General features: G+C 39.2%; 3 protein-coding genes across 14 annotated transcripts in view; 2 read left to right on the top strand and 1 right to left on the bottom strand.

Annotated features, from left to right (window-relative positions):
• Positions 1–33451: 33451 nt before the first annotated feature.
• CCDC28A (coiled-coil domain containing 28A) lies at positions 33452–38069 on the top strand. Of its 3 annotated transcripts, XM_032185691.1 has the most exons (6): positions 33452–33496; positions 33780–33968; positions 34296–34459; positions 35434–35588; positions 36278–36300; positions 37339–38069. In XM_032185691.1, the coding sequence occupies exons 2-6, from the start codon at positions 33811–33813 to the stop codon at positions 37391–37393; spliced, it is 555 nt and encodes a 184-aa protein (XP_032041582.1). In that variant the 5' UTR covers positions 33452–33496; positions 33780–33810; the 3' UTR covers positions 37394–38069. The 3 variants fall into 3 exon arrangements, with proteins under 3 accessions (XP_032041582.1, XP_032041583.1, XP_032041581.1); XM_032185690.1 differs by lacking the exon at positions 33452–33496 and having other exon boundaries at positions 33693–33968; XM_032185692.1 differs by lacking the exons at positions 33452–33496; positions 36278–36300; positions 37339–38069 and adding an exon at positions 36219–36268 and having other exon boundaries at positions 33691–33968.
• Positions 38070–44808: 6739 nt separating this feature from the next.
• On the bottom strand, positions 44809–111832 carry REPS1 (RALBP1 associated Eps domain containing 1). 9 transcript variants are annotated; one of them, XM_032184361.1, is made up of 20 exons: positions 111614–111832; positions 93943–94066; positions 89123–89319; positions 82069–82222; positions 76054–76181; positions 75423–75585; positions 75049–75112; positions 74014–74168; positions 67102–67223; positions 62581–62661; positions 59537–59624; positions 58563–58664; positions 54616–54688; positions 52215–52333; positions 51409–51473; positions 49941–50126; positions 49021–49116; positions 48327–48475; positions 47598–47703; positions 44809–46525 (listed from the first exon to the last, which is right to left on the bottom strand). In XM_032184361.1, the coding sequence occupies exons 1-20, from the start codon at positions 111764–111766 to the stop codon at positions 46457–46459; spliced, it is 2394 nt and encodes a 797-aa protein (XP_032040252.1). In that variant the 5' UTR covers positions 111767–111832; the 3' UTR covers positions 44809–46456. The 9 variants fall into 9 exon arrangements, with proteins under 9 accessions (XP_032040252.1, XP_032040256.1, XP_032040254.1 ...); XM_032184365.1 differs by having other exon boundaries at positions 54616–54685; XM_032184363.1 differs by having other exon boundaries at positions 62581–62658.
• A 17954-nt stretch (positions 111833–129786) lies between these two features.
• ABRACL (ABRA C-terminal like) overlaps positions 129787–144179 on the top strand; it is a 19113-nt gene continuing 4720 nt past the window's right edge. Inside the window, exons 1-3 of one of the 2 annotated variants that reach the window (XR_004253098.1) lie at positions 129787–129842; positions 131432–131498; positions 132654–132797. Coding sequence is in view for 1 of the 2 variants with exons in the window: in XM_032184888.1 (XP_032040779.1) it covers positions 131438–131498; positions 132654–132838 (246 nt within the window). In the remaining variant the exon portion in view is untranslated. Of the gene's footprint in view, positions 129843–131431; positions 131499–132653; positions 133218–144179 lie in introns of those variants that run through there. The other variant, XM_032184888.1, reaches the window with a different exon arrangement.

Below are 144179 nucleotides of genomic sequence, written 5' to 3'. Positions count from 1 at the left end.
AAGACATTGACCTGTGAGTGATGGACAAACAGAAGGAGACACGACCATGGCAATGCAGGAAGCCTGGAGCAAAGTGAGAGCCCCACCAGCCTCATCATTCAAAGCTTTTTCTGAGGTAGCAGTGAGGGGGAACAACACAGGCAAGATAAGCACAGGCTGGATGCCTATCTGGATTGGAGATCTCACTCTAGCATGTGTTCAGCTATGTTTTCCTTTACCACAACAAGCGTTTTACTATATTTCCTTTCCGCCTAACTACTGAAACTGTTGATTTTGCTCCTCTCCTGCACCCCGCAGCCAAATGACGCCGGATATCCCAAGTGAACTCCAGCCCCAGTGCTCCAGGACAAGAAGGAACCTGCTCTACCTTCAACCACCTAGGGAAGCACACACAGACACAACTTCCATTTTAGGCCAAACCCCCCAAAATTCCTAACTTCTTCTATGATCTTCAGGGCCTTGTTATTAGTAGAGATGCCATAAACCTTCAAATTTCACTTGAGCTTTCTGATCATACTGAAAACTTCCTCATGGTCAGACCAGAGAAACTATTGGAAAGATTTTTTCCGTACCTGTCTATTCATTTCCAATTTCTGGGTTGCAAGCAAAAAGCACTGAAAGATTCAGGACTGATGTAAGTGTTAATCATCATGCTGCCAAAAAAAAAAATCCATATTGAGGTACTCAGAAATAGTACCCTATCATACAATCTGAAGTATATTATAACATATTTTTACATGCAGCAGTTAGAATGAGCTACGCACCTCTACATTTGTTATTTTTTACTTCTCAACCTTAATCTAATTTCCTTGAATTCTTTCAACTTTTATTCTGCCAGAAGCATGAGGAACAATTTATAGCAAAGCCTCAAAGTATTAAATCAGTGAGAGTTAAACTCAAGGCCTCAAAAAATCCTGGACTCTGTCCTTAGCTTAGGTGCTATGCAAAATATTTTTCCCATTAGCACTTTCCACATATAAAATTTCAAAAGCCACTGCAGACATTCACGTCTACCATTCACAAACTTTTTACTGTGAATTCTTCAGAGATTCATATTGCATAACTCAGCTGGAGTAAGTATTTGAGAGCTATTAATCACTGGGGATATCACATATACATCTTTTTGTGAAATTTACTTAACTGAAGTCAAAAAGCTTTTGACCCTTTCCACAGAAATTCTCAGACATACCGAAATTACTTCATAAGGCATGTGTACATTATAATCCTTAATCAGTTTCTGTAGTAAAAACATCATTTTGTTTGCAAAGGGTTTCTAGAATTAATCAAAGCGGGGATTTTTGAGAAAGGCTTTTGAGGACTGTTGAAGCAGAAGGAAAGATTTCAACTAGAAATTAATCAACAGGCTGCCAGCACATGCTGGATTTGAAGGAGCGAGCATTAATCACAGTGTCACAGAGAGTGTCTTTGGGCATATGAACAGGTGAACAGGTAACCCAAGGCAGCTTTGGGCCATCCTAATATTGATCATTATCAAAGTTATTGATGTGGTGAATTTCTTCAGTGGACCTAAATGAAACGTTATGATGATAATAAAGTATTAATTTCACGTAACACTGGGATGATGAACAATGCCTTGTATTTCAAAATCTATGGAATATTACAGGGAATAATGCAATTATTTTCATTGTTCATTCAAGTTGTCTTAGTTTTCAAAATCAGCCCAAATCAGCAAAACACCAGGCATTCAGAGAGGCTGTGGAGACTATTTCCAAAATCATTATATTATAGAAGACCCTAAAAGTTTACAGTACAAGAGAGCTGGTCATTATTAGAGGTCTCATAGGGATGCTGGCAACCCTGAGCACCCTAAGCATCAACACTCTTCATAGGATCTCACCTATGGCATTTTATCTATTGCAGATTTTTGACTTTTTTTTTTTTCTAAAATTCCCTCCAGCAAAACAAAACAAGTGGACTTTTGCCCCTCCCATTCATCTGGGTTTTATAAACAAAAGCCTGTCAAAAAACCTGGCAACAGCAAAACATACACAATAATCTAACTTGGCTGCAAGGTGGCTGCAGAGGACAGAACCTCGTTAATTTAATGGGACTGTCGTCTGCCTCCCATGCTAATCTTTTTTCTTTTAAATCCATCCTTCTCAATTTGTGCCTTCTGGTCTACCCACTTTACCCTCTCCATCTGCAGAAGAAAAATAAAAAAGCAAAGGAAACATCAAATAATTATGGCAGCACAGACACCCATAATACCCACTTTCTGATCCCAGGACACCCCAGATCCCTGGCAGAAGTCCACAGCACCAGGCCCAACACGCCACCGCTCACCTCACCTCTGCTGTCCAGCTCTTATAACATACTCATTACAAATCTTAACAAAGCTTGGTTAAAAACTCAAGACTTTGGCTTTGAGAAGTCCAGGGTGCTGGTGGCCTTAGCAAAAGAAAGAAACGTAGAAGACATTACAAAAATCAGTGGTTTCACAGCAGCAGAGAAAACAGGATGTATTCCAGAGGCTATGACTATTCTCCTTAGATACACAATAGGGAAAAACAAACAAACAACAACAAAAAAAAACATTCATTATGCTCAAGTATTTACAGCCAGACTTCTCAATGAACCCCATTTCTGCAAGGTTTCACAGTAAAAAGCAACAGAGGTGCCAAATACCTGAAATGGCAAGCTTATCCACTGCATAGTTCCCAGAGGTGCTGTAACAAAAGTCAGTGTACACGTACAATTCAAAGAGAGTGTAGGACAAGAGAATTCTGATGCAAAATGGTGATGCAGTATCTAAATCTCTTAATTTTAGGATGATCTGAAAGTCTTTTGAATTGACATCTCAAATTTGAAGTTTTATTCCAAGAACTTACACATAATATCTTTCATATGGCAAAAGTCCTGCCAAGAGTTTTAAATATAGCTTTATCAAATGCCAGTTTGGCTTCCTCCATGTGAATTTGGATACTTTAACTAGAGTTTATGAACTTTCCTCGGGGAAAAAAAAAAAGAAAAGTATAATAATAGTTTACCATTGTGTGTAAGTAATATTTTATGTAAAGTACCAGATAATCCTGGAGTCTAAGTTAAAAAAAAAAAAAGAAACATTTTAAAATAAGTAATTTTTTCTCCAACAGCTTTTATTTAGCCCTTAAATCACAGGTTTCAGTTAAAGCACCATCACGTGTACAAAGTCCTGCCAATTAACTCACCCTGAAGGGGTGCTTGGTTAGGGGAAGGGTAGGAAAATACATTCATTAACTGCAACTGAGGCTACTGAGGGGCTACTTTATTCAACCTACTTCTGCTGTGGAAGATGAAAAAGGTGTTTTCTGTAATTCTCAATGGAGTTCTCTTGCTTGTCCCCAGAAAAATGAAGAGAACTATACGGTATCCTTTCTAACCTGCTTAACAAAGCTGCTGGTGACAAGCAAAAAAAGGCTATTGTTTTAATGTAACCTAGATCCTAGACAGTTTCCAAAAACCTAGCCAAGAATCTTTGTGACAATTTCGAAAAGGAAGCTGGTACTGAAATTCTTGGGCATGCATAAGGGTTGTTCAGGACACCTCCGGCAAGCACCAAATGCTTTCCACTCTGAAAGAGACATTGCCAACTGTAAGGTGAGGCAGCGGAAATAGCTTCCACTATCTCCACTGGAGGTAGTTTCCATCCTTCTGATTAACAAGTTTATTATCTTGTCCTTCAACAAAACCAGTAGGCATTTTTGCTGAGACTATTAAAGTTATTCCACAGAAGCACTGCAAGGTCATAAGTCCTTCTGTAAATAATTATGTGATTTTTGGCTGCCAGCTTTGCTACTTGATTAACTAATACTTTCCCTTACTCAACAAATGTGTTAAGACATTTACCTAAGGCCACAGAGTACTCCATCTCTCTTGTTCGGGTTGCCTATCCTGGGTGGACAAATTACCACCCCTCTTGGCCAACCTTATAGGAAGGAAGAGTCTATGAGCACTCCTGTTTATACTACTTTGGCAAGAGGCAATTGGCACAGACTGAAATACAAGAAATTCCACTCAAACAGAAGAAAAACTTTGTTACTGAGAGGGTGATCAAACACTGACAGAGGTTGCACAGATAGGTTGTGGACACTCCACCCTTGGGGATAATCAAAATCCAGCAGGACACAGCCTTTAGCATCCAGCTCAAGCTGAGCCTACTGTGAGTAGAGGGTTGGACTAGATGATCTCTGGAGGTGCCTTCCCACTTCTGGCAAAGTATTCACATTTAGTTTTATAAGCCACTAATAATAATATAAATGAAAAATATTTTATATGTATAGACATAACTAGTGACAAAACCAACCAGGCATGAACATGCCAAGCTGACATGAGTTCAAATGAAGACATGCTTTTGTCCATTGTGACCTAATTAATTTTTCTACCAGTTGTACTACATAATGTATTTAAATCATTCAAGTATTTGATGCATTAACTTGCAGTACGTTATGTAGAAAGCTAAACTATGTACTCCCCATCCTACTGTTGACAAACTGTAGCAATTTCCAGACTGCAGCAAGTTTCAAAACTTGCCAGCAAGGTTACTAACAGCAACAAAATGGTCAGCAAGGAAAAATCTACAGTATTGGTGTGTGCTGGGAAAAGGGAAGGGAAAGGAGGAGAACATGCTCTCAGAGAGCAACAGGGCCAGAACAACAAGTCTCATAGCGCACGCCCTCCCATCCCATATACCACGCTTTTCAGAGGGGTCATCACGAGTTACAGAATTCGAGCTAGCCTCAGCAATGAGTGGGAGCAGGCCAGATAACGAGCACTGCAGACAGCTTTGGTCTTCCTTACGGTCAAATAGACATGGTGTCTCTGTAGCAGATACAGAACAAACAGAGGCTTTTGTAACTTGACAAACTAAAGAAACACCAAGAGCTCTGCATTTTCGTGGCATTCCTTGCCTCAGGCAAACACTCAGCGGATTTCTAATTACCTGCTCTTCCTCTAGACCTCAAGAAGGCCCATAACTATTTTGAAATGTTGGTTTCTTCAACCCAAGTCTTTTCAAACCACACTTCACTGAATTGACATCTTCTAGCTTGCTTTGTTAAGACTATGCTCTTTCAGGGCAGAGAGCCTTATGCTCACAGCTAAATCTGTGTTGTGGCTGCACTACACAAATACTTTCTCATGTTTTAAGGAAATTGGTAAGAAGGCTGACACTGCAGCTTCACTGTCCCTCAGGACAAGCACAGCGTCCCTCTGCTCCATGCAGGGGACGTTCTGCTGAATGGCCCTGGACCACTGATGGCCACCGAGACAGAGCAGGGCGGGAGACTTGCCTCACGTTCACCTCATTTCTCCAGCTTTCCTCCCTTTCCTGAGGAAAGAGGATGATTATCGATTACAACCCTGCATACCATCTATTATAATTATGATATAATTATAACTGTCACTATAATTTCAAAATCAGCTGCAATAATCTGTTTACTCAAACCACCATTGTTAGGATTAGCGCTTGCCTCCCCAGGACGAGGTCAACCCTACATGATGCTGCAGGGGATTTTTGGGAGCGTGGAGGCAGGGCTGCAGCAGCACACCTTGCACACCCAGGACAAGCACAGCTTAGTAAGTTCTTTCTCATATATAAAATATTTAAGTTCCCAGATTGCAGAGCTTGTTCCTCTGCTGCACAATACATGGCCTCTATCTTTCCTACACTACAAATCAAAATAGTGTAAGACAGACTATAACTATATACTTCGTTGCACTATTTTTCGTGTATTCATTAACATACATTTCAATCTTACAGAGTGACTATTTCCTGAAATTTAGATCCTTGGACATTTTCACTGGGTACCGCATATACTGGAATAATAATAAAAAAAAAAAAAAAAATCAGGAAAATTTATTTTATCTGTAACAGGTCCAGAAGGGGGAGAGAAGGAGGGAGCGAGGGGAAGGTAGGCAGATCTTGCTGTGTAATCAAGCAAACTTTGTATGTCCTACATTTCTTCTAAATTGAAAATCACATGCTGCACCTAATAAAAATAAATGCTTGACTTAAACTTTGAAAGAGCTTGTTCCTGTTTGCTGGTAGTTTGCTTCCTTCTTTCTAATTCAACATTTTCAAACACCTCTAAGAAGCACGTGGCTAATATTTTGCAGTTTGATTTTTAACACTTAAAGATTCTGCATTAGTCAAACTTCACTTGGTTTTTCAGGCCATTTTCAAGCCATTCAAACAGATTCAGTTATTTAGCACCAACTATATATTTAATAGGCAGCGAAAGCCAACACCCTTCACTTCGGAGCTCTCTCCTCCCATACAATAGGAACAAAAGGTGCCACTAGAGATAACCTACAAAGCACCCCTCTCAGGTCCTGCTGAGCTTCCCATAAGAGAACTCCATCTGTTGCCAAAAGCCAAAACTCGCCAAAGTAGAAAACAGAAGACAGATGTCCCTTTGCTAGAAGAATGGCTAAGCTTGCTTTCTTACTCAACCCCAAACTGTTGGGAAAGCTTATCAATGTGACAACTGACCTAGAATAATATATGTAGTAAGCCAATGCATGGCAATATTTATCTCACCACTTAGAAGTTGATGAGAGCTCTTCTGTAGCCAGCATTTTGATTAGGAAAGGGAAAAAAAAAAAAAAAAAAAAAAAAGAAAAACTTGGGAGGAATGAAGAGAAAATGTTCACGTGTAGAAGCCTCTTGTATTCATTTTCCACTTGGCAATTCAGCCAGGAAAAAAAAGGGGGTTAAAGAAAAAAAAAAAAAAAGGGAAAAAAAAAAAAAAGAAACACGGTCACTATTACTCAGTATGCTTGGAATCCCTACTTTATAGTTTTTCCATTATAACTCACATTAGTATTTATTGCTAGTAGAAAAATTAAGTGGCTCAAATTTTCAAATATGGTAAGCATCCATAGTTCCAATTTACTTCAGGAGGCATCTGCCATAGTCCTAATGTCTGAAATGCGGGAGCTAAGTCACTTAAAAAATTACAATCTTAATCAAAATTTACTTAGACTAAAGCCTGATTACAGTAAAAAGAACATCCAATCAACTAACTTAACAGGTCCACTCGTCAAGATATTAAATTCCAGATTAAAACAGGCCTGCTGCTCACATGCAGATTAGGGAAATTAAACACACTGAAACATGAAAATGTCATTTAAGCTCAAAAGTTACAAGAACTCAGCCACAGAGCTAAATTAAAGTGAATTCCTTTGAGCTTTTTATTTCAAGTAATACCTGGATATCCCTACTTCTACTGCTGTAATGGTGTAAATGGTTTGCTCTTGATTTATACTATGATAGGAGAGCAGCAGGTGTCTCTGTGTTTGGGAGGGAAGCATTAAAAATTTAGTTCATAGGAAGCCTTCAGATGAATTTTTATGAGTAAGTAGGAACTGATTACCAACTCTTCAGGCAGCTGAAAGAGAAAAAAAAGGAAAAAGAAGTAAAAAACAACAAAATTCCAGTTGTTATTATCAAGATCTCAAGACCTTTGCACCACAGCAATGTGCTGAGGCCTGAAGCTTGCTGCCAGGAATGCAGGCACAGGCTTTAGAAGAGACAGATCTTCATGGGGCTATTGCTTCCAGATATTTTATTTTTTAAACGCTTGAAACCCAGCACAATTAAATGGTTCGATCACTGAAGGGACAAATTCAGACAAGATTAAGACTGCCCCAGCTGGGAAGGCCTTATGCTGGGGCAAACAGCCAGGGGTACAAAATGGAGGGCTGAGGCAGGGTTGTCGCGAGAAACCCAGAAGCTCCACCAAATCTCACCCCATTTGTCTCTGTCTCTTCCGCCCAAACCCTCCCAACTACTGGACATGCAGAGTGCTGTATGTCAGGATGAGGAGATGCCCGCAGCCTGTTTTATCAGGCATGGTATGGCCTGCGAGGGGCAGGACGGCCATCACAGAGCATCCACTCCAGGAGCAGGATGGGCAGCTCCACAGAGTACGTGTGGGGTCAGAAGCCTGGACTGCTACAGAGAAGGATGAAGAAAAATAGAACAGGCCTTAACCTAAAAAAAAAAAAAAAAAAAAAAAAAAAAACACGTAGACCAGTGTCTCTGATGGGGAAATTGCCCAGAGGAGTTATGGCAAAGTAATTACTCTGCGCTGACTCTCTGCAGGCATAACTACTCTGCCTCGAGATTGCAAGGTGACGCAAGCTAAACCACATTAAGCAGGGCCTTAAACGCTCATATTCTAACTACTCTTAATTGTCAAAGGGCAAGGAAATCTCATACGTACCCTGCTGATTAAAGGACAAGAGACCAATAAATAAATAAATAAAAACGACTTAACATAAAGCACTGTAACTCCCAAATGACAAAGAAAAAAAACACGACAGCCTGCAGCTAGAAGAAGCCCTGCCCAACTAAAACACGGTCCGATATAAATACAAACAACTTGCCAAGTCCACCCACATTAAGCAGGGCTTAACCCACAGGTACTGAGATATTTTTTTTTCCAGTCTCTTAAGTGGCATGTCACCCAGGCTCTCTGGTACCGCCATCCAATCAGCAGATTTCATATCAAACCTGCAGCCAAGAACAACATTTAATTACCATGTTTAATTGATCTCGTTAACTGTTAGGATGGACAGCTTTGATCTTCTCTTCTGATAACTAGTTTACGACTACAGAAGAAACTGTGACTTTGCATAATTGCCAAGCCTTCGATGTGCATTTTTAAATTCCTCCTATTTCTCAATCTCCCTTTCTGCTTGTAGTGCGTGAACACCAGCTCCTCAGGGGTGGCAGTCAAAGCAGTATCGGAAAAATAGGATTTCAAAACGCCAAGCATAACCATGCTGCTACCTCTCCCTTCCTCTTTTTCTCCCCAAGGCAAGTAATCCTCTCCCTGAGTACGAATTACCAAGGTGGACCTGGCCTTAGAAAGGTTAATTGCAGCATCCCATGGCTGCCATGGCACCAAGTGCTTCAGAATCACTCTGCACGTGTGGCATCATCTGCTCCACACCCCCCTTGGAAAACTCGCTTAAATCTCCACTCGTAAAAGGCTGGTTTCAACTCCAAGGCAGAGGTTTTGAGGAATTTCAGTGGCTTCCATGTGTTGTTTTATGTTTTTTAATAGGTTCACCCAAAAAAATGCCTCTTCTGCAGGAACTTCATATTAGCAGCTTAGGAGAGAAGCCCACAAGACCAAGATTACTAGCTCTCACTGAACCAAGCTGAGATTGTGCCAATGTGGATAGGAAGAGAAACTTCTGAGGACATTTTATTGTTTCCTTAAATATTTAGGAACGTTCAAAATAGATCCTAATTAAAAACAACCAAATACAAGTATGTTTAATTCATTAACTACCTCTCCCAAACACCGTTTTCCTGAATGATCAAGCCAATCGTAAGATCTACAGAAATAAATCTTCATAGGTGTTGCATAATAGGTTCTGAGCAACACACAAAGCAGCTCTAAATTTCAGCCAAAGAGTGTCAACTGTTTTCAAAACAGCAAGCCAAATCCTCATCAAACTGAATTCAACTGGAGCTTTGCCACTCAGCAGGACAGCGACTTGGCCCACTGTCCCCATGGGAAATCTTTTTCTAACTCAGGCTTTCTTCCTGCTTATTTCAAATGAAATCTACTTTTGGATCAGGTTGAATTTCCACAGATAATTAGTCTTGCACTAGCTAAATAAAAGAAGAGTTATATTGCTGCTCAGAAGCAATCTGAATAATTACAACAGGGTAAAAGAGAAAATTCCTTTTCTTCTTCTTAGGCGAATTTAGCATTTAACTGTTTAACATGGCTTCAAGTTGCTGCTGAATCTTCGTATTTCACAGCTACAGAGAGGAGAAAAGCACCACAGTGCATGGTCACCTGAAGCATCTGTAGAGTATCATAGCTGAACAGCAGCTCCCAAATACCCAAATAGTCATATGTTAGAACAGAACTTTTCAGATGAAAGTCAGTCCTTTTTTGCTAAAGCTTCAGCACGACATGGTTTGTAATTTTTTTTCTCTCCTCCTTTCTCTCTTTCTTTTTTTTTTCTTTCTTTCTGGTTGGGTTTTCTAAAGAAGGTTTCTTCTTGCTCTTCCAAGATGATGGACATCTTGTACCCACTTTCCTTACAGTAGAAGCTACGGAAAGCCCAGAAAGTCAGCCAGACGGTTCATCTCCTGCCTGCTGCCGGTACTGTCCTGAATAACGTTCACTTTTGGTGGCTAGGGATGGAGGAGGGGTTTCCCTAGGAATAAGCTGAATAAAGCTTCCTGTTCAGCTAAAGCAGGAAATGTGCTCCAGGACTGCCTTACACACAAAGAGTGGAAAATACTTACTAAACAAAATAGCAGGAGATGAAGTGTAAACTGGATTGTCCTTACATCATGCAGACAAATGGAAAGCCATGCTCCCCATCCCCCTCACCCTCTTTCATTAATGTGCTTAGACATGAAAAAACATATACATATGCATACACTTTCCGCATGAACATCAAATGAGTATGCTCTGTGCCTTTAAAAGCAAACACCGAAGGATTTTAAACAACAACACTAATTAGGAGGTAGCATTTCCTCCCTCCCACAGGATCAGTTTCTTCTTGTTAGGAAAGGAGGTACAACTGGCCAAACCCTATCCTACTACTGGCGAAACTGAACCAGAAGTTGTCATTAGGTTAACCTCCCAGCATTTCTCTCAAAACATCTCTTCAGAACGACTAAAAATAAATGGCATAGAAGAGGGAAGGGACAGCCTTCCAGTCTGTCAGACCATTAGGACTCAGAGAAAAGAGCAGCAGTATTAATTTTTGCATAAATATTTGCTGATGGTGAAAGACACACGTTAATGGAAAAAACATCCTTCAGTGTTCACTGTAGAAACAATGACTGTCTAAAGCCTCACAGCATTTCCCAAGAGCAGACCCTGTAATTCACGCCAGGTTTCTCTGCTGCCATCATACACCTTTTGATGAGCTCTGATCACTTCAAAGCAGCACTTGTCCTCACCCACCCTGACATTTAAGAATGGAAAGTGATGAAAACTACATCATTTAATGCTAGGTCACAAATACAGATGCACCGTGCCTAGAAAATGAAAAGCTGTTAGGCAAGCTCCATGGCGCAAACCATCCTGTGGTGACTGTGTGCTGGAAACCTACAACAAAGCGCCACGCAATGCACACAAACTTAATGAAAACCTGATGAAAGAGTGTCGAAAATCTACTGAATCTGATTAATTCTCTAGATGAGGCTACTGCACTTGAAGTCAGCTCACAAGCACTGCATGCAGCACTTCAATTTCATGCAAAGCTCAAGTAAGTGTCAGGAAAGCATTTCACCAAACGGCCTTACAAATATCCCCTAATTGCAAGAGGGAGTCAGGCACAAGTCTCTAAGTTGTGGGTCATAAACAGAGGCTTCTCTGCTACCGCAGATGTAAAGGTTAACACAGCCAAATGAAAAAACAGAGAGCTGAACCTTTCCAGCGAACCCCATCACCAATGGTGGACCCTGGAAAAAGCAACCATCGCTGAGATCCCATACAACCAAAAGGTACCTTCAATATCCTACAGCATATGTAAAACTAAACTATCTGATAGCATGCAGAACGCCAGTATAAAACACCTAGAAAACAGGCCTCCCAGTTGACGGGCATTACAGAAATCCAGCCAGTACTGACAGATGAGGAAGTTTCCCCCTTGTAAAGGTCGCAAGCATGCAGCGCCAACTGCACCAGAGGACATTATCAGCCAGACTATGAAACCAGAAGGTTCTCCTGCGTGTGGTGGAACGAGGGGATGTACTTCAACGCTTTCACTAAAGCATGTCAAAGAGCTCATAACAGAAGAGAAACAGCAGGGATCGTTCACGACATAATTGACTCCTAAGAGCCTCATATGTAGTAACATACATCTGACAGCAGCATCTAGGAGGATATGGATCCTACAGGTATGCCAGGACATGATATAGCCCAACAGAAGTAGTGCTCCCGACTGCACAGAACAACCCACCATAGGCAAAGTTTTCTTGACCCATATTTGAAGTTTGCCTGTTCTCTGGTCCTTTCCATAAAAGATCGTGCTGCGATCACCCAAGAAGCTTTGTTTCCAAGAGGAAATTATTGTCTGGGCCACACAAAGAGAGCAGAAAACATTTCTGCAAGTGGAAATTACCCATGATTTGAAAAGCAGGTGTACAACATCCTAACCCTTCATCCTGAAAGCCAGACCAGGATATTTAAATCGTCTGATACAATGTTGTGTTTCGCCTGCCTGTGTGCCACCAGAGGTCCAACAGTTAATAATATTTTCCCTCCACAAGAAAACATTCACGAGCAAGCATCTGTTAAATGGGAAAGTAGCTTAATTCATTTACAACCCTTGTTCCTCTTACAGTCCTACTCCAGCAGTTTCCTCCATGAACCTTCTGTACCTTCAGAAATGGAAGAAAAAAAAAAAAAAAGAAAAAAATAAATACCACCCTTGCCATTGTTCCCAAACAAAGCCAGCATAATTAAACCATTCTTGTTATTTTGGAGATATTTCCCTTTAAAGCCAGCAATGGGGTTAAACCTGCAGAGAAGCCTTGATGGCTGCCATTACAGAAAACTTCATGCTGGTAACTACAACTCATCCTGCCCTGTCCCCTTGGCCCGATTACAATATGAAGAAAGCGTGCAACAAGAGGACTGACATATCCTTACGTGCAACTTCATGTCAACATGGGTAGTCTACGTATCAATTCCTTGGGACTGACACGCAAATAATCTTGCTTTGCAAGAAGGCTGTATTTCAAGCAATTTTAAAAAGGTTAGAAATATCTCATTTATCAAAGTAATTGAAAATTAACGACAATTTATTTGAAAAGTAAATATTAGCAGCAGCAACGCAACTGTTAAGTAGTGAAATGAAGTTTGACAGCAGAGACTACGAAAGAATTTAAAACCAAGCAGGGAAAGCCAAACATAAGAACTGCACCCAGTTTGGGGAACTGCCATGACAAGAGGAAAGATCATCAAATTAAAAACAATAACAAGCTTAGCTCAAAGAACTGAGTTATAAAAATAATAATAAAAAATAAGTAACAAACATGTAACTTGTGCCAAATGATGACCAAGAGAGAATACAATAACCAAATGTCTGACACATGCAAAATGTCAGGGTTTGTACAGTACAGCACGAGCCTCGTTTCACTCTTCCCTTTAGATGTGTTGCATCACTTCATTGCAATAAGCTCCCTATTTAAACACAGAGATAAATAAATTCTGCTTTACATCTGGGCATCGATGTAATAGTGCACATTACTGCAGGTATCTCCAGCAGGAAAACACTCATATTTTAAGTCTGAATGCACCATGCTATGCCATGCCATGCTAACATAACACTAGCAGAAAAGAATATACCTGTCTTGGTGAGGAGGAAAAGCTCCTTGAGTTTGGCAAGCACTCACGAAGCACCAAGAAGTCAAACATGCTATCACAAAACTTTAGCCAAATGCTTACTAACCACAGAAACAGCCTTTTGGTAAGAGTGATGACAGTTTCCTCCTTTGGAAGCAGAGGGGAATCAACTGAAGTACACCACAAGGAATAGTGTAAGGAATAATTCTGCAATGAAACAGGTAAGTTACCCATACCGGGTCCATATTATTTGAACCTCATCTAAGAAAGGCCTTCATTACCAAATTTGTTGGCAAGTTTGCCATGCACAAAGCAGGCTTTCTACTTCCATTGCAATGAAGCCCATCAGTGGTCTCAGGGCATCACGCCTGTGTAGGCTAGGCTTACACCTTACGCACCTTCTGTGATCTGTGACCGTTTCCTGCACACTGAGACAGCTACGCTGATGCTGAAACCCATCTTTCATTTACTCTGTGGAGAGCTGGGACATGCACCAACAAAACTACGTGTGGCAGATCCAACTTTTGCATGATCCTTTCTCCCCAGTCTGACCAAGCTGGGGAAGAAACTTTCTGTAGCCACCTGCAGCTGCACAGTCACCTCTGAGGGCTGATTTTCAGGCCGATGAGGGAATTTAACAAAAACCTCCCCAAAGTGTCGCTATGTCAGGATGCAAGGCCACGCCTGGACCTTGTTGTCTGTGCTCCGCACAAAGTTGCGGCTACAAACTCGGGACCAGCCTGCACGCAGCGGAGCAGGAGCTCAGGAGAGCTGAGACGCACAGGCAGCTGGAAACCACGTCCAGCCTTGCCTTCACCCGGCTCTCCCCGTGCACACACACAAGAGCTAATGGGGCAGCAGGGCTGAGCTGTCAGGAGCCCGGCTGCCCCGAATCTAGCACAAACCCCTATCAGCACGGTGGGGTTAAGCATCTTGCGGTGCGGGGAGCGCTGACAGCCCCCCGGATGTCCCGGGGCTGAGATTTGGGGGCTGAGATTTCAGAGCTGAGGATTCAGGGCTGAGATTTCAGCCGGGCACAGGCACTGGCAGCCCGCAGCGCCCTCAGCCCCCGTCCCTCTCACCCCCCAAGCCCCCCTCTCCCCGAGGCTCACTCACGGATCTTGACTTTGCGGTGGTCGAGGCGGGCGAGCAGCGCCTCCAGGGCGCCCAGGCGGCGCTGGAGCCGGGCGTTGCGGTGGCACAGCGAGTCCGCCTCGCTCAGGATCCCTCCGAAGATGTCCCCGGCGCAGCGGGAGAGGTCGGAGAGCTGCATGAGCAGCGACACCAGCGCGTAGGAGCTGACCTGCTCCAGCGCCCCGAAGAGCGGCACCGCGCCCCGGCGGCCCCGGCCGCCCCCCTCGGCAGCCCCGGGGGGGTCCCCCGGCCCCGGGCCGCCCCGCTCCGAGCCGTCGCCGCCGGCCTCCTCCAACCTGCACAGCTTCAGCGGCTCCAGGGTCCGCAGGGGGAACGGCATCGCGGCCGGGGGGCGGCGGGCAAAGCAGCGGGGGGGGGGGGGGGAAGGAGAGAGAAGCGTCCCCGGCGCTGAGAGCCTGCCGAAAAAGTTCCGAAAAAGAGGAGAGGGAGGGAGGGAGGGAGGGAAGGAGGCAGGGAGGGAGGACGACAACAACAACAAATGAATCAGGGCGGGCGCGCTACGCCAGCCGGGGCCGGCGGGGAGCCGGAGCCGCCCCGGCGCAGGGGGAGCCCCGCACGGAGCCCATGTGCGGGGGGTGCCGGCACCGCTCCCGCTCCGCCCGCCCGCGGGGGGAGACCCCGAGCTGCGGCGCTGCCCGGCGGCAGGGAGACAGGAAAGGGCCCGGGGCTATCCCCCTCCGAAAGTGGAGATCGGGGCGGGAGGAGGAAGCGTGGGAGGGGGGGGAGAGGAGCCCTGGATGCGGCCACAAAGGAGGGAAAGCGGCCGGAGAGAAAGAGAGGGAGGGGAGGAGGAAGAGGAGGAGGAGGAGGGGAGAGAAAAGCCCGGAGCAACCCCACCTGGGGAACCCCGGCGCCGTTGCAGGCACTTTTCTGAGCGCACCAAACTCCCGACCCGGAAAGCGAGAGCTGGGGAGAGAGGAGGGGAGAGGGGGGGGCGCAGCCTCCGCCAACCTGGGAAAAGCACCAGAGGCCGCCGCCTACCTGCGGCTCCCCGAACTGGAGCCTCCGCCGCAGCCTCACCCTGCCCGGCCGGCGCCGTGGCTGCGGCCCGGCCCCGCTGCCCCTGGCCCCGCGGGGCTCCCCGGGGGGGTCGCGGCCGCCGCCCCCTGCCCCGGGCCCGGTGCGAGACCCGGGGGAGCGGGGGCCGGGCCCTGCCCCGCCGCGGGGCGGCCTGGAGGAGGCTGCAGCCAAACCCGGGCCTGGGAAGCCCCCCGCGCCCTGCCCCTGCAAGAGGCGATCACAGGATGGCTGGGTTGGAAGGGGCCTCAACGCCCACCCAGTGCCATGGGCAGGGACACCTCCCACCAGACCAGGTTGCCCAAAGCCCCGTCCAGCCTGGCCCTGAACACTGCCAGGGATGGGGCGATGGGCGCTCTGTGGGGTGGTCGCTCCCACGGGCTGCTCCCCCAGAACTGATTGAGCCTACGAGCAACTGTTGACAGCTGCGATGTCATTTTAATTGGGCACTGGGCTGCTGGCTCTGCTCCTGATGTATGAGAAAGAGAAGAACGTGGGCTCACGCTGCTTGTGAAAAGGGCTCCAGGGAAAAGCGGTTGTATGGACCCTTTCGACCCCATGGGCAACTCTGTTCACTCCGCAGCTGAAGCATCAGTGCGATGCAAGACACAGAACCAGATGGAGAAAGGATCCTGAGAGGGATCCAGTGCACCCTTTGTTCGCATCTTGGGGCTGCATAACTCAGAACAAAATACTCTGAATCATAGTAAATCTCACACACAGTTTTAGCTTTTGTTGCTTGAGGGAAATCAGAAGAAAACAATTCCACAGGTAATTTTTCAGAAGCTCCTTGGTGCATGGAGAAGTTTGGGGGCAAGGCCGCAGAGAGCTGAGCACAAAGCAAAGACTTGTGGCATACGCAAGAATTAAAGTCTACAGGATATGCTTTTAGGGGTGATACTCATATGCAAAAACTGCAAGTCGCTAATTCTTCTCATCTACAAAGCATAAAAAGGCTTTCGTCTTCAAGTTTTCCTTGAAAGAACAACAACAAAAGCAACACAATCCGGTGTTTTAAAGAACAAAAACACCTTTCTTCAGACCTCAGTCCAGACAAGCTGCCAATGGGCAGCTTCGTAAGACTTCTGCTGCTTATCTGATACAGGCAGTACAGCTGGGTGCCCATGTGCCGTATTTGTAGGAGCTGATGAGAACATGGTGCAAACAGGCCGAATGGTGTTTAATCAAGGGCTAAACACAAAGGGAATCCCAAGCAATAATCTTACGACCGCAAAGCTGTCGGTATCGATTAGCAAAAGATAGAAAGCAGTCATTCTCTCATATTAAATTCTTCTGGTTTTATTTTGGGACATAATGTCTTCATTAGTTCTTAGACATATTTGTTTGGAATAGTCACTTGATAAAAACCTGTTCACCAGGCTGTTTGAACTGAGAGGAGCGCATCCTCATATCTGTCTTGTTTAAACTACGCAAGGATCAAGGGATGCTAACTATCACGTGGGCTTAAATAGAAAACACAGTAGGAAGAAAACAAGCAGAGAACTCAGTTCAGGTGTCAGCTGGAGAAAACCCACAGCAACACACCTGCCGGGGCTTAGCAGAAGGCTATGTTTGCTTGGTTGGAAATTACTCAACTTTATTGTGAAGTTTTGGTAATAGGTAGTTCTAAAAGGTGAATTTATGACTCTCATATCCTTTCCTACAAAAGAAAACTGATTATCAAGATCCTGATTCAGCAAATACTTTTGCATGTTCTATCTCTAAGCAGGAAAAATAGATCAGATTTTAACCCAATAGTGAATAATATCAACAAGCCAAAAGTTTGAGCAACACCTAAATGCAGTAAAGATCCTCTGTGATCCTCAGCTGCTGTGAATGAGCACAATTTCACTGTCAGGGAAGCCTGCTTTACTGACGTCAACGATGCCTATGTCTGCGGACTATAAAATGAACCACCGTGACATCCTGAGTGCTGATGGTGGGATAATGTCTCAGAAAAAGAGGCCTGGTTAGGACTGTCAGTTAAACAATGTTAAGAAATAAAACTGAATTAAAAATGCACTGGCATTTCTTGGGGAAAAAAAAAAAAAAAAAGGCTATATGTTTATTCCAGAATTATACTTTTTAATTTTTTTCATTAATTTGCCTGGTTCTCTTTTCCTGGGATATGATGTTACTGTACCAAAAAAAAAAAAAAAAAAAAAAAAAAAAAAAAAAAAACAGAAAAAAAAAAAAAGTATGAAAAAACAGTAAATACTGAGTGACAGGGATAGGAATACCAATTATCTGAAACCAGTAGATGATGCTCTCAGGCTTTGATTCTCCACGTGCAAAGGAAGGGATATAAGAAGGGAAAAGGAGCTTAGGTGCTTAAGCAGGTGGAGATTTAAAGTATTCATAGTGCTAGGAAGGAAGCTTTTTCAATTTCTAAGTCCAGCAGAAATACAGACCTTCTTCGAGACTCCCCCAGATACCCACGAGGACTGTCTGCCCCACACGGTTGTGGCTGGGAAGCATTCACCTTCCCGGCAGCACGGAGAGGATGCTTGTGCCCCTTCCCATGCTGCCGCTGCAGCGCTTCCCCTTGCTGCTAGAGCAGGGGCTTTGAGCTGCGAGCTGCTCCCCCAGCTCTTACACAGGCAGGTGCCTGCAGTGAGGAGCGGGAGATGTTCTGGAAATGGGAACAGAGCCTGGAAAGCAGGAGATACAAAGGGGGAGGGACAGCAGAAACTTGCACTAAATCTTTTTCAATTCAAGATTGGTTTTATTTTTCAGTGCTAGCACTGCAAAGTTCATTACATCTGAATTAAAGCTGTCTACCTACAGGACTATAAGCCTAAAGTTAAATTACCAAATTAAGTGTTAGTAACTTGCATGTGCTATTTCAAGAAACAGAAGGCAAGCCTTGTGGAAGTTACTCATCGCCTACTGCGGGGGAACACCGCCCTGCCCTCGGCTCGCTTCTGCAATCCCTCTGGGCTCTCGGAAGAGCAGCAGTGCAAGAACCATGTGGCCAACCATTAAGCATCGGGCAGCTCTTCCTGAAATTGTAGTTACATGGTAGTTTAGATGTGGTCATCTGGGATCACCAGGCTCATCTATTGTAGCTTAGCCCACAGATTCAAGCTGCCTGCGTACGTACGCCAACAAAACCCAACCAAGTCAATACGAAGAAGCACACAACTGTGTTACTTGGGAGGAGGTGGGATGCTCTTGGTTGCTTCCAGAGCAGTGCTAATGAGTTCTGCTTTGAAACTTCAAAAGCAAGCTCAATGGTCTGGGCACATAGTCAGTTTCTGTATTTTTGAGTTACTTTGGCTGTTGAGCTGTAGAGGTTTGGTGAAGGCTTAAAATAGAGGCAATTCTGCAAGAGAAGGATGTTTTCTGACATTTTATTCTCTCCTGGTTAACCAAAAGTATGTGGATGTTCCCAGCCGTGCTGGGGCACTGGACTCGTTCAATCACCATACATTTCATTGCTGTCTCCAGTACAAAACCTCTTTCAAAGAACCCCGCATGAGATAGCAGAAAATGGGAGTAAATCTGACTCCTGACAAAGTCAAATGGTCTCCGAATTTTACTCCTGTTTCTTTGTGATCTGTCTCTCATGACTGCTACATTTTGTGCTGTATATAAATACTAACCAATAATCAAATCAATCACCACAGAAGAATGAGAGCTGTTTTGCGGGGTTCCTGTAAATTCACATGCCACTATGTCTGGCTGAAGGCCATCTTTGGCAGACAATGCAGCAGAATTTCCAAGCACAGCTTTTTTTCCAGCTTACAAGGAGCCAGAACAGGTATTTTGGCTTACTGCAATCCTTACCCAGCAGATCCCCCAAAATTCCCTCCTTGTCCCAAAGGAGAATCTTTAACTAATAATTTCTCTGGTGACAACAGGCATTTCTCTGACACAGGTTGCTTACAAGGTCCTGTTTCCCTGAGCAGGGTTTCCAGTGACTGTATCCTTGTTCATCAACAACCTTCTGTCCACCCCAAGCTCCTTTTTTGTCATATCCCCCGGGGCAACTCCCTGCCTGACACCTGGAGCTGAGCTCCCTTTTCTATGTATTTCTGCAATATTTTTGCTCATTTCTTTCACCATATTATCTTCACCAGTAAACAAAGGCAGCAGTGTAACTTCAACACCTTCATCCCTGCTATTCTCACTACTTAGCAGATGTATCCACACTTTCATTGTAGAAGAATTTAATAATTTCTTGAGTGCTATCTTAAAGGGTAGTAGTTTCGTGCACCTGTCCCTGCTCTCTTTTCTCAACCCTAACATTAAGCTAAGACTAATTCTCCAAGTCTGTCCAGCCTGTGGCTTAGTTGTTCTGCCAGCTGGTCCCTGAGCTTTTCAGACCTACAGTGCTCTGCATATCTACACAAGTGCAAGAGTCAGCACGCTCCGTTCTGCCAGCTGAAGAGCTCTCAAACCCCTTCTCATTTTTCTACCTTTATACAGCTGTCTTTGGATAAAAGAAAGCCATACAAGCAGTGGTGCAGTGGAAAAATCAAAGCTAACTGCAGCAGGAATGATACCATGGAGGAAGCAGCAGTTGTGATGGTGTAAGGATATGATTCAGCACCAGCCAGATGCAAGCTCTGCAAACATCTGAAGACCTCAGTGTAAAACTGCTGTAGTTCAGCTGCATGAAATGAGGCTCTTGATGTGCTGTGAAGAACTTGCAGGAAAATCTGCTCTCACTATCTGCTCTTCAAGCCACAACAGTATGTAGCATCATTCTTAGGGGAGCAGAATGGTGGGGAAAAATCTGGGCTGTGAATCAAAAAAAACATGCAAGAAATTGTAGAGTCTAAGAGAATGTAAGCATAGTGTTACAGCTACCTCAGGTCTCAGAGCACATAGTGATCATCAGAAACTTCTGGTCCCTATGTTCAAGGGACTACAGTGCAAGGACAAGACTCCCAGCCACTCTGATCAGGTGGCATTCAGAAACAGCTTGCCTCTAGGACCCCAGTTCTTGGAAAATGAAAACGGGCCCAAGCTGAATCTTCTAGAGAAAGCAAGTTGCTGAGTGATTATCTCCACAGATTGGTAGTACTCCTAGAGCTGCCATACCAGTTTTCTTCATTTGGTTAAGGCATTTCTGTGTCTTTTACCAAAGTGCATTCCTCACTTCCACTTCCTCCGTGGCAGAAAAAAACCTTCTGTTCTAAAGCAACTTCTTTTTTAACCAATAAAGTGTTTAGGTTTCTGCTTCACAAGGACTTCAGTCATCCACATACCGTGTATAATTACAAATTATTACCAACTTAGTTACATAGCTGCAAGCATGTGTACAGCAACTGACTGTAGGACAGGAATATGGGTATCATTATTTGTGAAAGAAAAACTTCATCTGGAAAAGCAAAGGCTGGAGGAATTATCAGCTGAAAATCAGACTCAACATATGGAGATATCATAAATGCTGAGCAAAGTCTTTTGCTGCCATCCCTAGCTTAATGAGAACAATTTGTGTTGAAAGCTTTTGTAAATTCCATATGAAATTTTTATTTATCTTAGACACTGACCACATTTGTGTCTTCGCTAATTGTGTTACATATGGTCTCCTTTGAAGTAATTGCATAGTTTACATTTTGATTCATTAACTAAATATTGGAACAAAAAATAAAAATAAAATAATAATAATAATAAAAAACAACTAAAACAGTTTCAAAACAATTCAATCAAGTAAGTCTTGAAAGCGTATTATTTTAACAAGGCTGATTATGTTCTCAGATGAATGCCTCAGGACTCAGAGCAAACAATACCTCTGATGGATGGGAGCCTCTTCAGTTGCTCCGTGAACGTGCAGACTGTGCTGTTCACTAAAGCAGAACTCAGCTTTTCCTTTGGTACTAGCTTCCCGCAATCAGTCACTGCATCTACAGCAAAGTACTTTTGACTATATTTATAATATTTCTTTAAAAATATGCAGCCTTGCTTCACTTCAACTGACAAACACAGATCAGTGTGTGCCAGTCAGTCACAAATGATTTTTGATACATTGCAGTGGTTCCTGCCTCATTAACACTGGAAAAATGCAGAACGTGATGAACCGCCTACCAACCGATGCAGATTTTCCCACTCTCTTCTTTGCAACTGAGCACAGTTTGTCACTGTGGTCTGCAACATGGATGAACTGGTCACTGGGGAAATTGCTGCAGGCAGCAATCTGCAGCAGACTCTCCAACTGCCTAAACTCACACCTCTGTTTTTAAAAAGCTCAGGGTACATCTTGAACCTTTCCTATTAAAAAAAAAAAATCCTGAACAAAGTTAGCATATTATCTGTGTTTTGGGTATTTACAGTATGTTTTCTTTATTATATGCCAGGAAATAAAAATTTGTTTGGCTTTGAGCTGACTTTTAAGAATATGCATTTGGGAAGAAACTACCACTATGGTAGATCATTAAAAGATTTCTGGATGCCTTGATTAAGTTCCTTTGCATAATTTCACCTACCTGATGATTGGTTGGGATGATATTCAGTGTGTTCATGCTACAAAGCTCAATGTTTCTGTTTATATACTCAGTCAGTGTCAGAGACTGGCATATTGCCAATAAATAAAGACTAGTAAAATATTTTTCAGTTACAGAATAATAACTTGGAGGACTGACAGCAAGGGAAAAGCTCTTTTAAGACTATCTAGATATTACCATGAGTAGCAAAGTACTGGAGTTACTAGAATAGCATTTGAGGAGCTACATGCCTCCAAATTAGGTAACAAAGTGATACCTATGATTGCTGGCACATTTGTATTTTTTTCTACCTGTGTGGTCGTTGCTCCACTGCTTTATAACAAGTATAAATTATCTGAATTACGAGTGTTGCAGAAACATTATTATTAAAATTTTAACTTGTACAAACAAAAACTTATATTAAATTTAAAATAAAATGAAAGTGGTATTAGAAAACGTAAATGAAATCAGAATTTTTAGCATATACTGCTATCTGAATATTTCCCAAAAGTTTGTGGGTACCAAATATGTGATTATGCAATCACTGTAATGCAGCTGTGTTTATTTTATTGCATAGATCAGACAAACTGTACAAGCTAAGCATGAGCATGTTGTTCATAAATCAGTACGAAATGTAGCACAGTATGCAAGACTTACTTAGACCTTCTTTCTATTCCAAGTGTTTCAAACTTGGCAGAGTACGCATTCCTTGGAGGACTATGAATACGCCAACTTTTAAGCATTTCTGGCAAAATAATTTTTTAGTTAGTTCAAGAGAAAAACATATAAACACTTTGCTTAATAATGTTGGAAACAAGTTTTAAATGCAGTGAAATGTATCTTAAGAAGTTCTGTTTGGCTTTTCTTCTTGTGGGGTGAAAGAAAGTATAAAGAACTTCAGCCCAAGGAATAGTTTGTTTAGAAGAAAAAAAAAAAAAAAAAAAAGCTGATTGTATTTGAGTCTCCTTCCAGGAGTCTCCCTTATGGTCTCTTTCAGAAATGTTTGCAGATTTAATCCCTGGTTGTACATTCAGAGAAAAAAACTCCCTTCACTGGAATAGTCCTACTCTCATCATGTCCATTGTATTCCAATATGTATTTAAGTCATCTTAAATGCTTTGTGACCAAGACTGTCCTTATTATAAAGGAATATGGTGCACACAGTCACAGATATTCAGTTTGGACTGAATGCTATTTTCATTTAGTATTTCCAATGCAAAGGGAAATGCTTTAAATATTTAACTTCTCCTGTCCTAATTACAGTTATTGGAGCAAAATCATTTTAAAAATAAAACTCCAGTATACTGCTTAGTGTATGCATTGCTTAGAAACAGTTCTCTATGCAAATATTTGTGTGCATGTATTCTCTTAGAAAAGAGATTTTCACTTATTTTGAGTTCTGCATTTGTATATGTCTAAGAAAACAAAGTCTGAAATTACAAACATGACTTCTGATGTCTGTCTGGTACTCTGGAAGACTTCATGTAGTCAGTGGAACTTTTCAGCAATATATCTTCTAGCCTGGAAAAAGAAAAAAAGGTCATTTGACACTTCTAAGACATTATAGTGATTGTATTTATACTGAGCCACCAAGCTCTAGAAGGGGAAGGGAATTCATTTTAAGACACAACACAAAGAAGTGACTAGAGGCCAACTACACATCTGACCAAACATCTGAAACAATCGCAGACCGCAAACAACTCATTGTCCAACTTTGATATTAAGATAACGAGTTTGGAATGATCTTTCATGCTCTCAGCACATTCAGTGAAGGAATTCTGCTGTCCTGCCTTCACAGTTCTTTGCAGGCAGAATCACAAATCTCACTTAAAAATTGGACTTTATTGAGTTGAATCAAATTTTCTAAATGAGGCCTATGATTTTGCATATCAAATTTTCCATTTTAAAAAGTGTGTCTCAAGAAGAAACTGATAACTTTGCTTGTTTTTCATTTATGTCAAAAGATCTGGCAACAAATTAACCTACAAATTCTTTCCAGTAACCTTCAAAGTCATCCTACACCATGGTGCCCACAGAACCTTAGACAAAAATTTACTGCTGTGCTAAAACCTTGGTGGATCATATAGATCCAGGTTGTCTGTTTCCCCTTTTCCCATCTTCTTTTTTCTCTTTTGTCTTGTATCCATCTGCTGTATAACCTTTGTAATAGGAATTGCCTTTATGTGCTCCTGAGTTTGTACCTTGGGATTATTGGCTATGACTGAAGATTCAGAGGTGTGTGCAGATGACAACACATATGACAAACAATGGCTTATGTCCATAAGCCTTTTTTTGTTCACACTAGAGGTGAGGCTGAAATTGCTTTGAAAAGTTAATCTTTATTTACTGGACCTTCCCTGACACCCCTGGTTACACTGTACTAGCAATTATGCTCAGTGGCATTTCATAGAGGGAACGCGAATAGTAGTTTATCCTACTGTCATTAGGTGTAAACAATGGAAAATAAATAAAACATTTTTTTTGTAGGCACTTAGCCAAGCTATGAAAACAATGGAGCAAGTATTTTATTTCAATTGTTACCTTAAGACTTTTTTTTTCTGTCTTGCTCCATTACGATCATCTTATGATAAATTACTGAACAGTACAAAAAGCAGGCTACAGAAAACAAAAGATGCACTTTGGTTCTTTGTGATATGAGCTGCACGTTCTATCTTGTTGTACTGAATTAATCATAAGCAACATTCAATATTTAAACAATATTTCAATATTTAAAATGGGGAAAGAGCAGGTGCCTGCCAAGTACAAGTGTTATGAATTTAAGGTTAAATAAAATGCAACAATCCTTTCCATTTATCATTTCCAAAACACAGCCTGCACTATTTCCCCAGTTGTACATGAGGAAAACCTTCAGTCAAGTGTTTTCTGATCTGTTCTTGGAGAGTTCAGTGTTGCTGACCTTAATGGAATTCTGTAAATATCATGTTGCTGATCTTGGAGTGTTTGTAAACACTGTTACAGTTACAATGAGGGGCAAAATAAGCGCTTGCAAAAAAAAGTCAGCAAGTTGCCTAAGGATGACGGACTTGCCCAAAGTTTATTCTGATTTATTTTAAAAGCATATAGTAAAATGCATCCTTGTCTAATATTCAACATGCAAGCATTTCCAAGCTTTTTCTCAAGTCTATCAATGAGTCGTTTGTGTCCTGTGAGAAAGATAATTTATGATAAAATTAGCAAATGTGTGTTTATACACTTTGGTGGATGAGATCAGTTGATTATAAAGTATTTTAAAAAGTGAGCAAGCACTGACAGGGAGAGAGAAGGAGATTAAAAAGTGAGCAAGCAAGACAGGGACAGGAAATCAGAGAAAAAGATTAGCAATCCTCCTGTGCAAAAAGTCTTTTCCCTACCTGATTCCTTCCATAACATTTCCTTTAGGTGTCTCACAGCCTTATCCTTCAAAAAAAAAAACTACTCTTCTTACCACATGCCAGTCTTCCGACACACAGAATATGTTTAAAAATAATTCAGAATGAGAATGTATTACACACTAGTGAACCGCCAATGTATTTCTCACTAATCCTAGTTTTACATCCCTTACAGAATCAAAAAAAAAAAAAAAAAAAAAAATTAAATTTGGGATTATATCTGAAGTTTGTGCTGGTAGATCCAATGAGAGACTCTCCTTTTTCAGCTGGAGTACTGGGGAGCACTATTATTGAAACAACTAACTTACAGTCCCAAAGTGCTTTTACTTCAGAGGATCTTACTGCACATTACACATATTTAAACCAAATATTAGATGTGGGCAAATGCAGCTGTACAGTGGTTTTGGTATCTATTGAACAAACACATAATATGTAGCAAATGAGCATGTTTTTACATAACTAAAAATTCTGTCATGGTATGTAGAGCTTAGGGATATGGTTTAGTGGGGACTGTTAGTGTTAGGTAGAGGTTGGACTCGATGATCTTGAGGTCTCTTCCAACCTAGAAATTCTGTGATTCTGTGATTCTGTGATATGTACCTAGAGGGTGATCAAATCAAAGTTGAATAAGGTAAAACATCTTCACTAGAACTGTAGAGCAGTACTGGAACACAGATGACCTACTGAAGGTTTGAGACAAAGCCACAACTGACCTGATGTGACAATAACCCTGGTCTGAACAATAGGCTGTGCCATAGGCCTTTTGTGCAGTCTCTGTCCTTGGAGGATTTCAGGATAGACTGGATAAAACCCTGGGTAGCCTGGTCTGAGCTCACAGCCCCTACTTTGGCTTGGAGACCTCATGAAGTTCTTTCCAACCTGAAGTATCCTATGATGCTATTTCCATGATTCTGTGAATATTTAATCCAGACTAACTAGGAAACATATTAATTATATTTTTTCAACATAAATTTCCTGACATACAAAAGAAGGAAACTCCTCCTCCTCCAAAAAGATACACTACATTGCCACCTAACTGCATTTTCAGCTAGCATAAAACTGTTAGCTCTTCTACAGAGACCTCTGCCATTTGAACTAATGAAGAAACTCCTCTGGTATCTACACTAGCATCATCAGCGGGAAACCACTGAACAGGAATGAGATACTACCAGTGACTATCACTGGTAGTGATAGGACTTGGATTTCAGGATTTGAGAGCCCAGGATTAGTTTCCAGTTTTTTTGTTTGTTTGTTTTTGTTTTTTTTTTGTTTTGTTTTGTTTTGTTTTGTTTAGAGATGTTCTAAAGATGTTCTAACAGTTGCAACCTGGAAAGAATGTTAATGGTCTCTTTTTCTTCACTTCATCTCCCCACCTCTGCTCTGAAGATTCCAGCAGTAACTTCATTTGCACCAAATATAAGATATCACCTTCTTTTTTTTTATCGTTATCTGTTTAAAACACAGACTTTAGAGTTATTTGCTGCTGCTGCTTCCCTTTGCAGCTGCCACAGGTAAGCAAACTTCATCAGCGATCACATTTTGGTGTATTTTAGAGCCACTTTTGGTTAACTTCAGCAATAACAAAATAACTTCTAAATTCAAGGAAGAATACCCACTATTTGAATTTGGCAACAGGCACTTGTTCCTATTCAATCTAGAGGGGTGTCTTGGGAAAGAAAGCTGGGAGTTTCCAGAGGCTCAGAAAACTCTTCAGAAAAATACTGAGGCCCATAAGTCTTTGGGAGACAAAGTCTGGAGAGTATGAGGGAAAAGAAAGTTTCCACAACTAAAAATAATGGGGGGAAACTTCTGGTGTTTAGAAAAGAAGATAGACTTCCTTTGCCCAGGAGACATAGCTGTGAAGTTTTGGGAGTCTCCTGAGATGGGTAGGTTAAAGCAGACGATAAATGCAACTGGAATCTGACAATGCTTGGTTAATGACCTCTGTATGTGCAACCTTGGAACTGAACATTATGAATCCTTTTTCCCCAACATTCTAGGAGTTATGCAAGCAAAATTCCCCAAATAACTGGAAAACAGGAGCGTGAAAACAGAAGCATTGAATTACGAGGTTGCCATGTATCACTGCTAGAACTGTCTCCCAAATGATCAATGTTATTATAACTAAAGACCTTCCTATCTCTTGTACACCTTTCAGAATAAAATCCAAATCTGGGTAGAAAGATTACATTTTATGACCAAGCCTATGTCTATAAAGATAACGAGTAATCAAGCATTAGCATTTGTTAGCAATTTGAAAAGGCAACTGGCGTCAGGGAGCAGTGAGGCTTGGCTGCTCCCCAGGAGAAGAGCCCTGTGTAGGTTGTGCCCTCAGTGATGGGGCACCATCCTGTGGGGTCTGAGCATGTCACAGGGTCCATCGACAGCCCCAGGCACAGCAAGCCCCAGATCAGGACCAGGGAACCCAGTGAGGAGCAGCAGGGTCAGGGCTGGAGACAAGGCACACTCCCAAGGGGTCCATCCAGGAGCTGGAGGCTGGCACCCTTAGGGCATAGTTCAGACAGGGACTGAAGGCCCCAGCTGAGCTGGAATGGGGCTCCTGGGCCCATGGGCAGTGGGGTGGGAGGTCCAGGGTAGGGCTGGTCAGGGCCATTCGGGCCTGCTGGTGTCCTGGAGTTCACAGAATCACAGAATTTCTAGGTTGGAAGAGACCTCAAGATCATCGAGTCCAACCTCTGACCTAACGCTAACAGTCCCCACTAAACCATTTCCCTAAGCTCTACATCTAAACGTCTTTTAAAGACCTCCAGGGATGGTGACTCCACCACTTCCCTGGGCAGCCTGTTCCAATGTCTAACAACCCTTTTGGTAAAGAAGTTCTTACTAACATCCAACCTAAAACTCCCCTGTTGCAACTTAAGCCCATTCCCCCTCGTCCTGTCACCAGGCACGTGGGAGAACAGGCCAACCCCCACCTCGCTACAGCCTCCCTTGAGGTACCTATAGAGAGCGATAAGGTCGCCCCTGAGCCTCCTTTTCTCCAGGCTGAACAATCCCAGCTCCCTCAGCCGCTCCTCGTAGGACTTGTTCTCCAGGCCCCTCACCAGCTTTGTCGCCCTTCTCTAGACCCTCTCAAGCACCTCGATGTCCTTCTTGTAGCGAGGGGCCCAAAACTGAACACAGTACTCAAGGTGCGGCCTCACCAGAGCTGAGTACAGGGGGACAATCACCTCCCTAGCCCAAGTTCCTCCCTAGCCTAGTTCTTGGCAGTGTAACATTGCGATGTGCTCAGAAACTGCATCTGAATCATAAATCTGTTGAAGACTGTAAAGTACACAGAAGCAACACCATACGTGTTTGCCAGCTTCTCATAATTTTTGCAGGTTTTTGCAACTTGCTTCTTTGGAGTTAGGACACTGGGTTGTAGGAACCTTTGCTCTGAGTGGCACAGCTGCCGTCATAGCTGGTGGCATTCAGCAAAGCCACTAGGATGTGTGGAATCAACTTTAATTGCCAGAGAGCTCCTATGTCCTGGGGAGATCACCTCAGTCAGGGAGGGACTATAAAAACAAGGGGTCAAAGCAGGGCTGGAGAGAACTGAGGATATACATAGACAGAGAGAAGGAACAAAGAGGGGCACAACTATCACAGGCATCTCCAGAAGTGAGGCAGGCTGGAACAAAACTGGAAAAGGAAGCCCCTGGAGAACATTACTGGGGAACTAAAGAGGTTGGTACGCTGTAGGACGCTGCGTCAAACTGAAAGGAAAGGAAAAGCTTTGAGCCCCACAGGCAGGCTTACCTGTAACCTAAAAGACTCTGCTTTCCGAGTGGTTCTGCTAGTGTCTTCTGTTATCCCTCTTTCCTCTCCTTCTTACTCCACTGTGGTTGTCTGAATTACCTTGATGCTGGCCTGAGGAGGTTGTATATTCAACACATACATTCTGGCAAAAGCTTTATTTATTTATTTATTTATCTTAAAAGCAGGTCACATATTTAATGTTTTGGTAACTAACGGTGTATTGATTTTTATTTATTTATTTATTTTCAGTAAACTAACATTGGCTTACACGTGTCATACTCGTGGAGGTTTTACACTACTTGTTCTCTGGTGTAACAGTTTTGACTTCAGAGGGACCATTCATGTCTGAGATGCAGGAACTTATCAGTAATAATACAGAAGTCTAAATATTTATCTACGCTAACATTCATTAATTTAGATAGCCAAATCATAGTGTGGAGAGAGAGAGAGAGAAAGAGAGAATATAAATACACGTTGACACTTTTTAAGTGACATTTCTTGAGGGCATATCTGTCATCATTCTGTAAAGCAGCAAAAATGCATGCCTAACCCACGATTCTACATCTGTATTATTTCCATTGTTAGTTCATTTTCTTTATATATCATTTCAGCTTTGCTGCACTATCAACAGCTTAGCTGGCTGATAAATACAGACACATTTTGTTTATGCTGCTCATCCTAAAAAAAAGGAATAAGTACTTTACTTCATATGAACAGGTATGTCCCATACTATGGTGTTTTGTTTGTTTGTTTGTTTTGGAAGGTAACACTACAGAAATGTCATACTTCCAAGAGTACAAGGTACAACCCTGTGAAATACACCTGAGATTAATTATATCAGCCAAAGAACAAGAGGCTTTCGTCACTTTCTTGGAAGCCTCTAGAACCAATTGCCACCTCATGTTAACTGAACGGGGCTTTCAAAAAGAAGAATCTGTCTTTATTTGCATGCATATCTCAATACAAAATACATATTTCTTTGAAGTTCTTCTTCAAAGCATCTTTAAAGGTGGGCCTCTAGTTTGCAAGGAGATATATATGTAAATAAAATCAGATTCGATTAACTTTTTAATTTGCTTCTTTAACATTAGAATTGTTCCTATTAAAACATTTACCCTTGGATTGCTTAAGTCAACAAGTATATGCATATGCTACCATTGAAACGTTTGCTGGTGTTGTCAGAAAAAAAAAAAAAAAAAAGAAAAAAAAAGCCTTATAAAGGAAGAAAAAACATTTTCCAAACTGCGACTCATTACCACAATACAAAATTATGCAAAAGCTCAGCTAAATGGAGACAATCCAAAACATATATATATATATATATATATAATTTCCCCTCCTGGTGAGTGTATGATCTCATTATTTGATTCCAGAAAACAGTGTTATCTGCAATAGGATTTGTAGTATCAAATCATGACCACACTACCTTTGATTCTTTGCTCTTAACTTACTATTATCTTTCATAAGAAACTAATTAGTTGTTATAAAATTACTTTCACAATGAAAACATACAATAATAAATAAAGGTCTGATGCTTTCCTGATTACCCGCCCCTGTAGGCTCCAATAAATCAAATATAGAAGTGAGTAACAGACATTTTAATAATCATGTTTTAATATCAGGTAGTGTGCAGTGATAACAAATGTACTTGGAGCAAAACAATACCCGCATGCTAAAATTTATTGTAGGTTTTTCCTGGGGTGTCCTAGGGAAATCACACACTGGGCATATTCTGGTTTTATAAGAATAACTACGTATGTAGTTGATCCCTCATACTGAGAGACGAAATTGAAGCAGGATTGATAGTGGAATCTAAATGCTTTCCAAATATAAAAGTAATTTTATTTTAAAAAATGTTTCAATTTGTCACAGAAAGAATTTCCCTTTATTTGAAACAAACCGACAAACAAAATGCTCTATTTCAACTGCTTTGGAAGGAAGGAAGAATTCCTAGTCACCTTGCATCCTAATGGTCAAGCCTCTCTGCTTCATTCTGCACACACAAAACACCAATAATCACGGGAAAAAAAGCCCTCTCTATACAAACTGCAAGGAGGGTGCATTTACTTGCTTATACAGTGTGTGAGAAATGAGATAGATGAACACCAGCTTTTCAGAAGTTACTTAATAGAAACTTAAAAGAAACAATATTTATTGCATAGAAATCTCCCAAATACCTGCAAAAATGTCCTGCAAAATGTCTCTGCAAATCTTGCTTTCTTTTGTAGGCCTCATATATACGTATATATATGCATATGGGTGGATGAGGATTCTACTCATGCAGTTCTGGGCATGAGAGTTTGTGACTGGCTGAGAGCTTACATGAATGTTGCCAGCTCTTATTTACCTGGATATCAGAAAACTTTTGTATTAAGGAATCAAAATGATAATAAATGACTCTTTCTGTTCTTCTACCTTTCCCATAAGTCTTTCACCACCACATTTTTGTTTAATCTATCTCCAGTGTTGCAGTCTTTTTTTCTTTCCCTTTTCTTTTCCTCTTTCCTTTCCTTTTCTTTTCTTCTTTCTTTATTTTTTTCTTTCTTTTTTTTTCTCTCTTTAACATTTTTCATTTCTCTTTCACATTTTACTTTTCCTTTCTCTTTTCTCTTTTTTCTTTCACTTTTTTCCTCTCTTTCACTTTTTACTTCTCCTTCCTTTTTCTTTCACTTTTTTCCTTTCTCTTTCACGTTTTACTTTTCTTTTTACTTTTCTTTCACTTTTTCCTTTCTCTTTCATGTTTTACTTTTTCTTTCACTTTTTTCCTTTCTCTTTTATTTTTTACTTTTCCTTTCTCTTTTTTCTTTCACTTTTCCTTTTTTCATTTCTCTTTCACATTTTACTTTTCCTTTCTCTTTTTCTTTACTTTTTCTTTCACTTTTTTTCCTTTCTCTTTTATTTTTTACTTTTCCTTTCACCTTTCCTTTTTTCTTTTCTCTTTCACATTTTACTTTTCCTTTTTCTTTCTTTTACTTTTCTTTTCTCTTTTTTCTTTTAATTTTTTCTTTCACATTTTTATTTTCCTTTTTTTCTTTCTTTCATTTTTTTCTCTTCTCTCTCTCTCTCTTTTTTTTTTTTCTCATTTTCTTTCCCCTTTCCTTTCTATTTCTTCCTTTCTTCTCACTTGTGCCTTTTTTTTTTTTTTTTTCTTCCTACAAGACATATAGATTTAGTGTCAAACTCCAGAGACTATATTCCCATATGTGAACTTTTAGTCTATTGGTGATGGTCTCTGGCACAGTTCTCCTGCAAGGAAATTGTTCAAAATGTACCAGAACCGATTGAGCACCTCAGACCCCAGCTGTATTTTCCTACCCAGAAATTACTTCCACTGCAGCTTAATTCCAGAGAGCATTTAAACACTGTCCTTCATCTGAGTGTAATTGCAAATGCAATCTCCCTCTGGCAGTACCACGTTACAGGCTCAGAGTGGCCACTGAGTCTCGCAACTGAAATACCTCATGAAAGTCCTGATGAAGCTCTGTTATGGCCCCTTGAATCTAATTCAAGATCCGGAAGAAGGCTATCAGTGTATAAACAGAGAATCATTTTTTTGGTATTAAAGAAGGTCCAGGCAGAGGCAGGGATACATCCTAACTGCGCACTATTCAGGGTAATAGCGCCTTTTGTGCAATAGCTTTATATTGAGACATGCCATGCAAACAGGCACGGAAACATACAGACTACGTAGAGCTGCTGGCCAGTGCTCGCACTCCGGGTGTTGCAGCTCGTATCACCCTTCACTCCTGGTGTGTAAGCAACGTGTGAGGCTTCATCTGAAAACATACAGTTATGAACAACATGTTCTCAAAAATCTTAAAAAGTTGTATGACAAAGCATGGATCTTTATTTACTTTCTTTAGTTCTCTTTATTTACTCCTGATACTTAAGGGAAAGCTCTAAAAATGCAGTCGGAAAGGTAAAAAAGTATCTGAGGGCTCAGGAGATGACGAGCACGAAGTGCTGCTGCCCTCTGGAGCACAGAGCCTGCCACCGACAAGGATCTGTGCAGCCTGCAGAGCTCCAGGCGTGCCGAGACAACCGGGCGTGCAGTCCCGTACCTGGGTACCTGACAGCGCTCCAGAAGCCCTGCGGGCAGAACACCGCCAAGGGCACCCCGGGGGCTGCGGGACGGGCACCCCGAGCTCCCCACGGGCACCCCCCCAGCGCTGCAGCCGCCCATCGGTGTGCCCCCACAGGCGGGCACCCGCGCGCCAACGGCCGCTCGGCCCGACGGCCCCGCCCCAACGGCCGCCCCGCCCCTCCCATCAGCCGTTAACGGCTGCGCGCGGGAGGCGGGCGGGGGAAGGGGGGAAGCTCGCACGCATGCGCAGGGCGGGCCGGCCCCGCCTCCGCAGCCACGTGACCCGCGCGCCGGGCCCGAGCCGGCCGCTTCCGCGGGGGCGGGGTGAGGGCCGGCGGGGCCGGGGGTCCGCGCGCGCGGGGCAGGGGGCGGGGCCTGCGCCGGGGGGGCGGGGCCTGCGGCCCTGTATAAGGGGCGGCGGCGGGGGGGTGCGGCCGTTAGCGGGGATGGGGCCGTGGCGATGGGAGGGGCCAGGGGCTGCCCGGGGGCTGGGCTCTGCCGCCGGGTTGGGGGGGGGCTGAGGCGGCGCTGCTGCGGCCCGGCGCGTGCCGTTATGGCCGGTGCCGCTGCGGGCGGGGGTCTCTGAGCGCGCTTTTCCCCTGTGGAGGCGGAGGAGGTGGCCCGCGGGCGGCGAGGAGATGGAGGAGAGGAAAATCAAAAGGCGGAGCCCCAAGGCGGCCACCGCCCACCCCGCGCCGGCCGCCGGCTCCAAGAAGAGCGCCGTGCCCGCCAGCAAGAGCACGGCCTTCGGCAACCCCGCCCCGCAGCCCGCCGCGCAGAAACCCAAGCTCAAGAGGTACGGCGGGGGGGGTGGGGGGCAGGAGGAGCTGTGCTTGAGCAGCATCAGCTCCAACAATGCTTAGGTTGTCAACATGGCCATTACATACATACTGTGCTTCTCACTCCTAATAGGAAAGTAGATTGTTGGAATCCTTCTTTTGCAGCATTAAATTGACAAACTGTGTTCTTTATTCTTAAGACAACCTTGTGATCTCTTATCTTGAAAGGAGTATTGGAAATACTTTTCATTCCACTTTCGCAGCCCGGTTGTTAAATGATTCTACATCTCAGATTTGCAAAGGAAGTAATGTTATCGTTTTGTCTAACTGTTTAATTTCTCCAGAGTAATAAAAGAGAAAGCCAAACCTCCAGGAGGCGAAGCAAAAGGGGCACAGGCAGCACCGATCCAGCACTCGTTTCTCACAGATGTATCAGATGTCCAGGAAATGGAAAGGGGACTTCTCAGCCTCCTGAATGACTTCCACTCTGGCAAACTTCAAGCGTTTGGTAAATGTGTGAATTATCTGTACAGAATGGTTGCTTTTTAAACTACCTGAGAGTAACATTTGCAAACAAGTGTGCTATATTGACAGACTGCTGGTTTGTCTTATGTCTCTGCTGTATGAAGTCAAGGTCAATATGACTGAACAGATCATACAATATTTCAAAATGGTAATGCTGTTGTATGTTTGACTTTAAGATGATTAAAAATCCATTTGATTGTTGCTTCCAACCAACACGACATGCCTAAGGCAGTACCTCAGCTTGAAGACAGAAGGTACCAAACTTAAAGCCACTTTTGATACCTTCTACTAAGAAATCACTTTTTGGTACCTGATTTTACAGTGTACTAACACTTCACGTGCTGTTGGTAATGACTCTTATGGAGTGAACCATAATTCAATGCAAACTGCATTATACTCATCATATTCTTATGTTAACAACATATCTTCCTATTATTACTACTTCACAGTTGATGAAGCTTTCAAAAAGCCACAAGAAACTCTTCTACTTCATTTTTTTCCTGTATTGTGTAGAAAGATGCAGATATGCTTTTGCAAATTCAGCATTAGGTCAGCATGTCACATTGCCTCCACATTGATTTTATATGAGAATACAGAAAACCTATAATATATAAAGAATCAGTTACACTGCAAAAAATCCCAAGATTAATCAAATTTAGGAAGGTTTATTATGATCAGATTTAAAAAAAAAATAATACAGGGATTGAAAGTCAAAATATAGTCAGTAAATGTATAATCTTAAAGTACATCCAGTGGTTATCAAAAAATCAGCACAACACTAACACCAGACAGAATGACTGAAATTTCAATGGTGGAAAAGGGAAGAAATCCTTTAGAAAACAAGTTAATTTGTAAATTTGATGCTTAAATTCATATTCTCTGATGTAAAATACTGTATCTTCATGCTTTCAGTTTCCTCTGGTTTCTTTCTCTAAAGCTGCTGTTTGTCGTTTTTAGGAAACGAGTGTTCCATAGAGCAAATGGAGCACGTGCGGAGTATGCAGGAGAAACTTGCTCGCCTCAATCTGGAGCTCTATGGGGAGCTGGAAGAACTTCCCGAAGATAAAAGAAAACTAGCCAGTGATTCCAATCTGGATAGGCTGCTATCAGATGTAAGTACAGGGAAGGCAGGAGACACGGTCCATGAACGTAGGCTTGTGATTAAAACACCGCTGGAGGGGTACTGATTCTGCACAGACTGCAGTCCATGATGAAACTTAGAGCAGAGGAAAACAGTTATATAATAAGTACACACAATAAGACACATCTTACCTGCTTCATCTTGGTTTTGAGAAATACAGTACCTTGTTCTCTCTTTTTGTAGACTGCTGCTTGTTTTGGTGAGTGGCACGGTCTAGCTGTAAACTGTCTGAGGGTGTAGGCATTTTTAGACAGCCTATGTATCAGCTAAGACCATTTTCCTATGGCACTTCCTCTTTCATCTGTGGAAGGTGACATAAGGATTTTTGATCTATGTATTCAACACTTTCAGTTTCTCCTTTCTCTAGTGTTTCCATACAAACAAATAGCTAAACTGCTACCATTTATTTTCAATTGAACAACAAAATTCAAGATTTAATTGTTAAAATTCAAGTTGTTAAAACTTCTTGATATACAGATTTAAAATTGTTGTTAGAAAATTCAATGCAGGTTTGCCTTGCTTTTTCTAATCAAATTACATGTCAGCTCAAACCATTAATGATTTGCTTTGTTGTTTTAATGTATTTCTTGCATTATATCAGCATAATCGTTGCCTTTAACTGAAACGCTACTTCTGATACTTTCTGTGTTTATTTTGCAGTTGGAAGAACTGAATTCATCTATGTATCCTTTTCCTCAACTGTTTATTGTGCATTGTAATTACTAACTGTAAGCACATTACCGTCTATTTCTCTGTAACTGGTATCTTCCTAGGAGTCAAATCTGATCAATAACGTCCCTTTGAAATTAGTACTGTAATATAGCACGGATTTTAGGTTCTTCTACTTCATAAACTACTAGATGTAATTACAGGATGTTTTTCATATAGTGATTTATTTAGCTAGAATTCAACACTTGACAGTTTGTTGGCTGTAGATGACAAAGCCCATCAGAAGCAAGGTCTCTTCACATGCATTTTGCCAAGAAACTCTGAAACAAACATCTATGCCTTCTGTAGTATTCAGAAGTATTGTCTCATTGATAAGTGAATCCTAATTCCTTTATTTTTTTATCTAGAAATAGATGCAGCTTTTTAGCACTGATTTTTACTTTAGATATGGGGCTAGCCTTTTTTTTTTTATATTATTATTTCTAGAGTCAGGCTACTGGTGCATTGATTACTTCTGCTGACCTTAGGTAACTGAACAAATGCATGCTCTTAACCCATCAAGAAGACGAAGCTAAATGGCTTGTCTTGCTCATTGTGCTTTCAGTGAGCTAAGAATACAGGTGAGGAGTGTTGCATTCAGTTTTTACTGTTGTCTAAATATTTCCTTTTTAAAAATGTGTGTTCACTGAGGAAGGTGGTACTCTAGTTTGAGAATTAAGATACAGAGAACACATACATCAGTGCACTATCTCTGAAAAGCTCTCTAAGCCCAAGTCTCATGAACAATGTAAATAGAATGTAATAGTGGTAACATTCCTCTGCCATTCTCCCTTAATCTGCAAGCTAGCTCTGGAGTTAAGTAATGCTTCATTCTCACTGAAAGGATTAATCTGTTGGTTGAAAACTAATGTAGGTCTCAGTAGAACTGTATCTGGACTGGTGCATACCTGACCTGTCACAGGACTAAGTGTCACATAGTTTCATATAACATTGTTATCTTGTTTATACCTCATCTATTTGTGAAAATGTTATTCCTTAATGTCTTACTTCAGCCAAAAACTACATCTAGCAGATGCTCAAGATATTCCAAATAGTGCCACAGGCTGAAAGAACAGCTTTTTCAAGTTGGGTTCTTGAAGTTTTTTTTTTTGTTCCTGCCACTGGAATCTAGAGTTGGTGGTGGTGTTTTAATCATCTTACACAATGAAGAATCGAAGTACAAATCTAAGTGTTTACTCTTGCGCATTCCTCTTTGAGTACTGCATTTGGTCAGGACTCAGTTTCTAGGGACTGAAGTAGGGTGTAATGGTGGTATGATTTATATTATTGCCTTATTTAATGGGGAAAAACGGGAAAGTAAATTTATTCTGCTTGGTGTTGTTCATATTGTTGAAAATGATATGTATATAAGTTCATTTGCATTTCTCCAAATTTTCTGGAGATAGTAGTAGTGTTGTTGTCTTTGTGATCAGTACACAAAATCTGCACACTATCCTTAGTGTGTTTTGTTTACCAGTACTGCCACTGAAATTTTAATTTATTGTCAAAAGACATTTTAAATATAAAATCTTATTTAGAGATGGTGCTTTCTGTTCAGCTGTGTTAAGAATTGAGTTCTTACATGGTATGAATGGTTGCAACTGACTTTTTTCATTACTGAATAATTATGAAATGTCACTAAACAGAATTAGCATGCATGACAGCTGTCCATGTAACTTGATTAAGTTCTGTGAAATTCAAAAATTTGATGAAGTTAGTGTTCAATAAATCCAGTATAAGTGACTCTGCAGTTGTTTGTTATAATAATCTGGCAGAAACAACACCTCTGTATTCACAGAAAGAAAATCAGTATTAGTATGAAGTAAGGCTGCTTTTAGATCCAGAATTTCTATCCTGGTCCATGAAACCATACCTTTGGTTCTAGATTTTGTTAGATGATACATTCAAATTCTGTGTTGTATATACTTATAATACAAGGAGTATCATAGAATGGCTGCGGTTAAAAAGGACCTCAAAGATCATGTAGTTTCAACCCCCCTGCTCTGGACAGGGTTGCCAACCACTAAAGTGTAATCATTAACCTTCTATGTGAGAGTGAAGCTTTCATCTGTCCAAAGGAGGCATGTGTCCAATGAGTAAAGGATGCCAAATTGGAGAATGTTTTAGCTGCAAGATGCAGTTGTGGATTCCATCAGCTGCAGCTCCTTTCTCAGTTGCACATAGCACCAAGTCTGCACTGTGATGATGAATATATACCTGTGATGTTGTGAAACCTGAAGACAGCTTAGTAGAACAAGAATATAACACACTCCTCACAAAATGAGCTTATTGGTTAAAGAGTGGAAAAAACAATGAATTAGGTGATTAACCCTTTTTCACACTAACTTTTCACTGTCAGCACTATTGCCTTGCCTATGCAGAACTCACATGTTTATATTTTAGTCTCATACCTTAAGGTATGTAAAGGTGTGGTGCTAGCTATGGGGGCAAGTGTCATAGCTGCATTTATACAAAGCAAAATGTTTTCAGCAAGTTTTGGTTCAGGAGGAAAGCCAGTCAGTCACTAACAGCAGTGTAGCATTATTGTAATAGATACAGGTCTCCAAAATACACGTTTAAGAAGTATTTTTCACAGCTAAAGCTATTTTACACTAAAGAAAACTTTAATTCCTTTTTGGGCTCTGTCATTTAATTCTGCTTTGGCTTATGTCTTCAACCAGGTAATTTACAGATGTGTGGTCTGTTGCTGTCTTGATCTCAATTGCTGTACCATTTAAGTACATAATGCATAGGTGTAATTCAAGATATAGACATAGAACTGGTCCAAGTTAAACAGCTCCTTAGAACAATACAAAAAGTAATACTTCTTCAAGCATCTTAAGCTTGAAGGCAATAGCAAATCTTAAAGAATACAGTAACTGCAAATAATGGAGAAATTAGAATTGTCTCTTCAAAACAAATTGTCTTTTGCACAATCCATTAATGGTATATGCTCCTTATCTTTTTTTGGATTCATACAAGAAAATCTTACAGCTAGGTCGTTGAAGGGTTGAGCATGTTCTTATATGGTAATAAACTAATCACTTCCAAGCTTTTGAAGGAAAGGAAGATACTTACTGTAGCGGATCTGTGCAGTCTTTTGCAATTATAAAATTACACAAGCCATAAGTGGCTGCAGAAAAACTCCTTTTGTTATCTTGTTTCTTGAAGAGTTGTTTATGAAGATAAAAATGTGTTAACCTTGAATATTTCCTGCCTTAAACTTACACTGACAACAAAAAGTGTTTGAAAGGAGACGCTATTTCCTGCATCACCAGTGTAGTGCTGTCTCACTCCGAGACAGCTTTAGAACCATAATGAGCCAGAAAAGGAAAATAAAAACAAGGAAGAAAGGCTAAAAGAAAACAGTGTCTCCTCCAAATCCTCTTTCATAAGAGGAGAGCTGAATTAACTGCCTCTTTGTTCAAAAATGAAGGGATAGTCTTCAGACAGATCTTTCATTTAGCAGGTAAAACCGAACTCTAAAAATAAGCTTTGATCTAAATACGTAAGCGCTGTTGTGTTTTTTTTTTCCCATTATATTTGTTGAAATGATAAATGTATACAAATGCTAACATACTCATGTCAGCTGTGTTTTGAAGTGCTCAGCTGTGGGAAATAACAGCAACAAATTTATCAGGCCTACTGGCCTGATTCCATCAGCATTCTGCAGGTTGTAGTTCACAACTATGTAACACAGAGGTACAAGAACAAGGTCACCTGAAAATTAAAAAGCTTGGTTAAGAATTTAGAGCGTGATCTTATTACGGATTTCATTAAATCCATAACAAATCAGAGATTTACTGTGGAGTTTGGGGACATGTCAGATGCTTACAAGCCACATATAAAATACTGAGACTTCTCCCTATTTACAGTGGATACTGTTAATATTTATTGGGTATACACATTAGTCCCAATTTGTTGTATAGCAATTCAAAAGATTTCACCCTTAACACAGCATACACAGAGATTCTGAAGTATCAGTGTGTGATACTTAGTGTTCTCATAAGCTTCAACTCTCAAAACATCATAAACTATGTATTTTTTTACTTCTACTTGCTAAAGAAATGTAAAAATGTTCCCTCAAACTCCTCACCTTCCAAAAGCGAATAGAGAATCTCTATTCTTCGTATTTCTTGAAACACAGGTTCATTATTTTTGCACATAGGTGTTATAGTCTTTCACACACAAAAAATAAAGGGAATTACTACATATTTCCTATAAAGGCAATAAAACACAGCTCTTGCCCAGGAGCAGCCCTGGGGGAATGCTTTGTCTATAAAGTCTCCAGCTTCTTATGGGAACTCAACCTGTCTTCACAGGGATCATTTCTCCACATATTCCCTTGTGTCCAGGCCTACAATCAAGAGAAGCACCAAATACAAACGGTGCTCTGAGGGTCCTTTTTCCAGGAGAGAGCTGCTGAGCACCTACCTATTTACCTCAGGCACGCTGGACAGGGGAGCTCACTTCTGGAAAATGAAGGTGACACCAGACCAGGCCTAGACCATCTCAATTCCCGCCCCCTCCCCCCAAAGGAAGCCAGCAGGATTACTGTTTGTTCACATTGTTTCTTCTAAATGTACTTGAGTTTCATCACTCCTCATGCTATCAAATGAGAGATAGCATGTTTGATGTCACATGCATTGATCAGTTCTTTCCAGATGCAAACACATAAGCTCTGAGTTACCATTACTAATAGAACATTTTAGCCAGCAACACTGGAAGTTCATTCCCTTTTAATTACAAGCAATTAAATTCACTGTCAGTGATTTATGGCTAATGCAATCTCACTGTTGTCTTCACAGAACATGGACTTTATCACAGCCCTCCTTACTCCCTGTGAGATAATAACAATATTTAATATGAACAAATCCTTACCACTCTGTTGACTGCAAAAGTACCAAACAGCAGCCAGTATAAAACTCTTGACAGTGGGAACAAGACATCAGAGCAGGCCCTACATAACAACTGCACTGTAAATGGAAGGAAGATGTTTGTTAGATCTGCATCAATAATGCAGCACAATCTAAATACAGTTATAGGCTTTTGCTGGCTCAGTGCAAGGAACTGACACAGGCTTTTGGTTGTTAGAGTAAACGCAAATGGGCTGCAGCTCAGTTGGTATGTTGTAATTTGTAATTGACAATCTAGAAGACTTTACATGTAAATCATGGATAACCAAGCCTAGTCACACCTTTGCTTCTTTGCTTTTGAGAACGTGGAAGTACTGCTATAAATGAATTTGAAATTTCTCATTACAAGAAGACTCTTCTCTATTACACATATTGTTACAGCATATTATATAATTTCTTTGCAATTGTTAAAAGCTTACAGGAGAAAAAATACTGCTCCAAATCATATCACTGCAGCATTGCTTTCTGAAGAAATAAAGGATGTTTCTGTTTTAATCTGGCACAGAAACCTATTGTATCAGTCTCTTTAAAAAGCAATGCTCTAGATGTTCAAAATACCGGAGATAAATTTCAACAAAATATAAATAGACTCTCAGAATGCAATGATTCAGAAGGGTAACACTATTCTGTTCATAAGAAACAGTAACAAAAACACAGATGGCTGTGCTCACCTGATTCAGCTTTTGATGCACAAGCACCTTGATGGAGGAGCTCAGCTTTTCTCTTCATCATAATTACTTAGCACACCTTTGCCTTCTGATGCAGTAGTGATCATCATTTTCTGTGCCAGAAGTCCTTGCAGGAAATGCATTGTAAAATATGACGTCTTAAATTCAGTGGAAAACATGAGGATTTTATCCAAAGAGCATGGCTGAAATTTGAAGATGGCTGGAGACTTGGTTTTGAAGGCAAGGCAGTGGCTGGAAGTACCAGGCTTCTTAGTACAAGGTTGGCCCGCAGCAACTGCTGTCAGAAGCACATGAAACTACCCAAGCAGATCTAGTTTAAACATAGTTATGGATTCAGAAAGGTACACACACAAACACCAGCAAGCAGTCCCCTTGAAGTTGCCTGACACTTGCGAAGTTGCTAGTCTGAAATGGAAAATTTGATACTTATTCCTTACTTTTTGTCACATGCATTTCTAAGTTGTACCTTGGGAGAAGATGAAAGTGTGCTAAGTATTGCTTTACAAGGAAATTGATTGCTAATAATTTGCACTTTATGAACATCAAAAGCATGTTTTATAACTCCCTGCTCCTCATATGATCATAGCACTGAAAGAGTGTCCCTTAGAAACCCTCTAAAACATAGTAGACAGTGGCTCAACTGTGTAAGCTTAATAAATCTACAGCCCCATGTTACTAGGTAACACATCTTCTGCCAGAAAAGTTGAGTCCTCAATAGCAAATGAAAAACATCTTATAATAGAACATGATATTACTTCTGTAAAATTATTTAGCCAAGTAAGTGTTGGTGAGCTGGAGTACATGAGTACAAGAACAACCATAAAGGCTCTCTTTGGGTAGGGTTTCAGAAACATTCTCCAAAAGTGCTTGTGCTGGAAAAACAAACAAACAAAAAGCCACCAACATCCTGGCAGGAGTACAGCCTCGCACATTAAAACACTATTCACTCTTCATTGCCTCTCCTAAATGAAAGAAGCCCAGCAAATAGTGGCAGGGTGTGATGGTGGAAGGCTTTAAAGGTAGTAACTGGACACACTTAAGAAGGGAAAGGAACGGAAATAAGTTTTTTTCCTTATTATTATTCATTTCTTTTTATGATTCAGCAAACACTTCACATAGAATTAAAGAGAAGTAAGCTTCAAAACAGCTCCCTCTCTAGACAGTATTGGGGAAATTACTTTTTATCTCTCATCAACAGGGATACATTGTTATTTTCCATTTAGGAAAAGGTGATTCAGAAAACATAAGGTTGAATTCAGAGAAACTGAGTATAGCTGAGCCCAAGAGAGCACGGAAGACAAACAGCACACCCCATCCACATGGGACAGACATCTTACACAATGCTGCAAATTTATTTTTAGTTTTTCTTTCTTAACTTCAACATAGTTTATCCTACATAAGACATTTTTACCATTAAGAGATCCTCTAGTTCTAGAAGTAAACAACTGCGAGTAAACTGAGGGGCATGAGGTATGAAAGTATTAAGAATACCTAACTTACATTGGGTAGACTTAAAGTACTGCTTTAATAGCAGTAGCTTCTGCTTTTCACCGTTGCACTTTGGAAATGATCTCTGAAGACCAAAAATAGGCAGTGGAGAGAAAAAGCAATTGAAAAGCAACTCTAAAGCAGGTGGAATGAAGAAATAGGCACATCAGTAGCAGAAGCAAATCAAATGTGAAAACGGATGCTCATCCAATCTCAAAATCCTAGGGAGAACTTTTGCAGGTGTTTAAGAAATGCATGCCCCTATCCATCATCCTAACTGGGTACATGAATTCATGAACTCATGGCCTGTATTCACACATGCAATACAGAGAGCATCTCTCTTGAACTGAACATAATTCCTTGCTCAGAAGAGCTTACAGTCTAAGATCATAAAAAATAACACATCAAGTAGTTGGACCAAGATAAAACAAATAGAGCAGACAGGGAAGTGGAAGTAAATACTATAAGGTATTAAAGTTTGGTTACATTACTAATTGAGGTATTTTTTTGAATATCACTGGCAGTGATGTTCTTAAAACATAAGTGATTTTTCAGTTAGAAGCTCTTCTGATCAGGAAAAAAATGTTAAACGTACTAAGTGATGCATTAAAAATAAACCATAGAAACCCTTAAAATAGATTTGTTGGCAACATTCAGAAGTGTTCAGTTTGCTTAAATTCTTCACTTAAAACATTATATGACTTATCATTCTGACAGATATGGATGTTAAAAATTCATATGTACATGTAACGTTTGAATACTAAAGGCTTTTTACCCTTAAGCTTAAACAGCAAAATTCTGATTTAGGAATCCTGCTGCTGTAAACATAGGATTAATACTTAAATATCAGTATGAAAAACATGCTACTTTTAAGGTGTATTTAACTTTAAAATAAACCGTACAGACAAGATACAGTTGGTTTAAAATCAACATCCTTTGACTACAGTGAAGTGACCTACTTTAGGCTTTTTCTTGTTTTGCATATCACTGGTTATATCTTTTTTTTCTTCTTCTTCTTCTTCAAGGCTTACACCTAATCTACTAACTGACACAATATACTTAAAATGTAAACTTCGTGCTCATTTAACTACCCATTTTTACATGCAAGTAGAAAATATCTTTTCATGCAACTGTGACTTGTTTTTCATACCAGGGAATCTTGCTTTGGATTAACATGTATGTCATCTGTAACACTTCCATGACATTTGAAAAGATGTTGGAATAATTATAGTAATAAAAATTAACCACTCTGTAACCAAACCCAGAAACACTTCATTTTTACTGTAACAGCATATCCAGCAGAAAAATCTGACTTGAGCTGTTCTCTTGTAACAGAATCAAATATTAAGAGAATTTCATTTAAGCATAAAAGTGAGACAGTGAAGATAAGTATTGCTAACAGGCAATCCATTTAGTTTTAATTCTGAAAAGTACTCTCAAAGAAATTAACTGGAAATGCAGACTAAAGAACTGTACAATTCTTCCACCCAAGTCAGTACCAGCATTTACTTTTTAAAAGTTACAGCTACATTTAATTTGCTCACAGGAGGATACAAAAGGAGTATAGCCACAGATTACCAAGAGAATTTAATCACTTCTGACCAACAGCTAAAAAAAATTGAAGAAAGAAAATGGTCAAGGGAGTACCAACTATTTCTTGTACATGCCACAAAACTACAAAAAGTTTCCTGCACACCTGTAATAATCCCCTCCCCCTATTTGAATGAGTTTCAATTCCCAGGTAAAGATGAATCAACAAAATTAAAATATTGTGCTGTTTTATTGGTGTAAAAATCACACAATTGCTAGTTCTGATTCTGCAGAGATACATCCATGCAGTTAAACATCTATGATCCCACAGCCAGAAGAAGCCATTAAATAGAATATCTGCTGTTAGTCAGCAATTAATGCAAATTTACATATGAGATCAAAAGGTGTGTATCATACAATATACAACAAATCCTAATACAGTACATCAACCTGAATAGCAGGATACACTCGGGGAACTCTGTTAATAGTGAAGCCTGTCTATATGCCAGAGAAATAAGGCCTGGAAACAAGATGACAGAAGGTACCCCAGAATTCCTAAGAAGCAAACTGTTCTTTTTTTTTTTTTTTAGATTTATTTATTTTTTGCTGGGAATTAGAAGTTCACAGAGGTATTGACACATTACTTGACAATACATTTTGTTATAGTGAAGACTGGTGGATGTGATCTGTTATTAAAAGGTAATGTGTGAAACATGCAATTACAGGTGGTGCTTAGGAAATGTGCAATTATGTTGGGGATTTACACCCAACTCTTCACAAAAAAAGAGGACTGAAAAAGGTCTGTTGGAGAGACTACCAATTGTACCATAAGTCTTTATGTGCATGCGGCTGAATCAGGGTCATGGATGGATAAATGTAACAGCTGGCAATCTGTGGTTACATACTCTGCAATGTATGCAACAAACACAAACCCAAATCCATTTGATATGGTGAACAGCCTGCAAGAACTCTGTCAACCTGTGTAAGTCGGTTTTATTGCAAAGGGGCAGGCTTTCTAGGATTGTGAACAACTTACAAATTGTGAAAGGCAGTTTGGGAGGTACTATTGGCTGATGACACATTATTAGATTTTCTCTTTTCTGGCACAATAAAATAAATGCCACAGCAAAAGAAGAGTTTACATGCTTAAAGTCAACTGATAAGCAATCCTCTTCTGCACAGATGTTTCAACAGGGAAAAAAGGAAACCACTAAGAAGTTCCAGTTGGAAATTTTGGCGACAAACTTTGCAAACTCAAGTTCAACAAAAATCACGGATGCCCACAGAAAACGATGTAAGAGGCAGTGTCACATTCAAGGAAAAAGTTTTTTTTTTTTCTGTACTGAAATTAAAATACTTAAATACAAAAGTGGACAAATTGACAAAAGAGAACCACAACATTTAATGTAGAATAGAGTGCACTGAGCTAGATGCATGGATCTTTAAATAGGATCTTTAAACCAATACCCCTTTCAAAATTAGTAAATTCACAGTTAACGGCAGTAGGCTTAGAGGTGAGAGAAAGGTCGAAGTTGTTCCAGTTGGACTTCCAGGGAGATTCTCTCTTCAAGAACATCCTACAAAAGAAATATTTTCTACTGACTGTCCACAGAGAATTAACATTAAAAGTTCCCTCATGTGACCAAAGCTGCTAAATGTCAGCTTCAGTTTTAAAGAACTAATATTCAGATCTCCTCTAAAAACGTGGAGACCTTTTCCCATAATCTGAATAGACGACTAGGTAGTTAGTACACAAGCAAAGAATCAGTACTTTGCTCAAAAGTGTGGCTACTTAGTATTTCTCCACTTCTTTCAAGTCACCCCAAACTATGAAGTTGAAACTAGCTGCAAATCTAACATTTTCAAATAAAGTATAAAATGTTTTTTTTTTTTTTTTTTAAAAGATGAGAAACAGACAATTTTCCCTCTTACCTGACTTAGGCAGCTTTACTTTCTTTAAGACAGTAACAAACGACAATTACACTTGATCGTTTGTTTTTTTTTTTTTTAAACTGCCTATCTTCCAGTCTAGACAGTACCACTTCATGTTTACATTAAGTTTGATTAACTTGGTAATTAAAATTAGACGTAAGGTAAGAAGGATGGCAAAACATGTTAAGAAAAATGGTGCCATGGTGCCTACAGACAAATTCAAAAAGATAACAGCTGACCTAGATAAATGGATGGCTGCAGCTCTTCTTATTGAGCTGCAAGCTTTGTATCCCATATATGTACGCATATATTTGCTTAGAAAATATTATTTTAATAAGACTAAGGTTTTCTTTTTCCTTCAGAAGAAAGCAAGCCACTTCATCTGCTTTTCTCAATACTGTTTTCAAAGTATCTGATGACCACAACAGCTACCCTAGATTATATTAACTTAAGGTTTCTGCAATTTTTGTGAAGTCAAAAGCAAATAAATGCATTGAAAAACATATTTAGTAGTAACAAGTGTCCTCTGTAATTTCAAAAATTCTATCAAAACTAGGTATATTCTGTGATCTATAAAAACAACTAAATATTTTATGCTGATATCTTCTACTCCTTTCCCCTCTATTAGTCATTGGTTTGCAGAAATGCCAACTACTGTGCATCACTGACATCTTGCCTTCTTGTGATTTTTTTAAATAATAAAGATTACTATATTACCTTTAGTTGCTGCTGAAGTTCACTATTCAATCTGGCCAAAACAGTGTTGGTTTCCTTGTTACGTCTGATTGATGCCTGAATTGCCTTCTTGTCCTTCCCAACAGATCTGAAAATATATTAGAAGTATTTTATTTCATTACTTAACTGAATACTTCATTTACACTTCTAAAAAATGAACAGAATACTCTTTTCAGAATTTTGAACTTGTTGTAGTGTTAATTTCCCCTCTTTTGCCTGGTTCAATTAATCTTGTTTGTCTGTGCAGAAGTCACATATACTTGGTTTCAAGGAAACAGCAAGAAGCACATTTTAGAAACTTCTCGTAACTACTTTTCCGAAGTCCCAACATACAGTAGCATCACATTCATTTACCTCAAAGAGACTAATGTAATAGCCTACTTTTGTGCTAGGGACAGAAAGACTAGATTTTGGACTGTTAATAGTAACTATTACTTAAAATGAAGTAATGCATCTTAATACTTCCACCACTTGTTTCCAACACACTCGCAGAAGTTAGGGGTTCACACTCCAAAACTCAAGATCTCTACAAGGTCTCCCAGTAAGCAGGGGCTTTGGGATGATCTCATAAAATCAAAACTCCTTAAGCTGTTACATAAATTTAATTCAAACACATTGAAGTTGCTTGCAGTTCCTAGAACAGAAAGTGTGTATTGCTGTTTAAATGTAAACTTCCCAATAATAGATGTATTTATACACTTCTTGGGTTACCTAGGAATAGATGGCTGTGAAGCAAGAACAGCAGCTATGACACCTGTTTTCTGTGTATGTTCCTCAGCTTCAGGTCTTAGCTCATCTTCTGATTTTAATCTTCTACGAATAGGCTTTGGTGGTGGAGCAAGTGGGGTAGTGCCTTTACCCTGAAGGGGAAAACACAGCCTATTAATTCTCAGAAACTGCTTTTTAACTTCGATTTATGACATGCTAATTTGTGTTACATACTTCTAGAACCAGTTACTTGGCTAACTGAATTAACAATCACGTTTTCTGATGGACATGTAACTGCATCTTCCTATTGTATAGATAAAAAAAAAATAAGAACTCTAGCTGACAACTAGATTTGTATAGCTGACAAATACATGAGTGCACCCTTTCCTTTCCCTCTAACAATTATGTTTTTATACCATAAAAGAGCTACTGTTACAAAGATTTGCATGAAAAGCTTTGTTCTATTTCAAGCATTTGAACACTTGCAAGTATCTTAATTTTCTGCTGTCTTGAGAGTGATGCTAATCATGAACACCTTATGATGCAGTAATTCATCATACATGTGCCTATTTCAAACAAATAATGGGTCTAATAAAATTGGGTTAAGTGCATAAAGTTGGTGTAATAAATCAAAACAAGCGTGAAATTTCATATACATCAGACAACTGTGCTCTCCTTCCAATTTTATATTGCATACCGCACTAGAGGGGACATTAGCAGATGATTTCTCTTCGACTCTTCCATCTGCTTTGGCAACTCTAAGAGAACTTGCAGAATCAGAGGGCTTTTCGACCTAAAGGGATATTAAACTACATTTAGAAAATTAATGCTTAACAAGCACTTGATTCAGCAACAACTGGAATAAACAGAAGTATGCTGTGTTTCTTGTATAAGAACACAGTTAACGTTTCAATTAATAATTGAAGTCGTCTTTAGAGACATAGGCTGGAATACAGTAAAAATATGTGCTTTGGAGCAAAACCATCTAAAACTATCTTGGTCACATTGTTCTGACCTGGAAGCAGCTCACAAAAAAGGCACACAGTCAGGAAACCTCAGCTTTTCAGCTGTCCTATGTCATGTAGTAGGAAATGAGGCTCTGTAAACATCTCAATCTATTGTAGAAATATGTTAAAGCTCTATTCACTTCAGCTGTTTGTCCAATGATATTGAACAAAACCAAATTACTGGGGTTTTAGAAGATGTTTAAAATACTTGATAGTTGTTTCATTTACTAGGACCTACTGTCTACTTTAAAACTTACTATTTGGTAAGTCATTTGGAAGGCTGGCAAGAATAAGCAGAAGAGAGGTTTTGCCTGTGCTATGTCTTAAATGTACAAATAATTATGTTTGTGCCCATATATGCTAATAATTACCAAATCTTTTGAATTACAACGAAGAATTGAGAGGAAAGCAAGTTCTTCTGCCTAGGTGTTTGGTGTTTAAAGAAGCACAGCCATCCATAATATAAGCGCTTTCTAGCAAGGGACAGGCATCACACAACCACAAAAAAACAAACAAACAAACCACTGGTTCAAACAGCAAAAGTAGGTTTTAACAAAATCTCCTAAACTGTTGGTGGCATTAAACAATTGACATTTTCATTCCCACTCACCTGCAAGACTTCTGAGTGTGTTTCAATTTCATCTTCTTCCTCCTTGTTTACAGCTGATGCAGCAAACACCTCAAATTGACTGAAGTCTGCAAAATTTGGCTGCTCTGGTATTTGTTGAGGTGAGGTACTGGTATGAGCTATTAGGCCTTCAGCATCTACTGGGCGATGCACATGAGGACCTGCACCCTGCAATAAAGGAACAAAAATACTTAGTAACAATGCTCTTAACAGTTACCCAATGCTCAACAGTTACTCGATACAGACTCTTGCAAAACAATAGTTTGTGACAGAACATTAAATATTACTTGCTTTTTCAATCAAAGATTTATGTCCTGTCAGTAGAACAAAGTGCATCTTGTCTAAAACACGAACAGACCACTCTGTGTGGTTAGGAAAACAGAAACAGTTAATGGAAAAGGAAGCTCAGTCCTGTGGATGAGACCAAAGACGCATGGTAGGACTATCTAGACTCACTGGACAGCACATACGTTTCAGTTAGACATCTTAATCTAGTTCCTACAGGGGAAAAAAACATGATGATGTGATCAAACTCTATGGAATGTCTGTCATCGTACCCTCTTTCCTTCCTAATAATTTGAGAATCAATTGGCTCACTTCAAGAAGTTTGATGAAAACAGAAAGCCAAGCAGGAAATGGATGTTACACATATTTCAAGAAAGGAAAACACTGCACCACCAATCCAGACATTGCTGCCTATCAGAGAAAGCATACGGGAGAGCACTATTAAATATTTCCACTGCAAAATCAGTTTCAAACAAAATAGAAAAACAGGGTAACTACAAGGCCTTATTTCTGTTGTTTGTGGTCTTCTACATATGGCTCAAAAATAATTGCTGTTGAAAAACAACTCAAAAGAGATTCTACCTGTCCATGTCAGATCTGCAGAACAGTTGAAGGATTCAGCTGTTTGAGACAAAAAGAGTTTTTGCAGGATTTTCTACCAAATCAGCTAACTGAACTGACTCAGATTGAGACTGTAAAAATGACCAAGTTTATGACAAGGGAAGTAGTGGAAACATGCCTTTTGGAGCAGACATGTTCTGTTAAAAACTATTACTGGGTTAAAGTCATGGATGTAAACAAAAGCATTTATTTTGAAGAACTGTAGAAGATCTCCCAGTGGCTATACAGGCACAGGTAAAGAAGCGTGAAAGTGTAACATTTCTCTCTTTATTACAACTCAGAGCTCCAAAGCTGTTCAGTTCTTCTTCCTCTACTTGAATTCTTTCACATAGTTCCACCAGAAGCAATTCTTTATCCAGGAAAGGCTAACATTTGGCTGTAAGTTTGACCTTTCACATCATTCACACTGCAGTGGTTTCAAAAAAGATCAGTTATTACTGCTCATTTTAGAGGGAAGTTAAAATTCGGAGTTAGATAAAAATAGTACTAAATAGTACTGTCCAGTGCATCAGGTTAGAGTATGACTTTTCAAAAGGGACATCACCTGCGAAGGCTGTGGTCTTGGAGGCACTGCGGGAGGATAGGCAACAACTCCAGCCTGTTGCTGTCCTGTAAGAGGAATCACATATAGCTAAGGTTGTTACTTTTCAAATTACACGGTATCTAATTTTTTGACTGGTCAAAAAATGAAGAAATACAAACTTTGCCTACATATAAATCAGTCATTTAGAACCACTACTGTAATGCCAACTTTCAAATTTGCAAATAAAAAAAAAACACAAGGAATCGGAGCATGTGTCTTGTCCTCTGCTCCCGTTCAAAGTATTCAGTCATACTTTCCTGATCTGCTTTTTCTTTTACTCCCATTATATACTGTTAACATTTCCCCCTTTTTTGTGATCCCAAGCTGAAATGTACTGACAAATCATAAGTACAATAAGAACTCTTAACAACAGTACCAAAAATGACCTTTAATCATTTCATTGAGACGCTTAACACTCATCTTTAACATATCCAATACCAAAATAACTCCTCTTGAAAATTTACTCGCAGAAGCTATCCACTGCACATGGATACACTACCAAAATGTTATTTCCAGACTTCACTTCTCACATTTGTCCAAAGGGCTACAATGGCATCACTTCTATGATTCAAATTTAGTCTTAAGTTACTTGTTTAAGCAAAGCGTTGTACAGATTTCAATACAAGCTAAGAGTAGCAATATTTTCAGCTTTTTCATTCAGAAGCAGTGTTTTAAAAACTTATTCTAAATCCCTCTTCAGAGGAAAAAAGAAGAAATGGTCTGCATCAGAAGTACGTGCTAAAAAATAAAATATACTAGGTATTGACCTGGGGTAACTGAAAAGGATCTGTTCATATCTAAAGATGACGATCGAGAATGAGAAGGATGAGGCCTTGGTGGGGGTGGTGGTGGCGCGGTGTTATCTGGAGACGTTCCTGAATGTGATCTGCAAAACATAAAGCTGCCTAAAATCACTTTAGAGCCACAACAAAACTAAAATTCAAAATTTATTCTAAATATTTAATTAACAAGTAAAGGTTGATTAATTAACAAGTAAAGGTTGACAGATGAAAAAGAGCCTGATGATTACCATTGATTTTGAAGAGTGCAAAATCAGTTTTAAAATTCTAGTATCCTTTGATTTCAAGATTGTTTTTCTATTTATACTTAAAGCTCCACTTTCTAGATTATTCTTATATTACTACTAGTAATTTATCTTTAGGAAACCAATAGTTTCTCATAAACAACCCAAACGATGATAGTTCAGGAGTACAGAATCTTAAATATGGTAATTTCATCCAGGTGGTAGTCACTTCGATTTTCAAAGTATGTAAAATGTACTCAACATCCTAATTAAACTTAAGTTTAATGTCCTTGAAGAAGAGTATGTTTCTGTTGGATCTGCCTGCAGATATATAAGGTTTAAGGAGCATCACAGCATACAAGATTCTAGTTCTTTGCTAGAGATTTTCCCAATCTCTACACTTGGTAGCATCTTCAGAAATTTTAACTTATTCTTAGGTATGATCACCATCTAGTGGATGTATGTTGCAAGTTCATCAAATACGCAGTTTAGAAAGGCATGAGGAACTTGAGGGGGATACTGGGATTTATTGCATACAATATTTTTGTGCAGCTTCCATTTAAAAACAGTTTGCTTAAACTTCCTTGCTCCATCTTGAGCAAGACAGATTTATTAAATCACTCATATGATACAGCTACAATTTTATTCAACTCATATGTAAGCGATAAAATCTTTTCTGAATGACTGACTTCTGTAACATTTTTCTATAAGCGAGATAGAACTAGGAGAGGAAACAGGTACTGGAGGTTCCCATAGGTTTCATACAAAACTTGAAATTCCTGATCATATTAAGTAAGGCAGAAAATCAAATTATCTCAATAGAAAAAAATGCTTTCTTAATATACTCTCCAGAAGGATACTTCTGTAAATTGTGTAAACTTCAAGTCTGAAGACAATGAAGAATTAAGGACACAAGTAGGATAAAAAGAAGGGAGAGAGGTTTTCAAACACTCCTGACACACAGTGTCACGTAAGTATCATTATCTGACACAGCCTTGATTTTACTTTTTGAAAATACAAAAAGTACTCTGGACTTAGGGTAGCGTTAAGGACAATGTCATCTTTATAGATAAAGTTGCAATTGGTATAAATGGAAGGAAGTAGAACTGGGCGTGGACATGGCCAGACTTGTCAGTTCTAGACCAGAACTACCCGTGCCAGAAAGTGGCAGCTCATCAGAAAGCTCCACTCATCTACACAAATCAGCAAGAGAACCCTACCCAAAATCAGAGATGAAAAGAACATGGAAAACAAACAACAAGCCATCATCTTGATAGTGTAAAAATATACAAAATCAGGACAGAGTCTGCTTTTTTATTTTCCCCATTTTCCCCATTAAGTAACAATGGGGTAGAAAAGTTTTCAAGCTGCTATACTGAGAGGTAACTGCAAATCTTTCTTTGGTACTGAAGTCACTCCAATTATTTTTGTTTTGAAACTCACCTCTGAAATGAATTGTAAGGTGTTTAATGGCATAGCTGGTTTTTATCCTATTCAGGTACAGATTTAATGGGGACAATTAGCACCAGCTGGTACAGCACATTCTCTTATGTCATACAATGCAGTTGCTGGTTATATGATTGCATAACTTCACCCAGCCCCTTAATTTGTGTTGGGCCTGTACCTGGCTTTCATTTTATAGAAGCCTATTATCAAAACAGATCAAGTTACTGCCAGGATTTTTTTAAACAACAACAAAAAAAACCCTCTTGCAGTACGTAATCACAAGGTTCTTCTCCATTAATGCCTAATGGATGTTTTTAAAGATACCAAAAATTGGTTTCAAGCAACATTATGATCACCTGTGTTTACATTCCCTTGTATTTAAGGAGAAAGTATTTTCAAGATTTCAGACTGCACCTGGCTAATCCCAAACAACTCTTTAGATTGCACTTTTTTTTTTTTTTTGTTAAATTTGTTTTCCACATTAACAGCATACATTTTAATATGTTAAAATACAGACTGCTTCCACATTTCCGACTACTGAAGTAATAGTTTATCTGGTTGCCATTTCATAAGCAAGCTGACAAAAAAAAAAACAAAAAAAAAACAAACAAACAAAAAAAAAAAAAAAAACAAAAAACAGAAGCTCAGAACAGGCTTCTTTAATCAATTCTTATTTTTTCAGTCATTATTCTACTGACCGTTGCCGCGTTACACTGCTTCCAATTTGCTCTGGATCTGAAGTATAGGAGTCCGAACTGCTGTAACCATCTGCTGGTAAAAGGAAGTACAAAGTTTCATATTCATTTTGCACAATCAATATATTCCAACAGATACAGATAATATATTGTATTTAAAATATTAAATGTAAATTTCCCGAGCATAGCTCTAAAACAACTTGACATTCCAACACTGTAACAATTTAGTCAACAGAAGTAAAGGACACCCAGAAAAATGAACAAGTAGAACATGTGATTGTAAAAGCACCGAAAGTCTGTCACTAACCTTAGAAGTCAGGCAAAGCAAAAGATATGTACAGTACACAGAAAAACTATATAGTTTTGTTACTACTGTAACTTCTGTACCTTCAAGGCTAGTAGTCAGCTCTGTTTTGGACTAAATATATATATATTATATATATATATATATATATATATATATATATAAATAAATATATATATATTTATTTTTAACTGTTCATCTTTTGGTTAAGCCTACCTATAAAAATGAAAGATTCTATTACAGCATTGTTCAGACAGTTTTCTTAAGCTCACCCTTAGCCTTAAAAGCTGTCAAACGCCAACTATTCTCAACAGAAATTAGTCTCACCAAAATCACAAAATTGGCATGGAACAAATGTTGACAAAAAAATGCCTGTCAAAGATTAATTTGGGATGATTCCAGAACACCTGGTGAAGCACAATGTAGGGTGGGTAAACAGGAAAAAACATGACTCACACAATCAGCTACCAGTAAAGAGAAAATTCTACATAAAACTATAATAATTTTTCTGGATTACTTAGTCTCAAACGATTACTTTAACGTCTGAGGACAATGAAGTTTTCAAAAGTGTCAAGATGCATGGAACGAACCCAGACATGAGAATCCTGCACAGCTAACTTTCCTATTCATTAAGGCACCTTCTTACCTGTTCCTTTTTTTTCTTGAAATTGGAGGTACACTGATCTAGTGAAATTGGCTTGACACCTTCACCATGCACAGCAAATTGAATAATACCTTATTTCACCTTAATTTCAGATTAGAAGTTATTTTGAGATCTAAATGAGATCTAAAGAAAATTAAAAAAAATACCTAGATACACAGTCCTAAAAAAAAAAAAAAAACAGAATTTGTGGCTATGTGATGGTATTTAAGTTTCCAAGGATCAACTGAGAAAATTAAGCTTAAAGCAGAAGTCAGCTATGCAGTTAATGAAGTGATCTTTCTCCAGACATCTCTACTAGCGTATATATTTTTGGAGCCATTCATGTAATATAACCTAGTAAAATATGTATAATCAATCCCACTTCTAAGGAGGGAAGAGCAAGACCTTCTGGATCAAGAACTTTTACATTATTTCAATATGAAACTACTGGGTTTCCACTTCCAGTATAAGGAGTATTTTTGAAGTGATTTCAAAGCTATTTGGAGTAAACAATTTTAATGATTACATAATGCAAAGGATTAGTCACTCAGCAAATGTAATCTTCACATATTGGCTAGTCCTAACTCATGTACCTGAACACAATCTTAAATAGAAGGGAATCCTTTGTGAGCATTACCAGTTACTTAAGTATGATAATGAGGTAAAGTTCCTATCAGGAATGATACAGGGACTTCTGCAGTGTTATTTTTCTCAAGAGTGGTTTCTGCTCTTCCATGCTAGTAGTGCAAGTTAGTCTCCAGCTTTGCTGGTATTTCATTATGAAGGGAGTTAATTTAGACTATCTTTCCCTTCTGACTGCAGTATTCCATTATCTTGTTTACGTAATTTAACAGGATTTTAAAATAACATTCACAAACTTGTCCTTTATGACATACTGAAGTAGTATGTTGCTTTAAAGTTAAAACAAACTGTGAAAACAGTAATTATTTTTGCTGCTTTTATTTTTACCTGCATAGCAACAGTTTCAACACTGTGGGTGCCAGGCAATCAGATGAATTAGTTTCTCCAGTTATCACTAAGCTTTTTTATTCTCTTCTCCTTTGTTCCAAAACACTTCACTTGCAAAGAAAAATAACAGCGCAGTGTCTATGCCTAATGACTTTTCTTATATCATGCAATAGAGAAGCTTTTCCTTGCTTCCTGGATTAAGTTTGAGGTGCTCTTTACAAACTAATCACTTCTACGCTAAATTACTCTTGATGCAATAGCTGAAAAATTGAGACAAAATAGAACTCTCTCAATACCAAGCTGATGCTCATAAATCTCCATCGATTTCTCAACTTCAAATACTATTTTAATATCTTGATCCTTGAACAGCAAAATAAGTGAAGTAAAACAACTAATGTTCATTTAAATTTTGATCAATAAACCACTGAAAAATCTGTACTCTTCTGTACAATGCTAGAAAATGAATGTGAACCTAGCAACAGAATATTCTTATTTAAGAATATCCATTTATAAGAAAACATTTCCAAAACAGTAATATTTAAAAAAAACAACAGAAAAATACTTCTTCAAAATATAATTGAAACTTATTTTTAAATGGATTCTGGCACAGATAAACACCAATAAGCAAATAAAGCAAACACTGAAAAATGAGATCAGCCCAGTAACTGAAGGAAATACATTACAGACTTTGTCACTGACTTAGCACAGAAGTTAGTGAGATAGTATTAATGCATGACTCCAGAGAACCTTGAAAAAAATAACTATCAGGACAGTAAATCTGCAAAAGAAAATCTTGGGATTGACAAAAAAGTATCAGATTTTCAATACAAAGAAGTATCAGAAATTCAGTTTCTAGGGGTAGCTTACGTTAAACAATTTCTTCAGGTTTCACCCAAATGGTGTTAACCACAACCACGCTTACAAAACTGACAATAGCCATTTCTTTCAGTAAAAGAATGGGCATCCCTTAACTCAGTTTGAGAAACTACAGAGTGGCCTTTGTTATGCCAAAACCAGGTGTATTTCAGTCTTCCTCTCAGGGAAGAATCCTTCCTGGTATAACAAAAATTACAGAAGTAATTGTACAATTACAAATGTTAAACTATACTCAGGTAATGGAGTATGAAAGGAGTCTCAGAACTTAGATCCTGCATATCATAGTAACTTTTCTACTGCAAGACTGTATTTGCTTATTTTTTCTTTTGCATCAGAGGGCTTCCTACTGAAAATGGAACTGTGCTTTGAAAGAACAACGCAGGCCCAAGAAATTACCATGGAAGAAAAGGGTGTCATTGGACCAGTTCATGAAAAAAAGAGCAATTCAGAAGGTGCATTTTTGTCATTTATATTACAACTGAAATTCTTCTGCCTTAATGTGGCACAGTGAAGGATTTAAAGTAATGAGTTCTTCAAACTTTATTTTTACTGAAACATGTTCCCAGCTAAAAGAGAACAGGAAAACAATCTCCAAAACAATTCTGTTTTGGAGCTCAAGAACTCATTCAGGCTACTTGTAATCTGGGACCTCTATGACTAATGAAACCAAAATTATGCCAAACTTTTTGGACACAGGAGATGCTGAAAATCAAGGAGGCTGTTATAAGCAAATAAACACTTGAAAAGCTATACCTAAAAAGCAGTATCTAAAATTTTGTTTAGTACCTAAAACAGGTAACTGTCTGAAAATTTTATTGTCAAGAGGTTTTCACTCATCAAAAAAAGTTATACAGTTCTGAGGAAATCAATTAAATGATACTTAGTCAATTCCACTTTCCATACATTTCAATTTCTCATCCTAAAATTAAAATAGAAAACAAAGAAAGAATTGATAAAAATTAACATTTTTGAACACAAATGCAGGAAAATATCTACAGTGACATTAGCAGAACCTTCTTAACACTATTTCTAATACATTATATCAGAAACATGTCTATTCTCAGAGTATGTTTATCTCATTTTAGAGCATTTCATCCACTGAATATATCTACATTTTGCTTAACATAAAAACAAGATCAGAAGGTATTTGATACTTACTAACTGTATTTCCAGGTGTGTATTTTACAGATGAACTCATTTTGTTTTCTTCCGGGAGATCAGGTGGTTTCACAAGTAGTGGGCTAGTAGGGTTAGTATGATCTGGACAGAAAAAAAAAAAATCAGTCTAAATAAACAGATATAATCAAACTAGCTTTTACTTGTGAGGTTAAAGCTTCACAGTAGCTTTCTGTGCCCTTATCTGAAGTGCTATACTGAAGACTAAAACTGTTGTACTTTAAAATAATTGAGACATCAGAAGCGTTAACTTTGAAATTTACACTTTGTGTGCATTTCTCAGGATTGAGAGTTGTGAATCTTGATCTATTTACAAGGCTAAGGAAATATTAAAAGAAGCATGTTGAGAATAGTTCTCTATTCTCATATGCTGAATGCTGTACATTACTTTAGGAAATACTGACATTAGTATGTGTCTACAAATTGAGACTGTGGACTCCATTGTTCAGGGAAAATTATCAGACAACCTTGTTTATTCTTGACCAGAGTATAAAGTAGGTTTACAGATAACTTTCAAATGCTATTAGGTTTCAAAAGAATAAACAGTATTTTTGACCACAGCAGTGTAAGTTGTCTCTTCAAAGCTCAATTTCCTGTTAAATACAGGATTTACCAAAGCAGGCTATGTTCCCCATCTTCACAGCCACCTCCAGAGTTTAATAAGGAAACCTATACATTCTTGAGGCCCAAATCAAACATATACCATAATGCTTCTTTATTACTCCAAGCAATAGTCTTCTACAGATGGTGAAATCCTCACTGTAGCAAATGGCTAATTCAAACTCTGCATCTATCTGAACAATACTCAAATTCCTAACTCAGAAATTTTTATGAATTGTTATGCTGGTTACAACTCAAGATATTTTCAAGTAGAAAAAAATAAGTCAGGATATTTAAGGAAGCAAACAACTCTAAGTGTACAACACTTTCCTGATTAGCAAGGGAAAACATCATACCACTTCCAGTTCTTTTGAGCTCCATTTCCTGCATGTGGATTTTGCTTGGAGTCATTCTTATGGGAACTGGGTGCACAATTGCAGTATCCTGTGGAGTAGATGGAGTAAGTGGTGTTAACCTAGTTTTACATTGTTTCCTTAAGAGTCCGACACCATGTGAGAAGTCATTTCTAAACAAAAATCCTGAAGTCTAATTTTACACAGTTCTAGGGAATTTAACATACCTATAAAACCAAAGCTGTATGAGCTGAAGTTCCTTTAACCATTTATAAACTGTAACCTAACATTCTACTTAAAGCACATTCAAAATGTTTTGCTAGATAACCATGACTATTGTAAATAGGACCCCAATTTTGACAGCTTTCCATAATTTTTGGCATACTGAAATCTGTTCATCAAGTGCATCTTCAAAAAAAAAAAAAAAAAACAAAAAAAAACCTTGAAAACCCTACTCCTAAGCTTTATTTATGATGCCTCAGAAAATTACTTCCCTTTAATATGGTATGACTAATTCCCAGTAAAATAGGTACTTTGTAGTATTTTAAGACAAATAGTTTCAGTCTTCTTTAAAGTGGTAAAAATCTTTGAAATTTTAGTATACTAAGCCCAACAGAATGTATCTTTAGATAGATGTTGACTTCACACTTCAGCATCTTCTTTGCTATTCAGACTAGTGACTCCATTTTAGTGTAATTTATAGACAGCCTTTTTCACTTGGATAGGATACTAAACTAAGTGCAGATAGCTTTAAATATCTCAGAAATTTTGTTTTGTCCACAACTTAAGATAGTCATACTCATGTGAGATTTTTACTGTCATCTCTATTCAGAATACATGAATGGAGGGAACAATGACAGCATAAAAAAATAGATTATATTCTGTCCCTAGAAAAGACATCAAGTTTCAAAATTGCTGTGGTATCGGGTGCTTAATCTGGTTTTGACTGGTCAAGTAGATTACTTTCACCAAGAATAGTACATTTACATTATTCATTTGTAGAACTGTTTAAACTGATTTGCGCTACTCGACACAAATATAAACTTTTAAGACCACATTTTTAGATATAGCTCAAACACTTGTCACATGAGGCTTCTAGGAATACATTAAGATATATTGCATTTTTCTCCCCTGTAGCGCGATTATCATGCAAAAATCACTTGCTGCAGTTACTTCAGCCCTCTGCTTTAATGTGCAGCTACTACAAAAATAATTTGTCTTGATTAAATGGATTTATACGTAAAGTACTAATAAAGATCAATAATCTAATTTTACAGAAAGCAACTTAACATGCTACCAACTTTCCCTTATAATAGGGCCATTATGTTAATATACCAGGAGATGAATGTGTTTTTAAAAACTTTTTCTATTCATCTTTTTTCTCCAATGAAGCTGCTTTTCCAATTGTAAGAAAAAATAATTGGTCTGTGAACTTACTCTTTAGATCATTATTAATAAATACTCAAGAAAGCTACTTCTCTCCCTTGGGAGAGCATCAGTAGTTGAAAAAAAATCACTGCACCACTGCTGAAACCGTTAAAATAAGAAGCCTGAATGCTGTTAGTGAAAATTTGCTCTCATTTCTGCTTACTGTAAGAAGACACAGTTACCAAGCATCAAAGATGCTTGCTGTTCTTTAAAAACGCTCTCAACTACAAGAATTGAGTACAAACAAAGGCATTAACCAGTATAAATTTCCATTGAATTTATATTTATGTACACATGTATACGCACACACACAAGTATATGGCTAGATATGAGGTTTCCACACATCACAATTCCACTTTTAAAGTTAACTGCACATGGGAAAATTTTGAAATTCAAATTTCTGTCATTTAATAATTATGTGCAGGAATATATTACTACCTTGTTGTGGAAACAAGACAGCAATTGCTCTACATTGTTAAGTACCTATATACAAAGAGAAACAACCACTAACTGATTTCAAAAACAATTTAAAAAATATAGCACATTTAACCCTAAAAGGTCTATCTTGGAGATGAAAAGAGGCTGCTTTTTTAACTAAGTGACATTTTAATTTAAGTATTCCAGGCAATTCTGCACACTGGAGACAGTGCAGTTTGAGTTCTAGCTTCCAGCATCTAGAAATGCTATTTGCACATAAATATCAGTGATGTCTCAGACTGGAGTACTAATAAGAAGTATATATTTGTGTGTATGTACTATACTTGCATATATATGCAATTTTTGTAAATATTATCTTTTCAGAAGGGGTGTGTTTAATATTAAAAGCAGTTAAATGCCTATTATGTGCACCTATTAGATTTTGCTATATAATAAATGACAGTGGACAGTGACATAGGGGTAATTGAGTATGTAAGAAAAGCAGTAGGAAAAGTAGCAGCTAAATTCTAAAGTAATTTTAATGCACTTCAGAATCACTTCCGTGTTATATGTCCTGAAGTTTAAAACCAGCAGAACATGAAACAACGTAGTAGATTTCTGGCTCCAAAGCTGGACAATATATGGAAGTACATCATCATTCAGGGCACTCCTTGCTAAGTAAAATTAAAACAGCACAGCTTTTGCTGGAGAAATACTAAAAGCCCAATTAATAACCAAGTCACTGAAAACATTAGGAGTATGAAATATTACTTCCATTAAAGCCTGATAGCGTTTTCAGTTAAGTTGGCATTATTAGCTCCTAAGATTTTGTGCAAATAAAGATCTGCAGCTTCAAAGAGGTACTGAAGACAGAATCTGAAACGGGGACTAATTTATCACTGAGAGTGGCCCTTGAGTCAACTCATTTTCAAAATATATTAAATGCTTTGTCTACTACAGGTTTTGATAGCAGTATTGTATTCCATCTATACAAAGAAAATTAACATTCACTGCACTCAGATATTAATCTTAAGCAGTACCAGAAAACTTCTTTCCCAAAAATCAGCAAAAATAATTAATAAGCCTGCCACCATTCCCAAAAAAGCAGTTCATGGAATCATGCATAACAGCTATATACAATGAATGGAAATTCAGTGTTAATAAAATTAATTTCAAACAAGCAAGCTAAGTGATTGACTTACAGGATCAGCTGGTGCAATGTTAGAATCAAATTGGGTCAGAGTTTGTGAGCTTGAAGAGCGTTCGCTAAATGTCTCCCACTGCTGAACAGACAGAGGAGAGAAGTCAGCATGATGAGAAAGATGGGAGTAAAAGATCACTGAGGAGGACTTAGCATAGTAGTTCGGATGTTGCACTGGGAAGTACTGTATTTGCACTGGGCAGTACTTGACTTAGAAACCACACTAATACATAAAAAAAAAAATCTTTCTATTTCAGTCTGATATTGTTGTGCAACCAAGTTTATTGTCAGATTATTAATCTTTTTACATTTCGTAATGAAGATACAGGTGCACAGTCAATTCGGAAATTATGTTGGAGTTTGCCAGTGAAAGTCATACAAGTTAAAAAAACTGGTTAGCCAAATACTGTAGAGATTCAATCAGTGCCACCTGTTTGTGATTATAAAATCTACAGAAAGGTTCCTCAGCTTTGTAGTTGCCCAGTGTCAAATGTATTTAGTAAGCACTGATTTTCTTACAAAGTCTCAGATAAATGAATGCTGAGCAGAGTACTCCAATCACACCAGTTCAGCTTGCCAGTGCAACCCCTGAGAAGTGATTCTATTCTGTAAGAGTATTTTTACAAATCTAGATCACTGTCAAGGCAAAGAATTAAATTCAAACATACTGTTGATTGTTAAAAGCAAATAAGTCAATCTCTGAACAGTTTTACAAGATATAGGCATGCTTTATCAATATACAGTTGTCACGAGTCCTCATGCTTAGTAAATCAAAATACAACTGGATCAATGAAGTACCAAAGTACATAAAGTTAATGTGATCCAGAAAACTAGATGTCAAATCACAACAGGAATGCTGAACTTGTTATATCTTGGTAAAATAACGTATTAGCCTATTTTCAAACAAGATTTTTAGCACTCAGAATGACAAAAATGTTAGTATAGTCATGAAAATAAATTAATACTCTTGTCCCAGCTCTAGAGACAAATCAATGTGAATGTTTCCAGATGATACAGGACATGGTATATGGTGTTAGTCAACCCCATCTCATGCACTCCTCTACATGAAGAGATATTAAATTAATAGCCTGTATATAAAACTAGTCCAAAACAGTATTTCAGAAATAGCTCTTTATGGAAATTCCTAAAGAGCTGTTTTCAGTCAGCTGAAATTAATTAAATAAAGTCTGGAAAAGACCCACTGAATTTATAAGAGCCTTCATGTGTGATACCTTGCAGAGACAGGGCCTTACTTCTCATTCCAGACTTGCCAACAAAGGCAAAGACACATGGGATGTCATTCAGCTTTTTTTTTTTTTTTTTTAATCCAGAACTACACCTTTTTAGGGAGGATGTAGAGCTTTCCCTTCCTAAATGTTCCATCTTGCTTATTGTAGGAGTCAACTTACTCAGTGGCACTCCACCCCTCTGTGAAGAAGCACCACTGCAAGTAGTATGGAGCTACACAGATGCGTTTAGTCAAATTTTACTAGGTGAAAAATTTAACAGCCAAATTCTGCCAGCCTTTTCCCTGATTTGGCCTCTTGCCTTTACACGGCTGCTCATTTTCACGAAATACGCAGTTTATTTTTATTTTAAAACTACCACTACCCTTTAAACTTTACTTGGCTAGTGGCTTCAACATTACTGGCTACACTGGCAAACAGACTGTTTAATTACAGAAATCTCGTTTCTCAATTTTTCAACACTTTCATAAAGGCATACAGCATATACATTACAACTAAATAAACACATGAATATATATTTTTTTTATATATTTAAGAGATGAATCCTGAATTTACATCGTATTCCAGTCATCCAAAAACACACTGCAGGGCATTTATTACTTGTCCTCAGGGTCCATAGCTGGGCACAGATAAATGAGTATCAACACCTGACTAAACCAGGGAACATGCTATTCATGCTTCATCTTGAGATGGAGCCAGAAGCTAGTTACTGTTAACTCCCTGGTTAATAACAAGTTACATATATTTCATGTCTACTGGACTGTACCTAACTGTGAGAGATTTAAGAGTGCCCACAATACAAATAACTATCTAGGATAAATCTTCCACTAGCTGAATCTAAAATACCTGTCTTTAAGACTTGTATAAGTCTTACAAATACTTTTAAAATATTTACTAAAAGCTACAATTCAACAACCTGAACTATTACTAGAACTATCTAAATATCTGAAACAGTCATGAACTCAAAAGCAACTCTCTGTATCTGTGTCAAAGCTAATATGACACTAGACTGCTTTCAACAAAAATTTAATAGGCTTTTCAATTTTTTAAGCTCTCAGGACTAAATGCTCAACATTGAAATTGGATGGAAAAGATGTCTGAAACGAGAAAGAAGTGATCAGTGGATTGTAGAGATGAGAATGTGAATAGAGATGAAAATGTGAAGCACGGAGTATCCAGGTAGATTTTTATGGTGTTCCTTTATTTTGTAGTTTGAAGGTGATAACTTGTTCCATATACTCTGTGAGCTTACACTAACTGAACCTGACAACTGGAGTCTAAAATTCAACTGCGAGCTAGAAAAAAATAAAAGAGTAACCAATGTTTTTTAAAGTAACTGGGATGCAAACTGCCTGGAATGGCAGTTGATCCAAAGCTGCATAGCTTTTTCAAACAACTCATTTGTTGATGACAACTACAAGAGTCAACAGTTAGACTGGTGCCTGCAGTAATACCAGAAATTTTTTCACAGCACTAAAACCTTGAGGACTTTGACCTAACTCAAGCTGGAGAGAAAATGCTGAGGAGCAAGCATGCACAGCGTACAGCTGAAGAATCAGAAGTTCCATTATGTTAGATCAAGAACTCAGCACTTAATGTTTAACTCTTATTTTAGTATAGTTAATGTTTGGTAGTATATTTAGTCAGAGAACTTTTCCAAAGCTCTTAAAGTCTGATTTGATTTTCAGGAGAAAGTATCACAGTCTCTAGCTGGATATATAAAGTCAGTTTTGTAAAAGAAGGTCTTGGCTGATCGCAAGTTAAAATTAACTTTGCTCCACCAGTGTAATTATCCTATATTCAGTTGATTTGAGTTGCATTGGGTCCTAAAAGAATTTGTTCAACTACAATGCAGCTTACCAATATAACTTAATTAATCTTTATCATAAGCATGTGGGAACATACCAATGCAAATTTTAATACATTTGCAAAGCATTTACAATATTTTAGCAATAACCGAGTATCTGCTTGCCTACCTCTTAAAACTTACTTTCTACCAGCAATCTAAGAGCTACTCTGTCAAACAGAACTCAGATTCACTACTTCACACATTTTTTATTTAAGGGTACTACTGTGAGGTTTGCATTGCCCTTGAAAAGAAGGGCGGACTCTTACCAGATCTCTTCCCCCTAGAGATGAAATTTCCTCTGCTCTTAACCTTTAATCCTAAAAAAATAATGTATTTTCCATTTCATACTGATTGCTTTGGTTCCTCTAAAACTTTTACCAAGAATCTTCTAGTCACTTGAATTTTAAGTAAGAAAGTTAAGTAAGAAAGGAGCTACAAAAAGCTCTTTTAGTAAGAGGCAAGATACTCAGCTACTGATAGAACTATCTTAGATGTTTAAAAGTTTTAGAATCCTCTTGAGAGTCTCATTGTTAAAGTAACTTCAATACTTTTTTCTCTTATAATGAAAAATAAGCCTACACCATCTTTGTAGTATGGTTGCAGTCAGGAAATCAACTGAGTCTCTGAAATCTCTCAGAATAAAAAAAATGGCTTGTTCTGATTAAATCACACAGACCAAATAGGTTAAAACAAAGCAGTAAGAAGCTCTAGGAGTTAAACTCTTACGGACTTTATAAACAATGGACAATTTGTAAATAAATCCCTTTTGGTAACCTCAGCTCCAAATGCTGACAAAATACAACCTACTACATAAGCAATCCTATACAGTAAATACAGACAGCAAACAATGACCAAGTGAATACCTGCAGCACAAAACAGCAAAAATTTAAAGAAATTTACCAGTGACTGTCTTGAGATCCAACTTTGTTTTTGATGTAATCCCAGAGCTATAATTTCTCTATATTACTTGTGAAGCATTTTATATTCTGTGGTAAAATTACCTCCAGAGATAATCTCAATGTCCAGATACACCAGAAATTTATTTTGAGATTTATTTTGAAGTTTTGCAAAAGCTTTGGCTGTAAAAGCCTTCAGTCACAAAATACTGAAACACTGAGAAATAAAAAATGAATTAAATCTCTCCAATAGGTATGACATGAGATCATTTAGTGATGAAAATAAAGCTTAATTAATATTATTGACAGCATTTTAAACACTAGCTCATGTCACAATAAGACAAAAATTAAACATTTTTACAATTCAATGTGTGGAATCTTTCACTGATTTTTTATCTATTGTTCTGCTGAAGTTTCTTTCAATACATTCACAACTTGCAATCAATGATACACTTATGAATTATGTATGCATACAGTTTAGCTATTGATGGTGGGTGGCAATGAAACAACTCTTAGATAGAAATGCTAACCTCACTGCTCTGATTCAATTCTGGCCAGGTCTGGTTTAGGGATGGCATTGATGGAGACTTGCTTGGAGGTGCTTCTGCTGGAGAGCTGGAATAACCTACCTCACCGGTCTGTTCCCCAACTTCTGAAATGAAAGAAATGACTATAAACCAAAATCATGTACGGCATTCAGTTTGTTTTCAAAAAAAGCTGTTCACATCTCAAGTGCTAAGTATCCCTTATTTAAACTTTTAAGAGAACTGTTTGGATTGGAAGGGACCTTAAATATCATATAGCTCCAACCCCCCTGCCATGGTCTGCTAGACCAGGTTGCTCCAAGCCCCATCCAGCCTGGCCCTGAACGCTTCCAGGGATGGGGCATCCACAGCTTCTCTGGGCAGCCTGTGCCAGTGCCCCAGCACCCGCTGAGTAAAGATTTTATTTTTTCTGAATATCTAATATAAATCTACCTGCTTTTAGTGTAAAGCCATTATTCTTTTCCTGTCCCTACACCTCCTGATCAGATTATTCCAAGTAAATACCTAGCAACAGACAAAACAGTCAAATCACATGTACCATCAAGGTGCTACCCTTCTTTAGAGGATCTTCCTGAAAAATCAGACTTTGAACGTTATTCCAAATCTTACTGGCTTCCCTGTACTTCAGGTTTTAAATAGCACTTTCAAATCTCGATTATATGTACAGGTAAATATAATTACTTACAGGATGATAACTTTACACTTGTGTTTATTAGCTAAAACCCAGCACTAGCAAGTTATCTTACAGAATAAAATACGCCCTTATATAAGATAAAGTAAAAATGGTGTATCAATGCAAACAAAAAATATGAGAACAGATGAAGTAAACCACTCCCTTAAAAGACCATTCTGCAAAGAGGATTTAAGTTTTAAGCTTCTTAACGAAAAGAATGATGTTTCCATTCATTTCATCTTGCAAACTGAACCAGTCTAGCAGCTGTCACATTGCAACTGTACATTGTTACTGTAATTACAATTTTCCCTGGGCTTTCAGCAGGTAGAATCCCTTGCAGAAAGCATCGTCCTCCAGCGTTGTACCAGTTTTCATGACGCAGCACTCTTTTGTTCTTTTCTAACTATAAAGGAATTGGGTAACCTAAATGTAAACAGCAGATTAGACATCCTGCATGACACAATGAAATCCTGCTTAGTGTCAGCTAATTTGCTACACAGACTACAAGTAATGCCTTGAAAGCTTCCAACAACTGAAGTTCAGTTTACAAATGTATAACGTAGCAAGAACAGGTGGAAAAAGTGACTGATAAGTAGCTATACAAACTAACAATGTCTATAGACCAGAGAATTAAAACTCTGAACGAGGTAAAATACTGTAGAAGACTATTTAAATTACCACTTAAAAGGACTGCTTGAAAGAAAATAATGCAGAAATTATAATCTATAAAAAAATTTAAAAAGGATTGGTTTCAGGCTTCTCAGCAACTAAACTCTACAGCCTGCTCTTCTGCTATAACTCTGTATTGTGTCTGCTGTCTTTCATTGCGAAGAAGCTCATGACAAATCCAACACCAGATGGTGTTGCATGGTTTGGAGGGGGTGGGGAATATGTAAAATTGCTGCTCAGAGAAAAATTCAAACTGGGAATGCTTGAATGAATGGTGGCCAACCACACCTTGAAAAACCAACAGCAGCCAATATTTCTGAAGTACTGCTGGAGACAGCAGGAGGCACAGCCTAATAACAATATCCAAAACTCTTCCAGAAAGAAATAAAAATTGTCCCATCTTAAGCCCGTAATGTCAGTAACACCTCAGTCTTTAAACAAAAAGAAAACAGAGAAAAACCAGTAACTTGTCAAAACTTCAAAGATCTTATACACTTTGAGTAAACAGCCAGGTGCGAAGTTGAGACTTGTTTCCAAAATTATGCCCAGTACCTGTATGACTGTCCTTCCGAATAAAATGCCTTAAAATATTAAAGATACAAGCTGCATCTAATATCTGCTTTAGGAAAAAACTGACAATAAACATTATATCAAGTTATCAAGACCTTCACAGGCAGCATGATGTCTGCAAATAGCCAGTATGACATTGTGGCCACTGTACACAACATTAATATACTAAATTCAACATATACCAGTAGTAATATTTTAGAAATACATATTTCTACTACTAATCTTAAATGCAAAGTTAAAAAATAAAAGCTGAAAACTGCTGTGGACAGGCTACGTGGCTACCTGTAATTCAAGGAATTTACAGATACCCACATGAAAAATTAAGACATTTCTGAAAAAGTTTGAGTACAGCTAATGAGACACAAAGCATGACAGATTCTCCATTAAAAATTGTCCAGAAGCACAAAATTAATTCGTAACTATGCTGTATTTTGTTAAAATTCATAAGTCATGCTGTATTTTGTTAAAAACTGTACTTTTTAATACAAATGTTTTTAGTTAGGAATGACATAATTATGAAATACACTTTTAGCCTTAAAAGCATCCTGTAGAAATTAAGTATTATTGCAAAAATTCAATCTGTTTTCTGTTATTGAGGAAGGCATCTCTGAGAGACAAAATACCAGCGACAGAAGATCTAACTTTATTTTCCTTAAAAAGAAGTGCCATTGCTGCAACAGCCTAAACAAAAAACAAATTTATGGAAAAGCAAAATCTTCTCTGAGTTTCATAAAGGATTGTTGGCTTTTATAAACAGAGATAAAATTGAGTTTAAAGGAAAATATTGATGTTAATTTTCACAATAGATGTTAGACTAGTGTTCATTTCAGCTGCAGATCATAAATTCCAAAGACAGATGCTATGAACAGTACTCAATTCTTGAAATAAATGTTTAATGACTTGGAGAGAAGTATCTGCACAATTTTCTGATTTCATACTCTCCTCACTGCAGTTTTCTTCTACAGCTAGTTTTTACGTTGACACATCTGACTCATTCTGAAGGGCTGACATTATCTATTTACAAATACCACAACAAAATGTTGTATCTTAAGTGAAGCCACTGCAATCCAGATGGTTCTTTTAAGTTTATGATCCAATTCAAAATACTAAAACCATTCAAATGCATTGCAGAATTGCCACATTATTCTATGAACTTAACACACCTCATTTCTCTCCCTGATCAGCATAAAGATCACAGAATCATAGAACGCTTTGGGTTGGTAAGGAATTTAAAGACCATCGAATTCCACCCCCCCGCCATGGGCAGGGATGCCACCCACTAGACCAGGTCGCTCAAAGCCCCATCCAGCCTGGCCTTCAACACTTCCAACCCAAGCCATTCTATGATCTATGAAGGATGGGGCATCCACAACTTCTCTGGGCAACCTGTTCTAGTGCTTCACCACCCTCTGAGTAAAGAATTTCTTCCAAATATCTGAACTAAACGTACCCTCTTTTTAGCTTAAAGCTATTTCTCCTTGTCCTATAACTACGCTCCCTGACGAAGAGTCCCTCCCCATCTTTTCTGTAGCCCCCTTTAGGTACTGAAAGGCTGCTTTAAGGTCTCTCTGGAGCCTTCTCTTCTCCAGGCTGAACGACCCCAACTCCCTCAGCCTGTCTTCATAGGAGAGGTGCTCCAGTCCCTCTGGACTTGTTCTAATGCTTCCATGCCCTTCTTGTGCTGGGGGCCCCAGAGCTGAACGCACACTCCAGCTGGTGCCTCACAAGAGCAGAAGAGGGGGAGAATCACCTCCCTTGCCCTGCTCGCCATGCTCCTTTTGAGCCAGCCTGGGGTATGGCTGGCTATCTGGGCTGCAACTCCACATTGCCAGCCTATGTTGAGCTTCTCATCAATCAACACCCCCAAGTCCTTCTCCTCAGGGCTGCTCTCAATTCATTCTCTGCCCAGCCTGTATTTGTGCCTGGGATTGCCCTAACCCAGGTGCAGGACATTGCACTTGGCTTTGTTGAAACTCATGAGGTTCACACAGGCCCACCTCTCAAGCACGTCCAGGGCCCTGCAGCTGGCATCCCGTCCCTCCAGTGTGTCGACCACACCACACAGCTTGGTGTCACTGGCAAACCTGCTGCGGTGCACTTAATCCTGCTGTCCATGTTGCTGACAAAGATGTTAAACAATGCCAGTCCTAGCACCAACCTCTGAGGAACGAGGAACACCCCTCGTTACTGATCTCCATTTGGACACTGTGCCATCGATCACAACTCTTTGAGTGTGACCACACAGCCAACTCCTTACCCACTGAGCAGTCCATCCATTAAATGAATGTCTCTCCAATTTAGAGACAAGGATATTGTGTGGGGTATTGCCACCTCCTTTAAAAATTGTTTTCAAAATTCTGTAGGGCAGCAGTGCTATACCACACAAAATTAAAATGGAAAGATACAACAATTTTCAAGTGCAGAGCTGAAGCTTCCATGCTTCCAGTGTGGAAGGTGAAGGAAAAGTTTCTAACAAAAAAAAAAGTAAATAATGGTACTGTTAACGCACTGAAAAAGTTTAAAACTGGTATCAAAGAAAGTAAAGGGAAAAATCAAGTAATTCACTTTCTTGAACTGCCTGAAAGTATGGTATTGTTGCTTCAGTCAGCAGAACAGGATCACTAACACAATTTTTTTCTTTGAGAAAGTTGTTATCCCATGAAAAATTCAGTCAAAAAACTATTTCAGTGTCATACTTTACAGTTCCCATTTCTAAGGTGGCTGTGTAGTGAGCTTTTATTGAAATACAGCTTTTTATGGGAAAAAATATTAAGAAATTTAACTGGTTGATCTTTCTACACTTCATTTATAGTCCTCAGGGTGAACACATCTTAATATACACAGTAACCTGCACTTAGATATATTAGTAAATTTTAATTATAAATTAATGGGTTATAGAAATACGGATTTGAACTGCTGCAACTACAGGTGAAGTTACAGCTAAGTCAGTAACTTCTCCTAAAATATTTAACCATAATATTTATCTGGTGATAAATCCATGTCAAGTGCTAGAAAAAATCAGCTATTTCCAACACCAGTGGCCCAAATATAGAAGAAATACACTTAACTGTATAAAACTTAAGAAGTTTGCAAGTCTCTTTTCATTGTTGCCATTAAAAACATCAGCAGAATCAAGTATCGGTTGGATTTTATTTATTTTTAGCATACAGCATAGTAACCTTTCAATATTCACCAGAATAAGATAACTTCCCTTTAATATGAGAGAGGAAAAACATTTTTACTCCTACAAGAAGTTTTTCCTCAAATTTAAAGACTACTTTGTACTTCATAAAAATAAGTACAAGTTTTAACAAAGCTGCCTGTAAAATAACATATACAACTTCTTGGTTTATGTCCAATATATAAAGTTTCCAGACAACTTCAGTTATATGGCAAAACTCTCAAAACTGGCTATGCCAATGAAAGTAGTGGACCGACCAGGTATGTATGTAGATATTTCTACATATATAGCAATATTTTTTGTTATTCCATATCCTATGAAGATGTTGCTTGGCAATCACCTTGACGCAAAAATAGAGTGGATAGTTTTTAGGCATTTGCTAGACCTTCACCCAATTAATTGTAGATTTTTCTTACGGAAGTCTTCTCCATAGTAACGTGCTTACTCATACTGAGAACACTGTAGTTGCTGCTGACTGCAGCTGAGAGGCTGAGGAACTGAGCTACTCCCACAGAACATGGTTTAATTATTAAAGCAAGAGCCACTCTATCTAGTTTAAGAACTCATCAATAATTGCCAGGTCAAAAATTTCTGAAATCTGACAAACACAGTAGGAAGGGACCCCCCTTTTGAAATATTTAGTAAAAAGAAAAGCTCTAGAAAACCATGATACCCGTACAACACCTACAGTATAACCTGACATTCCAAAGTAAAGACTGCTTAATGTTGTTTTTCTAGCCAATAGATTTCACTTTTTAAAAAAGCAACACAAATATAGAAGTCATCAGTAGTGAATGGTACCTAAAAACATCTTTCCTCTGAACACAAGATTGTAAGCAACAATAAAGTAAAAAGGCTACAAGTTTTATTACCTATGTTCAAAGCCTCACCATCAAGAATGGTAAGAATGGAATTCTGAGGAGTTATCTGAAGTTAATTTTAACACAATTATTTCAAGTTCTACAAAGATTCAGTATTCAATGCAAGTATAGTATTTATGAAGTAGGCTATAAATATTCAGCTTTATTTATCTGTTTTAAAATAATAAAAAAAAAAAGATGGCCAAAACCAGCCTGTTTTTAAATAGCACATTTACATGGAATAGTAGTTTGCTTTTCAGTGATGCTTCCACTTTGCTTTCTAAGTGTTTTAGACAAATATTAACAAGCTGAACTCATACATTCAACGGTTTACCTGGGAGCAACCAAATTTAAAGGACTATGCACAGAAAAATTAGTTGTGAGGGCAACAGAGGATAAATTCTGCTGTTTAGTCAAGTGTAGAATTAAAATAACTGCGCTATTTAATCCTGTGCTTTTAAACTACCTAACTGTCCTACCCCTATCACTTAATCTCAGAATATTTTTTAATAAATATTTTTTACCTTTAATACTTAGAAACTCATGCCCTATTTTCAGAAATTTTAGCAAACAAAGCATATTTATTTGAAACCAAGTTTGAAGTACATTTGGATTGGGAATTTGGAATACAATGGTAACCATGAGTAAATCTATATTGTGATAATCTTGTTTTCCTTAAGTCACCTATAAAGAACACAGGCTGCATTTCCAAATGAGACCATATGTATACTATGTTTAAATAGCATCTCCATGTAGAGAAATATATATGTACTTGGATTACTTCTGAGCACTGATTAAGATTTCTAAAAATTGCACAATGATTCACTTTTCACCAAGTATAGCAAAATGATCACTTACAAACCTACAAGTGTCTGCTGATATAATATAACCTTAACTATGACATCAATTGCAAATACCAAAATTTGTGCTGAAACATGTCTTACCCGTTGAGTCTTCCAAATCAATCAGTTTGGGCATTAAACTTTCAGGTAGCTTTTCTGGCAAATCATATCCATTCTTCCTAGCAACCACCAGATGAAATGCAGCACAGAACTCATCCAACGTCAGTGCACCGTCTTTATCAAAATCCGAGAGTTCCCTAAAAAAGGAAAACTTAGTATAAACATAACAGAATTTCTTAAGTTTATTTCCAAATGACAAACTTTTGTTGTGCTACTTAGAAGATCAAAGAACGCAGCCTGTAGTTTATTTACCCTATTAAGCACTCCATATTAGTGCTACGTGCTTTATTCTTCAAAAGGTGAGCTTTTATCAAGTGACATTTCTTAGAATATTTAAACCCACTTATTTCTCTCCATTTGGTTTAATTTTTACTCCTTTCCCTGCATTTGAGACAGTACTACACAACGTTATTGGTCTCAGATTTCTGGCATACTAAAGCACTTTCTTCAAGTGCCTAGAAATGATACTGCTGAGGTAACATGATTTGTTTTTCAATAGGAAAAAATTAGTTAGAAATCATTACACTGTTTGAAAGACTAAATCTGTCAAGGTAAGCCATTTAATGATAGAATGCAATGATGCAGTATAAATTCTAGAACACAATAAAAGACAAGATCTGCATCGAGTCAAAGATGAATTGATTATGAAGTACCACTAATTGCATTTAAAAATATTTGCATCTGTATGTTTAAATAAAACATACTGAGACTCAAAAAATACAGGATTAAGGAATTTATTATTTGTATTTAAATACAACTTTAACAATATAAAATCTCAGAGTACTTCTTACTCTGAAGGGCTTGAACTTTCTTCACAAGCTAAAACAATGCTTTTTTAGTAGTGTCAGGCTAGACCCATTGAAGCCCACTGAAGTAATATTTGCATAAACGTAAGACTAAACTTGCTAGAGTAATAGTGAAATATTACTTAACACATTCTAGAAAACAAAAAATTAGGTAACTGATTGCCAGGTAGCTGTGATCTTTCAAAACAATCTCAATACGCATTACACTTACCAAATATGAGAAAGTTCAAGAATAGGTAGTTTTGATTTAGTGAAAAATTCTTTAGCTGCAGATCCTGAAAAATTACAATAACAATTTTTAATATTTGAACCAAGTTAAATAATTAGAAGATTTTCAGATTTATGATCAAGGAGATAAGCTACTTGGCAAAGGTTTGGGGAAAAAGCAGAACTTATTTCTAGAACTGAAGCAAAAAAGGCAAACGGGTTTCAAGTCCTTTCTTGAATTACACTGCAGTTTACCAGGAAGCTATCAGTAAAATGCAGAACTTTCTTTGAAATGGTATGCAAACCTGGAGTACCCAACAAAGTCTTTGTAACAGAACTACTGCACCCACAATTATATTTTTTTAAAGAGTAACTTACCTGGTATAAATCCGTTTAGATCAGGTTGAATGGTTTTAAACTGATTAACATAATACTGCCTTTGTTCATCAGTAATTTTCCAGGGGTCATCATAACTACTTGATTGCCTACGAATTTCATTGGTTGTTGTAGCTGATGCTACAGTTCGTACTGTTGTCTGGTCCTGAAATGAAATATTTTTCCTCAGTATTATCTACCTAAAGTGTTCCTATGAATTCTGAACTTCTTGCCTTCAAAAAGTAAAGCATAGTTAAATCTCACAGTTCTTTAGAAACTACAAGAAACTATCAACAGATTGTATCTACCGGATAGTGACAGGGTATTTTTGCACATGGATACGCATGGGTAGGAATGATTGCAGGTATGTAAGCAAAAAAAAAAAGCACGGCACATTTGCAAAGAAGCTAAGCACAAATAATTCAAAGTCATAACTGCTGACATTTCTAAGATTAGTAACTTCCAGTTAAATCACTCCAAATGAGGTCAACTCAATTTAAACAAGTATCTGCTGGGTATACAGCACTGAACAGACTACAGCACAGCTACATGGTAAACATTTGCAGTGAAAAATATGAAAAAAGGACTGCAACAATCTGAATGAAGCAAATTAAATACCAATAAAGTGTCACACCTGGACAGAAGCAGGATGCATGGCTAAAAGAGCACTGGTTGGTGGGGTATCTGCAAAACTGACCCAATTTTCTTGGTGAGGTGGTGGTGAATGGCCAGACCATATGGGATCACTAGAAGTAGATGAGCCTGAAAGTAGAAGAAACATTTATTTCAGAACACAACCCTGAAAAACTGTCTTAGAACTACAGGTATGGAAAACAGTGAAAAAAGCCTGAAACACAGGCTCCTGCCAGGAAGACACCCACTTCAAGAATGGTGAAAAAAAATAAATCCAAATTACACCAAGGTTATAAGAGTCTTTCCTGACAACTCCCGTAGATTTCTACATTAGATAAACTTAAATTTGTACTAAAAATACAGAAGCAAGGAAGAAGTTTATTGCACATGTGTAAACTTTAAATTGGGTTTTATACGTTTAATAATTCTTGAATAATACTCATAGTTTTAAGTTAATTGAAATGAGCTCCTGTATGGACGGTTATTTGGAAGTGGCAAGTGATCTCAGCATGCCACTTACTTTAAACTTTTATTTTTTAGGTTTTAGCTTGTCTTTCAAATACACAGCCTTTGAAATTCCTCTTAATCTCACACTTTTTGGCACATAAAATTTAGAATTTTTTAAAAAATTAACTCAGCTACTTAAAAACAGTCCAGTTTATAAAAGGCATACTGATGACATCCACAGCGTATTAAATAACTGGAACACAGTAATTGTCATTCACCCAGTGCCTTGTTATAAGCTACTTCTGAAATACTGCCATTAAAACAATGATTAAAACAATTATTATTAAAACAATGATGAAGCAAACCTTAAAAGATTTGGCCATCCACTGTTCAGCATGCAAGGAACTCAGAGAAGAGGGAAAATGAACCATCTGAAAGGCCAGAAGAATTCCAGGACTCCCTTCAACTCAATTCTTAATAGAAATGCTGAACTCCTTAGATCTAAACAGCAGTTGTGGAACTGAATACTTTACTCTTCTTGAACAAGAAAATGCTTTCTCTTGAAATACTTTATTTCAAGAAGAACGTAAATAGAATTTGAGAATAGAATGTCTCCTCTGTAGAAGCAGATTCCCTTTTAAAAGGCAGGCCAACTTTTTGTGACTTTTTATAAATACACCACACGACCCACAAACGAGAAGTATGTTAATGACACAACTGCCACTAAGATCCAAATTGAAGCAATAAAACCCCAAAATTGATTCTCAAGAAACCGAGAAACCAGAAGAAGCTAGAAGAGATCCATTTTCATATTGGTAATTTATTCTATGAAATTAATAAACAGTTTCAGGTTCTTGGAGATTGTTTACCTGTAGTGTTTTCAATCTGCAGTAAGCACAAAGGAAATCTGAAAATCAGTGAGACACACTTAGGGCTAACACCTAGAGTAACAGTAATGTTGCCAGTATACAAAGTTGCTAAATAATATTTGATGGTATGCAATTACTTTTTAGTTCCATAAACAACCTTTTTCTAAGAAAGTAATGAGAAAAAAGGTTAAAACCAGTTTGTTTGTTGTTCTCCAATGTACAACAACCATAATTGTACATGACACATTTAAACTCACATTACAAAGAAGAAAAATAGAGACTTTTAGGAGGAGGATATAAAATGATTTTTGGAAGAAATAAATCGAATATACAAAATCAAAAGGTTTCATTATTTCTGATTTTCAACAAGATAATGAAATAGAACCCCCTCCACTTTTTTTTTTTTTTAATTGGCTTTACCAGGATAAAGAGCCACTATTAACTGACTTGTCCCCTAATGTGCCTCCACTTCTGAACGCTCCCCATTTGACCTGGAGTTTCCAGTGACTAGCCCAAATTCCTGAGACTAAAGGCAATGTGTTTGAGCATTCTTTTTGCCTCCAGTGTTCTTCAGTAGCTAGCCTAACTCTAAAGCTTCAGAAAGAAGCATGCAGGAAAGCTCAGTTTAAATCCACCAGCTCTCTCTCTCTCAGCATAGGGCTAACAAACTAGACTCAGGCAAACCTTTTCCATCTCTACTATGAAAATGCCATGTTCCAAGTTTACTTTTGATGAAACTGCTTTCCCTTTCTCTGTCCTGCAGCAACTTACATTAGTACCACTAAGCTTGGATGTTTCTTCCTACCTTTATTTCTTCCAACAGTTTTAGTACTGTTCAATCTGTACCCCTCTTTGAATTGCACCTTTTCCAGAGCAGTACTGTCATAGAAATGGGGACACCAGTAGCACCGAATTGTATTAACTTCCAAGTACTTCACACACATTAGTCCTGTCACCCCTGTTCAAATCTTCCAGGGACGCTCTTGTTCTGCTGTTCTGGCTATGCTGATTTTTTAGGGGACAGACATCCCTTGTCTTTTAGAACACTGAAAAAAAAAAGACTGCCTATGTGGACACCTAGACTGTGGACAACTATACACACATTCATGAAATACCACCAGCCAGTAGCTCTCAATCACCAAAAACTACGCTTATTTTGCACTTTAATTAGGAAAAAAAAAAAAAATCACTCTCCAGTTTCTTCTCAAACTACAAAACCAGACTGGGAACCCAGATGTAGAAGAAAATGTTGACAAAAACTGAGTCATAGGGAAGACTCAGAACAGTCAGTACTTATGATCTGAAAAGCAAATGAAGAAATAAAACTTCAAAACTATGTGCTTCTATCACAGAATGCAATCAAAAGCACTGTGAATCAAGTGTATGCCTAACACTGATTATCACATATCAGATTAGGACAAGCTAGAGAAGTCTTAATGCAATGTTTACTATGAAGACAAAGCTTGAATTCCCATGGCTGCTCTATATTCTTCTCCTATAACTATGTGTTGGTATTCAAGCTAACTTCTGGAAAGTGATCTAATTTCCCATGGGAGAAAAGTTACCCCTTCCCTTTAGACTGTTTCTTATGTTTGTAGTTTATCTAGATAAGAAGTAGCTTATACTTTTCAATAAGACATGTCAATGTGGATTTTCTTTTCAGATCTAATATTTCAAGTAGTTCTGCAAACTAGCTCTCCTTACCACTAATTTGTGAAGAAACAAAACCAGGTGAGTAAAACAATGAAATGCTGTAGAGCTCCTCCCTCCCTGAATAACCACACATGTAACAAGGCCAAGTATCAGTAATTACTCAAGTATTAAGTAGGAGACAAAGGATCATATAGTGCCCTACAAGCTCAGTAAATTCAAGCAATAGACATCCTCCACTTCTGTCCACAAAGTTTCCTGATTGCTGATTTCACTAGCTGTAGCAAAATCAGTCCCAACAAGGAAAACAAATGAGGACAGCTTGGGGCTGCAAATTCTCATACATACTCAAGCATTGAAATAAAACTTTCAGGTAATGCCAAAGAAAGCTAGCAGAGACCCTATGACTGAACAGAAGACATTTTCTGACTAGTTTAAAATCATTATTTGGATATTACCAACATAAATGCTCTGTTTCCAGTCCAAACTACAAGACGATCAAACTTAGAAATAAGTTCTAGTCCCATGGCATGCCACTCAATCATTTGAATTTGGGCATGCAGAAGGGATGTTTTCTCCCAGGTTTCTCAGAGTCAGCATCCTTCTAGATGCTGAAGCTTGAATGCAAAATGAGCTGAAGGTAACAGAATTTTTTCCTCTTCTGTAGTTCTAGAAGCAGGAGGGTCCTACCTCACATTCAATTCTGCTTCTGTATGTAGCAGGTTTGGCTAGGATGCAATTATAGCAGCTAATATGGTTCTATGTTTTAAATTTGTGACCAGAACAATAGTGCATCAGTGTTTCAGCTATGACTGAACAGCGTTTGCAGAGCATCAAAACCTGTTTCTCTCTGTCCCCTTCAGTGAATAGACTGGGGAATGTGCAGGAGGCTGGGAGGTGATACAACCAGGCAGATGACCCAGAAGAACCTAAGAGATTCCACACCACATAGCACCATGCTCAGCAATAAAACTTGAAAAGGCTGGGGGAGTTTAGCAATCAGACATTTTTGCTTGGGAACATTAACACAACTTTTAACAGTTTTACCTTAACACATGTAAATCAAACACCTAGAAGACTTGGTAGGCTCAGGTTTTAATAGAACTGACTAACATTTAAGGATGAGACCTAAACTAACCATAAACTTCACTTCCCACAGGTGACCAGTGTCTGTCACCAAACTGTTCCTGATGTTAAAGTAAACTATGTCTTCTGGGGCCCACCTTAACAAGAAGTCTTGAACAAAGATGGTAACAAATCTTAGCTTATGATTTCAGATCACCTGTGTAAACTCACTGAGCTAGTCATGACAGTGTCTCAGATTCCAGCTTCTTATGAAGAATCACTATTGTAACTGAACTTGTGGGAAACTAGGTGGCAAGAACTGTAAAATCCAAATTCTTTTGTTCTGTTGAGACAGGAACCAGTTTTCTTCCCCAAGAAATTAAGAACTGCAGCTCTAAGTGCTGCTTGATACTTCTGATACAAGACTATATGTAAGGTCAATTAATGACAATTGAGTCATTATCTATGAATTTATTGTACACCTGATTTGATACAGAAAAGTACTATTTCATTTTCTTCACTGTGGGAATATGATGATGCACTGGAATGTCTTTCCTACGCACAGGTCACTATTTCTTTGACCTCCTCTTTCTTCAAACAGAAATTACACTTCAATTTTTAAGTGCAACATGCTATTATTAGACCCATTAGAAATATTTTCATACTTGAGGGTACATGCTTTAAGTTGACAACCCCACCACTACTCTCAAACAGTATTTCACATACTATGAAATACAAGCAGAGAGACCTGGGTTCTTACTGTTCTTGGATCACAAGTGAAATGGCATAGTCCTGCTTCAAGTCCTAGTGAAATAATGCAGCTACAAATTACCCGATTTCTCAGCAACGTTTTACATCAGAATCAAGATGAGCTTGCAGCACTGTTTTTAAGGAAAGCAAAGAAGCTATCAAACTTCTTTTTCAAGCTTGCAATAAAAGCAACTAAACTTTGCAAAGGAAGAGGTATCAAGGAACTGAATGCTGAAAAAAAGAATCACAAACAGTATGCTTAAATGGCTGGACTAAAGCGCAAACATACTAATAATGTTTATTTTTGATTCTAAATTGAGTATTATTTACTATTAAGTGCCAGCCAAACACTGACATCAACCTGTGCATAAAACCCATTTCACTTCTTAATGTCCATGAAAATAAGTTTTATTTCTTTATTCAACTAATTCTAACAACATAATACCTGGTCCTCTATGGATGCTTACAACTACAGAGTAAGGATAAACTGAAAGATCAATTAGAATATCAAGGCTGAAATAAACAACCAACGACAGTTCAACCTGAAATCACAACGTACAAAATGCAACTATTATTTATGAGTATCAAAAATGAAATCTGAATTAGAATTACTGCACCGTTCCCAAATGCAACTCTAACAGATATCAGAAAATAAAAGAGCTTTTTCAAATTGGAGATACTAAGGGATAACACTTTAAATCAGAGCACAGAAATACAACAGTGAGGGTCTTCACATTAAATGAAAAACACAAAAGGATGAAAACTTCATAAAAACAAGTGATTCTACTTTGATGCATCTGAGATACAGTAGCTTCAGTCATGCTTATGTGAACTTTAAAGGAAGCAAAAATAATTAGTTGTTCCAACAAGTCATCTCATCTACCAGAAACATAATTCAAACAAAATACATTATCTGCTTCTTTCCTTGAGCTCCCCACATTTCTGGGTATACTGATGGTTCCTATTAACGAGGTGTCAGCTTCATATTATAACTTTCCACTTTCATCTTCTCCCTCCCTCCAAACTCTCAGCATTTCCCATATCATGCTGAGAAATGGATCTGCAGTATACAAGGTCACAGATTCCACAATGTTGACAGCAACATGAAGGTTTGAATCTACAACAAAGTTTCCAGAATTGGAAAACACAAAGATAAATTGCTCTAAACTCAGTTACTCATTTCCGAATTCCACAACTTCGTGCTACAGCTGAAGCATAACAGAAGACATTTATACCTGGTTGTGCTTCACTAAATGGAGCCCAAAAAGGCCCAGGTCCAGCAAGAGGTCGTTCATTATTCCCTCCGCTGGGATGGCGGCTGTGCTTCCTCCATGTATGTGGAGAGGTTGGTGGGGACTGCTGTGGTGAAACAACTGGAGATGTGGACTCCTAATAAAACAAAGGAATCTTTTAAGTTTTGTACTACATAACTAAATACATAAAAGCCTATCTAAAACTGTTACTTCTAGAAACAATCATCACTACAGTTAAGATACACTCAGTGAAAGTTTTAGTACTTATCAAAATGAGGAAATAGATGTCAGGTACTGTACAACTTGCACTGGACGTGTTCATTTCAAAAATCTACCGTATTTTTAATCTGCTCTTAAGACAATAGCAATGCCAAGTTAAATGACTTCGTTTCAAAGGAAAGTCTCACAAGACTCACTTTCACTTGTGATAGAAGTTATATTTGAACCCAGGTCTCAAAACAGTTACTTACTATACAACCTATCATCATACCTAAATTTTATCACAATTCACAATCCAAATTTCTTCTAAAGAAATGAATTAGAATTAAACGCTGAAAAAAATATAGTCAACAATTTCCATTATTTTTAAATATACAAAAATGTATTGTATTTTTTTCTCCAAAAAAAGTAATGCAGTTTATGATATACTTCTCTGCTATACACACTAAGGCAGTTGTCTTAATTTTAAGGTTCACGCTTTTCTTTAATACCATATTGTACTACTTCCCCCCCCGAACAGACACGAAAATAGAATCAGTGTAATTTCTAACTTAGAAAAGTTCTCACAAGACAACCACATTACCATATAATTCAATTTTGAAGTAAGATATGATGGAAAAAATGTTTAAATTGTAAAAAATATTTATATTATAGAATAATTTCCTTGCTAATTTTTAAATTAGTTTGCTATACCTTCCAGCTCTAGCTAAACTATAGTAGTGAAAACAACTACAAGAAGGCAAAGCTTAAGCTCCAAATTCCCTAAAAAGTAAGAACAAAGCTAAGACATCTCAGAAGTTTTCTCAGCACTAGACAAAAATATCTGTTTGGTACTCTCTCACCTGAATATATTATAAGGTATAGTCTTTATTTACCTTTCCAGTTCACCCACACAGCAGAGACTAACACACCCTCTGTAAATAAATTTTCAAGCATTTACTAGCACACCTGAATATGTGCTATCCCATAACTTGTGTTAGTTTCAGAGACAGCTACCTAAATAAACTGAAAGCCACAAGAATATATCCAGAAAGGAGCTTCCTATCAGCTAACATACCAAAACTGTAGGTTTCCACACAATTATTCCCAGAACATCATCTACTTTGCCAAAAAAAATGCAAAGGCCATTGTGCTTTTTAACAATATTACCTCTGTAAAAATCTAAGTCAATCAGGAAGTGCCATAAACCAGCATTCTTCAGTCATGCATACTACAACTACACGTATCCTAACAAAAAAGTTTTAAAGGGCCATGATGACAAAATTAGTTTCTGACTTGCTGATGCAGACTATTGAAATCCTAAACATTTACAGATTTCCTACAAATTTGGAGCTTCAGCTTACAGACTCCAAAATTATTAAATAGAAAAAACACACAACTAATTCTGATGTCAAAATGCTTCTGGAAGAAGGATTTGACACATCTTCAGCTTCTTCACTATGAGACATTCGCAAAACATTTTAAATCAATTTAGCAAGGCACGAATGTGCTCTCCCCTGTGCAATCTCCGTCCCTCTCAAGCCTCTCCTCACATTCATTGAGCTAACTTACTAGAAGCTTAAAACAGATAAACACCTTTTATATATATTTTATAATATCTATATAAAAAATGGCTCAGCCGAAGTACTAATAGCTTGATGCAAGCATAAAGAAGGAAGACGCAGGCCAGAAAAGACTGAGAGGCAGGACCATAGGAACATTGACTCAGATGCAAAAACAGTCATGGAAAAGCACAATGAGTAAGGGCTTAGTGAAACTAACTACATACAGGTTAACTCACCCTTTATAAATAGAAAAACAACAAGGTGCCTGCCTTTACAGTGGACAAGCAATTCACATTTTAATATACTCATGCCTAAGAGAAAGTGAAAACTTCCTACAACAGACCACATGGACTTTACACCAGACTTCTAATTTTATTAAACAGAGGTAATATGTTCCTGAGGAACACCTCTGTTCCTCAACAGCCACATACATTCACTCTCAGAATGCTCTCAGCTTATGGGAGAATATGATGCAGTTGAGAAGGGATGTTCATTTTCCTCTGTCCAATCTATTAGTTAAAGAATTTGTTTTTGAAAGCCTAAAATATCTAAGACCAGATTTTCTGAGAGTGTTACAGTACAGAACCTAACTGGAATGCTCTTCAAAATCCTAACATGTAACAGCTACAATAGTCTGTGCAACTCAGGTCACTGACAACTTCCTGGTTTTCAATTTTATCAATTTTAACAGAAGTTACCCACCTAATCTCTTTGGGAACTTGAGCAGATTTACTCATCTGCATATGTATCATTATGTTAATGTATCATTTAATAAATCAGCTACTATTAAAATTTTACAAAATTGTTTAAGCACTTTCAAAGCAATTCAATTAAATCTTTAATAAAAATTCAATTAAAGATTTTAATTTCTATCTAAACAAAACTCAATAGAAGTGATAGTAATTGCAACATTCTGGCTTCTACTGTATTAATACATTTATTTTCCCTCTATTTTATTGCAGAAAACAGATATAAATTAAAGCATGTTGAAATAATTAACATTTTCATGTCACGTCAAACCACTGAGAACACTTCCCAATTACAAAAATAAACTTACAGTTAACAGGCAAAAATTGTGTGATACATCTTAATTAAAAAAAAAAAAAAAAAAGTCACATCAAAAATCAACCTAACCTAAATTGTTAAGAAAGCATGATTTTTATTAAACTGGAACTACTAAACTACGACACTATGAAGGAACTTGCACTTTTGGGGGCTGATAAGCAGTAACTAAACATGCTAATTAAGAAAAGGTGTTATAATATATGGCTCTAAGAAGAGAACCATAGTGAATGTAAGTCAAACAAACTGGTGTAAAGCAAAACAATACTGTGCTAAAGCATCTCCAGAGTGATCTCAACCTCAGAAGGAAATTGCAAGCATACATGAGTCAAATGGGATTATAAACCTTTTCCTGGATCTCACACCTCAGGCCAGAAGAAAGCCTCCTAAAAAGAATTCCAGAGACAATGAAGCCAGGCATGCTATCTGAAGGGTAGCTCTAAAGGTGTTGTGATCTAGGTCCTGATACCACACAGCCTGCATAAGAGTCAGGGAACAGATCCATTATGAAGAAAGATTATGCTAGAGGTGGTAATTGCATTGCAGAACCCATGATTTGGTGATTAACTAGCATTCATATTGAAGAACAAAATAGTCCAAGGTTGAACGGGACCTTCTCTACATGAAGCACTACACATTTTCAGATGGGAGTGTGGCTCAGCCAAACACAAACTTGTTTGACCTCAACAGTCTGAAAGGTTTTAGACTAAGTTTTGAAGAAAATAACTAAAACCCTAGAGAAAGAGGATAAATCACACTTTTACTCAGGTTGGTTGGTATTTTTGTGATTTTCTAGACAAAGGAACCACACTACACTTAGCCTGAAGTTCAGAATACTTCAGTGTGGTGCCATGCAAGACAATTCCAATAACCTGTAGATTAATACAGGAATCTAAGTGGCAAAAGAACCTGCTACGGAATGAACTGCATTAGCATGAGAACTATGAAGTGAAAGCTCTAACAACACTCCTAAAAGACTGAGTTGGGGAATGACCTAACCTGACGCTGTAGGTAATTGTTTATACGCACTAAACAGCGTACTGATGAATTCTGACAACAAATGTAAAGTGGGCATCAGAATTACTTCAGAGACATAGATAGCACTACACTATCAGATTTTAAAGTGAAAAATAATTTCTTGCAGAACAGAAATATCAAAATGCATAATCAACATCAACAAGTTGAAGAAAAGACTGATGCATAACAACTTGTCAAATATTGCAGCCATGGAAAAAGCAGATCTGTCAAGATACGATGTGAAACAGATACATCAGAAACAGGAAAGTACCTTGAAAATAATTATTAATACTAGAGAGATCTCATCTGAAACGAGAAATACAAATCTAGTCAGGTATTTTGTATGAGAACAAATTTGGATCAAGGGCAAAGAAGGATTACAAGAATTACTGTGAAATATTTTGTCAAAAAAAAAAAACAAAACAAAAACTGAGATTGTGGCATATATATAATGGTCTATAATGTCAGCAAAAGTGTTTTGATCTGCCTACTGTATTATTTGGCAAGAAGAAATTACTCTAGCAGAAAAACCTATTTTCTCCCTGTGTTTTATCTCCATTAGAGTCTGCAGTCAAGATACAGTTAGTAAAGGTTTGATTCATTATTTGTCTTTACTCATACAATCAGTTTTGTAGCTTCCATGAGAGCTGAGCATGAATTCAGTCATCTACTATTCATATTCATTCAGTAACGTTAAAAACCCACAAATTTCTGGCTAGTACTTCATTTACATAATATCACTATAAATTAAAAATTTCACCACAAAAATGGCTAGCTAAAAAAAAAAAAAAAAAAAAAAAAAAAGGAATGAATTTGCCTTCTGCTTACTTTAAAAGAAACCTCATTTTTACAACTGTTTTCAAACACAACCTGATTGCGATTTCCTGACACTCTACTGCCTCTGAATGGAGCTCATTGAGGGGAACTGCGAGAACAATACATTGATGAAGAAATAGTTCTAGCTATCACATTCCAGTATACAGTACCTAAAGCGAAATTCTTCTACATATGTAATTTGTAATTATGAAACATTAACCTGTGTGTGACAAGTTTCACCAATACAGAAAATGGCACATGAAAGTAACCAGGGCCAAGGTATCATCAGATTTCACCTGAAATATTCTGGCTGAAATATTTTTATGAAATCCATGTATTTTGAAGTAGCTGACATTGTCAAAGCCAGCAAGCAGTTTAAGAAAAAAAAATCAAAATCCAAAGTCACTAATAGAGTATCTAACAGCTAAATTACAAGCTCTGTAAATGAACTATATAAGCTTAAGACAAAATCTTCCCAAAAGAAAAGTGACCTCTAGAAAAATAATTTACTTCCCAAACTCCAGCTCCTTCCATCTTCATCACCGAAAGAGGTAGCATATAATGGCAAAGAAAGAAGTTTAGACTGAATTAAGAAATCTGAGCAATATCTCCAAGTAAAGACAACTGGATCGGAAATTTCTAGGAAACAAACAGCCTCTCTGGGAACTTGGGATCCCATCACTTTCTCAGTTGAAGGGCACTCAAATTTTCTGCTCATTTTTAATATGGTATCCCAATCAATAAATATTAGATTGGGACAAGGCTGCTTGAATAGATTCATTGTACAGTCAGAAATCTAAGTATCAGCCACAGAAAATGTAGTTTTACAACTGGGTGCAAAATCAGACAATACTTCCCTGATGTTCTGAACCAAGAATACAGCTCAAAACTGCTGGACTCAATGCAGTGTTGTCTGCTACATCTGCTCCAAGACTGGTTCCTGTGCCAGATCTCCCAAAGCACTTGCACACAGACTTTCTTTATCCTGATACTCCCATAAAGATGTGTTTAAGAGAGAGATACCATGCTGTTTACGTTAGCCAAGACAGAAAAATGAAATTTGGATGCTTATACACCTTTGAGTATGTGGTTTCTTTTGACAGAATTTGTAGACTTCAAACACCAGACTTTGTTATTTTAAAGTTACAACAGGTCATATTTCTGTATCAAATTACAGCCATTCAACAAAAACTCAACACCCAATTGGAAGCATTTCAACCAAACCAAACTCCCATCATCAGATCAAGTGGATCTGTGAATGCTGACTTCTCCATTGGCCTCTCTGGAACTGTATTTCAAACATACCTACCCAAAGTTGGACAACAACAAGCTATCTTCAGACCTACTTTAAGACCTCATTTCATTAGACTCCATCTGCAATTCGGAAGGAAGTAGCAAGTGAATAATGATTATAGGTGGCCTCTGCCAATTTACCTCAGACCACTAAAAAAAAACAATGGATCAACCTCAGCTACTTCCAGAGAGATTAATAAACATTTGTTGGTCAGCGAGTTCTTTGACTCACAGCAAGACTAGGAATAATTTCCAAGTTACTTGATTCTCTACTAACCAAGCTCAGGAAAGAGCATGCCATGGCGGAAGAAAACAGGAGAGTCAACACCTATGCACAGACACATACATCCTGGAAAACACAATATTTAACTTAGTATTCTTGCTTTTGTTAGATTTCCCCATGGAAAGAGAATGTAAACACTATAAATAAAGAATTATGAGGAAGCACGAAGTTGTAAGCCCATACGGTTTTCATTCATTCACGTATTCACTGGCTTAAAAATGGGAACCAGTGAGCACAAGGAAATCAGTGTCCTCATTACTACAACACAACGAAAAACAGTATGAAAATGTGTCTTATTTCTGGTTCTTATCTTCTCTACTTAATCAAAATCCTGAACAATAAGATATAAGAAAGAAAGCAGTCACTGTGAGATTTTTCTAAATAAAGTATTTCAGCTTTAAAGTTATAACAGCATATTGAAGGACTAGACATCCAGTCCTCAATGGCATTCAGTAATGCTGTTGTAAAGATCAGGAAACTGATGTGAACTAGCTGATAACTAGATACTAATATAATAATTACCACTTCATAGTTGCTATCATATCTTACACATTTATTTTGCCTTCTGTCTCAATTCTTTATTAATTATCACCAATATTTCAAACATGTTCTAAGACTGCATTAAAAAAAAATACCCGCTACAAGGATTTTAGCGGTGTATGTAGTATATAACACCTTATAACATTTGTTTTTTAAAATAAACAACATTGAAAGCAACAAAGTTTAGAAATGCTATCAGATTGATACCTATGTGGCAAAGTAGCAGTTATGAGTCCTATTTAATCTCTTAAAGTTAATTTACCTGTTGATCAGTTGATGTACGTTGCTGAACAGCATCATGGCTCACGGAGCCTTTTTTGACTTGTATCCTGCCAGGTGGAGGAGGAATCACACCTGAATATGAAGCTGGGTTATCAGCATCCGAAGAATACAAGGCTGTATGTCTTGATTCTTGTTCATTCTTTGACACTACAAATCTGGGAAGAGGGAGGTCCTTTACTGTTTAAAAAAACAGAGCAGGCCATTTACTGTACAGAAGTATGAATCTTGAAAAAAAAAAACCACAAAAGCATGCACTTGATTTTGTAGTTACAATTTTGTGTGCCTCTATTTAAACACTGAGGCCACTGCTACAGTCAAGCCAACACCTTCAGGTTGGAAAAACAGCAAATGCCTTTTCTGCATCATGCTTCACAGTTCTTCTACCCACATCCTAGTACAAGACCTCACGTAGCTCCCTTAAGATAACATTTTTGCCCTACAAATCTGCATTTAATGGAGTGGCAACCAGACAGTTCAGATTTAGCTAATTTTTTAAAATTAGCTAAAAGATTAACAAAGATTTTAACTACTGCAGTGTGATTTGCGGTAACTATCTAGATATTATCATTTCTAGCACATATATAACATCAGAACATGTTCATTAAAATGGTTCATCAGCAAAACAGATGCTGAAATACTACAATTTGTTCCCCATTATCTTTTAGTGAGCTGCTGTAATTTCTATTTATAGCAGACACTATAATCTAGCCTTATTGCAAAAACTGCAAATAATGACTGAACACATCTGTGTATACCTTTCTACATGAGAAACTAAATTAGTTATTTTAATGAGATACAACTGGGAACAATATCCAATATCACCTTACTTTATTATGAATATCTATAAAATTGTTTCTACAAAAAATAGAAGGCCCTTAGCTTTATGTATCATAGTTAAGAATCATCTACTTCTCACTGCAAGATTTCTGTCATTTTTCTGAATCCCAGACAGTTTTCTCACTGGTCTACTGTGAATCAAAATAAACCATAAATTTGCCACACCGCTCACTCATGTATTTGGTGTGTTTGAAAAACAATTTACAAGCATGGGCCAAATTTAGTTTCTCCCATTGATTACTGTACATTGATTTTGACATTGGAAATCATTAGTGGTACTATCAGTTATACTAAAATTAACAAAATAGCATATAATTTATTACAAAAACCTTAAACATTAAACTGATTTGTACTTGACTGTCATTTGAATCAACAGCATTCAACAATTAGAGACAACTTTTTGTATCCAGTATTGAAGAAAAATTGTTCCAGTAAGAACAAGTTGTTGATTTAAGCCTCAGTCACCGGGCACAATTCAACATGCTAAATGGTTTTCAACACAAGAAAGGAGCAGGCAACACAACCTCTGCTAAATTTCTGGTCACTCATCAGATAAACGTTATTTCTAATTTCTTCAATTTCAATTTCTAATTTCTTCCTCATCCTTGGACGCCCATTTCCACATCTTCACTGTACTCTGTGTTGCACTGGGAAAGTCATTTCCACCGCTGAAAAGTGAACTAAAACCATCCCACAAAAAAAAAAAAAGTGAAAAAGTCATTGCATAGAACACTACAATGTCTGACACTGGGGGAGTCAAGAGAGCTCTCCTATGAAGAGAGGTTGAGAGAGATGAGGACGTACAGCCTGAAGAAGGCTGTAGGGTGACCTTATTGAAACTTTTCAATACCTAAAGAAAGTTTAAACAAAAAAGATGGAGAACAAATTTTTGCTCGGGCAGATGACAGGACAAGGGGGAATGGCTTTTAGCTTAAAGAGGGGAAACAGATCAGAGGAAATTCTTCACTCACAGGGCAATGAGGCACTGGCATGGGTTGCCCAGAGTGGATGCCCCATCCCTGAAGGTGTTCAAGGCCAGGTTGGATGAGGCCCTGGGTGACCTGATCTAGTGGGTAGCATCCCTGCCCATGGCAGGAGAATGGGAACTAGACGGTCTTTCATGTCATTTCCAACCCAAGCTGTTCTACGATACGAAGTTTGAGTCTACACAACTGATTCTTCCAACATGAGGTTTTGGCATGAGGTACCTAGCTAGCACCATCTCACAAAATAACAGCCAGGGCTTGTAGGGAGCACGAAATACTGTTTAAAGACAAGACTACATAATGATTTGTTCTTATTGTACTATTAAGTTTTTACATGGGAATTGAAATATAAGACATTTTTATTTCTGTCATTTCCCTGTAACAGCAGAAAAATTCATTTTAACACTATGACATCTGCTATAATTCAGAAATTCCTGAATTATAACTGCAACAGCTGTTATGAATGGAATTATGATCTTGAATTCAAACAAATTATAAAGTTTTCCATACTTTTCATGCCCACATCCTTGTTAACATCATCTTCCACCAAAAGTGGCATTCCATACTTAGAAAGCAAATATTACGTTAGAGAGACTGCTCATTAATGTCTCAATTTTTAGCCTCCTGGAAGGAAAATTTTCTGGGATGGCAAAAATAAATGTAGAGGCCTGTAGTATAATTAAAGCCAGTATTTTTAGTAAACAACATTAGTCTTATCATAAAAGTATTTGGTTAACTGAAAATCAACTGGATAAAAATTGCATTGAATGGACTTAGCACCCAAAATTTGACCATAGTTTGTTCTCAGCAACTTGCATAAAAAAAGCTTCCTGCCCACTGAAGAGAAACACAGGGAACCAAACAGCAAAACAAACAAGGAGACAAGGGGAGAGAAAATGTAAAACGGTGAAAAATATTTAAGTCACAGAATAAAAAACATGCACAGAAAACAGAGATATAAAGTAAATGTCCTAAAATAAAAGCCTTAACTAACTTTAAATATTTAAGCTTTGAAGAGAGAATGGGCAGTTTAGTTTGGGACAGCTCTAAAAATTCCTCTTCAAACCCTCCAGGAGATGGACAACAGACAAAACCCAGCTGGTCAGGCTGCTGAACCCTAATGCTCAAAGGAAGATAATCCAAGCTCAGAATCATTTTAAGAGTCTTTAGCCTTTTGTATTTTAGCTGCTTAGTATCTGCAACAACATCCCCCAAATTATCCTAGAAGCAGGGACTTCATAGACAGGACTGGAACCACTGCAACCAAGGCAACAGACAACCAAAGCTAAAAACAGGGTAAAAATAAAATGGTCTGTTAATTATACTTTTTCTATTTAGCAGGTTTGGAACCGGTTACAGAAAATTATTCCTAGAAAAAAACATTACTAGTATTTCTAGTATAGCTATAAACCAATGAAAGGTACACCATCATGGAAGTTCCAACTGTTGCTTTTTTTGTAACAGTTTTCATATTTTTGAATTAATTCTGTACCTTCAATTCTTCAAATTCCTTCTGATATCACAGCTAACCTTTTTCATATTAGAAAGTCCAGTTAAGGTATCTAATATTAAAATCAAGCATATGAAAACTCTGAAATAATTACATATAGAGATTATAGACTTGCTTCAATGGGCATTTGATAAACAATGGTGGGATTATTCATTAAGTCCCAATTCTATGAAGTATTAGGAGCTGAAGGTTCCTTTTCCAACTTGCTGATTCTACGGCATTCTGCTACAATTTTCTGAAGCTGTAGACCACGCAGCACAAAAGCAATGGTAAAAGTTTACACACAGAGGGTGGCTTCTGAGCAGAAAGGAACTTGAATATTAGCAAAGTGTTGCATAAGACTATATGCTTTTCCAAAAAGCTACAAAAAACATAAAAGCAGTATAAACCATTTGTACAACCTAGAATAAACATAATTGGAAAGTATACTTGATGATTCCTTGCTTTTATAGGACTGAGGTATTTGATAAAGCTATCAAGTGGCTTTTAATGTAGTTTCCTTACCTACTCTGCTTAACCTATATTTTTCAGAATGAAAGAAAGCTTAAGAGTTTTTATATTATCAGCATATAAAAATTGTCATAACATGTATTCTACAAACAAAACTTGCCACAGAAGTCACCCTTATACAAAGTCGCACTCTAAAAATATCTGCAAGCGGAGAGTTGCGTCCTTGCTGCAAAAGGCTGCAGTGGCTTACAGTTCAGTACATCATCTTCCTAAATCTCTTGTTATCTCAGACATGGATCCACTTACGGAAGGCTACAGTAGAGCCTCATATCAAAGCTCTCTGTGGTGTTCTGAACCCTCATCCTAAAATGAGCATCTCCTATTTCTAATTAGTTACCCACATCACAGCTGACCTTTGAAAAAACAAGATAACGTGTTTTGGCTGATAAAGATCTTGTACAGCTCAGGTTTTTCAATAGAAAGATCTTAAGCCATTAATCTCTGTATTTGGGCTACACAAGGGAGAAAACTGTCAAGCCAAGTGTAAAGGAATGTGTCACTGGAAAAGGTAAGTGCATTTGCTGCAATCAAGGCTCCATAAACTCATCACCTACAAAAGCCTGCAAATGGTGCATTCCTCTTTTCCTTCACACATTAGTCCTATTAGTACTTTATTCAGCGGATGCAGCACAAAAGTTATCACATAGTAATACACAGAATGAAATTGTCCTCAACACCGCAGTCAGTAGTATTTGCCCGCTTGGTCCATGATAGCCCAGCACTTACCTTACTCCTAATGAGTGGTATCTTACTCCTACCGAGTGAGGTATCTCATTTATTGCATAGTAAGAACACACTTCCTCATAGTCTCTCCACAGCTGGTATTAAGTTAGCAACACATATAAAAAGACATACCATAATAATTTACAAGATTACTCTAAGAAACTCTGTGAGACAAGTACAGTAATTCTGCTTAGCATCTGAGTTCCAACCCACCCTCCCCATCCTTTATTTTACCTGTATTCAAGCTTTCCACTCTTAGAGGGAGACCAGACTGGGCCACAGCAACAAGTTTCAAAGCAATATAAAACTGACTTCTTCCAAAATAGCCAAGTCTTGTTGCACCGCAGAGCTCCATAATCTGCAACAAAACACACAGTTACTTCTATAAGGAAACTTAAAATACAAGCTGCTCTACAGAAGCAATTTCATACGTTTCAAAGCAGCCTCCCTTGCATTAAATGCTCATAACTTTCTATATACAACATTTCAGTAACAACTTCACATGGAATCCCTAAATAGTAGGTGGCAAGACTTAAAGAGAATCATATTCTTCACAACCAGAAGTTGCAAGTCTAAATCTTATGTTTTTCCCAATTATCTAACTTTTTTTTTCATCTAGGCTCTCAGAGATGATATGAGAATAAAAGACACTACTGGGGTCTTTTTTTTTTTTTTTTAAATTAGACTAGAAAGCTCATAAACATCCTACTTCACTACTAGCTATTCTATCAGCAGCTATACTGTCTTTGGTTCTTAACTATTACAGAAAAGAAAAGTCTGCTTTTAGGGGTATTAGTATTATACTGATTGCCAGATGTAATCCAGAAACATGACATGAAGGTTTTCAAGTTCAATTCTCAAAATTGAACAGGATGTTACTAATAAAATTAGAGAAATGGTCCTGCCCCTTATTTCTCCCTGATTTCTGCCTGAAGAATTTCCATGAAGATGGTAGGATTTATAAAAAGGAAAAATTTGAAGACAGTTGTAAATGGTGTCTTCCAGCCTATTCTGATACAGGTTTGCTACAGCTCAACTTCCAACTTGTAAAATAAACCTGTAAAGCATTCACAGCACAAGAAAAGTATGCACGCATATATATATAAAATCACTTCAGGACTAAAGAAGGCAGATCTTTACATTCTCTAAACGATGACAGAGATGCTCTGTTTCATTTAAGAAATACAGCACAGAAGTCATGTTATCTTATGCCCCTTTCTTCCCCGATGTGCTATATCAAAGTGATTTTGTATCTTTTTGTTATGAATTTAGAGAAATTTTGGTCCCTTTAAACTGTCACATTCAAACACACTGCTTGCTTCCACCCCCCCCCCCTCCCCCTCCCCCCACACACACACTTTGGGAGTCTGCAAACCTGGTAGGGATACATTCCTGCTTTGGTAAGGTCACCGGCAAGACATTAAACATGACATGCCCCAAGTCAGACTGAATTCAACAATCCACTTTTTCTTTTAACGCACCCAGCAGTCTCATTTAGACTGTAATATTCCAAATGACACATAGCAATGCTGTTAGACACCATGGTGAAAGCCTTGCTGAAGTCAAGGTAGACAACATCGCTGCTCTTCTCCTCTTACACAGCTCTTGTCTTTCCATCACAGCAATCTGTTTGACAAGTTCCCTTGCAAATTCATGCTTGCTAACCCTAGTGTGGTGTAAATGCCTGAAGTAACTAGGAAAATAAAACTAACATTCACATTTTTAAGGAAAAGGTACAGCATTGAAGAGGCTTTCAGGGTAGGGCATAACTGCTTTATCTGATCGTTCCCTAGGCTCCCAGCCTTAGATGCTATCGCGCTGGGGAAACTTGGTGTGCTAGCTCTAAGGAACAGCACGGAGCATAGAGTGGAGTGGAGACACCATGGCTAGGCTCTGTAATCAGATGGGACCTCGATTGTTCTTGTGCACAAAGCTGCACTTTTTGCCACCCTAAGCCAAAGACCTGTCATGTTTTGACAAATGCTGTACCCTAGTGTACTTTTTGCTCATTATAATATCATTATAATACCAAAACACACCTCCATCCCAAAAGCTACCCGCCTCCAAGGTGCGACCACCCCTCACTGAGCATGCGCTCTGAATTCCTCGGAGCCTATTACTTTAAACGGAGACGGGAAAACTTTACACCAATCATAACTAAGATATGCTTGACTAGAGCCACTCAAGCTCCACCTAAAAGATAGAAAATAATATAAATTGGCCCAAGAGAAAGGGGATGTTAGGGAAGATACCACTGTCAGGGGAGATACCATCCCGAGGACAACATCCTTAGGACCTCCTGACTCTTGGGATCAGTCGACGGGCTGAGCCTCTCTTCCCCCCCCATTGGGACGCCTTTGGGTGAGATCTGAATACTTGCTTATAAACCTCTATAGAGTCTTTGATCCTTTTAACGCGTTTATTTCTAGGCTGCGCACCTGTAACATCTGTAAACACCTATAACACCTATAACATCTATAACATCTGTAACATCTATAACACCTGTAAACACCTACAACATCTATAACATCTGTAACACCTATAACACCTATAACACCTGTGTATTTTATGCATACTAGCTTGCTTTGCAGACAGTCACTATCGCCGGCAATCCAAAAGAACCTGATTATCTGTTGCTGTAATAAACCATACTTGATTGCATTGTGATAACTCTCATTGAGTGCAACGAGGGTGAGGGTGGTTATCCGTGATAGTTCAGTGTTCTGAATCTAACCAGACCCCCAGGCGGTTAATGCATTTTTGGTGAATGTCCGAACGGACCCCCAGATGGTTAATGCGTTTTTGGTGAATGTCTGACCGGACCCCCAGGCTGTTAATGCGTTGATGGTGAATGTCTGACTGGACCCCCAGACGGTTAATGTGTTTTTGGTGAATGTCCGACTGGTTCAGTATCCTGAATCTGACCGGGCCCGTAACGGTTAATCAGCTACACCCCTTAACGCGACACCTAGTCACTACTTTTGCCATCATATGCCAAGAAATGGCTTCCAGGTGGACACGCTCCATGATTTTCTCTTAGACTGAAGAGTGCCTGACCAACATGCAGTTCCTTACTGAAGGCGGCTACACGTCCTTCCCCAGTCACCAAGATCCCTGGTCTTCATGATCCAAAAATAAGAAAGAATGCTTACAATGATGTTAGCTAGCTCTCACAACACACTCAGAAGCACCCATCTGATCCCATGAACTTGGTATTTCTCAAGAAGCCCAATTGTTTCACAATACTACTAGTACATCTCCTTCAAACCCCTCTCCAGGCTCAAAGGCCTGTGAAACCTTGTCTATGAAGATACATGCAGAGAAGGTACCCAAATTTCAGCCTCATCTACATCCACTAGTCACAAAATCCCCTCCTCACCCTTCACATCAGAGCTCAGTCATAAGCTTCCAGTTTAGCAAATCTAGTCTTGATATATCTTCTTAGTCTCCTAACTACTAGGATAAACATTTATTGGACTAAGAGAAAGCTGTCCTGACAGATTTCCCAGTTCTCATGAGAAGCAGTCCTGAAGGACAGAGAAGTTCACAGTTACTGGTTGCAGGCAAGTTACAACTGAGAAACAGGCAGCTTTGATTTCACATAGCGACTGAACCACAAGGCCCAAAGGAGTTAGTCTGTATGCTGTAGAATTGTTAAAACAGGAGAGAGACTTTGGTAACTACTATCAAACACATGGCTTTATTAACTAAAGCTGAGCTAGATATAGCCCAACGCAAGCTCCTTAGGTATTTCCTTACCATGTACCGGGATTATCGGACCTCATGAAAATAAGCTGTTGTGAAACCTGTCACAGGAAGGAGTGGGAAGCTGACAAAGACTTAGTCCCAAAGCACTCCCAGGAGGATCAACAGGTCTACAGCTGTGCATAGCGCTCATAAATCCTGCTGTACAGAAGCTAGCTGCAATAATTCACTTGCATATGTCTGCATTACACTTCCTATGTTGTCCTACAGCATCTGTGTTAATTGGATTTCCCCAATATACTATTTATGCAGCATAGTATCTGGATAGATGTCAATGGATTTCTATAATGTTCATTAACTAAAGAGTTCAATAATTCTGAATACAGTACATTAGTATCAATACACTAGTTGGACTGCAAGGACTGCCATAAGGAAACAAGTGACAGTAAACTGTCGGGTGAAAACTCAAAAACTTTGAGGCATCAACATCTGAAATAAATTGTCCATACCCAGTCTAAGGACAAAATAATAACATTAAGTTTAAATAATTGGCAGAATTAAAGCAGTGGAGACTCAACAAGACTCAGCTAGAACAAACAAAATCAGTACAAGAGCTATTTTGCTTTTAAAATAACCATCATATGCTGGGAAACTGCTGAGTATCCATGTACTTGACAATAATTAAAGAAAAAAACTTGTGGATCCAGTGATCTAGCATGAACAGATAAATAAGTAAGCAGACTGGAAAAGCTTTTTATGAAAGGAAGCAGTGACATAGTTATTTGAAGCCTATGCAATCATCAGGCAGCAATGGCTTTTGGCAATTTCAAAATCAGTGCCAGACTAGAAGTTGTCTTTTTTGGAGCTAGTCAATACCGCCAGGTTGAAAAAAACTTTAGTTGAAGACTAGATTAATAATTAAGCTACAATGGCAGGCAAGTATGAGAGGGGAAATACAAGCATGGATTCAGAAAGTGGAGAAAAGTTAAAAAAAAAAAAAAAAAAAAGCCATTTAAGTATCATGAGAATGAAAAAGCAAAGGATACAGAAAAAAATTCCTGTACACTGCTGAACAAGGAGCTGTCAAATCCACCCAGGCGGATAAAGGAGTCCTCCAGTTCAAACAGACTCTAACCCAGACACGTCATTGACGGTTGAGCAAAATCACTAAACGCAAAGACCTAGTGGAGCCCCTCAGCTGACTGACAGCATGCTTGAACATACCCAAAACAGCCTACCTATAATCTCCTTGAAGGAGGATTTAAACACTCAACAGGCAAAGCTGTAAGCTAAACTGACAGGACCAAAAAAAATAAAAATAAAATCAAGGGATTGCTTCTGTGAGATTTGTTTTATGTTTAGGACTTTCATCTTCTTAGGACTATTGAGGATAAGGAATAAATTCCTTAAACTCTTTGAGGAATGCAGAGCCATCTTCAAGACAAAATGCTCTACTGCTGTTTTCACCTCCTTAGATATGAGGATCCTGACATTACAGCACTGCGATTAACGAAGTTCATGCCAACAGCTCTGTGAAGCTCTGGACTAGCTTGAAACTGTTGATACAAAAATCAGTGCAGCAGCTGTCAATTAGGAAGTTGCACACAGTGCATTTGCATACTGCAAAGAGTTAACAGTAGCATTAACAATATTAGGAGCTGGCACAGATCAGACATTTATAGGAAGCAGTATGTTGACAAAGGACACCTCTTTGAGCACATACTTTCTAGAACTCTCACTGGTTTCAAATAAGGGGTCCTTGGACTTGGAAACCAGAATCACAGAACTGTAGGGGAATGTTTGTGAACTGAAAGAAATGAAAGGTTAAGAACTGTTTTAGAAATCCAGGTGACGTGGATTTCTAACTAACATCTATCAGATGTGTCAAAACGTACTTCTCAGACCTCAGAAAACCTCTCTGGGAAACTTTTCCAGATTATCACAGTCCCCTGCCCCCAGGCTCTTTTACAAGGCAAATCAAGCCCACAATCTGTAAACATTATTTATACAAAAGTACAACAGTTTTTAACTTCTTCAATGGTAAGGCAATAAAGGAAATAAGATGCATGCCACCTACATAGTAAAGATAAAAATCTTTCATCTGCTTGGAGTGTTACTAAAGAACTAACCAATCCATAAAAAAGGGCTGTAAGAGGCAAGACTGAGGCACTTTTCAAGGCTGACAGTGACAACACACATGGTGGATGGCAAGAGGAGGGAGTGAACAAAATCACCGGTGGACCTTCTGTAACATGTCAACCTAACTAGGACGGTAACACAAGTCTGATACCCAGTAAAAGCATATAGACACAAAGTTATTTTTATTTTATAGATAGGTATATACAAATCACATACAGATATTAAGAAAGAAGCAGAACTGGGATTCAGAATAAACATTTTGGTCCCAGTTTTATAAACAGATTCTTAATTTGAGGTATTCTAGTAGTCCTGCTGTGACTGCATTTTCTTATTGGTATAAACCTGTGTTTGTTTTATAATTCATATACACAAAGAAATAATGTACATTACAACAGAACAGTTGAAGGTGGAAAGGATCTCTGCAGATAATCCAGTCCAACCACCCTGGCTCAAAGCAGGCTCAGCTACTGCAGGTTGCTTGGGACCATGTCCAGTTGTGTTTCGAGTATATCCAAGGAGGGAGACCCTACAGCCTCTCTGAGCAACCTCTGCTACTGTTCCCTCAACCTTAGAGGAAGAAAGTCTTCTCTTAGGTTTAAATGAAACAATTACCAGGAATTACTTCCTATAAGCTAGGCACCAGAAGTGCAAAACAAGTTTCCTTGTAAGTTTATATCAGATATTGTAAAAATTAAAGTTAAACCAGACCATATGAGCACACAAGTGCATCATTACTCAGTACATGATATTCCAGTTTTGCTACACATATTGACCATAAATTTTTAATTGAAAAACAAGCAACACATCTAAAACAAGCTAAGGGTCTACACTTCAGACAAAAAAATAAAAAACAGAATAACCTGTATGCTGTTTTTAAGTAATTTAATAAAAAAAAAAAAGTAACTATGATTACAGAATGATTTTGATTCATAGTTTAAAATAAAAAAAACATTGTGTCAATAATGTTATTTCTGTCTCCCATATGCAGTCATTCTCTGATGAAAATACTTTGATGTCTCCAATGACAAGAAGAGCTTTGCTTTCTGCAGACAAACATTAAACAGAAAATTACATGATACTGTTCAAATTAAAAGTATTACACTACAGCCTCATACTGGGTACTAGGATATGCTGTCATACAAAAGTGCTCTTCTGAAGCCACATAACCCACTCAACTCAGCTACAACAAAAATTAACCATAACTTGACAGTGTAATGTAACTTGGTATAAGAGAACTTGAAAAAACATTTTAGTAACTTACATTGTAATCAATGATCATTACTGTGTACAGAAAGACCTAAGACCACCTATTTCCTGTGTTTTTTTTTGAATTGAGTAACTGTGTCCTGACATTTGTTACCTTCTAATCTTGTTGTTCTACAGCCATCTTCAACACATCAATTTCTGTGACTTCATTTTACCGGATCTACTTCACTAACTGCAGACCACTGTCTTCCAGCCTGACAGCTCTCCAACTAGTCTCTCTCACCTACCATCAGCTAGACAAAACAATATTGGTTAGTTATTAATCAAGAATTTTGGAATTTCCTTCAGAAAAATCTCACTTGACAACAGGCAGCTTCCCAGATGCAAGACTTGTTTACAACACCGTGTAGTAAGAACAAGACAGAACTGACAAGAGATCCTCCTTCCGATGGGTTATTTTTAACCAAGTTGAGTCTCTGACCCAGTTCCCTGCAGGGCTCCACAAACCTTGGCACACAGGAAGAAAAAAATGGAGACAGGACAAACAAACTGCCACTAAGGGAAACAGCCCTAGTGTTGCTCAGGATTCTACGCTTCACCACTGCAGTATGCAGTATCTGGCATATTTAAACAGACTTAAACCTACCTGAAGATCACTGCAAAGATCATTGCTGTATTTAATTCAGTAACTGTGAAGTAGAAAACATTCGTGTGCTAGACAGCAAGTATAATATTACCTAGATCTAATACGTACAGTTGTCTTACTAGGTACTTTCATATAGCAGTAAATACACTCGGCTGATACTAAGAATTCCCACCTGTGGGGTATATTTGGGACAGTGATGCACTTCGTTGCACAAGGAATAGTAAGGTCTTCCTTTCAGGTCCTACTGACCATTCCAAGACGGATCTCGGTCAAAGCCACAAATCTGGCTTCAGAACACAGGCCTTTAAAGAAACAGAACCAACAGCACTGGAGTACTTCCAAGAAGATGCACACTCTCTGGCAATGAACTATTTTGTTTCCTATTGTCTCTATATATGGAGACATATACTTATCTGTCCTTGATTTTCATGCACTGCATGTAGCCACAGCGCAAGCAGACTACTAGAATATTGTCAGGGAATATATTCTGCAACAAATAGCAATATGAAAAACCTACTCATTAGCTCTGAGAATCAGTTCTCTATGGATAAAGCTAAACTTTCCCATTCCATAGGTCATTTCAGGTTCAAACATACACGCGATTCACAAGTTTCAGAATTAATCACTTCAGAAATAAAGAATTTAATTGGCTTTTAAAAATATGAGCCAACATTTTAACTCTGAGGAATGATTCTGCCCCAGTATTTGGGAATTTGTTTTACAAGGGTGTTGACTCCCTGAATAAGGGTTGACAGAGTTGTAGTCATGCTTATGCTCCGTTAATAGAAAAGCAGCAGACAAAAAGCACTGATCCTCTGAAATTCTGCTATGACATACACATGAAATACATCTATTTTTTAAGAAGTAAATGCATTGAACACTACAATTAAAAATTAATTCAGTGTTTTCACATACTGTACGAATTTTTGAACCATTCATATTTTAGATTCTTCATTTCTAAATCAGTATTTTTTCACACCTCTTTATTATTTATCATTGTTTCACACTGATGGGTAAGCTCTTCACCACCACAGTTCTCTCACTCCCCCTTCTCAAATGGAGGGGCGAAAATATGATAAAGGTCACAGATTGAGGTAAGAACAGGGGGATCACTCACCAATTACCATCAAAGGCAAAACTGACTCAGCATAGGGAGATACTGAGATCTATTGCCTACTGATAACAGGCTAGACCAGCAAGAATTAAAAGCAAACTAAATACAACTCCCCATCCACCCCCTTCAACCTCCTCCCCTAAGCAGTGCAGGGGAATGGTGGTTGCAGTCAGTCCCTAACACTTTGTCTTTGCTGCTCCTTCATCCTCAAGCTCTTCCCCTGCTCCAGCTAGGGTCCCTCCCATGGGATGCCATCCTTTCTGAACCAAGCTTCCCAGATGCTGCAGCTCAAGAACTGCTCCAATACGGGTCCACACCATGGGGTCCATCCCCTAGGCACAGACTGCTCCAGCACAGATTCCCCATGGGCAGCAACTCCAGACAGATCTCCAGCCCCACCGGGGGCTCCTCCACAGGCTACAGCGTGGAGATCTGCTCCACGTGGGACCCATGGGCTGCAGGGAAACAGCCTGCTCCACCAGGGGCCTCTCCACAGGCTGCAGGGGAACTGCTGCTGCCTGCCTGGAGCACAAATATTTGAACTACACAAGTTCAAAATGGTGATTTGGAGGGGCCCTCCCTCCAAAGACTACTCATCTAGAGCCAGAGGGCTAACTCTTTAACAAATTATTGCCAAGTATCGTCAAAAATAGGACAAAAAGAAGCATATCCTTCCTGACATGCTTAATAGGATCAACGGAAAATCCAGATAGACAGATGAACTTAGAAAGCAACTCCTGTCCTCCCAAGCAAAGGAGTACAAAGCCATAGCTGGAAGAACTGAAGGCAGAGTTGCTCTCTGCTTGCCCCAAGATGTTCTCTACCGCTGTTCTGGTAGAGCAGGTGCTCATGTGAAAAAGGTACCTATGACCAGTAACAATAATAAAGCAGCAAGGAGAATTCAGAATAAAAAAATAATGAAGCAGCAAAACACAGTCCAGAAAAGCCACTTTCAATCCTTGACACAAAATGAGAGGTTCTTTTAAAAGGAGATATGCCACATACGTGTCTCTTCCTATGCAATTTTACATCACTGCTTAACCTAAATAGCTCTTTCCTCAGTCACACCACTGTTGTGTGGCTCCTTCTCTGCTCTCAGTTGCACAATTCCCCCTTCCTGAGCGCTAGATGATTCTCATATCTGATCGCAGTGTGATTACTCAGTAAGCCTGCAAAAAGTGACAGTTATCTGTTGTTTTATTAAACTGAATCCGTTTAGTTTACAGCCAATAAACACTTCAGCAGCTACAAGACACATGGGAGCGTGTGGTTGGCAGCAATGATTTGTTCATTTGCCTTTAAACTTCTTGCAAGGCTGCAGCTTTAAGAAAGCTGTGTGCTTTGCAGTTAAGAGGTACAGAAAAGGTAGAAATGAGGCAACTGAACAGAACATCACTGCAAAATCCACAAAGCACTATATGCCTCGCCCAAATAAACCACCTATAGATATCAAAAATATATTTACACACCAGGTTACAAAGAATTCCCCTCCTTTCTCCTGGTGGTGCCATGAAGAATTCGAGCAACGGGAGAGGAGGAAACACACACTTCAGCACCAACTCGCAATGCCCGAGTCAGTTTGTGACAATTTGAGACACCCAGGATGACTCCATCATACTCAACTGATTGTATTTTCAAGAACAAATGGTAACAGCCAAAGCATCAATACAAACCCTGAGAAAGCAGCCAACTTCAGCAGGTAATGAAGAAGTCTTGTATTTTACAGCAATATATTTAGCATTTCAAAGTATTACTACAATAATAAATCTTGCAAGTTTCTTCATGGGAGGTCACATGGATGTTCTAACTGCAGATGATCCTGCCATGCAACTGCAAAATTTCTTCTAAATCGCTAAATGCTGAACAGAACAGCATGCATTTGATTTTGATTCCTTTCAGACCTCATATGCGGTTGATACATTCCACTGATTGATATTCCTTGTTAGTTATTTCCTTACTTTTTAGTATTTTCATCAGAAGTCATTTTTAATCACTCCACCATAATAAACATGAAACAGAAAAGCCTCAAATAGTGAACACAACCTACTGGCTTTTCACTAATGTAAAGTGAAAATTAAGACATTCTCCATCCCAGAATTAGTGGTGACACTGTGGCCTGGCCAAACAGGACTGCTCAGATCAGTCTCGTTATACCTGAGCACTTCTACAAGTTCACGTGAAGCTACTGTGCCCACTACATCGTGCTGCTCTCCCACCTAAATCTGTTTTCCTCAGAGTATTAACCTGACCAGGCAGTACTGATCAGTTTCTTAGCTTTGCACTGCTTGCCTTCTCCTCAAAAAGTCTACAAGCCTTAATGTCTACCAAAGTTGAAACAAAACGTAATTAAAATTCTAAGAACTGCACATTTATAGGGCTCTATTTGAGGCTTAGAGCTACTAACACACACTGTTCTTAAATGACTTAAGACATTTTGTTTCTGAAAAACAAGTGGCATACGTCACTGCTGTAAGAACAGATTTTTCTCCACAGTCATGCCTAATTTTCTGAAGCAGCAGTAAGTCAGCACCAAATGCTAGATTTTGTACAGCCCTGTGCTGGTCACTGTCTTCTGGGGTTACTGAAGTTGAAAGAGACACATTTGAAGCGGAGCCTTCTAGCTGCTCTGATAATACACTCCGAGAGCATTTTAGATCTCCTAAGTTAATCATTCCAGCAATTCAGGTCAGACTGTCTTTTTTTTTTTTTTTTTTTTTTTTTCCCCAAGTCCTTTAACCTATCAAAACACTGTTTCTATACTCAGACAGGCACGTCTAAGCTTTAATGTACTTTTTGTATAACAAGTGCAAGGGATAATCTAACTCTTTGGACACCAACCCCAGCTGGAAAAACACACAGGTCACAAACACAAGAACCAGCTCCCTTAGTGCCTGACTGAAAGAAATACACTGCTGCCTTAATAATATCCCTGTGGTCTAAAAAAAAAAAAAAAAAAAAAAAAAAAAAAAAAAAGGTAAAGGTAAGAGAACAAGTGGGAAATACATCTTCCTGCTAACCATTACTGTGTTGCATTACATTACATGTGGAAAACGTTCAAAACTTTAATACTAAAGAATCATCTTTACAGGAAAAACAAGTACAAAACTTGTCAACTTGATAACTTGATTCTAAGACAGATGCATTTGTCACAAAAGGCTCTGATATTTGAATCATAGAACGGTTTGGATTGGAAGGGACCTTAAAGATCACCTATTTCCTGATTCTTAATGGGTATTAATCATCCCTGCTGTGCTCTGATGACAAATTTTAAAAAAACCTGTCTACAAATAAAGCTGAGCTGTGACACTCCAAATTAGCTGAATGCTGTGCTGGCACACACAATTATGAAGGGATTATTTACAACAGAAGTGACTATACATTATGAATTCCAGTCAATTTCAAAAGCTTAAGAACAATCACACTGAGAAAGCAGCTGAAAACAAATGCAAGTCTAATAGAGCTTATCTACAGTACTGAAGTTTTGCCATCAACTTCCTGCCTTTGGTTTGAAAAACAGTAATTATTCTCTGACTAAATGCTAAGTGAGATATGAGACTACTCAAACTAATTAACTGCAAAGAGAAACTGATTTGCAGCCCAGTACAGTTTCTATGAAGGTAACAGCATTCGCATAAAACATTTTTACCAGAAATCTACCAAAAATTCTAAGCACAATGCACAGGATACAAATCTAGGCATCGCTTCTGGCACTAGCAAAAAGTAGATTGCTTAAATACCTCATCTTTACAGAGAAAGAAATCTAACTTACTGCTCAGCTGAAAGAAAAATACTCCACCACAACAGCATTTTAGGAAAAAAAAATATGTAATTCATATCCTGAATGTTCTTAGCTGTACATCCAGGCACTGCTTCTATTTACAACATTTCTAACAATTCATTTCCTAAATGAGAACCGGGATACAAAGCACATATAAACATCTCTTAAATAAATATGATATAGATTATTTACTTAGATACATATTATAACTATAAAGGGCTACAGATGCAACAGTTTTACTTGCTCAGGCTAACAAAAAATAGTAGTTTTCTTGTTCATGCTTAATATAGTCATATATTTCTACATCAGAAGAATGCTTTAATAATCAGCTCTTACAAACATGCCCCAGAAGAAATCCAATTTTATTTTAAAATGTAGAAAACCTGTGAGCTTTAAAGTAAAAAATACGTAATGTATCAGCTGGATGCAATTAAGTGATCCTTTTTTTAAAATAAGGCTTGTTTGCAGTTTATGCAAAGATCATTATTAGGAGGAGAAAGGTTTTTACACAGCATGCATTTTTGAGAAGATCTGAAAGTACTATACATTTTTAAATATATTCCAAATCCAAACTGAAGGTACAGATTTGCAATGCACAAGAAATTCTAACTTCTTATCTAACTTCTTACCCCACCAGCTCTGAAAATATCATAATTCTGATGAATTTGCTGAATTTAAGTACAGGTAAACCTATACATGCCCTGGTTCAGCTTCCAGTTGCAGTTGGCATTTAGTAAATTCTACTAATTTGATAAACAGGTAGTCTTTGTGTAGAGAAGTTCACTGAAACGTTAATTGCAACAATAAAATCACCCTGAACGAAGTTTTATTTTCTTAGATCACTTTTCTCTTTAAAACCCAGCATCTAACAAAGTAGTCAACATTTTCAAACCAAGACCCTGCCATTTCATTTTGCCACGTTCTGCCTCTGGACTGTAATCCCAACTGTAACTGCACCCCATGCCAACAGGTGAGCTCTGGCACCTTCGGAAACTGCCATTCCGTGCTCTCCACGTTTGCCAACAGCTATCAGCCCAAGAACAACAGACAGCATATGCTTGCATCTTAGTGGTTTTTCTGCACAACCCAGAAACTGTAGCTGATGAATTAGGCTTTACACTCAGATTATGGACCTTACAGTGAAGCTGCTGCATCCCAGGTATGCACTTTCTTACAATTTTCCATGTGAAGGCGGAAAACTGTGACAAAGGGTAGAGATAGGCAAGCAGCGGCAGTAATTTCTTTACAATGACACAGGAATGATCAGAACTAATCTGTCTGTAAAGACTCCTTAGAAACATGCCTGAAATTACAGATTGGCAAACAAGCCAAAAATAGGCTTTATATTAGGTTTTTAATGAGTTAGAGCAACCATAGTTGTAATTGAAAAAAATAGCGTAACTGTGTAATTAATTCACCTGTCATTCAAACACTTTGTAACACAAAATTAGAAGTTGGGTAACTACTGTATACAACACCAACACTGAAGATTACAGTTCACTAGATTTAGAGGAAGTACGTGCATTAAACATCTGTTGTTTAATGATAATGCTGTAATTTTAAAGTGAGATGCTTTGACTCGCCTATTTCAGATGAGTACTATATGCACAACAGATCGTATTCTTGTCCTGTGAAGGTTCTGTAATTCATAATCAAAGAGTGAAAAGTTCAAACAAATGGGACAGCTGCCATATTAATCCCACACACAAGTAATGAACTTCTCTTTTTTCCCCTTTTGTCTGATGATAGATTTTTACAAGCAACTTCACTGCCAGCACAGAGGAACCAGGAACAGACTTGAACAGCATACCTACATTAGCATTTTAGGTCAGATGCGAGGAGTATTTTTGAAGCAAATCTTCTGATCACCCCCACTGCTCTGGTTCACGCTCCGGAACCACCTCAGAACAGGCAACTGGATTTCTTTTGTGTGAAGCTAACCTAGAAGGTGCACTCGAGGAACGCACCTAATGAATTCCTGCTAACACTCACTCTGAGACACCATGCCAGAACTTTGTCAAAGCGAAGCTTGTGAAATGCATATACAGTGTCAGGTCCTCAGCATCTCTTGTATTGTGCTGTATTACTTGCTAACATAAACACCAATGCACAGGCAACTGAGCCATCAATCAGGCAGCTGACACAAGCGAAAAAGCAACAAAACTTCTGGCTAAACAAGCCCCCTGAACCAGCTCACTGTATGTTCAAAAGAATAAGGTAGTTCCAACTTCTGGTGGTTTAAGCTACTGTGAAACTCGTGCTAAGTCAGAACTGAAATACCCAGCAACTATAAATGAGGAAGGCTCCCCTCTTTTCCTTTGTCAGCGAACAGTTTTCCTGCCTCTTTCTTTGTGCCAGCGCTAACATCCGTTCAACTTCAGTGTTAGGTGATACAGAGATTAAATAAAAGCAACAAGAACTGTGATTTTCTGCCTGCGTAGCCCCTGGAATCAATGTAGTAGAACAACATTGGATGGGCATTGGTGTCTGTACAAGGGGAAGAAGCAGCAGGAGCACGTGGCCGGGGGAACACTGAACCACCTCCTTCGGTGGCAGCTCACCACAGGACTGGAGTAACTGCAGTGTGGAACCGTGCCCTGAGAGCAATTTAAAAAACTCCTAACTGTTGTGAAGTAGCCCAACTTGTTATCTCAACACACATACTTTTATCCACCATTTTATGCAGATCTTCTACCTGAATGCTCATTTCAAGGATGTGCACAAGAAGGCAGAAATACAGGTTAATGAGATGTCCTCACATGAGCAGTTAAGGTTGTAAGGCTGTGTGTGGTATTTACGCTGCGGTAGCGATAAGGCTGTCCTTTCACAGATGCATACTATGTGGCAGGCACCGCTCTTCACTCCAGATTTTTGTTGCTTTGTTAGCATATGATTTATATGCACCGATTGTAACTGCTTCAGCCTTCTGCACGTTCATTTATTCCCATCTAATAGGTAGCTGGTAGTATCCCTTGGAGCCAGAAATGAGAATGATTAAGAACAATTATTATAAGATCACATACTGAGTTTTCCTTTTGCAAGACAGAAGTCTCAAACACAGCTTCTTGCAGGACAGGTTGCATGTGCCAACAGCCCCCAAACAGACTTGGGAACAAAAGTTATTAAAAATGCAGCTAAATCACACATGCTCATTTTCAATAGGATTAACACTGGACTATTCAAAAGGTACCTACAGACCTATAGTACTGAAGAGGAAAAAAAACTCCTGTAGTTCCTCAAGACTACCTGGCGCCTGCAAGTTTGAAGAGCAGCAATTTTGCACTCTTCTGTATACCTACAACGTACTTAGCATTTCACTTGACTAGTACTCCACTTGCATTCCAGGATTATGTAAGAACTGGGTACCTGAATCAAGTTCCTTTCCCTCACAAACACCGGGTGCTTCAAACAAACAGGTAAGAACCCAGTACAGTGTAAAGTAAAATTCCACCTTCATCATGGGGTTTCGTTACCTCTTAAACTCGTATCATCCTGCATTTTAGTTGCACGTTCACAGCTTCTGAAGGAACAAATACAATTTCCCTCAGAAGAACACTAACCAATGTCTTTGTGCCTGCATCAAGTAGAGGTACAGCCATATTTCAGTGAGTACAAAGAAAAGCTAAGCAACCATATTCTCTCCCTCAAATTTAAAGTACTTCACAGGTGACCAATAGCAATTGCACAAGACATTTTAAATGGGTCAAACTGCTAAGGGCATTTTGACTTTCTTTGTATTATTTACAGTTTCATTCCTCATGCAATCTAACATCTTGTTTGCTGTTTTAATGGCAAGGTTTTCCTTGAGATCACCACAGAGATAAGCCAGGTCTGCTTCTTAAATTCACTTATTTAGAGCCCATGGAACGATGCCTGAGTAGCTTCTCTTTCCTTCAGATGCACTCCACTTGGCAAGAAAATATTTCACCTCCTTTGTGACAGATAAGGATATAATCTCTGGCCACTTCCATTCAAAATTCAAAGTGTCTCCAAGATCTTGCTCTAGATCTCTGCGTAAAAATCTCCAGCACTAGCCTGGATCACAGTGTAGAAAAAGTAGGCAAGTTTTATGGAAAAAGAGATTTTAAATACAACAAACAGGTAAACATTCCCCTTCTCAGGATGATTCTTCTGTAACGTGTTGGCCACACACAAAAAGGCGCAGTGGGTGGCCCCTGAGAAACCTCATTCCTAATACTGAACGTGCAGACTCTCTAACCATAAAGTCCAGTCTAACAAGTCATCAAATAAAAGACTACTAGTTTTACCAGTAAGAAGCATTTCTTATTCACCCCACTACTGCTACTTCATTTAAAAACACAACTGCTGACAACTATCATCTTTCATACTGAGGTGGAGTACATGATTCAGGGCACCTTACATTCCTTTCAACTAAACAAGTCACTTTTATGGGCCCAAAAGAGATCAGTAATCCTTGTTAGGGGCAAGTTTTCTCCTGAAATCTGGTACTGAACTGCTGAAGGCTGAAACTTGTGTGCTGTATTTCTGGCTACAGTAACTTTAGTGTTTTGTTAAAAGGCCAGCTTATCTCACTGGTAAGAGGAAGACACACTTCTGCATGGAAGACAGAACGGACTGTGGATAAAGCTATATCCAAAAGAAGTTTTTAGGGTGGCTCAAAATAACACATTAATTACAAAGTATTGAATACAGGGTACTCCAAAAGCCGCAAACTATTGCAAGGAGGTATCGGTATGAACGGTTTACCAGGGATACTTTCCTCTAGTGATTACAAGAGGTACACCAGAGCAGACTTCTCTATGCTGGTAGGTCTGTACTACTACTACCACCTTTTAGATGTTACCTGGCCAAGGAAATAGCGTTACAGGTCTGTGTGTACATACCGTAAGCACAGACTTACGTCACTATTAACACTCCGTTTTTCACTGTTGGAAGCATTTTGATAACCACAGCTAATACCTGCTGGGCACAGGCGCTGCTCCACAACCCAGCTGCTCTCCCCCCTCGCTCCTCACCGGCGGGCTGCGGGCCCGGCCTCCCCCACACCCCCCAGACCCTTTTGGGGGCCAAACCAGCAGGCCCAGCGCCCCCAGCAGCTGCCTGACCCCACCGCCGGGCCCTCCCTCACCCCGGGGCCTGCTGCGAGGGCTGCGCCGTCCCCTCCCCTCCCCTCCCGGCTGGCCCCGGACAATGGCTCCGCGCCCCCCGGCCCGAGCCCGGCGGAGGGAAGGGAAGGGAAGGGAAGGGAAGGGAGTGGCCGGGGCCGTCCCCCCGCGGGCAGCAGCGTCGGGGCGGTGCCGGGCTCCACCGCCCGGCGCGGGGCCGCCAGGTCTACCTGCATCACCACGTCGTTGGGCAGCTGCGCGGCGCGGAAGAGCTCGAGGACGCGGCCGTTGGACGCCACCTTCTTGGTGCTCTCGGTGTCGCAGTACGCGAACAGGTCGCAGTAGTAGCGCTGCTCCGCCTCGCTCAGCGTCAGGCCCTCCATCTTACCCACCGGCTCCGCGCACCGCCGCCGCCTCCCCGCATCCACCGGCTGGCGGCGAGAGGGGCGGGCGGGCGGAGGGGGGGCACCGGAGAGCGCGCAGGGGGCCGCTGGGCTCGGCTCGGCTCGGCCCTGCCCGGCCGGGCCCTGCCCCTCCCTCAGCGCCCGCGGCCGCCGCGCGCCCCCCGCCAACCGCCGCCGCCGCCGCGCGCGAGCGGCCGCCCGCACCGTGCCCCCGCCAACCGCCCCCCGGCCCGCCCACGCGGCGGCGCGCCTGCGCGCACCCCCGCCCCGCGCCTGCGCCCGGCCGGAGGGGCGGGGCTGTGGGGGTGTGGGCGGGGCTTAGAGGCACCGCCCCGCTTCCCCCAGGCCCGGATGGGCCGGGCCCGGCGCCGCAGCGCCCCCCGGCGGGCGGGAGGCGGGAGGCGGGCGGGGAGGGGAAGGGGAGGGGAGGGGAGGGGAGGGGAGGGAGAGGGAGGGGAGGGGGCGCCGCCATTTTTGTCGTTTCAGAGTGGTGTTGGTGGCTCTCGCCCTGCCCTTCAGCACCTCGTTCTTCCTCCCTGTCAACCCAACATGGTTTTGTTCTCAGCGTAAGCCACAGACTCATCTTCCGCTCTGTTTCAAATACTTACTACATCATCCTCCTGCTGCAAACTAAAACTTCCGATAAATTGCCTTCATTAAAATAATAAAAGATCTTCCCCAAAATGCATCATAATCGAGTTCTTGCAACCCCAAGCAACAGTAATGTTGAAACTACACTGATCCTTAACATTTCAGATTCCTCACATTTCCCAATTACTTAAAATTCCTCCATAAAGGCTACTCTGAAAACATAATTACCTTTTTGATATTATATCTGGTTATTATGATTGTATAGGCTGAGATAAGGCCAACTTAGCAGCGTAGGTCACTTAATTGGAGCTTCTCTGACATCAGAACCTCTGTAGTACAACAGACATAACCTTTCTTCCACTGCCTAATTGCGCACGGCAATCCTATTTGTTTTACAGAGACGTTTGTAGAAGAGATTTTTAAAGTACTTATTAGTAGATGATTGGGTTCCAAGTGCCTTTGCTTCTTACAAGTTCAATGATTGTGTGCTAGTATGGGCACTGACGTTGAAATATTAGTATATGTGTATATATGGCCATAAACTTCATCGTAAACTAGAGTAAGGACACTGAAATAGTTGTATTTGCCAAAATAATTTTGCACGAGTTTTATGTCTAAAAATAATCTGAACACCTTATTTTAATCGAGTTCCTATTTTACTGTTTGTATTTTTTGCACTGGGAACACTCTTTTGACATTAATGGTGGTAACTTGGCTGCAACAGTATGTGCAAGCCACAAAGAATAACAGAGGGAGGAGATTCCCTAGAATGTATTATTACTACAGCTCTAAATCCAGACAATGCCAAAATAAGTTTAATAAATGTATATTTCACTAAAACCATGATATGTCACATCAAGGTGTGTGTGTGTGTAACATACTGTGCTTTTCACTGTGTATAGCACCACTCTAAAGCTGTTTAGCTATTTGTAGAACAGGTTGCTGGATCTCACTTCCAGTTCTCATACCATAATCTTTGTGCTAGTTCACAGACTTAGCAGAAAGAATAAGAATTAAATGATATGTAGCAAATTAATTTCTAATTCCCAAGGAATCACTGTTGCCTCAGAGTCCCAGTCCAGTGTTTCAGTGTTTGGCTGGAGGATCTCCTTTCCCCCAGACTGGATGCTTGCTAATCTCCAGTCCAAGGGGAGTTTTGCTGTTCAGAACATTACCTGTTCCCATCAGGTCACAGTCAGCACTACGGATATTAAAAAAAATAATAATAATCTCAGTGAATTCTCACTGGGGATTTCTGTCCTGCTTTGTTTGGCTGGACAGTATGCAGTTTGCTACAGGATGAGCTGAGGAAAATACTATTAAAGCATGTTTGTAAGTTAGAGTAATTTCTCCATATTTGCACTTTTCAGTGCAACCAACCTACACAACGTGACCATATGTCTATTATTAGTTCTCTTGGTTTGGGAAGATCTGTATCACAGCATTTCCCAGTGTTCATATTAGATATGCAAAGAAGGGAGTTTATGGAAAAATCCCCATCAAAATATATAATCAGTAATACTTTCATTTTTGATATAGAAAAAATCAGTCTATTATACATGAAAAACTTGATTAACTGCCTTGAATTATGATTTAAAGATAGCAAGAGGAGGAACTCTCTTGGCTTTTAAAGTGTTGTACCTTTCATTCTCTCTTTTTAAAATATCTTCTTAGAATTCAGAGTCCTGACCAGCTAAGAGTTAAGTCATTCCCCACCTGGCGCCTAATTTTACTGTATTTTGTTTTCTGTGTGAATCAACTATTAAATGACATATTGGTACTGAAGCAATCATCCTTTTAAGGGATCAAAGTCAGAGAAAATCGTCATATGAAGGTCAAGTCTAATGATCCAATTAATGGAATGAAGAGCAAAGTTATTTTGCTGCCCATCAAAACTCTTATAATCAGAGCCAAATTATATACATCAATAAAACTTTTTCTTTTAGAAAAAGAATACTTTACATCTTGATATGTGACCAGAAATATATGTGTTCATTGCTACTAAAAAGAATGTAAAAGAAAAAATTTAAAAGTAATATTTTACTTATTTAAGGGAAGTGTGCCAGTTAAAACACTGTTCAGGTCTCCGTATATTTTATCAGCTGTGAAATTAGTACTGTTTTCTAGAAACTAGTTGCTACACATGTTGAGACTCATGTCTAAAAATAAGCATAACTCAAACATACAGGGTCTAGTCTTTGCCAGGTACAGTGGGAATGCAATGTCTAGGATCTACCTGGTTTTGATGAGGGCCTCTGATCTCTGAGTTCTGATGACAGTGAGTCAGAACTGCACTCCTGCACTACCTTTGCTTGCAGGAAAGCATATTATATGCCCAGATACTATGTTTTTAAATGAAAACAACTTTAAATAACTTCCAGCCTTTTAAAATATGTATTGGGGTTCACTTTCCATCTCGCACCTGGTTCCCCAAGTTTATTAAAATGACCCTGAGGTTATTTGTCATTCTAAATTCTTTCACATACATAATGCTGTGGAGCAGGTTTTACAATCTCTGTCAATATACTCCTTTACTTACTCATCAGGAGCTACAGAAACTTGTTCTATCCTGATCCTTCCGTGAAAAGATGAGTAGATTAAGGCTAGAAATGAATGTGAGGTGTTTAAAAAAAACTTGCCACCTCTGACTTCAGAGTTGTTTTTGTTGTTACTGTCTGCTCTTTTGAAAAAGAAGGTGCTTTTGGAGGTGGCATATTTTATTTCCAGACAGAAGAATGTTTTCAGAATGGCGTTAACATTTATAAATGGAGGAAGCCCCGTTCTGCTTTTCTAAAAGCCTTCTTTTTTCCTTTGGCTAGAAGCTACATTTTAATGCAAAATTTGTCACTTTACAGGTATCTGTACCTACACTTTTGTACATTTCTGGAGGTATGTTACAGTTTGTAACCGCTTTCCATCCTTGATGGAAATTGAATCCTTCCATTTGGACAATTGCAAAAACCATTGCTTTATGGTAAGGTTACACCTGCCCCTTATTTTACTTTCTATGAAACAGCATCCATATTCCAAAAAGCCCACCCTCTCTTCTACCAGTCCTGCTGCGGTTGTTTCTCCATCAAAAGGGTGTTTCACATTTGAGACTATGAAATTTTCATCGGTGGATGAAAAAATTCTTTCCATACAGAGAGCTATGTAGCAGCCAGTCCCAACACGGGGGTGTTATTTTTTCCCTCTGTGCAAGGCGAGTGCCTTTGCAAGGAGTGTTCAGCAAGCAAAGAGGATCTGGAGCAATTTTGTTACTCACCACAAAGTGGTCATTCTGGTCCCTCCTGCAGCTCCGTGCAGGCACATCACGTAAGGGCAAATAATAGCTTTTTCTCAGCAGCCTCTCCAGCGTGTTGTGTCACCATTGAAATATGTACAGGATCCTGGCTGGAGACATCTACTATCTGTGGAGTATTTCGTAGTATTTCTTTGTGTAAATTTCCACAACGGAGGATGAGTAATACCTTTTCTGTATCATTTGCCATTGCATTTTCTCAGTTTTCCCTGCTGTCTCCAGTAAGCTTTTAATTTGTATAAATCTATAATAGCCCCTATAAAAGTTTCACTTATTTCAGAAATTAACCCCTTTTCTCCTTCATCCAAATAAGGAGAAAAACAAACACTTTGAAGTGGAAGATACTGGAAAAGCAAAGCCTTTACTCCTTTATGATTTGGGCAGATTTCTACCTGAGATTTCGTACCTGCACCTCAAAAGCTGGGGGGCACTTTTCCTCACCCCAGGACAGCTGTGTGGTCACTTCCAGAGAGGAACTCTGACAGAGAATGAGTGAAGGGAGAATGTCCTTTCATATTTACCTCGACCTCAAAAGCTTGAGCAGCTGGTCAAATCCCACCTCTCTTTAGATGTTAAAACTATCATTGTTTCTTCCAAAGGAGAGGATGTCTTCTGCTCGCATTAAACTATCAAATAAGTTTCTTGTTAGAGAAGTTAAAACTCCTCTGAAAGCCTTTCAGCATTTAACTCAAAATCCATCTGGTCTTGTTGCCATATTTATTTACAGATTATTCATGCCAGTGTCTACATCCTCTTTTATAAATACAGCCTCTATTTATAATTCAGTAGCATCAGGAGGAGCAAGATACTTCAATTTTTCTTTGTACTTTATGGTATTATCTAGCGTACATAATTCTGTATAAAATTGTATATTGATAAAATGACGTTTGATAAGGTTTTAATCGAATTACTTTTTCTTTCATACATTGGGGTTATTTCTGTTGTCCCTCAATGTCTTTCTTTATATTGAAGTCCCCTTAGCTGGAGCTTACATTACTGAAGCCCCAGCTGGTCTGAATGCATTCTTACACCCCCTTCACTATCTTTTTTCTTGGTCTTAGCTCTGTCTGGGTTCTTAAGCAGTTCCCATTGTTCTCCTACTTTTTTCTCTTTCCTCTTCCCCCCGAATGTGGAAGTGCACTCCAGCTTGCTGATGGAAGAGGATGTTATTCCTCCCTACCTTAAGTAATTACCTCCATTGGGGAGGATTGTTAATGGCTATTTCAGGAAGCTTCTGGCACATTGCTGAATTTCTCAGAAATTGGTTACTAGGTGGGAAGAAGTGCTGAAAGCTAAATTTCACCTCTTTATTTGTTTCCCATATTACACATATACCCCTCTTTCCTTTTCCTACTCTCTGCTTTCACTGTATGCATAATTGTAATGCTCCTTTTCCATTTCACTTATGTTTCAGTTTCCATCTTACTGTTTTTCTTCCTTAACCATTTTCAGTTAAAATCAGTTACTCAGTGGTGATAGTTTCCCCCGTTCTCCTTTCCTTCTGCATTTTATTTCCTGCCACTAGCAACACAATCTTCCAATATGCTAATAGTGTTATAGTCTTGGGATTTGTACTCCAACTCATCTTCTCCTTGTACCTTCTCTCTTCTGGGTTCACCAGCTTGTTATTTCACAGTGGGATTCTGCCTCTTGGCCAAAACTTGACTCGGCCTGTTCTTTGAGCTGTTTTCCATTAATACCAGTTTTCCAATGATTTTAAGCCCTTCCTTTTTCTCCATAGTGATGTGGGTTGCTCTTGATATGTTAAGATAAATAAAAAATGAACCTCCTGCTAAGTCTTACATTTGCTTATGATAGCAATAAGCTAGTCTGTGTCTTATTACTAAAGCCCTCTAGATGAAAAATGCCTCAACTTGCTTTTAAATCTGCTTTTGTTAAAAACAACACAGATATTAATGATTTTTGCCTGATCTTTGGGTCGCATATAGGAGGAATATTAAGTATTCTGTGTGCTTCATCTGTGGTGACTGTAAGAAAGAGCCTAATAATTGAAGGTCTCTCTCTTTCATATATTTTACAGACTCATTTCTTTGCACAGCAAAGTATATAGAACATACACAGAACTGAAACTTCCCTTTGCATTGAATTTCTCAAGACGTCAGGGAAGAAGGATGAAGTTTTCCTTTATAAATAATTCCTAAAGCAATGCTCTTACCATTATAACTTCCTGCTAAACCTGACTCAGTTAGCAAACGCTAATGACAATCCTGTATGTAATGTGAAATCAAGAAATGTTCTTTGAACTGAACCTATTATTTGATCAGAGTGGATATACACTTGATTACCACACATTTGAATGTTTTTAAAGAAATTGCATTTCTTTATTTTTGAAACATCATGTTCTGTTCCAGTCATTTTCGGAGGACTATATTTGGTAGAACGGGTGCTAAATCTACACAGTGCTAAGGCTGTCTGAATCAAAGAGGAATTATTGCCAAGTACTTCGTTTCTGCCTGTGCCTCCTAGGAAAAGGTTCAAATCGTACAGTTCTTGCAATTAATCATGGAAGGAGCATAGTAGGAACCGACAGGAAGGAATGGATATAGATGTATAAATAAAGAAAGAAAAATTGCATCTTTTGCTATCCTCACATTTATTTCATATAACTACCAAGTTGCGCATGTCCACATTTGTGCTTCCCACCAAGGTCCATTGACAGGATTTGTCTGTGACAGAGGAGGGAGTCTGCCCTGAGCACATGAATGCATCTCCCTCTTCTGGAAGGTGAATTAAGAGGTGAAGAAAAGCAGCTCTTTGCATCATTCCTCTTCCAATGTGCCTTTTCTTTCATGCTAAGGATGGTTTGGCTCTTTTACAGAGGAAACAATTCTCATTTGGAAGGGATTAGAATGTGTTGTCGCCTCTCTGATTGAAAGGCTGGTGTCTCTTCTGTGCTCCACAGCAGATCAGACAACTGCAGTGCTACAAGGCAAGGCTGATTCTTTATAGGAATCCAACCACTGCTGTTGTCTGGCTGAGATGGTAATCTAGAACGTATCAGCATATCAGCTCCCAACACACAGGGAGATATACTAGCTCTTCCTAGCCATAGCCAGCTCTGGAAAATGTCTGGATACTGCTTGTTTTTATAGACCTCTTAAAAATGCCTCAGATATCAAAAGAGTAGAAGCTGAGGGCATGATCACTGTAGCTATTTTGAGGAGGATCTTGTACAGACAGAAGAACTAGCACTGGACAGCATGCAGGGCCTGTGGGGAGCTGTGAGCTCATGCTTGCTTCCACAGATCTCCAGCTACAGCTCCTAGCTGGGCAAGAGCACAAAGCTCTTCTACCATTTCCCAGCTCATTCCAATGAGAATTGGTGTGACCCTGGCCAAACAGCCCAGGCTGAGGGCAGCCAACAGTGGGCCAAATGTACTTCATAACTCAGACCTTTCCCCTCTTTATATTTGATCATTGTACTCCAGCCACTCAAACAACTGAAGAATCAGAAAAAATACTGGGGGAAAAAAAAAAAAAAGCAAAGTTTCTTGAGGGACAGATTATATATTTGTACATTTTCATCTTACTCTCTTGGAAGAGATAAAACTCATTTTGAATGAGTTGTGATTGAAAAGCTACAATATTTTATATGAAAGCAAAACAGAGGCAGCAGCTACCTTTGACAAACAGCCTTTTTATCAAACGAAGACTCTACTGATATTGTCTGTGTTGTACAAGAGCCATTTATATATTATTAAATATCCGAATACCCTAAGTGGAGATGATGCACTCTAAGCAGCAGCGCCCTGCTTTTTCAAATGAGGCAGAATCAAAAAGGAGACAGGAAGCTGTAAGAACAATAGGTCTGGTCCCACTTTCCTCTTCTCTTTATATAGGGATGTTGAAGGAAGTGAAATGGTTCTGTTTCCTCACATCTGACCTGTGAGAAAAATAGCTTTTGCGGTTAGTTTTTAGCTTGGGAACGTGTACAAACTGTATTTCCCAGTAATGAAATAAAGGATGTGCATTCCTCAGAAAGTGAGTGAATGAAAAAGAGTCTACTTCTGGTGAGGTACTAGGCTTACCACCTTCTGTTCGCCTTCCTCTGTGATGGAAACACTCTCTGTTATAGTAACTAATTAACAGGCATACCAAGTCTTTATTGATGACTATTCGCTATTTTGAGAAGCTGTTAATGCTGAGGATAATTTGTGCATTTGCTTTAGGAATCTTTGGGTAAACAAGAGAATGGAGTCAACAATGCAGCCTTGGTACTTCAGTTATTGCATTATGAGTTATATGTCTCTTAACCTACAACTCTGAACAAAGAACTGTTTTTTCATCCTTGTGCCTTTATCTATCAAAAAGTAAGAAAACAGCTCCAAGCTGTTTACTGAAACTCTCTCCACAGTAGTGCTCTTCAATAGGTGAGACCCTCATCTTTCTTCTTTACTATATGACATAACCATATACTCACAGAGTCAGGTAACTAACAAAGTAGACATTTTACTTTATGCTATGGCTACTAATGTAGGTCTATGCACAAGTAATACAATCTGAAAGCCTGATCTAATACTAGGGATGTTTCTATTCCTACCCCAATTCTTAGACACTGCACTTTACCCAATGATTTCTTAAACACTGTTTGACTTTTCAGGGAGGATGTTAGTTGTATGCACTGTGTTCTCTGTGCAGTTCATATTACCCCACTTTGCTAGCATCTACAGATAAAAAGTTCTCAATGGCTGATGTACATCCCAGTGCAATTTCTTCTGAAAGGTGCACTGAAGAAATGCCAGCTGAGATCCATGGAAATCTTCTAAAAGATTAGAGCATGCAGGGTCACAACCCACCCTTTTAAGGAAAAACAAGAGGTGAGGATCTCGCTAACTTCTTTTCCATCCACTGTCTTTTCTCCTTTGCTTCCATTGGCAAATAAAATAATCAGTATGGAAGTGAAAGAGGGAATGTTGTACTCTTTGGCTTTACAAACCTCCCTATTTCTACATAGAATTGATCCACTGATTGGCATAACTATCAGTTTACTCTGTTTTAGACATTCTTTCTCCATTTTTCCTCCACCTGTAGGATGTCTGTGAACTGTCTTCTTAAAGCTCCAGCTATGTAACTGTGCAAAATAACTGAAAATAAGACCCTGTTCTGTTTTTTACTTCTTTTTTAAGTGCTCACCTCTCCTGAATATACTCCTAAAGAAGACAGCTGGTATTTCCTTTGTACCTCTTCCCAAATGCTGTACATGTGCCTACACGTACCTTTTCTCTCTGGTGGACATGCATACCTTGTATATGTAGCTGGCAAGTTCCTCATCCTGCGCTGACTTACTCTGCTTAGTCCATGATGCATCTCATTGTCTAAAGAAAAAACAAAAGCACCTTCCCATTTCTGTTTCATGATATAACCTTAATTACAGTTATTTATGTGCCTTTTTTTTGGTGCACAGATACTCACGTATGTAGTTTCCAGAATCATCAACAGCCCTCCAACCCCATACTGTTTCTGCCAAAATTGGAGGCCATCAGAAGTACACTTTCATGACACCTTGTTTTATTTCATAAGGCTCCCTTAAATTCAAAATGGAGACGAACTTTTTAAATGGAGTAATATGCTGGGGAATACAAGAGAAATACAGAGAAAATGCTTTTCTGTGTGCAACACAGCTTGTCTGTTTTTCTTGACTAAAAATAGGGAAAGTGAGATGCATTTGTCCTATTCATTTGTGTCCATTGTACATTTGTGTGACAAAGAACAGATATTTGCTTCAAAATATTACATCACAACACCCTGAGAAGCATTTATTGAGAAGCACTTATATACATGTAACAATTATGTAGGGTATCTATGAGCCAAACAAGAAGGTAGTTACACTTAATTTTCTTAACTATGTTTTTAAATCTAATCTTCTCCAATGCATTGGAGATGCTTGAAAAAAAAAAAAAAAAAAAAAAAACAAAAACAAAAACAAAAAACACTCCTCTAGAGAAAAAAAAAATGGTAAGATTTATCCCAGAAGTTTTGGATTCACAATTACAAATAATGCAGCAGATGGAAAATTCATACAAGATTATAAATTGTAGATGCAGGAGAAAACTGACGCATCAGTTTGTAATCAACCTCTATGGTATGTTCAACAGTGTAAATTAATTTGGTGTTGTCATAGTACTTCCCTAGTAGATAGTTGTCTACCATTTGAAATCAGAGACAGTTTGACGTCCTGCACCTTGACAGAAATTCCTCCTAGAACATCAACTCCATAGGTGAGACCGTCAGCATTTGGAGTCTGACTAGAGCTTTGTGTTGTAGTTTCAAACAGCATCAGATGATGGAGGATGAAAAGGCTTGCAGCTGCAGTGACAATGAAATTAATAAAGTTTGAACAGTTAAGAATTTGAACCTAATTCGAATTTCAGAGCTGGTATTGAATCTTAAAACCAGAAAACTGCATTTTAAGAACACACTTCTCCATAAGCAGGAACCAATAAAGTGCTCCTTGACTTTGACTTTAAGTCAAGTGTACTTGAGTTCAAAATATAGGGTAAATACAGTCTAATTGCAAAGATTATTGGAGTCAAATGATCCAGTATCTTGCACCTTAATCAAGTTTTTGAGATGAGAAACTTGAATGTGGAGTAGCAAAGTTACAGGTTTTATTCGTAAAAATAACGCGTATAAAACAGGATCATTGCATTAAATGATTGTTAACTGTCATTAGTCCACTGACATGCTTCCATGGCCAGTAGGAGGTCTTGACATTCCACTGAAAAAAAAAATAATGTAGCAAGCTTTGCATTGACAACATTTCATATATTAAATTAATGTTTTCTGACAAATGTCAATTCACAGCACTATTGCAGTAAGATTTCCTTCAGGAGAAGATTTGATGTCCTTCTGTCATGAGTCATTATAAACACTTGAGCTTTAGGAAGGAAATTTATATGAAACTAATAAATAGAGATATTATACCTAAAGCTGTATTTGAAAGGGGTGTGAATAGTAATTCTATATTAATGTAGCTGTCATCTCTGCTACCATTAGTTGACAACCTTATGTAAAGACAGTTTTGTTGGTTTTCTGAAAAAGTCCCCAAAATGTCAGTATGTGTATGTATATGTGTAGAGGGAAGGAGAGGGGGCTTTTGTTGTTGCTTTTTGTTTTTATGTGATGCATACTAAACAGGAGTACAGAGGGACTAGATGACTCATCTGCTACCATTCTATGTGGAAATTAAGAGATGTAGTGCTGTTTCCTTGCTACAAGAGATACTTTGATGAAAGGAATCTGAGAAAGTAATTAGTCTTCATGTTCCTCTCTTTCACAAATATTCATTGTTATAGCAAAGAACACCATAAAACATGAAATACAATCAGCTTTTTATTTATTTTTTCTCTGTGTAAACTGTCCCCAAACACTTTTTGATACTCTCCAAAAAACACATCACTGCACATCCTCTTTGCTTCACAGCCTCCTATATGGAAAAGCATTACCCAAGCTTAACATGAATCCTGCACTAATTCTGACCTTGTGTGTGTTTAGACAGGTTTTGAGTTTGGTCCTAAGGTTCTCAAGTAACTACTATCAGACATATGATTAAGGTCATCCCATACTTCTTTTGACAGTCAACGTTATGAGTGCAGTCTTTTAGGCTGTACTGATGTAGCATATTTCTGTCATTACGCAGAGGTTTACTCTCGGGTTAGCTGTAGGGCAAGTCATTTCAGTCATTTACATCAAGAATTTTAACTACTCCTCCCCTTTTCTGCTCAGCTGTAGTAAAGATTGGCATGCTTAATCTAGGGAGAAGAGGCATTGCATTGTTTGACGCATCTAGTGGATAACAAGGAGGGGATGATGCCCTGAGGCCATTTCTGAAGTAAGGCCTCCATCACATCACAGGCAGACACAGGTGAATAACAGTGTAAGTGAATCACTCCATTTAATTCCATGGAAGTGCTCATTCAGGTGCCAAGACTGTCAGCAGTAACTGTGTCTGTATTTATAGTCTGTCTTGTTCTGAGGCTGGCCCGTCACATTTACTTTTACACTGAAAGAAATGCTTATGTTTTGCTAGGTTACTTTTTCAGCTCATCAAAAGAAAAAAAGAGAACATTTTTGTTTTGTTTTGCTTTGGTTTTTGTCCTCACAGGAAAAGCAAAGACAAGAATCCATACAATTAATCTTTTAAAACATGGCTTTACAGGAAAATTTATGTAAGGTTTTACAAAACTAAGTTATTTGTTTTGGAAAAAATATTTTCTCCCTTGAAACAACTGCTGACTTAAGACAGAGAGAATGGCCAAGTAAGACTAATGACTGGACCAAGAATGATGGAGATGCTTTGGGTACAGAGTTGATAAGAGAATACAGCGCTATTTTCCTGGTTGAATGGCTTGTCTCAAACAATATAGTTGTTCTGACTGTCTCTAAAAACAACCATACTCTCTGATTATTGTTTACTCCCCTCAGATTTCTATGCCAGCACTGAGCTGCTGTGATTTTATGTTTCTTAATGCAGCCAGTGACCCTGTCTTGTTCAAGGAAAAGATATTTTATTTTTTTCTGTGGTGTTACAAAGTCCATGGGAATTAGGAATGTAGTCAGTCCTCTGCCACTTGAAATCTTTAAGTCATGCAAAGACATATTTTTAAAGACCTATTTTAGCCAGGGCTGAAGTAGCTTTACTACTTTAGGTTGAGTCACAACCCTACACTGGGTTGCAGAGCATGGCACACCCATGTTGAGAAGTGACTCATGCCAGGCCAGCTGCAGAGATACGTGACGGGACTGGGCTAAGACGCACACTCCTGGTGGAATCACAACACTGTAATTTTGTCCAGATTTGGAGACAGTAAAAAGAATTTCTGGCATCTTGCACTGGTGTGAGTTGCTGGTGTGACAGCAAAGGGATTGTGCAGGTATGTGCGACAGGAATTCACGTGTCTACTGAATCAACAAGTCAAACAAAACCCCGTTGAAAGAACAAAGTGAGACCTGGGTTATGTAAGAGGGCAGATAAGATGATCTCTTCTAGTGGTAAAATCTGCTAATCACAGGGTCAGATCTTAGAACGTCTTCTAGAGAACATGTTTCTCTCTCAGCAGAGACCTCCATGTGTGCTTGTGGTGCATGTGTCTGCCTATTCACAAGCACATTATATAATGCAACAAAAACTCAAGAGAACAGTATTGTACAAAGCAAGAACTGCATAGTTTATCTATCATAAAGGTAGTTATTTATTTAAAATATGCTGGAAATCTGACAATATGGCCATTACCTAGCAAATGACCTTGTAACTCTTTTACACGCCTTTTTCAAGCTGAGCCTGTGCTGCCTGTCTCGGGAGAAACCTGTTAAACAGCACATTTACAACATGTTTACTGCAAACACTAAACACTTTTGCAAAACTAATTTCTCATGGGATAAGAAGACAGGCTGCATTCAGGATCAGTAACTACCTCAAAGGTAGGAGGAGACAAACATAGAGCTGGTGGCCAACTTTCCTGCGGGAGAAAGTACTTTTAGCAGGATCTCTGCTTGAATCTGTGTTGTTCAAAGTTGTTATTGATGACAGTTAAAAACATGACAATGCGTGTGCGATCCTATTTCAGATCACACAGTAAAACAGCCAATGGTTGTTTTATTGAAAAACACAAAGTAATATGCGGGGGTGAAGGGAACAATCCTAATTATCTGTAACAGAACAATTAATTACTACCACTTTGCAAATAGTTTGTGAAATCACCATGCACAGTGCTTAGCAGTTTTCAGAAAGGCAAGTAAGATGTTGGAAATTGTTAGGACTGAGGACAAAATAGAAAGCATCATTATGCCATTGCGTATGCTTTACCCACACACTGAATAATGCTAACAATTCTAGTAATTCAATCTCAAGTAAGAACAAGGAATGATGTGTAGAATTATAAAGAACAACAACAAGGATCACCAACATGGGAAGGCATTCAGCTTTCAAGAAATTAAAACTAAGATTCTTCAGCTTGAAAATAAGATGTGCAGTGGGTGAGCTATAGTCATGAACCTGATGGAAAAAGGTGGAGATGAAATAATTCCTTGCTTACAACATAGGAAATTGGAACCACTTACTGAGTTCTCAGGAAGGAACGTAAAAATATGCTAGAAGAACTGCTTTTTCACATAGTTCCATAAATTAATTAAGCAATGACTGTCATAGGATGACATGAAATGAAAGTTTAAGTTTAAGGAATTAGACAAATTCACAGACAAATATCCACCTCTGGCTTTGGAACAAGATGATTAGGTTATAACCTTTAGCTCAGGAAATCCCTAACCTAATCCAGTAAGTGTCAGCAGCCTGGAGGGAAACCAGGGGATCAGCCGATAGTTTTCATTTACTATATTCTTTTGCCAAATGCCTGCACTTGGTCGCTGCTGGAGGCAAAACACTGGGTTAAACTGATTGCTTGATCAGATCAGTGTGTCTGCTTTGGTTTTCTCAAGCTGTGCTTTAAATCTTGTGTTGCATAATTCCTGGTTTGGGCTGCCTTGATGTAGAATTGTAAATCTGGGAGGACAGAAACAGTGCAATGAGATGCTAATAAAGGTCAAATTAGAGTAGTCTGTGTTAAGGTGGAATCTCATGACTTTTGGGGGCCACTCATGGTAAGTATAGGAAGAAGAATTTGAATCATGAATATGATGATGACCTTAACCAGTGATATGAAATATGTATGAGCACTATCTCCATGCCTGCCCTGTGTGCTTGTGAAGGACTATTTTACATATATTTGTTTTTTTGTTTGTTTGTTTTAAGTATCATTTCATGGGAACGGAAAAACAGAAATTCACCATCTTCACAATTTTCACATTTCCTGCTCTCTGCTGCTGCTCCTATAAGGACATACTCAGCCCTTTAGTCCTTATGCTGCCCAGCTCATTTTCATACTTTGGCAGATCACTGTTGCCTTCATTGTCATGATAACAGTTAGTTTTGATTTTTGATTTACCTAGAATTTTTCTAACATCACAAAGGGCCCCCCCAAAAAAAATAGTAGTGAAAGCAGACTATGCTTTGATAGTCTCCTGTTATCTTCCTTGGGGCCAATACTTGGATACATGACGTTGTTTCTTTACAAAAGACAGAATTCAGATTTTTAAAAAAAGAAAAAAAAAAAAAAAAAAAAAAAAAAGGTTGGGGTTAGAAGAAACTAAGGTAAGAAATTACTTTTTTTTTTTTTTTTTTTTTTTTTTTTTTTTTTGGTCTTTTTCAGATGTGCAGTTCGTATACTTCTTATAAATCAAGGTCTGTGACAAAACAGAATTAGAGAAGATTTTCTAACATAGATTTCATAAAAATAATAACAACTTTGGCAAGAAATGTCCCAAACTATTGCTCAATCAAACATAAGTCATCCATACTAATAATTACCTTCCTCAGAACAAAGTCCTACATTATTTGTGCAAATGTAATGCTGTTCTGATGACTAAGGAATCTAGAGTACTTATGTGATACAACTGAAAACATGTTGTTAAAAGTAAAAACATAAAATTAACACTTATTCTATACTACTACATAACTGGAGCATTTCCCATACTTGCTGAAGTGCTAATTAAATTCTATTTTAATAGATTTATCTCATATTTTCCTTAAAGTTCTGTCCATTTTACTATAGTATTTAATATTGTGTTGGCCAACAAAATGATGATCATAAGAAAAGGAGTGTGTGCATATGCTAAGCACATATGCCAGGATATGCATAGTTACAGTGCTCTTTAGATGCTACACTTTTCAGAGGATTCTCTCCTTTTTTTTCAGACAGGCTTGAATCTAATTAATTTCATTATAGACCTGGGAATGTAGCCTTTAACTTTTTTTTTTTTTTTTTCCCCAACTATCAGGGTTTGGTTTTTTTTGGAAAGAGCACCACTTACAGGTGTTAAATATGGCTAATCTGTTTGTGATTATATATTCTGCAGCTATCACCTGATGAATATTATAGCTCCTTGTGCAGAAAGCAGCACTTTTTTAATAATCAGAAATTCTGGTACGTATAAATTACTATTTTTATTATGAAAGGTTAATATTTTAATAAAAACACTGACATTTAAAAAAATGAAAAAGGAAGGGGTGTGGTCTCTTATACATCCCTGGAGTGATGAAAATGGATCTTCATGGTATCATTTCCACTGTATAAATCAATTAATCTAGCTGCAGGTTCTGCCAAATGAACCCTAGCTGAGCTTCTGTAGTGGTTTAAGATGCCTTTAGCATCTTCATTCATCCTTGTACAGCATAGTGATGGACCAGACCTAGCTGCACAGCTCACAGCCTGAGAGAGGGTCTCAGTTTTGCCTTTAGAAGATGGTGCATGATGATGTGAACTGTGGGGACTGGAAGTAGCCTCTTACACCTGCTCTGCTCTGGGGGCAGCCGTGCCTGTTGAAGAGGTGAGATGGTAGTAAGATGAAGAGCTGGGATGGTAGTGCCTGGGCATTTTCAGAAGAGATTTGCTGTGAGTCAGGCTGCTGGCCAGGAGGCTGGTAGTGGTGGTCTCGGTGCTCTGGAGGATTTTGTGCTGCTCTCAGTTTTAATGTCTGTGTCCCTGGGAGAAGATTTACATATTTCCAGGAGCTGAAAAGGATGCAAAGAATGACAACAGCTGTAGCAAATCAAAATACATTCTGTCTACAGGGTAGAGCTCAAGGATGTAGAGCTGAATGAACAATCAAATGAAAACGCAACATGACTTAATGAAAGGTAAATTATGTTAACCTTGTTCATTGGTTTTCTTGGAAAAGAGAATTGTTTGGTATGGTGTCACCTGGGGTGCAATGGAGAGTATGGTGCAATAACAGAAAGTGACTGAAGGGACACAATGCATCATACCAGGCCCAAAGAGCTGTAAATGGAGTTAAAGCCAGTTGGAGGCCAGTCACAAGTGGTATTCCCCACGGCTCAGTATTGGGGCCAGTTTTGCCTAATATTTTTATCAACGATCTTGATGAGGGGTTGAGTGCACCCTCAGTAATTTGCAGACGATACCAAATTGGGTGGGAGAGGTCATCTGCTTGGCAGTAGAAGGGCTCCACAGAGGGACTGGAATAGACTGGATTGATGGGCCAAGGCCAAGTGTATGCGGCTCAACAAGGCTATATGCCGAGTCCTGCACTTGGGTCATAACAACCCAGTGCAGTGGTATGGGCTTGTGGATGGGTGGCTGGAAAGTTGCCCAGCAGAAAATGACCTGAGGGTGCTGGTTGACAGCTGCTTGAACATAAGCCAGCAGTGTGTGCAGGTGGGCAAGAAGGCCAATGGTACCTTGGCCTGTATCAGAAATGGTGTGGCAAGTAGGACTAGGGAAGTGATTGTCCCCCTGTTCTCAGTTCTGCTGAGGCACCACCTCAAGTACTGTGTTCAGTTTTGGGCTCCTCACTACAAGAAGGACATTGAGGTGCTTGAGTGCATGTAGAGAAGAGCACCAAAGCTGGTGACGGGGCTAGAGAACAAGGCTTGTGAGGGGTGACTGAAGGAACCAGGGTTGTTTAGCTTGGAGAAGGTTGAGGGGAGACCTCATCACTCTCTACAGCTACCTGAAAGGAGGTTGCAGTGAGGAGGCTGTCAGTCAGTTTTCACAGGTGACAAGTGAGAGGATATGAAGACATGGCTTCAAGTTACACCAGGGGACGTTTAGGTTGGACATTAGGAAGAATTTATTCATAGAGAGGGTGGTCCAACATTGGAGCAGGCTGCCCAGGGAAGTGGTGGAGTCCCTGTCTGTGGAAGTATTTAAGAGATGTGTGGATGTGGCACTAAGGGACATAGTTTAGTGGTGGGTTTTGTGGTGACGGTCGGACTTGCTGATCTTTTTCCAACTTAAACTATTCTACGTTGGGAGCAGGAGCAGGAGGAGTTACAGACGTGTTGGGAACTGATTCTACGAGACACCTCCATCCACGCCTTTGCCACAGGCGGGTGCCCTGACACCAAGCCGGGGATCACCGCCGTGCCGAGGCGGCACCGGGGCCGATCCACACCGCCCTAGCGCCGGCTCCTCGCAGGAGGGCGCTGAGGCGCTCGGCCGGGGGCGGCGAGGCGGGGCGGCCCCGTCCCCTCCGGCCGGGCGGAGCGAGGCACCGCAGCCGCCGCCCTCAGCCGGCCCCCGGCGCCGCGGCCTGCGCCTTCCGGGGGGAGACAGCGGCGGCGGGCGGGTGAGTAGCGGCGCCTCGCCTTCACCTCACGCAGATAAGCTGCGGAATTTGTGTAGCCGGGAGGGTTGAAGGCAGGCTTCGGGGAGGAGGTGGTGGCAGGGGCAGCGCGGTGCTGGTCGCGGTGCTGGGCGTTAGTTTGTTCACATCCACTTGGGTGCTGAGGGTGGGTTAGGGGGTGAGGCTGGGTCTGAAACCCCTGCTGGTAGTAAGCCTGCTTAATTTTGCATGTAAAAAGATTATTTATTTATTTGTTTTTAAAGTGAGTTTGGGATCTGAAGCTCAGCCTCTGTCAACCTCTTTGTCTCAGACCAATGGGTGAAGGGTCAGGAGGTGGAACTGTGCCCCCGCTGCCTACTTTAGCTCAATAAAAAGGGAAAGCAGGGGAGCCCTCCTGTCAGGAAAGGTTTGTGGTGCACCCGGATGCTAATTTTTAACACCGTTTACTTAACCAGGTCTGTGCAGAAATGCTATTTCTTGAACAACTGCTGTGGTCGCTCTGCTCACAACTCTGAGACTCTTTTGGACAGCGCTGAGCTCCAGGGTGGCTCTCTGTAGCTTTTGTTCCAGCCTGTGTGCCAGCACCAGCAGAAGCTGCGTTTGATGCTTTGCTTTCCCCGTGGGGCACGGTTTCGTGTCCTTCCTTCAATGCCCACATTTGCTGAAGGAGTTTCGCATCGTGTTGGTGCTGCTTTTTATACTGCATCACAAAACGGCTTTTTAGGTGCCTGTGGTTGTTAATCTGGGATGTGTTGTAGCCAAATAGTACTTCCCGTGACTGTAGTGCTGCTATCTACCAAGCTGCATGTGGCTGAAGTGACGGAAGGCATTGATGCACACTGGGGGAACTTTCAGAGCAGAGGTGCATGAGATAAGTTTTGCTTCTTGGGATCTATATGAAAGGAGATGAGTGCTGGCTGCCTTAGGACACTTCCATGGCTTGTTTCTGGTTGGGTTTTGCTCTCGGTAGCAGACGTGTGGCAGATGCTGTCCTTTCAGGCATGGCATGCACAGACCTGCTGTAACCAGCTGGATGTCTGGGCTGTCTCATGAGTGGAAAGCTGTGGTGGGGTTTAAATGCACATGCAAACCAAGGCCACTCACCTACCTTCATCCTATATCCCAGAGGAAAACATAAAGGAAGAGGCTCCCTTTTTATTGTGGGTGTTGACAGAAAGTTGCAAGGACCCTGAAGACCTGTGATGTTAGCAGGATGCTTTGTTTTTGTGATAATGATTGGCCTAAGCGCTTTAAAAGCCAAACCAAGCAAGAACACATAAAAACACCTTCTCCTTCTTCTCTTCCCTGCCCCCCCTCTCCCCTTTTTTTGAGATGAGTTCCTTGGGTTTGTGTATAGAAGGTACCAAGGTGGGAGCTTCTATCCATTTCTCCACAGACGTGGGGATGTGAAGGCTCTTTATCCTTTCAAGGCTAAAATGTCAGAAGATCCTCTAATTATGTGCCTCTGGGCTAACTGGGATTTACAAAATATTGTGATACTCCTGATGAACAGAGAACAGGCCAAGATGAACACGTGCAAAGGATTTACAGGTCTACTAATAACTTTGCTACAAATTTATTTTATGTTCTAGACCACAATGAACGTGGAACATGAAATTACCCTCTTAGTTGAGGAGATTCGGCGACTGGGAACCAGAAGTAAGTATTGTATACCTCTGAACATGCAAATGTAATCATGTTATACCAACCTGTTGTGAACCTGGCAAATTTAGTTAAGCAGGTTCAGGTAACTTGAAAATATATATTCCATATATATGTATTGCTAGATTGTGCGGTGCTCCCTGTGTCTTATCCCTTTAAGCAGTCCTGTTGTGAAGTTAAACATTTAAGCCTTTGCAGCAGAGAAGAAGCAGACCTGAAATCCTGCCCCCACTACATTTTTAGACAAATCTAAAATTACCTTTTTTAGACAAAGATACTTGCTGCAGTCTTCAAAGAAATGGCACCTTTATATTTCACCTCCTTTCTTTGTAACTTCTGTTTTTCGAAAGTTGTGTTCTTCAGTTATATTCATCACAGTGTTATTTAGAGGGAATTGATCTGTATGCCTGAAACTCTAATCCAGGAGTTACAGTCCCTAACTTTGCTTAAACTTATATAAAATATAGATTTTTATCTTAAGATTGCTTTTCATTGTTAAAGCTCCACTTTCTTTACAAGTATTTGTGCAATTTGTGGATGTAGGACCTGCTCACATATTTAAATTCTGATGCAGTTTCATTTAATTACATTTCTTTTTCAAAACCTGATACATAAATCTTGTACTTGATATGACTGTTTAAGAGTTTGCTGCTTAAGAAAAACCTAGCTAACCTTTTAAAATTCTTTCTTTGTGTGATAAATGACTTCCCATTATACCTTCTTCATAAGGAACCTTAAATATTAATAGGTAGGGGAAAAAAAAAGTATTTAAACATTTTAGGTATTCAAGACAATTTTCCTTCTTATGCTTCAAGGAAGTTTGATAGCCTGCATTGTTCATAGGCTCCAGAAAGACATCAGTCTTTCATAACATAAACATAGCAGATATGTTCCTTGATACAAATTTCTGGGGCGGGGGGGAAAGGAAAGTCTTGACAGGCCGGACCTTTGTCTACCATTAATCATCAGCATTCGTAGTATGTTTCCCATTATGAAGTCAAACCTCGTGGAAGTGAAGTTAGGTTACTCGCAGCTGGGAAATACTATGGGGCTTACCTTCAGCACTCTGACTGCCTATCAATTCTGTTCCCCCAGTCATCTCCTAACTGAAAGAGTATCTGCATGTGCTTTCATGTTGTGTCTTTGATTTAGATGCTGATGGACAAGTGAGCGTGAAATTTGGTGTGCTCTTCGCTGATGAAAAATGTGCCAACCTCTTTGAAGCCCTAGTGGGAACTCTTAAGGCTGCAAAACGACGAAAGATTGTCACTTATCAAGGGGAACTGCTTTTACAAGGTGTTCATGACAATGTTGATATCGTACTACTGCAGGACTGATGCAATCTGCATTTCAGTTGTGTGCTAATTGGATTGTTTGAGACAATGACTTGCAACATCCTCTGAATCAGGCTGATCATTCTATAGTGTTTTTGATGTATTTTCTATGTCTTTATAGTTGAAAGGAAATGATCCTATTTTGGAAAAACATTCCCTTTTGTAATTCTTCCTAAAACAGTACTGTACACGATTAAGGTAAAAAATGCCAGTTCTTTTTTTTTTTTTTTTTTTTTTAAATCTCAGGTAATACTCCTAAATGTACTTGATGGTTATTTTCAATATATGAAGAAATAGAACTGGTGTCTTAATGTTTACAAATCTAAACGTGCCATGAAAGTATAAAATAAAAGCACATACTTCGATTTATATAATTATTGCAGTGGTTGATTCTCTCTTTATTTGCGATCGGAAATGAAGGCAAACTGAATTTCTATAAGCATCATAGTTAAATGACTTCACAGGCAGCATGCCAGCAAGATAGAATGTTCTTTCTTTGTTACTGCTCCTCACTCCAAAGGATGGGCATTCTTTGACTGAATCACGTGGCAAAATTATTTCCAAGAGTTGGATGTGTAAGTAGTCTGGCTTCATAACAGGTTTGTAAGCAAACTGAGCACGACATATTCAATGAAGCACAAACTAGTAATAATTTGCTTCTGTGTGGCAATCACAGTTTACTTCCCACACTGCTGAATTTCCTCAACAGAGTTTGCTGTAACCTCCAACCCTTCCTGCCCCTTGATGTTCCTCCCCTTAGTGTAAGGAGGAGTGGCTAAAGCAAACCAGTGCTGCAGCAATTCCTCATCACTCCCAGCTCCGTCAAAGCAATGGCAGTGAGGAATGCAGTTTAAGGCAGATGTAAAGCTTCTTCAGTTTGACAAGGGAAAGAGCACATAAACGCACAGTAAGCACGGGTTGGTTTTCCAGCTAGAGTTTCCAAACTCATTGCCTTTTAATTGCAATTTTTGGTATTGTCTTGAATTTTTCTCACGGATCCTTAAGAGACAAATGCTCACTTGCTTGCATCGGATTTTGTTCAAGGACCAGATTGTGCACAGAAAGCCATGAATAATAATCCACCTTGTTCAACTCTAGCAACGTGGCAATGTAATATGCTTTGTATTTTTTCCTTAGACTTCTGGAAGAAGTGGGTGTGGAGCTCCCTGAATGCTTTCATGCAGTCTTCACCAAGAGGGGTGCAGCAACTCTAGGTTGTGACTATTTCCCCTCACAGAAATCTTAGGTTCTTTAGATCCCTCCAAGAGAGGAGAGGGGAAAAAAAGCCATTTTGAAGGTTTTCTAGCTTTCTGCTAATCCTTGGCAGACAAAAATACTCCGTTGTGTGGGGAGAAAGTTGCTGCATGGGGAAAGCAGCAGTGGGTAAGCAAGCAGTATGCTGCTCTGTGCTGCCCATCCCCACAGCTCTTGCAGTTATTGAGTGGGTGAGTTTCATAGAATCACAGAATGGTTTGGGCTGGAAGGGACCTGGAAAACCAACTAATTCCAGCTGCCCTGTCCTGTACAGGGGTTTCACCCACTAGACCAGGTTGCCCAGGGCCTTGCCCAACCTGAACACCTCCAAGGATGGGACATCCACTTTTCTGGGCAACCTGTTCCAGTGCCTCACCGCCCTCTGAGTAAACAACTTCCTCGTATCTAATCTAAATCTACTTTTTTTTTTTTTTTAACTTTAAAGCCATTACTCCTTGTCGTATCATGACACTCCCTGATGGAGAGTCCCTCTCCAGCTTTCCTGTATGCACCCTTTAGTTGGTTTGTGTTTTGTGCAGTCTTTTACTTGTCTTTTACAAGTGCAAAATACTTTGAAAAGTCTTTACTTTCAGATGCAGAGAGTGCATGCATGATTATGGATTCTCCACAAAGCTGTGTAAGCTCAGCTGCTGTCCCTTTCATCTCTGTTTGCTCTGCTTGGTGCAACAGGAAAACAGCTGAGATCCTGTGTGCAAACAGATCTGGGCTGCCTCTGCCTGTGCTGGCCTCAGCATCTGGAGAACGTGGGGAAACTTGAGCTGGGCTGGGTACAAGACGGCTGTGGTCAGAAGCAGCGTGGGCTGCTGGCATGGCTCGCTGGTGTCAGCGATTCTGTTTGCAGACCTGAGTGCATGAGTGCACGCACTGCTGTGCCCTGCTGCTGGGAAGAAGCGGGGCAGAGGCCAGGACCCCTGCATTTGGGAGGAGGTCTGGCAACTCTGTGTTACTGGATAACCACAATTGTTTTTCTCTCTGTGTTTTGTCAAAAGCCTGAGTCATTGTCTGGCTTCCCAGGATAGCCTGAGTATGCTGACAAACTGAGTGCTTTGCGGTGTTCTGAGAAGTGAGTTTTGGCATGGAGAGCAGCAGCTCGCCCCAGCCAGGCTATAGTTCTCTGTTCATAGCACCTCCTTAAGCACAGAATGGGCCTCCCTCCGTCTTAAAAACTGAGGCAACTGTAGATTCAGGGCTCAGTGCTGGGCTGGAGCTGAGACAGGATTATGAAGAGACTTTTATGCCTCATTTTAGATTTATCCTCTTAACTGTGCTGATAAATGTATTCAGTGCATCTGGGAACACTTGGTAGCAAGAGACAGAGAAACTTGACACTAAAACAAACCCGGGACAACCAGAGCAGACTGTGACTATGTCTCAGGGGAGCTGAGACTCATTGTCCCTCTGCTTCTCAAAGCAGACAAGGAACAACGTGAACAAGAGTGCATCTCCAAGAACTAACTGCATTGTGCAATGTGTCCAGTGGCCACAGAAGCGTGCAGGCTTCTTTAGGCTCTATGCAAGTACTCATGGCTTCATTTCTAATTTTTTATTTATTTTTTCACGTGTGGGACCACACCTCTGTGAAGGAAATAATTACCACAGCTGACTGCCTGGATACAAGATGTGGTTCCTGGAGTACTTGACACAATAATAGAGAAGCTAAGTATGGGAAAGCCATTACCTATTTTTGCGAGCAACAGGATGATCAGCAGTCCCCTGTGAGGGGTTCGTGACCTTACCAGCTGTGGGTCTGAGGGAGGTTTTGTAGGTTGGCCAGGAGCACCAGTGATTCCAGAACAGCAAGTGTCATCTCCTGACTGTCCTGAGCAGGAAGTCTTTGACAGCAGCATGAAAGAGTGACCAGTAGAGTGGTTGCCTGCATACGATGATGTTAGGAAATTAAAGAGTGGCTTAACTAATTTGGTTTCCTATCTGTGTAAGACATGAGTGCATGGTGGAATCTGTGAGCAAGGTTAGACAAACAAATCTAGCTGTTGCAATTTAAGATGTTACTACTGTATGTCTTCAGCAGGGACTGTTGGAGTAATTGTGGAGTGGAGCGTGTGCAATCACCTCAGCTGTTTCCATGCAAAATCCAGTGACTGAACATAAACGTGCCTTTCAAAGCAGTTTTGGCTAAGCTGTAAATTCGCTGAGGCACGGGTTGTATAACCTCTGGCAATGGGTGGTAGCAACTTCAACTGTCACAGCTATTTCTCATGTGAGCGTGTTTTTTTTTGCTGAGAACTTGAGCAAACAAAGGGTCAAAATATATGCCGTAATATCTTTCCTATGCAATTTTCAAGCTGGAACAAATTTTGAAAATGCGTGTTGTTTTTGCTTATTTCTCATCTCCCCTCCAAAGCTTTTCTGGAGGTGTTCTTTCCACTTCAGGGGATTCCTCTCAGTGACAGCCATGCCACTTTTGCCATTCATATCCGCGTAAAGCTGGTTGTCTTCACTTGGTTTGTCACAAAAAACACTTGAATGAAAGAAGAAGAGTAGGAGGAGCAGGAAGTTCGTCTGTGCTAAAAAATGATTATATTGCCAGTCACACTTAGCAGCTTTATTTACACATAGCTGGATGTTTCAGAAACAGGCTGAGATTCTCTTCTCCTCCAGCAGCACCGAGTAGTTAGTAAGCAAGTTTCAACAGTTGCAGAGCCTTTGTTAGGCCACTGTAGCATGAACCAGTGAATGTCACAGGCCTGGCCTTATGACTCGATATCAAAAGATTAATCAGTAATGAGTCATGTTCACCACTGCCTGAAAATCCTCCATCTGATATATGATGTCTGGTGTATGGTGGGAATCACGGTTTCAAGGATTTAAAGCAGACCAGCCAACTAAACAACAACAACAAAAAATGAATATGCTTTTCTTTCGGAAGCTGGCAAAATGTTATGAAAGTGTTCATGTCCTTCTCAAGCAAATACAGCACGTGTTTGCTCTGTAATAAATGGATTTTTTTCTTATGGAGTATAAGAAAGCAATTAATCCTAATGTCAGCTGTGAAGGGTAGACTTAAATACAAACAATTTGAAGGAAAATGAGCCCCTAGACCAAAAATATGTTTCAATGTCTGACAGCTGTCTGGAACAACGTATGATCTGCCTTGATTAAAAATTAGTTTGGTGACCTGATGACTTATTTAAGTCTAAATACTTCTCAGTACAAAAGTCGGTATGGTATAGTTTGTTTCGCAACCCAGAAGATGATGATATATGCCAAAATACTCTGTTTGTGCTGGCCTACAGACAAGTCTTTTTTTTTTTTTTTTTTTTTTTTTTTACTTTGGAAACCATCCTCTAAGCTAATAATGAAGACCCAAATTTACCCCTTTGATGCATTTAATGAGTATCGCAAAAAAAAAAAAAAAAAAAAAAAAAAATAAAAAAAACATGAGAACACGAGGACAAAGGAAATACTTATAGTGCTCTCAAATATGTGCAGACAGGATTGAAGTTAAAACTGTTGATGTCACAGTTGACACTAAAAAACAAATCTCTTCCTTGCTCAAAGATGCAACCCTTGTACCAACTTAGATCTTCTGAGGCTTGATTTTCAAGGAAAGGTATCTTCTGCATTTTTAAACCTTCAGCATTCTCAAATAAAATCAATAGCAGGCTGGAGTAGCTCCAGTACAATGATTTCAGAGAATTTGTATGGTCAATATTTCCAGGTACTCCTTTTTTAAAAAAGAATGGTATGGGTTAGGCAAGGGTAAGTGCTTAACAGTGTTTCTAAAAAGCCAGTACGTTTAAGATCTAGTTACATAAACTACTCAATATGAAGTTGTTCTAATAAAGTTTTCCAGAGGGTGGCAGTTCAGTGTAGTACTCTAAGTACAGCTTTAGCCTCAGATACAATACAGATGCATATTTCAGTAACTGAAGCTAGGCTTCTGGCAGGTATTTTGAATAAAACACCTGAAGTCCTATCTTGTGATGCAGCGTAGATATCATGCAGATTATGCTTATTTCAGGCAGAGCACCTGCATGACTCCAGAAGGTCAAGTACCAGGCTGGTACCCAAGAAGGGAGTGGTACCACTTACAGAAGCACCTCCGGACTCTTGTCCCATCAGGTCCAGACCCAACATCCTTTTGGAGAAATGCTTAAAGACAGGTACGGATGTTTTCACAAATGCTGCGGATTCATTTTCATGACCTTGTTCCTTTTTGGAAGTCACTCACATACAACACTGCATGACACTGAAAGTCTTACAGCCACCTTGCCATCCTTAAAGTTGTTTCTCCAGACAGGATAATAGCATCTACCATGTATTTGTATATGCATGTTATGTAAACGTATTGGCACGTACTCGAGAATGGACTGTTTTTTCCTGATGGGGAACTGCACAGTAAATGACAATTATAGGAAAAAAAATATATATGTATAGTGAGCAGCATTTACTGGTCTTTTCTAAGTCTTCTAAATGTTGCAGAAGATCACTCTGGAGGAATTTAAATAATCTGGATGCAGGACTCGAAGGTAAACTAAGTAAGTCTTCAGATGACACCCAATTGGGAGGAGCTGTTGACTCCCTCAAGGGTAGAGAGGCCTTGCAAAGAGACCTTGACAAATGATAGGGCTGGGCAATCACCATCTGCATGAAGTTTAACAAGGGCAGGTGCCAGATTTTGCACCTGACATGGGGCAACCCTGGATATACATACAAACCAGGCAACTAGAGGCTGGAGAGCAGCCCCACAGAAAGGGATTTAGGGATTCTGGTTGACATCAAGTTTAACATGATTCAATATGGTAACCAAAGGATCAACCATGTCCTGTGGTGCATCAGGCATGGCACTGAGAGCTGGTCAAGGGAAAGGATTGTCCAGCTCTGCTCTGAAATGATGTAGCCTCACCTCAAGCAGTGTGTGCAGGTTTGGGCACTAAAATAGAAGGACATAAAACTATTAGAGAGCATCCAAAGGAGGGCTACAAAGATGTTGAGGGCAAGATATATGAAGAGAAGCTGAGGTCCCTTGGTTTGTTCAGCCCAGAGCAGTGCACGCTGAGGGGAGGCCTCATGGCGGCCTGCAGCTCCCTCACGAGGGGAGCAGAGGGGCAGGTGCTGAGCTCTGCTCTCTGGAGACAGTGACAGGACCCGAGGGAACGGCATGGAGCTGGGACAGGGGAGGGTCAGGCTGGGGGTTAGGGAAAGGTTCTGCACCCAGAGGGTGGTCAGGCACTAGGATAGGCTGCCCAGGGCAGTGGTCTTGGCACCAAGCTGCCAGAGTTCAAGAAGCGTTTGGACAACACTCAGAGGGTCTGATATCTGGGTGGCCCTGTGGCCAGGAACCCTCTAACTCAGAATATTTTATGATTCTGTGAATTGAGAGTTTATACCTTGCAGGTTTTCTGTGAAGCTTTGGTGAAAGGTGACATACGATTGCCAGGTCTTTGTACTAGTTAAGAGGCTCTTGTCTGTCTCTGTAGGTCATGTTCTAAAAAACTTTATTTAAAAAATGGTAATTTGAAACATAGTATGATTTTAGTGGATGTCTGCTTTCAGTTTTCTTAGAAAAAAAAAAGAGAGAAAGAAGAAAAAAAATAAGAGAAAAAAAAAAAAAAGAGAAAAAAAAAAGAGAAACAACTGAAGCTGAAGACAATCAACACCATCTCATAGGAGTTCAGCACTTTGCCACAGCAGAACAGAAGTCAATTATGGAAATAACTGCGTTATTGGTACATTTGGTTGTATTTGAGTACTTAAATTCAAGAATGTGATTCATAGCATCTACATGGTACTCAGGCAGCTACAAGTCCATAGGCATCTAAATTCTGACTGGAAAACTTTCATGGGAACCCAAAGTCGCATGAGACTCCATATAGCCAGAGATATTGCCACCTTATTTGTGTTAGAATATCAAAGTGCTTGTTTCAGATCTACGTCTGTGAGGGATCAGTACACACTCATGCCTGAATTCCCCCAGGATCTGTGCTGGGAAACATGGACACTCATCCCCATACAGAAACATCTGTAATTTTCTTCATGAGGATCCACTAAGAGACTTTTCATTACCTGGGCAAATCATTCTGGTTTGGAGGGGGCAGGAGCATGCTTGGAGCAGGTGAGCTCAGGTAGCTGCTGGCCCTACGTGCTTACCTCCTGCATGGCACGGAGTGTGCTGGAAAACATGTCAGCAGATGGAGAAAGAGCACTTTATAAAAGCTTGTGCCTCAGGCTCCTCGGGGAGTTGGTCAGGGCTTCTCTGCTAACCGCACTGAAGGAAACAACTTGCTCAAGCAAATGCACCAGGGTGAGATTCCCGAACCCCCGTCTTACTTTGCCTTGCAGAAAACAATGCACGCTTTGTGTATTTACATTTGTATTGTATTACGTTTAAACAAGCCCAGGCAGCTGGCTAGATAGAGGGGAACGGCCATGGTGTGGCTTCTCAGAATTGTTTTCTTCTCTATAAACACATTTGGCAGCCTGCAGCCTGCATAAGCCTGGTTCCCTGTCAAATACCTTGCACAGTGAGGAAAAGAGCTCCCAATTGTCCTCGGGACCCCATGCATAAATGCATGCCCTAATAAGGATCTCGACAGTTTTGCTGACATTATTGAATACAAGTCTAACAATATGCAGGCTAGAAAATGAAAGGTTAAAAAAAAATGACAAAGCCACAAGTCGCATTATCATCACTTTGTTTAGGCCTATAGCCAACATACTTCTGTTACATTTTTAAAACAGCCAAACACAGCTGGCTCTGCTTTTGAGTTTAGAAGTTACGCATTCCCCTGAGGTCTGCAGCCCGAGCACAGTCAAGATGCACTGCTGCAGGAAAGCTGGGGTGAGACATGAGGCACTCTGCAGTTCTGCAGAAACGAAATCGAAACCAGCTTATTTCTACAGAAGCAAGAGGAAATAAATGGTATAAACAATGCAAAGTAAATGATACTGTGAATTCTTCCTTAATACATACTGCTAGCAATCAGGCAAGCACCTTTTTAAAGTTGCTATGTTAATCTCAATTTTAAGTGAAAAAAGAAACATAGCTGAAACTGTCTACAAAAATCCTGATTTGTGCCATACCTTGCAATGTGTGTATGTGTATGTTGCTGTCAAGCTTTATGACAGTCTCCTTTAAATTTAAGAAGGAAAACTAATCATCTTTGCCCATCTATGTTATTACAGGCTATAGATGATAGCAACAATCTTGTCCAGTTAATGATGTCTTGAGGGTAAAATGCAGACAGTTGGTGTTTTATCTATTTATAATCATTTTTAAAATGGCAGTGCCATCCCTTCACTCCCACTCTACCTCTCCCACACATACTCAGCATTTTATGAGTCAGGCTGTGAAAATATGGAGAGGCTGATGTAAAGATGAGGTTTTAGAAAGTTCTTTTGTAAAGAGTGGCTGAGTCTCTTCTCAGCTATCCTTTTTTTTCTGACTGCAAATGGGTCATGTCTTCAAGCTACTGTCTACAGGATGAGGGCAAGGTTTTTAAAATCTAAAACCTGAGAGTATTCTATGGTTAAGGTGAGGTCACAAGAAAAATACATTTTTTGCATCAAATTTCTAAGAATATTTCTGGATTTCACAGGACATTTATTTTTGCCAGTGTTTAGCAGTCAATGGGGCCATTCCTATGTTACAAGAGTATGACCATGGCTACAGAAGCAAGGTCAGAAGCAAGGTCAGCTACAGAAGCTACAGTCAGAATGAAAATCACAGATATAATAACTGCATTCATTGTTTATGCATGTCCACATCCTCTGCACAAGTAGTTTGTGAGACATCCAGGCATAATGTCATGACCTTATGGCTTCATGGCCAACCACAGTTAGTGGCACCGTACTATGGATTAGTGACACCATACCATGGGTGGTACCAAGGCCACAGCTCAGACATTAAATAATGTTCTAGATGCAGTCTTTTATTGTGATTTGAACCCCTGCCACGTTAGCAGCCCAGTCCTGCCCGCAGTGATGAGGTGGGGAAGTGGAGTGGGGGACATGGTGTGGGGACACTCACTCTGCTCCTCCTTGCTTGGTGGCATGCAGTGTGCTGCTTCTCCACCACAGCTCTGAGATGTGGCTCATGGGGTGACTGCCCAAAAAGGTGGCTGTCTCTTCCCTCACTGGAAAAAGTTAAAGGTAGCTGATCAAAGAGGCAGCCATCTGCCTTTCTGGGTAGCACCAGGGATTTTTGCTGGAAATTCTTTGAAATAAATATTGTTTCTTTGATAAGTCTATGCATGCAGACCTGGATGCAGTACCCCAGGTGGGACCTCATGAGTAGAAGGGGACAAGTGGCTTCATAAAACAGTCATTTTAATGATGCACAATAAAGAGAGGAATATAAATAGTGAGTAATTGAGATGATAGACACCAGGTATTTATGCAGCATCTGGCAGGCCCCAGATGGATTTTTCCACAACATGCTGTGCAGATCCCCTCCATGGAGAGGTTCCTCCTCTTTGGCCCTCTGAAATATTTTCTTTACAAGAAAACAACCCTATTCCTAAACCATGTTCTTATGAGAACTTGTTGCTGCATTCCCAGTCAAAGGCAAGACCACGCAGGTGGCCTAATTGCCAGCAGTGAGTGAGAGATGCCTGCAGGTTCCTCTGCTGCGGCGAGGCAGCCAGATTTGTCCTGTGGCCTAGGATGTGGGCAGCGCAGCCCCCAAAATCACTCTGTACGAGCAGCACAAGCAGCACATGTGCTGTTGGACTGCTCAGGTTCACTGATGTGGGTCACTGAGTTCTCCACGTAGAGTGGTCCCCTGGTCAGGAGCACTGCAGAGATGCTTTCAAGTCTTTATCTCTTACCGAGTGCTATGAACAGCTACTTGACTCACATCTGATACAGTCTTCTATCTTACAGGTGGTTATAGCAAGGAGAACTGGGGAAGCACTTTCTGTAGTTGTTTTCAAACAAAGTGACTGGTCTTTCAGAAAACTTGCGTGTTTCATACATTACCGTGGAGCTTAGAAGATGTCCCAGGGGAATTTTGCCAACTGCAAATTTTCTATTATGGAAGAACTGTACCATATCACATGGAGTTAGGATATTAATAGCTACATAATCCCACTTGGTGCTGTGTCCTGTTTTTGTACCTTCCTTTTCTTAGATTCAGTCTTGCATCTGACAGATGCTGCAATACTGGCCCATATTATACTGACTCTCATACTTCTTTGCCCTGTCTAAACTGTAGATTCACTGCCAGTGAAAGAGAGTGAGGGAGCTGTGGTTATGGTTGGGGAGGAAGTCTGTAGTAGTTGCAGGCATACAACTGAATTTTATTTTGAAATATTCACTTGCTTTATTCCAAAAGCCATGCTCTCTATTGCAATCTCCTGCTTTTGGTCTTTGCAGAAGTTTCATTTCCTACACGATGGAGCAAATGAAGCAAGGAGCATCATTACTTCCCAGTCTTGCTTCTATTCCTTTTCACAGTTCTCACCCTATGACAAGATCCCTGTGGAAAATATTAATAATAATAATTAAAGGTTATCTCCCATTGCATGTATACAAGAAACTGAACTAAGGCTGTGTGGAAGGTATCATTGATAATTCTGACATGTTTAACCTCAGTTTAGAGCACATTATGTAAGTAGTGTGTTTAGTAAGAGCATATATACATATCAGTATCAACAGTTACATATCGATAAGCATATATACACATGTGCTTACGCGTGCACACACTCACACACAGGTATATTTAATGCATATGCATTTCCCAAGGATATAAAATATGCAAATTCTTGTCTTTGATAGGGCTTCTGCTCAGTTATTTCAGCAGGATCTTGTGTGTGCAAATGCTGATGGCAGAAGGTCTGTGGCAACCTAGAAAATGCTGCTTGTCATCCCAGCTTGAATGGAGCTCCGTGGAAGGCAGGCAGAGCATTTGTCACCATTCCCCTCCAAACTTGCAGAGGCTTGCTACAAGGCAGCAGTAGCGACTGAGCTCCTCCAAAAAGGTCAGACATCTTTTGCAATAGCAAATACTAACTGAGCTGAATACACAGCTCCTCACAACCTGCACATACAAGTCCAGTTTGTTCTCCTACCAGCTTTACTGCTGAACTAAGTCATGGCAAAACGCAGG

This window comes from Aythya fuligula, chromosome 3, assembly GCF_009819795.1.
Source record: "Aythya fuligula isolate bAytFul2 chromosome 3, bAytFul2.pri, whole genome shotgun sequence".
NCBI classification, from domain to species: domain Eukaryota; kingdom Metazoa; phylum Chordata; class Aves; order Anseriformes; family Anatidae; genus Aythya; species Aythya fuligula.
This window is presented reverse-complemented; position numbering and strand designations above follow the sequence as displayed.

Bases quoted from the DNA above. Each gene is read 5' to 3' on its own strand.
- CCDC28A (XM_032185691.1), top strand. From the start codon at position 33,811: ATGGAGGAGAGGAAAATCAAAAGGCGGAGCCCCAAGGCGGCCACCGCC. The intron at 33,969-34,295 runs GTACGGCGGGGG...TAATTTCTCCAG, and splicing joins CAGAAACCCAAGCTCAAGAG to AGTAATAAAAGAGAAAGCCA. The intron at 34,460-35,433 runs GTAAATGTGTGA...TGTCGTTTTTAG, and splicing joins TGGCAAACTTCAAGCGTTTG to GAAACGAGTGTTCCATAGAG.
- REPS1 (XM_032184361.1), bottom strand. From the start codon at position 111,766: ATGGAGGGCCTGACGCTGAGCGAGGCGGAGCAGCGCTACTACTGCGAC. The intron at 59,625-62,580 runs GTAAGTCAATCA...TCTACTCCACAG, and splicing joins ACATTGCACCAGCTGATCCT to GATACTGCAATTGTGCACCC. The intron at 49,117-49,940 runs GTGAGTGGGAAT...ATATCCCTTTAG, and splicing joins CACACTCAGAAGTCTTGCAG to GTCGAAAAGCCCTCTGATTC.